This window comes from Scardinius erythrophthalmus (genome assembly GCF_964197995.2).
Source record: "Scardinius erythrophthalmus genome assembly, chromosome: 3".
Taxonomy (NCBI): domain Eukaryota; kingdom Metazoa; phylum Chordata; class Actinopteri; order Cypriniformes; family Leuciscidae; genus Scardinius; species Scardinius erythrophthalmus.
Genome location: NC_138223.1, coordinates 55,851,644 through 55,985,192, shown reverse-complemented (window position 1 = coordinate 55,985,192; position 133,549 = coordinate 55,851,644). Strand labels below are relative to the sequence as shown.

The 133,549-nt window shown below is 38.8% G+C and overlaps 1 protein-coding gene across 1 annotated transcript; it reads right to left on the bottom strand.

Moving 5' to 3' along the window:
• Positions 1-54,047: 54,047 nt before the first annotated feature.
• LOC308688890 (glutathione hydrolase 1 proenzyme-like) lies at positions 54,048-100,967 on the bottom strand (the record flags this gene model as incomplete). The annotated part of the gene is made up of 13 exons (XM_081362328.1): positions 54,048-54,197; positions 55,680-55,807; positions 55,925-56,040; positions 63,495-63,682; positions 64,322-64,449; positions 75,099-75,122; positions 75,242-75,391; positions 76,352-76,518; positions 76,984-77,173; positions 77,363-77,452; positions 78,899-79,026; positions 79,143-79,328; positions 100,963-100,967. The coding sequence occupies 13 exons, from the start codon at positions 100,965-100,967 to the stop codon at positions 54,054-54,056; spliced, it is 1,644 nt and encodes a 547-aa protein (XP_081218454.1). The 3' UTR covers positions 54,048-54,053.
• Between the last annotated feature and the right edge of the window lie 32,582 nt (positions 100,968-133,549).

Below are 133,549 nucleotides of genomic sequence, written 5' to 3'. Positions count from 1 at the left end.
TCTAGGCCTGGTTTCATAGACAGGGTTTAGATTAGGCCACGATTAGGCCGTGGTTAAATTAGGACATTTAAAGGGATAGTTCACTTTGAAATTAAATTTTGGTATGTTTTAGCTTACCTCAAGGGCATCCAAGATGTAGGTGTCTTTGTTTCCGCAGTAGTTTCAATTTTGATATTTTTAGGTCAAACCGTTCTTGTCTCTCAGTCAGATAATGCAGGTCTATGGTCACTGTCTCAAAGAGCATGCACAGAGTCCAAATTAAAACAATTCCCCATCGTCCAAATTAAACAATTCCCCATCGTAAGTACACATTGATGGCCTAAGACACGAAATGAGCGGTTTGTGTGAGAAAACGAACAGTATTTATATCGTTTATACCTCTTGTAACACAGCCACGTCCAAGTGATCTCAGGGCGCCAGACACAATAGCGTTTATCCACCTCTAAATAGCCAATAGTTCCTAAGCCATTTTAAATTAAGCTTATGTCGTGTTAGTTTTATATTGTTCATTATTAGTTTCATAGGTTGTTAAACCTAAGACGAAGTCTTTCATATTATGCTGCATTACTGCATCAGTGTGATATCATTAGTTTGTAAAGCTGTCAATCAACCACGTGAACCACATGACCATAAGGCTGTCCTTCTGCAATAACGCTGTCTGCGTATACTTCCTCATTCTGAGCTACGAGACAAGCAAAACTAAACACATCTCTTCATCTGATTCAAGAAGCCAATAAATGCAGGATTCAAGTATATCAAGTATATCTGGTTTGTGTGTGTGATTTCTGTTCGATTTTGGTTATTTTATAGGAACAAAGAATGTTTACAGTATGCATGCTAGTAAAGATAGCCCCTAGCTTAAGGATCACTTTAAGCCCCTAGCTTAATCCTCAGACAGTCTTCGTTTCGGAGTCACACCCTGGGCCTTCCCGGTCAGAAGTGACCGGACACCTAAAAATCAAACTTCCTCCATCCCAGTAAAACCAATGCAATTTATTTTTGTTCTATAATATTTTTTCTTTTTTAATTTTGTATTTTATTGAATTTATTATATATATATTATTATATATTATTTATTATAATATTTATGCAATATGTATGGTCTATTTTTGCCATTGAAAATTATAAAAAAAATGATATATATATATATATATATATATATATATATATATATTTTTTTTTTTTTTTTTTTTTTTTAATGCAGTATTTTAGTTTAATATAGAGTCTAGGCCTTCAAAAAAAAATGTTTTAAGCAGATTAGCACCATCTGGCGAGAGTATGGAGAAGCACCTGGCTGCATCCTGCAGATTTGAGCGGGGGTGCACCTGGGGCGGGGCTGCACGTCTCTTCCCGCCAACATCTCTTCTCATTGGATAGTGGCGTGAAGTCATGACGTCGATTCTAGCATGTTTTCATTTCCGATGTTCATCGCTGCATGGTGAGTAATTTTACCAATTTTAATTCTGAAGTGACGTTTAGTGTGATGTTAAAATGAAGTGGTGTAAAAATGAGATTGTGTAACTTTACTCATCATATCACACAAATAACTAGGACAGCGTAGGTCTAAGTGTGTGTGTGTGTGTGTAGTGTGGGTTGGTGTGTGTGGTTTTGGTGGGATTAGGATATAGTGTTAAAACCATAGGTTAAAACAAGGCCCTTAAAAAGAAATACAGTGGCAAAACTGAACCAGGAGAAGAAATATAGGATTTAAGAGTTAATAGTAATATAAAAATACAAAAATGCTGTGCACATCCCAAACACCCAGATTGGGCGCAGGACAACTAAATAATATAGACAATATAAAGAAGTGTGAAGTCCGCACACTGAAAAATACTGCTTCAAAAGAGTTTATTTTATGCCTGGTTCAGATTACACGATTTTTTTGTCTGTTACGATAGTCACTGTGTCAGATTACACGATTTTGACTCCTAAAAATCTTGTTATGTCGTGGACAAGAAACATGTCAGACTACACGTTGTTTTCCGACCAGTCATCGCGAGCCGTCTCACACACTCATTCACTCGCACATACACACGCTCACTCACATAGCCTACACGCAATCACTCTCACACACACACACACACACACGCTCTCTCACTCACACACTCACTCTCGCGCACACACACAGTCACACACACATGCTCTCTCACTCACACACTCACTCTCGCGCACACACAGTCACACACACATGCTCTCTCACTCACACACTCACAGTCACACACTCGCGAACACACACTCTCTCTCTCACTCACTCACTCACTCGCGCACCGTCGTCGTGGAGGACCGTTAAAAAATTAAACATGCTAGTCTTTTTGTCGTGATGTCGTGAAGCATCGCAGACGCGACGTAGGTTGTCGCCCACTATGACACACTATACGAGATGAAACGATCGAATCTTGCGTCCCGACGCCCGTTGTCGTTTGCGAATCCCCACGACACCCTACGTCAAATGGATCGTGCCAAAATCGGGCTAAAATCGTGTAATCTGAACTAGGCATTAGCAACGTTTCGACCCTCAGGTCTTCATCAGGCTCAATGTAAATGTAGTAATGAAGACAACTTTAAATAGACACAGGTGATCACCTTAATCAGGCACACCCAAGAAATCATGTGACAAATACAATTCATGTGACAAATACAAGTCATGTATGTCATGTGACAAATACAGCTCATGTGACAAATCCCAAAAAAAAAAAAAAAATAATAATTAATTAATAATAATAATTAAAAAAAAAATCATGCAGTTACCCTGAGCGATTATCTCCGCCAGAAAATTATACCAAGAGGTCTACGTCTGCAAAAAAGCCCCTGCTTTTGGTCTGCAAAATCCGGACTTCTGTACCCGGTGGTGTGAGATATTGAATAATTGCTCATTTGACTTGATGGCACTGGTGATCAAAGAGACTACCAAACAACTTGAGTCAACGAAAGTGGATTTTAAGAAAATGAAGGTTCAACTAGGTGAAATGGTGACAAAAAGCAAGCTCACAGAATTCAAAAAAGATCTTGAACGTCAACGTGCTGAGTTGTCTAAAGAGATCAGAGCGATTAAACGTACTAAGTTTGCAAGAGACAATGCTGACTATCAACATGGAAAGATCTACTTTTGGAAGGACGGAAAGCCAGAGTCTAATACGTCCCATTGGAATCGGGCTGCTACTGCGGGATCTCGTAGGCGCCAACAACTAGGTGATAATAGAACCTGGGCCTCTTCAACCTCATGTGATTCTGACTCTGATCCTGTTGGACGACGGCAAAATCGTTCTACTTTTTTAGGCCGTACCCAGCCCGACAGTCAGCGAATGGATCGAAGGATAAATCGATCAAGAAGAGGTGCAGAAGGGGTAAGCGAAAAAGGCTTTTCCCTATCTCCACGGATGACAAGGAGCAACCAGGGGAAACGTTAATGAACTTCTCAGATAAGTCACTTTCAAGTTCTTGTATGACTGCTCTGAGCAAGGGACTTTCCTTTATTCCTACCACTGAAGCTAATGATTTTGACACTATGATTGACTTTCAAAAAATTTTCCGAACCCTGAGACTTCGGGAGTTCTTCGGCACAAATGAACAGTCGTTTCCATCTAATGATGTTTCGCCCGCTACCACACAGCGCAGTGTTACTCTTGAACAGTCTATTACTTGTCTCCCTTTCAAAAGAAAATCTACCTTTATTCCATCTAAGAACAGAAATTCATCTTTAGATACTTACTGTAGACTTGTGGAATATGATGTAAGAAATGTACTTAAGAATAAAAGGCAATATAAAGTCTAGGCAAGGCAAGGCAAGGCAAGGCAAGTTTATTTATATAGCACATTTCATACACAATGGTAATTCAAAGTGCTTTACATACTATTAAAAATAATCAGAAGAAATAAGAATATACAAAACAGTTTAAAATAAAGAAACGAGAAAGAACTAAAAATAATTAAAACAGTTTAGAATAAAGAACAGTTTAAAATAAAGAAACAAGAAAGAACTAAAAATAATTAAAACAGTTTAGAATAAAGAATAAAATAAGACACAGGATAAACAGTCGGACAAACAGTGACACAGTGCTCATTCATTAAATGCAAAGTTAAACAGATGTGTTTTGAGTCTGGATTTGAATGTGACTAATGTAGGAGCACATCTGATCTCCTCTGGAAGCTGGTTCCAGCTGCGGCTGGCATAATAGCTAAAAGCAGACTCTCCTTGCTTAGAGTGAACTCTTGGTACTTCTAGCTGATGTGATCCTAATGATCTGAGTAATCTGTTGGGTTTGTATTCCGTGAGCATATCTGCAATGTATTGAGGTCCTAGGCCATTAAATGATTTATATACTAGTAATAATACTTTAAAATCAATCCTATAAGTAACTGGCAGCCAGTGTAATGACCTGAGTACTGGTGTGATATGATCATATTTTCTGGTTCTGCTCAGAATCCTGGCAGCAGCGTTCTGTATGAGCTGACACTGTCTTATGGTCTTTTTGGGAAGGCCAGTGAGGAGTCCATTACAATAATCCACCCTGCTGGTGATGAAAGCATGCACTAGTTTTTCTAAGTCTTGACTGGAAACAAAGCATCTAATTCTTGCAATACTTTTCAGATGATAGTATGCTGATTTAGTTATTGCTTTGACATGACTATTGAAACTAAGGTCTGACTCTAAAGACACACCAAGATTCTTGACCTGATTTTTAGTTGTTTGACCTTTAGAGTGAAGGTATGTGTTCACCTTGAGAACTTCATCTTTGTTTCCAAACACAATGATTTCAGTTTTGTCTTTGTTTAACTGTAGAAAGTTTTGACACATCCAGCTGTTGACTTCATCGATGCATTGGCACAGGGAGTCAATGGGGCTGTAATCATTAGGCGATAGGGCTAAGTAGATCTGTGTGTCGTCTGCATAGCTGTGGTAAGAGATTTGGTTCTTTCTCATTATTTGGCTCATTGGAAGCATGTACAGGTTGAACAGGAGTGGCGCAAGAATTGAGCCTTGAGGGACTCCGCATGTCATGGGCGTCCACTTAGACTTATAATCTCCTATACTCACATAATAACCTCTCCCATCTAAGTATGACCTGAACCATTTTAGAACTGTCCCAGAAAACCCCACCCAGTTTTCCAGCCTGTCTAGAAGTATTTTGTGATCGACAGTGTCAAATGCAGCACTGAGGTCGAGTAGAACCAGCATTGATAATTTGCCTGAATCCGTACTTAAGCGAATATCGTTTATTATCTTAATGAGCGCCGTCTCTGTGCTGTGATGCGATCGGAAGCCAGATTGAAAATTATCAAAGTATCCATTTGAGTTTAAGAATTTGTTCAGCTGGTTGAAGACAACTTTTTCAATGATTTTGCCTGTGAAAGGAAGATTTGAGATCGGTCTATAGTTGCTTAATATAGTCTTATCCAGATTGCTCTTTTTCAGGAGGGGTTTGACAACAGCAGTTTTAAGGGAGTTTGGAAAACTTCCATAGAAAAGTGAGGCATTTACCACTTCTAGGAGATCTGCTTCTAAACAGTCTAACACACTTTTAAAAAAAGATGTGGGAAGTGTGTCAAGGGCGCAGGTTGATGTTTTAAGGTGCTGAACGGTTTCTTTCAGAATTTTGCCATCAATTTCTTCAAAATCAGACATAGTAACTACTTTCTCAGGTTGTAGTCTGATCTGACTGACCCCAGCGCAACTCAAGGATGTGCTGATCACCTTTCTAATATTATTGATTTTCTCAGAGAAAAAGGTAGCAAACTCACTACACTTGCTGTCGGAGAGCATTTCACTGGGAATCTGGCTTGGGGGATTTGTTAGTCTGTCGACAGTAGCGAAGAGATTTCGAGTATTATTTAGGTTTCTGTTTATGATATTGGAGAAGAAAGTCTGTCTAGCTTTGCCTAGTTCCATATTGAAAGCACGAATGGTGTCTCTATAGATTGTAAAAACAATGTGTTGTACATTAATATTAATATTAGCTCAAATGATCTATAGGGAATTTTAATAATTAATCATGAATATGATTAATATGTTGTATGTTACAGTTACATTAATTTATCGCAGCTGAACTAGATTGATATATGAACGATTACCATAATGGGTTATGGTTCGTCATTAATACATCAATTGTTCTTATTTCAGCTCGAAGTTATGGGATAACTTTAATGGAATTAATTTAGTTATCAAACAATCAGTTTGTCCAGCAAACATACGTAAGATTAACTTAACTCTCAAGGAAAATTATCCTTCTTACAAACACGAGAAAGAGTATCTTTTCCAGGCCTTGAAAAGACACTCTCGGTGTTTGTAGACTAAAATTAGGTTACTTAAATCGTAGCCTACCAAGATAAAGCATATAGCTAAGATCGAACATTTCAGGGACTAAGTAACATGGGCAATTAAATCAGAGTCAGTCAAGGGCATATGGAATTTAATAATTGGACCAATACATCGAACTAAGGAATATATCAAACTACACAATACACACGGATTATATGTCTATGTACATAAAATACAGTTAAACAATACAAGATAACGAATAACAGTGAGAGAGAATAAAATGATCAGAGTTAGAAAAAGATAGAATGCCAGAAAAGGATTAAGAGAGAGTGGATGAGAGAGAGAGAAGGATGGGGGACGAGATCGGAAGTGAAAGCAAAAATCTGCGATCAGAGATCGCAGTTGGCTATGGCAAAATCACAGACAGTAACCCTTAAGACACAACAAAGAAATCACATCATAAGTTCAATTCAATAATCGATACTTGCATGGCATATGGTTCTCTTTGTATGAGGTGTGTAGGACCGCAGGGTTCTGCGTGTCTTTAAAAGCAGCGCGAGTCGTCTGAGGGGAGGCGTGCGCGTGCTGTCTTCCGGCGCGCGTGCGAGCGCGGGAGCTTCAAAGAGTCTCTTTCTTTGTGGTGAAGTTGCCGGGAATGATTCAGGCTAAGTTCATTCAGCTCGTGAATGAACAGAGGCGAAGAGGAAAACGAAACTAGACTATAGAAAAACATAAAATAAATAAATAAAAAGAAAAGAGAAGCAGGCCGAAGCCGGTCCGGACTTGGGTTTTTGAGGAGGAAGGAGAGAGCAGGAATGAGAGAGAGAGAAGGATTTTCTGAGTCGGTCTTTTATGGACAATATGGGTTGACGCCTCTGTTCGCGCGAACAACCAATGAACGTCCAAAGGTCTGAAGCGGGAAAAATGTCTTTGTCTCTGGGGCCACGCCCACTCGGATGAGTCATGAGGAGATGAGCTTTGAGCTGTTCGGCTCCCGAAATATGAAAAAGTGTAAAATAATGCATATTACTTCATTCTGCTATCGAAATTCGACTCTGTTAGATTGAGAGAATTTCAACGATATCACACACGTCATATGAAGATTAAGAAAATCAAGTTACATAAGATATGCATATTTACAAGCATTTTAAAGTTCGTTACATGTCTAGAAATAAGATTTACCCAAAATGTGTTGTGCCCTATAGGGTACAAATGGATATGAAGCTTGAGGAACTAAACACGGTACACACCTGATTTGTCTAACCTTATTACCAAAGTTTACCAGAATACACAAACTACACCACGTAAAAGAAAAATTATGAGATGGGAAATTACATCCATGTTTACATTTCTTCGGTGGTTATGCATATAGAAAATTTAGGATTTAAGTAGAAAATGTAGGATTTAAGTAGGAGTAAAGATCACCATGTTAATTCTGCTCCACTCCTAAAATGTCTGTTTCTGGACATTCCGTTAGGCAATAAAACACAGTTCAACACATGGGGGAAGGGATTGCCAGAGAATGTTAGTGAACCTTCTCTAACTAAAACACTATTGATTAAAGAATACATTTCAAAACCACACCTCTAGAAAATCATAATTATATGATCAAACAAATTACTAAAACATGCATACAGGAAGGTCAAACCCAAATCTGAGTTACATACATTAAAACTATATTTCTATAGGAGGATGTTTGTGTGTGTGTGTGTGTCTGTGTGTAGAAAGTTTCAAGTTTCGTTATCTCTCTGTGGTCCAGAGAGGGGAAAGGGGGGGTTCGGAATGTCTCTGAGGTGAAATTAGTGTCGTAAAAGTCAATTGGCCGACTAGCTGGAGCCAAAGCCTGATTTGCACTCACGAGTTCAAAGTGCACCAGCTTTTGTATTCAGGAAGAAATGTTTTTAGCAACACAGAGTATTTGAATTTGTTAATTCAAACCAACGACGAATGATTCGATAGCCAATGTTGTTACAAGATGTTATAGTGGATTACAAGTTTTGTCTTTCGCCACATGCGCTCTGATTTTCTGCATTGTCTTTTCATAATTTGCACTGCTGTTGAGTTTCTCCAAGGTGCTTTTTGTTTACCATTCTTCCTGACTTTCACAGGAGCAATATCATCAATTACATTTTTAACCTTCGAGTTAAAAGAATCAAGGAGAGAATCAACCGAGTCAGCAGATATGCTCGGTCTTAGGGATATGGCCTTCATAAATAGTACACTAGTGTTCTCATTTAGGCATCTCTTCTTGACATACACAGATCTAACTTCGATGGCAGGAGAGATCAATAAATCAAAGAAAATACAGTAATGATCAGAGAGTGCGACATCCTTAATATCATTCAATGAAATGTTTAGACCCTTACTGATAAGTAAATCTAGAGTGTGTCCACGATTGTGTGTGGGCCCATGTACATGTTGAATCAGATCAAAAGTTTTTAAAACAGTAATGATTTCTTTTGCCATATTATTTTCTGCATTATCTATGTGAATGTTAAAATCTCCAGCAATAGTGAAACTGTCAAACTCTGAGGAAATTATTGATAACAGTTCTGTAAAGTCTTCAGCAAAGGCTGAAGAGTATTTTGGAGGCCTATAAATAGTGATAAGTAAAATGCGTGGAGCACCTTTTAACACAATACCCAGATATTCGAAAGACGGGTAATTACCAAATGATATTTGCTTACATTGATAGACATCTTTAAAAAAGAGCAGCTACACCCCCACCTCTCCTTCCAGCTCTGGAGACACTCATAAAGGTAAAGTTCGGAGGAGATGTTTCATTGAGGATTGTTGCACTGCAGCTGTCTTCTAGCCAAGTTTCATTTAGAAATATAAAGTCCAGGTTGTATGTGCTTATAAAGTCATTGACTAGAAGTGATTTATTTTTAAGTGAGCGGATGTTTAAAAGTGCTAACTTAACAGTCTTGCTTTTTGTGTCCACAATCTTAGTTTGTCGTGTGATAGGCACCAGATTAGATGGGTTTGCTGTACGGCTTTTAAAGGCCTTAGACTTTCTAACATGTGAATGAACAGATGATACAGGAACACTGGGTTCCCGCTTGTTCTGTAAACATTTGAGAAAGTTACTGTTATCACAGCGGGGACCCGGCACAAATCACTTGGAGCTGGTATCGGTTGATTTTGTAACACCTCGAGCTGACGGTGGAAGTTGTGGGCCCTGGCGTTGTGGAAGGGGCCTTAATGCTCGAGGAGGAGGAAGAGGGGGAGGGGGGAGAGGGCGAGCTGCGCTCATAGACTTTGGTGGTAGTGATGTTTTTCTGGTTGATATCTGGGGGCTTCCAGCGAATTGGGTTCCAGCATACACTAGTTTTTCCATTTTCTCTGAGAAACACATCAAAGGGGATGTAGGAGATAGTGATAGCGGTGAGAGTGGCTGTGGTGTTAATGGAGGCTGTAATATGCTGTCTTGGCTTTCCTGGTCGTGTTTGGGTGCTGAATCTGTTGTTACTGGTGGCTGTGATGTACTGTCCTGGCTTCCCTGGTCATTCTTGGGTGCTGAATCTGTTGTTATTGGAGGCTGTAATATGCTGTCCTGGCTTCCCTGGTCATTCTTGGGTGCTGAATCTGTTGTTATTGGAGGCTGTAATATGCTGTCCTGGCTTCCCTGGTCATTCTTGGGTGCTGAATCTGTTGTTATTCGAGGCTGTAATATGCTGTCCTTGGGAGCTGAATCTTGTGACATTTCTAATATGTCACAGTCTGACTCTGGTGAGCTCTGTAGGCAGGGCTCAGCTGAAGTTGTGTCCGTGAGCAGAAGTTGTTTTGGCTGCATGGTGTTATCATTGTCTTTGTGAGATGTGTCAGCCGCATGTCCATTCAAGTCCTGAAGTGAAGTCCTGTGGTCATTCAAACTGTGTCCAGGTGAGTGTGTGCCATTCTGGTTGATTGGATTGGCAGAAGGATGATGAAGGGAGAAAAGGATATTGTCCTTTAGCACTCTTGAACCCAGTTTGTTTGGAAGATGGCCATTTTGTTGAAACAGTGGCCTCTGATTCCAGAAAAGATTAAAGTTGTCTATGAAGTTCACTCCTTTTATATTACAGGTTTTTTGCAGCCATGAATTAAGCCCAAGCAACCGTGAGAACCTGTTACTTCCTCTTGCTGGGAGTGGTCCACTGATGAATGTTTGTACTTTCAGTCTTTTGAGTGTTTCAAAAAGTTCATTGAAATCCTTCTTAAGCTGTTCTGACTGCTCTTTATGGATATCATTCTTCCCCACATGAATGATGAGTCGATTTGCAGTCTTATGTTTCATCAAAATGTTTTGAATTTCTCTGTTTACGTCAGAGGTTGTTGCTTGTGGAAGGCAGCATGTAGTTGTATCTTTCGAGCCAACCTGGTCTCACAGGATTCCGTGAAATGTCCACGGGCCCTTAACTCAAAATCCGTGGAGCTATCACGGAATCGCCCCAAATTCCGTGATGCGGCCACGGATATTACCCCAACGCAAGTCAATGACACTGACCTTCCGTGGTCCACACACGGATACCCGTTTCAATGACGGAATACAGAACTCACTCAACGGACGTGCTTTCTCATTTGGAAACGCCACATTTGAAGTATTTGTTTCTTTTCCGACATCAAATGCCATAATGACGTTAACCTGTCTGTTATTGTAGCTATTGCATTGTCCTGTCATCATAAAATTTCAGTTTAGCCTAACCAAAGTCCCGTGATGGCACCACGGACCGCAACAACCGGACCTCACTAATGGACGATGTAATGTTTCTGGCTTGTTTAGGAACTTATAAGCTTTAGGTCAACTGTGTTGCAATGGCATGTAATTAACTTGACATTTTGTCTCGTCCTGTCATCATAAAATCCAGCTTGATGGCGTTTTACACCTTGCTCGCTTGGCTAGTCAGAACTAAAATCTGTGATAGGAGCACGGAGTGAGTCTGTGGTGAGACCACGGATAACTCCAACGCAAGTCAATGACACTCATCTTCCGTGGTCCACACACGGATATTTGTTTCAATGACAAAGAACAGATCTCACTCAATGGACGTGCTTTCTCATTTGAAAACACAACATTTTAAGTAGGCTATTTATTTTCCAACACCAAATTGTCCTGCCATCATAAAAATTCAGTTTGATTCTGTTAGCCAAACTCAAGTCCCGTGATGGCACCACGGACCTCAACAACCTGACCTGATCACTGGATGTTGTAATGTTGCTCACTTGTTTAAACACTTAAAAGCTTTATGTCGACTGTGTTGCAATGGCATGTCATTTAGTTGACATTTTGTCTTGTCTTGTCATCATAAAATCCAGTTTGATGGCGTTTTACACCTATTGCTTGCTTGGCTATAGTCAGATCTAAAATCTGTGATTGGAGCACGGAGTGAGTCTGTGGTGAGACCACGGATAACTCCAAGGCAAGTCGTCTCACGTCAGTTCGTGATATGGTCACGTAATTTAATCTATTGATTTGTGCCACGTTTATTTATTCGTTTTATTTATTTACATTTATATTTTCGTACAATACCAGCACGTTTTTTAAACTAATGTATTGTCAATGGGAAGCGTCTTTCGTGATCACAGCACTTTCTGCCTGTCGGCTGCAGCAGAGAAGCTGTTTAATCATTTACGAGATCTTATCTTATCATGCTTTATGTATTTTTTAATGTTATTATTTCGGTCTTATTGCCAGGGAAGCTGGATTGCTTTGCTGTTTATTGATATTTTTTAAATTATATTTTATCAGTAGGAAATCGCGCTGAAGAAGTCTCGTTCCGAATACATCGCGATATTTGGCATTAGGTCACGTGTGTCAGATGTTGGTAAGTAGTAAATACCTAAATACGTTGTCTTAATAATGTGTATATTCTGTCTTTCCTGTTTGTCGATATTAATCTGCCATTATATCTGCCATCTCCACGGAGACTTTGCCTTTCATTGCTTTCTAATTCAAAATAGGGTGATTAAACACTGCCTGTCACGTGACGTGCTATAGGCCTAGATATTCATATCAGATTAAAAATAGTACAATTAGTTCCAAAGCTGTTTTTGTAGTAGAAGCACAGTAAAAACAACACTTACCATGCTTTTACCACAGTAACATTAGTTTTACTGTGATAAGTGTAGTAAAAAGACAGTAATCACAAAACTTACCATGCTTTTACCACACTATTGGTAGATTTAATGTGATACTTATTGTAAATGCACAGCAATCACAACACTTACCATGCTTTACCACAGTAACCCTAGTTTTACTGTCATAGGTGTGGTAAAAGGACAGTAAACACAAAACTTACCACGCTTTAAACCTCAGCAACCTTAGTTTTACTGTGATTGGTGTAGCAAAGGACAGTAATCACAAAACTGACCATGCTTTTACCTCAGTATTGATAGTTTTAAAGTGATATTTGTTGTAAATGCATATTAACCACAACACTTGCCATGCTTTTAATGCTTTACAATGTAACATCCAACATTTGTAAGGTAAATCAGTACTTTTTCCTTTAAATAATCCTATATATTATACATAATGATATTTTCTTTTCTCTTTTTTCAGCTGAAAAGACCAAAAGGGCCTTTCGGACTCAGTCAGCCCATTATTGTTTGAGGAGAAGTAAACGGAGGAGACGGAAAGCTGCAAAGGCAAATATTCACAATGATATGTATGTGTTGGTTTTAACCCTAAATCAAACATTTTATCAAGCATTTGTTGTTTCTTAACTTTTCTCACAAAACCCATAGCCCAATCAGTACGAACATAGTCTGAAAGTCTTAATAATTCACAAGATTTAACAAGTTGTCAAATTCGTATGATACTCGTACATATTTGTATACTCGTACACAATCCTGCAGCTTTTACTCCTAGTGCTGTCATTGGCTACTGCCTCAATTCCTGTACATATTTATCACGATATTTCAGTTGCGCCACTTCTTGGAAAGTTGTCGGATGTCACACACACTGTCAGAAAGTTTATATTAATTGCAAATTGGTCCCCGTCTGTTAATGTTCCAGTGATACATGATGTCTCTCCACACCTCATAACCTACCTCTGTTTGCAAGAGTGTAAAAGCTTATCTGACTTGTCACATGACATCAGATACTCGATTATTTTGTCATAATCAGATCAGTTACACTGCTGATAACTGTCCCGTTTGCATGTAAATCATTTTCATATGATTATTGCTTGCTATTAAAGACATACTTTTATTCATAGAAATGCCCACATATCAGTGAACTTATAACATAAAAACGCTTTTAACATTTAATTATGCAACACTCTTTACAGAAAACATATCACACAGTTATGGATAAACTCACAATGTCATCAAGTGCTGTGCTGGGCACACTGGTCAACAAGTGTCCTCCAACGTATTCGATCTGTGGTCAAGTTCTCCACATCTTCCCATGGGACACGGACATTCTTCAGGTCTTCGTGAAACATCTGTCTCCGTGTCTTCCTTGGTCTTCCCTGTCTCCTGCATCCTCCTGGTGGTGTCCACTTCATCACTGTGTTTGGGTGGTGTTGTTTGGGAATGTGTAGGATGTGTCCAGCGAGGTGCACCCTTTGCTCTGTCTCAGTTTCTGAAAGTCTTCATGTGAAGTCCCACTTCTCCTCGTGATCTCTTTGATTATGCTGAACCAATATTGAAAATAGTGATTTATCTTTTTCCATATTGTTAAAGCATTTTGTTTTCTCTTTCAGCTTCATAAACTGTACTTGATTTCTGCCTAATGCCTTTATAAAAAAGGGTCAGTGCTCATCAGGTGTTTTGCTAAAGGACATAATCATTGCATAGTTACAATAAAAGTGACCAATAATCACAAGGATATAGAATAAAAGTTGAGAATGTAAAATGTTGTGCTTATGTTTTTGCCTATTTGTTCTTTAAAGTGAAGAAACAAATGTATTTTCACATAACAAAGTTGAATCTCATCTCTTGGTTTGCAAATATATAACTTCAGCATAGCAATTTTTTAATGTTAATGTATGTGTCACTATAATAGATAGCCCCTGTATCTGGATATTTTTAATTAACTGATTTTTATACTGTTGCGCAGTAGTTTTGGCGCTACATTTGTCTTTAAACAGTTTGACATTAAATATTGGAATAAGCTTTCAAAATTGTGTCCATTCATTGTGCTTTTGTTACATTTATATGAATATAATTGATATACCTTTAATATACTATACATACACTGTAAATGTTAGAAGCACTTTAGTACATGTGTAACCGGTGGCTCGCGACACCAGTTATAAAATCACTTTTCTCTGCGTTGTGAAGACAGACACGGGACAACAGGCGGCGGTTTCACTGGGTTTTACTCCGAGATCTGATGTAAAACAAATAAAAGCAGCCTCTGAGTACAATCACCCTTATTTTGCTCTCTTCCATACAATTACAATGCCAAGAGGAAAATACAGAGAAAACATACCTGATGTAAAACAAATAAAAGCAGCCTCTGAGTACAATCACCCTTATTTTGCTCTATAAAACAAATGTGACGCAGATTTAATTACCATGTGCTTTTCATCTCCACATATAGGCCAAAGACACAGATATAACTTAAATTGGGCAAAATGACAAAAATAACCACACAGGTAAGTAAAATAACATAATACACATAATTTGCAATAAAGATATAGACATAAAAGCAACAATTAAAATAAAGATTAATGAGGATTAGCAGGAGCCAAAAATAACCCACCTCTTCCATACAATTACAATGCCAAGAGGAAGAGGAGGGGACAAAACAGGAAATTATGTAGGTTCATGGTGACATCACAGCAATTAAAGGGGAAACGTACTCAACTCACTTAGGCAATCATATCAGGTGCATGTGAAAAACAATTTTGTGAGAATTATAACAATCAATACATACGTTTTAACAAAACACTTTCTGTACCTGTTACACTCACCCCCCAGAATTCACACAAAATTCTTAGAGTATAACAAATAAAACACTGGTCACTTGAATTACATGGTCTACACTTTAAAAACAGTGAAGACTCCACCTAGAAAGTTACCCAAACAAGGGATACAAATATGGAGAAAGTTGGCCAAACTTCTACACATTTTGCAGGCATACACAAAGTGCCCATTACACTTTGAAAAACTCATACCAAGTACATAAACAGGATTAATATACACAATAAAATACAGAAGATTACACTTTGGTTGTGATGTATTACCAGAGATCGTGCAATACTATACACAAACCTATACATGAATAACAGGAGATACAGACTCCACACCAAGAAAGGTTTCGAGTTGAACCATTGACTCAATCAGCCTACGAACAGGTCTAAGTACTCTACCAAACCTGGTAGTGTAACGATCGTCAGAGTTATGGTCAACCAAAGGATCACGTGAACTGTCAGGAACAGGAACAGTAGAAAAGGCACTAGCTACAGTGTCAAGGTCAACAGAAAACTCATTTTGTGCTTCAGAAACAGTTTGAGAAGAATGGGATGAGACCCAAGAAGCAGTACGATCATCATCACAAACAGCAATGTGAGAAATGACAGACATGGACTCAGCATGTGACAAATCATCAGTGACAGGTAAGGTTGACTCAACCACATCACATACAGATTGAGAAGGTGTGGAACAAGGACCACCACTAGCACTTTCACCAACAGAAAACTCAGTTGAAGGCAAAGGAAGAAAGTTAACTGGCAACAATAGATTCCGATGTACCACTTTCTCATGACCAGATTTGTCACGGATCTTGTAAATGTGCAGTGAAGGTTTGGAGGCAACAACAGAATACATGGTGGGTTCCCATTTATCGGCAAGCTTCCGTTTACCTCTACAGCCTCTGTTGGCAATGAGAACATGATCACCAACTGACAGGGGCAATCCTTTGACTCTCTTATTGTACTGATTAGACTGATGTTTTTGTTCGGCAGTAGAGTTCTTTTGAGCCAGCGCCATAGCAGACTGTAGATCACTGACAAGAGATTGGACATAGTCATTGTAATCACAGATTGACTCATCACGAAGCACGCTTTGAAACATAAGGTCAACAGGTAATCTCGCCACCCTCCCGAACATCAGGTAAAAAGGGGCAAACCCAGTTGTTTCATGGGCAGTGCAGTTATACATGAATGTCATTGTCTGTACCAACTGTGGCCACTTTTGCTTGGATCTGGGTGGAAGCGATCTCAGCATGTTACCTAACGTTCTGTTGAACCTTTCAGTCCCACCATTCCCCATTGGGTGGTACGGTGAAGTCCGTGACTTGTCAACGCCGGCAATATCAAGAAGCTCTGCTATCAGCTCACTCTCAAAATTTGCTCCCTGGTCCGAATGGATACGCTGGGGAAATCCATAGATACAAAAGAAGCCATCCCAGAGTTTCTTAGCAACACTTTTAGCACATTGGTTTCGGCAAGGAAAAGCGTGAGCTAACTTGGTGAAATGATCCGTAATTACCAAGACATCCACAGATTTATTGTGCCTATCTTCAGCAGACCAGAAATCAATACAGACAAGCTCCAATGGGGCAGTGGTCTTGATGCTCTCCAAGGGCGCTCTTGCTGCTGGCTCCGGAGTTTTACTCAGGACACAACGTGTACAAGTCTTAACGTAATCACTCACATCACGTTCCATCCCAGGCCAATAGAACCTCTGGCGGGCTAAAGACAGAGTACGTGGCTGACCTTGGTGACCGGCCAGATCATGAACACCAGAGAGTGCTTGCTGTTTCATAGAGGCAGGCAGGACAAATTGAAACTTTTTATGCTTAGAGAGTGGATCTTTGACAGCTCTATACAGGATGCCATGAAGCAAACAGAGTTTTTCCCACTGCCTCAAAATCCTCAAAACTAGCAAATCCTCATTCGCACGCTCACGCCTGGTAGGTCTGCGCTTCCTGCTGACATAGAAAGCCACCCTCGAAATAACTGCGTCTTTGTGCTGCTGACACTGCAGTTCAGACAATGGAAAGGCATGGATTACGTCTTGACAGTCGGGAATCAAAGAAGTCAAATGATCACCCACGGATGTTGCTCTGGATGCAGCTCCTGAATCCCAATCATCACAGACAGACAAGATAGACGAGACATCCTCAGAAGTCATGGAAGAGTTTATCTCAGAGCTTAGATTGAGGTCAGTTTCAAGTGTCTGCGGCTGGCACGTGAGATGGAATGTTTTCTGTACAGAATCATCCTCCACACTGTGAACATACTTCAACAGTTCAGAGTAAGGCTCGGACAGAAGTCGCTGACTCACTGGATAGACGAACGGGTCACGACTGAGTGCATCCGCCACGACATTCAACCTTCCAGGAACGTACTTGATCTTAAAGTTGTACGGGGCAAGTTTTGAAACCCAGCGCTGCTCACATGCATCCAGTTTAGGTTTTGTCAAGATGTAGGTAAGGGGATTGTTATCCGTCCACACGGTAAACTCATGACCTTTAAGCCAGTGACTGAACTTGTCGCACACTGCCCACTTGAGGGCCAAGAATTCTAGTCTGTGTGCAGGGTAATTGGCTTGGCTGCGGCTCAAAGACTTGCTGGCGAAGGCTATGGGACGTGCTTTGTCCTCACCACTGGGAACTTGAGAAAGTACTGCACCTAGGCCGTCCAGCGACGCATCAGTGCAGAGAACAAAGGGGCGCTCAAAGTCAGGATGTGCCAGGACCACGCTCTCGACAAGGGCTCTCTTTAACTCCTCGAAGGCGACATCACAATCAGGAGTCCAGTCCTGGGGAGACAACTCCCGATAAGTGCCAGATCGATTACGGCCACTTGTGCCTTTCGCCAAACGTTTTTGACCGGCCGTCAAATTGAACAATGGCTTTGCGACACGTGTACAGCCAGGGATGAAGCTCTGGTAGTATAGAACCATGCCCAGAAATGATCTTAGTTTCTTTGGCGAAGGTGTGACATTATCTTCCTTCATCAGGTCATTCTTTTGAAAGGCTGAAATGGCTGCTACCTTGTCTTCATCCACGGAAACTCCAGATCCGCTGATCACATGGCCCAGAAATTTGATGGAGCGCCTGAGAAAGTGACACTTTTTCGGAGCCAACTTCAAATTACTAGCTCTCAACCGTGAAAACACTACTTCCAAGCGTTTCAAAGCCTCCTCTTCAGAGCGGGCGAAAACCAGCAAATCATCTAGATAGCAAAGGAGGCTGGAAAAATTTAGATCTCCAAACACACTGAGCATCATGCGCATAAAGGATGCTGGGCTGTTACATAGGCCTTGGGGAAGACGGTTGTATTCGTACAAGCCCATTGGTGTTGTAAATGCTGTGTAATGACGATCGGAAACATGGAGCGGGACGTTGTAAAATCCTGACGTCAAATCAACAGAGCTGAAGAGAAGATTGCCTCCTAGAGCAGCCAGGCAGTCTGCCTGATGAGGCAAAGGATGAGCATCCTTAATGGTCTTTGCATTAAGCCAGCGAAAGTCCGTACAGACTCTGAGAGATCCATCCTTCTTCCATACCATTACCAAGGGAGATGCATACTCGCTGACGGATTTGCTAATGATGCCTTTCTCTTCCATTTCAGAAAGTACCTCTCTTAATTTCTGGTAGTGGGCAGGAGGGGTTCGGCGATATGGCAGACGAAACGGACGCTCATCGCTCAGATGAATTCGGTGGACAAAGTCTTTCACCTCTCCACAATCGAGTCTGTCTCTGGAGAAAACATCTTGATAGGACACGATAAGACTCGTCAACTGCTCCTTCCATGACTTTGAGACCTCACACTTTTCGATATCAATGTCCCCCAAACCATACTCGTGCAGTGACCGCACAGGGTCAACAGGTGGAATAGACTTGGAGAAAGCTGCACCAGAAACTTGAGGTTTGCACACATCTTGTGAGACTGTAACATCCTCCACTGCTAAACAAGGAGACACATCAGCCAGCTTAGCGTTACGTCGAAGAGTGATTGGAGACTGGGTGGGATTTAAGATCTTCATCGGCACCCATCGATCACCCCACATAGGAGTCACCACACGTCCAACAAGAACATGACGTGGCGCTGAACGTGACGTAGTGGGCTCGACGATGACGGAGCTTCCTGGGGAGACATTAGTGTTAGCTGGTAGTTTTCCCCAGACAAGGTGCTCACACCTGGGAAGCAAGGTGACGGCCTGACAAAGCCTAACTGTGCCGAGCTTAGCGGGCTGTTGGGGACCAGACCAACGAGAAACACCGCTCAAGAGCTCAAGAAATTCTTCACATTCAGGGTTGCTGTTTTGACAGGAAATTAGTTCCCAGTATCTCTTTTCGGCTTTCATCTTCTGAAGCACACTTTTGATTACATTACTGCCGATAATGAACTCATCCTTCTGTCCAGGCACTACTAAGGTTGGCACGACAAACTTGAACCCGTAGACTTCGATTTCCAGGTCATACGTGCACTTAGGCTGAGTAGTCAGACCACCGCAGCCCACCAGGACCACATTACCAGGAATCACTGAGGGTTGAGGGAGAACTCCATCGGCACGCAACTTGGATTCACTTTCCGTACTCAGTGTGCAAGCCATACTGCCAGAATCTAGCATACCGTTCAGCACGGACTGGCCACCGACAGTCACAGGAGCATAAAAGAGTTCACTAGCTCCATCAATTTTCTGAGATCCCACATACAGCACTGTTTTGTCGGGTGGCAACAATTTGCAACTATTTACAAAAATCTCATGTGGGTCTGACTCATCTTTTAGGGGAAATACGCCACTGCCCATGTTATCCCCCACTGCACATGGGCTATTTAGTTTAACTGAATGGCTGAAGGCGGCAGCTCAAGGCCTGTCGTTCTAGGACAATTGCTCTTAAAGTGTCCAGGTTTGAAGCAGATACGACAAAGCCTCTGGCGCATACAATGAGTATGTGTATTGTGCTCTTTAGATTGACATACTCTACATGCTGAGCTCAGACTGGGCTTGGGGTCTGAAGTTCTGACAGGACAGTTTGGGGTGGACGAGGACAATGAAGCAGTGCAGAGGGATAAAACTTTGTCCATCATGCCAACCAACTGCTGCATACTAGCATCAGGAGTAAAAGGAGCAGCATTGGGGTTCAACTGACCAGTTAAACTTGGTATCTGACTTGAGAGTTCAGGCTGTTTGGGAGAACTTGACACAGAATCGTCACAGACAGTTACAGTGTTCTGATGGCAAGCAGACATAGGCAATGAGCGTGAAGTTCTAGCAAAAGCTCTCTTCAGAGTCCTGCGATGACTATCCAGTCGCTCTTGAACTTCAGCAGCACTCCACTGTTCAGCAGGCTTGAACTGAAAAGACAAAGCAAGGCCAGGATCTGGACAGTGTGAGATAAACATCATAACAGCTTCAGTAGCAGGGTCCTCAACACACTTGTTCCGTCTACGCAAACACTCATCAGCCACATCAATCGCCTTATTGAGCCGTATCCAGTAGTCCATTGGGCTCTCGTCCGCCCTAGGCAGGGTGTTATAAAAGTCAGACATAGGCATATTTGAATACATCAACTCACTGAAATTGCGCTTCAGTATATCGAACACGGTGGTGGGGAGCACTGCAGCAGTCGGCCCAGGGAAGCTGCGCAAGGACACTTTGACTACATCTCTCGCTTTCCCAGCTAACCTGCTCAAAATGAGATCAGAGGCAGTTTCATCAGTGCATTTCTTTCTGTTCAAATAACTGTACATCAAATCTTCCCATTCATGTACAGTAAATGAATCACTTTGATCACCTCTAAAGAACGGTGGAGGCGCAACATCATGTTGGACAATGACTTTCAAATTAGAAGCATCAAAACATTCGCCTGAATGCTGTACATTTGACTTAGATTGCACTGGACTGGGCTGTTGCGTTAAGTTGAGACTGGCTGAAATGCTTTCACCAATTTTCTGTGCCAAATCAGAAATAATACTCCCCAAAGATTCAGTGGTAACTGCACGATCAGTGTTAGGGCGTGCAAAAGGGGTAGAACAAGCAGCGGGACTCACAGAGGTACCAATTGCTGAATCAGATGCAAGTACATGGTCAATTTCTGCATTAAAGAATGTCCTCCCTCTCCCAAAACATCGAGGTGAAACTCCAGACATATTGTCAGGACGATTAAGAACAGCCCCACTACCCCTGCCTACTGGAAACATGGCACTAGGCCGTTGCACAGGGCTATAATTATCCTGACTAACAGTGTCCTCAAACATGACTCAGTTTGAATAGAGAAAACTTAAAGAGAATTGAGAATTGTAAAATAAAAATAAAAAGTTTCAGAAAATGGAAATAAAAACACTGAAATCACTTAATATGCAGATAAGTGTAGTTTGCAGAAATACTCATTTAGACTCAAAACAGTTCAGTGTGACGTTTCACGGAGGAAAACAAAGTATGATCACGATCACAAAAACTTAGTCATCGAGTGTGCAGCTGCGCAAAAAAAGTTCAATACAGCGTTGCACGGAGAAGAGAGAAAAAAAAAAAGAGAAAAAAATAAAAATCCAGTTGATCACAAAAACACTATCATAGAGGAGCGTGCAGCAGCAAAAAAAAAAAGTTTTTTTTTTCTAACACAAAGCCCATACGGCGATCGTCATTAATAAAAATCAAAACAGTTTTTCATCATACCTCGTAAAAGGCAACCGTTCAACCTTTACCGTCTGTGATATGAGCAACAGAAGATAGAACACTAATGAAGAGATCGGACGAGATGAAACGAGCTACGGCCTCCGCGATCAGCGAAACACTCTCACATCCAGCGATCTTTCACGGCACACCGTCGTCTGTTGAAGCAGCAGCTCCGGCGATCGGTAACCAGCCGATCATGCGAAATCCGAAGGGTTATGGCACCACGTGTAACCGGTGGCTCGCGACACCAGTTATAAAATCACTTTTCTCTGCGTTGTGAAGACAGACACGGGACAACAGGCGGCGGTTTCACTGGGTTTTACTCCGAGATCTGATGTAAAACAAATAAAAGCAGCCTCTGAGTACAATCACCCTTATTTTGCTCTCTTCCATACAATTACAATGCCAAGAGGAAAATACAGAGAAAACATACCTGATGTAAAACAAATAAAAGCAGCCTCTGAGTACAATCACCCTTATTTTGCTCTATAAAACAAATGTGACGCAGATTTAATTACCATGTGCTTTTCATCTCCACATATAGGCCAAAGACACAGATATAACTTAAATTGGGCAAAATGACAAAAATAACCACACAGGTAAGTAAAATAACATAATACACATAATTTGCAATAAAGATATAGACATAAAAGCAACAATTAAAATAAAGATTAATGAGGATTAGCAGGAGCCAAAAATAACCCACCTCTTCCATACAATTACAATGCCAAGAGGAAGAGGAGGGGACAAAACAGGAAATTATGTAGGTTCATGGTGACATCACAGCAATTAAAGGGGAAACGTACTCAACTCACTTAGGCAATCATATCAGGTGCATGTGAAAAACAATTTTGTGAGAATTATAACAATCAATACATACGTTTTAACAAAACACTTTCTGTACCTGTTACACATGTAATTATCTTTAATTAAAGTACTGCAAAACTACCCTGCTGTAGGACATTGCTTAGAAAAAAGTTTCTCTTTCAAATCTATTTATGCATCAGTCTAATCAAATGAGCAAATTTGTGTCATTGATCATGTGACCTCGTTTTTGGATGGTAACCACACAGTCTTTTGTTTTTAAATACAAGTTTTATAATTTAATTAGAAGGAATACATGTTTAACAGCGTAAATATATAATATTTAAGGTATCTATCCCTGCAGCCGGAACCAGAAGAGATCTGTCATCATTTACCATAAATGGGCATGTAAGTGTGACGCATCTGTTCAGCTGGGTTGTTATTGGCTGTGACTTTATCGCAGAGCTCGCTGTGATTGGGCTATCGTTTAACCCATATAAAACGGCGCTTCATGTTACAAAGTATGGTTTGGTGTTATTATTACGTTAGTTATACATTAAGCTAACTATAAAGTGTCTCTATGTTGTGAGAAATCACTCCTTTACCGAGATCCTAACCCTAACCCTAAGCATGTCTGCACATTTCAATGAACTACAGCTCCATGCTTCCTGTTTCATTGATAGAATGACAGAGATATCTGGGTAATGTAGTTTAAAACGTTTAGTAATAAAACAATAAATGTTAAATAAATAATATATTTAATGGACAACTGGATATCTAAATTTGTTCATTGTGCAAACCTTTATGACATATATGAGGGACAGGCTGAAATTTTATATTTTACTGTGAGCACTTTAAAAATAACCTTTATGCCAGCTTTCCATATATGTCTGAAAACTGTGGTCAACATTATTTATTAAACATAGCATAAGTAGTTGTCCAGCTGATTTTCTCTTTGATACATTAACCGAACTTTGAGTTACAGTCATTTGAAATGTGCATTTGTTTGCTCTTCTGGGGGCCGTTGCTTGGCCCCTGGGGGTGGAAGGGCAATATAATCTACACAGATCTACACACACTATTACTATTACACAAGGGTAATGCACCATTCAGTAAAACAACAAAAAAACAGTGCCAACATTTCCTTTTCACCCCCTCTGATTGCTCCTTATATGCCTGACATCAGTGATATATGCTTTCATTCGAAAAGCAGTAGTAGATGTACTAGAATGATCAACATGGATCATCTTCAATTAAGTGTTAAGTATTTATAGCAAGATAGCCCACTGCAGCCTCTTCATGCAGGTGCATTCACTTCATTCACATAGCTTCCTTTTATTTCACTGCTAACTGGCATACATGCAAGTACAGTATGTGCAACATTTGTTGCATTGTTGTCCCAAATATCATTAACCAGATCTACATTTTTTATGTCCCAAGTAAAAGAATCATGGTCATTAATTATATGTAGTTATTTATAAGTTATTAATTATATGTAGTTATTTTTAAATGAACCCTTGTATGGTGTTCGGGTCTGTTGAACCCGTTTTTATTTTTTATCAAAAGAAAAATTATACGATTAATTATTTTTTCAACCTCAGACTCATTGGCCTTGGCTCATTTTCTGTGAAGAACATATATCAGAACACATTTTCAATGACCACACACTGTACACCCCCCATACACATTTATATTACACACAGGATGTTCGGGTCCACTGGACCCGGGACTAATAAAAGTGTGGAAATTTTTAGGTCCGGTTTACCTATACTCTGTCCTCCTCCTGTCAGGGCTTGCTGTTATTGTGTGTGTGTGAGTTTGTGTGTGTTGCGTGTGTATGTGTGAGAGAGATTGTAAGTGTGAGAGAGTGTGAGTGCAAAAGTGAGTTTTGTTTCTACCCCTGCCGTTCCCGCACAAGGCTGCAATTATTAAATGTTATCTCACAAAGCTAAAGAGGAAATATTAACCATAAAGGCTGTTTATATTGCTTGTAATTGGGATGAAGTAAACATCTGTTGAGTATTTTAACATAAATTGTTTGATTATGTTGAATTAAAAACAAAAAATGCAGCGGGTCCACCAGACCCACGAACACTGGCTGAATAACAAAAATATGAACACCACACAAGGGTTAATTAAACTAAAGAAATAAGAAATTAAAATTTCTCAAATAAAAATGTATATTTACTGTACCAAACACCACTTTCAATACACAATAGTCACCATACTTTATTAAACACTTTATTGGAGGACAAAGCATAGTTGATAAAGTAGCATAAAGAAAAATGAGATTCAAGATAAATAAAAATGTGTCTTCAAAAATACGTTAACATCATATGAATCCATTCACAGCTGCTGAAGCCACAAAACGAGTGCCAGATAATCATATTCAGTCACCTATGATACAGAAAACAGATTTGATATTGTGTTGGAAAATAATGATTCATTATCACAGCTAAACTGGTTTCTTGCTCTTCCCTGTACGTCTCTATCGTGTTCTTCTTCCTCGTCTAAACAGTTTGTTCAGTTGAAGAACAGAAGATGCGATCACTGATGTGGTGTAGCTTTTTCTCAACCAGAGGAAGAAGTCTCAACATCCCACTGTCAGGCGTTCTCCAGTCCTGGTCTGAAAGTAAAACAAAAAACAGAAACCATTCAAATAAAGTTGTTTAATAGACAGTCGGGTCAGCATATGTTCTGCGTTATTTAAAGCTTTTTTAATATATACATATATATATATATATATATATATATATATATATATATATATATATATATATATATATATATATATATATATATATATAATATTGCAGCACATAATATAAGCTAAGTACTGAACAAAAACAGTTTTACCCATATCAACAGCAACCTATTTTAAAAGATCTTTTAGAAAGGCATTGCCTCTTTTGAGCCTTTGCCAGTGATACTTTATTTCTTTCCAGACAACATACTCTTCTGTCACTTGTTTCAAGAGCTTCACTTGGTCAAAAACCAAGTGATAACCTGTACAATGTAAAATTGTCAACATCAAATTATGTACTACATATTACAGCATGGTTTCAATACAAGACATACCAATGGACCTTCCACACTTTTCTGTCTCCTTTGGGCACCAGATGTTCCTTCCTCACCCGAAACAAAGGACTTATTCGATTAGCTTGCGTTGATATAAGGACTGGTCTTCCTTCTCTGCTGTAAAACAAGAAAGTTTCGACTTACTCTATGTGCAATTACTATTGTTCTTGAAATATAAATTAAGACAGTTATAAATAAGTAATTTACCATATGATTCAGGAGAGAACATTTGATGAGTAAATACTGATTGCAATATTCTAGAAACTTCACCTGGGAAGGGCTGATCACGGCAAGATTCGCTGCGACTCACTAGTAGCTCTTGTGAGGGTTGGCTCCTAAAAGAGCTGTTGAGTTTGATATTGGTAGAGCTTTAAAAAAAAGGACTAGTAATCCTGCAAAACAGAAAGGAAGGTAATTTTAATACATTACTTGCAAATAGTCAGTTTATAACTGTAGGATATGTTTTCTGTAAAGAGTGTTGCATAATTAAATGTTAAAAGCGTTTTTATGTTATAAGTTCACTGATATGTGGGCATTTCTATGAATAAAAGTATGTCTTTAATAGCAAGCAATAATCATATGAAAATGATTTACATGCAAACGGGACAGTTATCAGCAGTGTAACTGATCTGATTATGACAAAATAATCGAGTATCTGATGTCATGTGACAAGCCAGATAAGCTTTTACACTCTTGCAAACAGAGGTAGGTTATGAGGTGTGGAGAGACATCATGTATCACTGGAACATTAACAGACGGGGACCAATTTGCAATTAATATAAACTTTCTGACAGTGTGTGTGACATCCGACAACTTTCCAAGAAGTGGCGCAACTGAAATATCGTGATAAATATGTACAGGAATTGAGGCAGTAGCCAATGACAGCACTAGGAGTAAAAGCTGCAGGATTGTGTACGAGTATACAAATATGTACGAGTATCATACGAATTTGACAACTTGTTAAATCTTGTGAATTATTAAGACTTTCAGACTATGTTCGTACTGATTGGGCTATGGGTTTTGTGAGAAAAGTTAAGAAACAACAAATGCTTGATAAAATGTTTGATTTAGGGTTAAAACCAACACATACATACCATTGTGAATATTTGCCTTTGCAGCTTTCCGTCTCCTCCGTTTACTTCTCCTCAAACAATAATGGGCTGACTGAGTCCGAAAGGCCCTTTTGGTCTTTTCAGCTGAAAAAAGAGAAAAGAAAATATCATTATGTATAATATATAGGATTATTTAAAGGAAAAAGTACTGATTTACCTTACAAATGTTGGATGTTACATTGTAAAGCATTAAAAGCATGGCAAGTGTTGTGGTTAATATGCATTTACAACAAATATCACTTTAAAACTATCAATACTGAGGTAAAAGCATGGTCAGTTTTGTGATTACTGTCCTTTTACCACACTGATGACAGTAAAACTAGGGTTACTGTGGTAAAGCATGGTAAGTGTTGTGATTGCTGTGCATTTACAATAAGTATCACATTAAATCTACCAATAGTGTGGTAAAAGCATGGTAAGTTTTGTGATTACTGTCTTTTTACTACACTTATCACAGTAAAACTAATGTTACTGTGGTAAAAGCATGGTAAGTGTTGTTTTTGCTGTGCTTCTACTACAAAAACAGCTTTGGAACTAATTGTACTATTTTTAATCTGATATGAATATCTAGGCCTATAGCACGTCACGTGACAGGCAGTGTTTAATCACCCTATTTTGAATTAGAAAGCAATGAAAGGCAAAGTCTCCGTGGAGATGGCAGATATAATGGCAGATTAATATCGACAAACAGGAAAGACAGAATATACACATTATTAAGACAACGTATTTAGGTATTTACTACTTACCAACATCTGACACACGTGACCTAATGCCAAATATCGCGATGTATTCGGAACGAGACTTCTTCAGCGCGATTTCCTACTGATAAAATATAATTTAAAAAATATCAATAAACAGCAAAGCAATCCAGCTTCCCTGGCAATAAGACCGAAATAATAACATTAAAAAATACATAAAGCATGATAAGATAAGATCTCGTAAATGATTAAACAGCTTCTCTGCTGCAGCCGACAGGCAGAAAGTGCTGTGATCACGAAAGACGCTTCCCATTGACAATACATTAGTTTAAAAAACGTGCTGGTATTGTACGAAAATATAAATGTAAATAAATAAAACGAATAAATAAACGTGGCACGAATCAATAGATTAAATTACGTGACCATATCACGAACTGACGTGAGACGACTTGCCTTGGAGTTATCCGTGGTCTCACCACAGACTCACTCCGTGCTCCAATCACAGATTTTAGATCTGACTATAGCCAAGCAAGCAATAGGTGTAAAACGCCATCAAACTGGATTTTATGATGACAAGACAAGACAAAATGTCAACTAAATGACATGCCATTGCAACACAGTCGACATAAAGCTTTTAAGTGTTTAAACAAGTGAGCAACATTACAACATCCAGTGATCAGGTCAGGTTGTTGAGGTCCGTGGTGCCATCACGGGACTTGAGTTTGGCTAACAGAATCAAACTGAATTTTTATGATGGCAGGACAATTTGGTGTTGGAAAATAAATAGCCTACTTAAAATGTTGTGTTTTCAAATGAGAAAGCACGTCCATTGAGTGAGATCTGTTCTTTGTCATTGAAACAAATATCCGTGTGTGGACCACGGAAGATGAGTGTCATTGACTTGCGTTGGAGTTATCCGTGGTCTCACCACAGACTCACTCCGTGCTCCTATCACAGATTTTAGTTCTGACTAGCCAAGCGAGCAAGGTGTAAAACGCCATCAAGCTGGATTTTATGATGACAGGACGAGACAAAATGTCAAGTTAATTACATGCCATTGCAACACAGTTGACCTAAAGCTTATAAGTTCCTAAACAAGCCAGAAACATTACATCGTCCATTAGTGAGGTCCGGTTGTTGCGGTCCGTGGTGCCATCACGGTACTTTGGTTAGGCTAAACTGAAATTTTATGATGACAGGACAATGCAATAGCTACAATAACAGACAGGTTAACGTCATTATGGCATTTGATGTCGGAAAAGAAACAAATACTTCAAATGTGGCGTTTCCAAATGAGAAAGCACGTCCGTTGAGTGAGTTCTGTATTCCGTCATTGAAACGGGTATCCGTGTGTGGACCACGGAAGGTCAGTGTCATTGACTTGCGTTGGAGTTATATCCGTGGCCGCATCACGGAATTTGGGGCGATTCCGTGATAGCTCCACGGATTTTGAGTTAAGGGCCCGTGGACATTTCACGGAATCCTGTGAGACCAGGTTGTTCGAGCTGATATCTCTGATCGTAGAGTCCCCAACTATCAATGTTTTGACCTCGGCTGCGCTCTGAACTGAGTGCCGCTGTCTGCTTGACCTTGAGCGCCTGTTAGTATCAGAGTGAGCTCCTGGCTGTCTGTGTTCATCCACATTTAACAAATTTGAGCATTCCTCATTCAATAATACTTCAAATCTGTTCTTAAGATGAATAGGTTGTGGAAGACGACCAGTGTTTGTAATCCTTGTAGCTGTGTATGGTGTAGATGAAACTATTTTTGCCTGAGAGAGTCTAATGTCTCTATTTTTGGGTTTTGCCCCCTCTTTGTACCAACGGTTTGTAGGTCGATCTGCACTAGGTATGTTCTGTTGAGGAGCATTAAATTCATGACACTCACCGGCTGTGCGCTGTATTTGTCCATGATGAAACTCTGTTGTGGGTTCCGTCTGGTTTGATCCTACCATTAGCTTTGTTTCAAGAACTGTAATCCTTTGTAAAAGTTTTTGGCAGTTAGTACAGCAAGTAGAATCAAAAGGACGCATTTTCTCTTATCCTTGTGAATGTTTTCTCTTCCGCCGGAATGTAAGCAGTTCAGTTTTCTCTTCCTCGGAATGTAAGCTTCAGTGAATTCTGAAGGAATGAAACTAATTCTGCTTTTTTATAGTAATCCAAGCGTTCTGAGCACTGTGCTGATTCACTGAAGTTAAAATTAGGAGATAAAATGTAATAATAACGAAAGCGATAGAGCAAAGTGCGGAGCAGTAGGCAAAAGCGTCCGAACAGTAGCAAAGCAGGAAGCAGAAAATTAGTCTACAATAACATGTCAAAAATGGAGAGGGATGCTTTACTTGATCTTAGCAAAGACAATACGGTGATAGTGCGTCCTGCAGATAAGGGTGGAGCGATTGTACTTCAACGAGCTTCAGATTATGAAAAAGAAATTCGCAGACAGTTGAATGATCATGCTTTTTATAAATCCTTACCTGCTGATCCTACTAACAAATTAAAAGCATGCATTGATTCTAAGTTACTGTCACACTTTGAAAAAGGTGAGTTTAGTAAAAATGAATATGAATTTCTGAAAGTAGATTTTCCAATTACACCTATTATATACACTTTGCCTAAGGTTCACAAAGGACTAGACACCCCTTTGAAAGGCCGTCCTATTGTGAGCGGTATTGGTAGTCTTACTGAGAACATTTCTTCTTATGTGGATTTTTATATCAAACCATTTGTACCCAGGTTGTCATCTTATGTAAGAGATTCTATGGATTTTATTGAATCATTATATGGTGTTGACTTTGCTGTTGATGATGTGCTTCTTGCTACTTTTGATGTTCAGAGTTTATATACCAATATCCCTCATACTGAAGGTTTACTTGCTTTAGAACAATTTTTAACACAAAGATCTGTGGATGTAAAACCTAGTACAGCATGCTTATTGGATTTAGCAAGTACTGTCTTAACTAACAACTTTTTTCGCTTTCAGGACGATTTTTATTTACAAGTTAAAGGTACTGCAATGGGTAGTAAAATGGCCCCTAACTATGCTTGCTTGTACATGGGAGTTTTTGAAAATGACTTTATTTTAAATGAGTCAAATTCTTTTTTCCCTGAGATCTTGCTTTACAAACGGTATATTGATGATATTTTTATGATTACTAAGGCCACACCTGCAGAGATGTTGACGTTTTTTAATTATCTTAACCCATTCAGACCCTGCGTCCATTACAATGGACATCACATGTCAACCCCCCTTTTTTTTACTTCTGGAGCATTTCACCTAGTTTAAAGCCTGCAGTTCATTAGATTGGACGCTTGTCATCCAATCAAATGGTAGTAAAGCTTTGCATGTAGTAATTATAGAAAAAAACACTACTTTGAAGAGAAGCATGTCAGCACTTCACTCCAAACACAGAAGCAAGCAACATTTTCTGTGGTTTTATTTACTTTTTTTGATATGTTTGCCAGTATTTCATAGTTTGTATGTAAAATAGAAAGATTGAACTTATTAATTAAAGTTAAAAATCGATTGTAGAATTTCACATTTTAAATCAGGATTTTTTCAAATGTGTCTGTCCATTAGAATGGACAGTGGGTTCAAAAGCCTGTTACTGAAATCACATTCCAGTAATTGAAGTCCAGTAATGCTGATTGAAATTTCTTATATAAAAATCTATATCACAGTACCGATACATTTTTTTTTTACTTTTTCATATGCAGAATATATAGTTCTTGAAGTGCTTGAACATATAGCTGATGGAAGTATCTCAGATGTTGACTTTATGTGGAGTGATGATGAGGAAGATGGAGATGTAAGAAAAATATCCGTATTTAAAACTTTATAAAGTAAAATGACTAGCTTCCGGCCAAACGAAACATAGGATTTGACATAAATCGAAAGCGTAACTTAAAAATGAATTATTTTTTCTTACACGAACGCATCGCTTCGCTTCAATAGGCCTTTATTAACCCCCAAGAGCCATGGAGCACTTTTATCATGGATGGATGCACTTTTATGGACTTTCAAAACAGAAACAACCATTCACTGCCATTATAAAGCTTGGAAGCCAGGACATTTTTTAATATAACTACAATTGTATTCGTCTGAAAGAAGAACGATGTCATATACACCTAGGATGGATTGAGGGTGAGAAAATCATGGGCCAATTTAAATTTTTGGGTGAACTATCCCTTTATGGGGATAGTACACCCAAAAATGATATTTGTCATCACCTACTCATCCTCATGTTGTTCCAAATCTGTATGAGTTTCTTTATTTTGCTGAACACAAAAGAAGATATTTTGAAGAATGTCGGTAACTAGACAGTTGACAGTATAGCCATTGATTTCCATATTTTTTCCTACTATAGCCTATATTTCCTAATAACTACATATTATATTATTGTGATATAATATTATCATTATTAGTAATTATTTTGAAAATTATAATAACATTTATCAGTAATTTCTCAATATAGATATTACAACACCGTATAATTAATTACAGCAAAAGCAGATCAAATTACAAAATACAGTACAAATACAGTAAAGTACTATTTGGTAGTTTACAGTACTGATCTTGTGTACTGTAAAGTGAATTACAGTACATTTACTGGAAATCAAAATACATGCATCATGCATGGCAACCGTGCTGCCAGTAATGTACTGTAGAAATACAAGAAAATCGCTAACAGAGAAATTGTTTCAAGGATGCACACAGTAAATTACTCTAACGTGAATTCGTTGATTGATTCCTAGGTTTATTTTGTTATGAATAAACAAATGTGCGATCTATAAAGCAAAAACCTTACAAATAAAGTTGAAATGTTGTAATGTTCAAGTTTTTGATCTAAAAAAGAAAGATTCGCAAAGAAAATGACTCTAACATGACCATATTGATTGATTCTAAGATATTTAGTTTATTACAAACAATGTGCAATCTGTAAAACAAAAACCTCAAAATTAAAGTTGAAATGGTATACTGTTGAAAGGTTTTTGACCTTGAGAAAAAGCTTTAAGTATATACTAACAATTTTTATGTTTATTATTTAATTTTATGTTGGTACATTTTTGTGAAGTACACCTGTTTTGACGTGACGTCCATTGAAATGGACAAAAAAAATTACAATTAAAGCAAAACATTTTTTTTAATTTTTTTATTTGGTCTCATTTATAGAAGCCTCATGAGCTGGGAAAATGTACTTTTAATATTTTTCAGAAACCTAAAACATAATTCAGGTCTGAACGGGTTAACTCAAGGACTGAGCATGTGAATTTCACTATGGAATGTGATCCAGTAAGCATTAGTTTTCTTGATTGTTCGAGTATATATAGGGCGGCAGTGGCTCAGTGGTTCATGTAGGTTGTCTACAAACCGAAAGGTTGGTGGTTCAATCCCCGGTTCCACCTGACCAAGTGTCGAGGTGTCCATGAGCAAGACACCTAACCCCAGCTGCTCCCGACGAGCTGGATGGCGCCTTGCATGGCTGACACCGCCGTCGGTGTGTGAATGAGTGAGTGAATGGGTGAATGTGAGGCTAATGTAAAGCGCTTTGGTGGCCATAGGTCTGTGAAAGCGCTATATAAATGCAGTCCATTTACCATTTACCATTTACCATATATGTGACGGGAAACTCCATACCGATCTGTACCGAAAATCAACGGATCGCAATACCATTTTAAGAGGCGATAGTTTTCCATCCTAGACCTCTAGTTAAGAGTCTACCTATCAGTCAATTTAAGCGTGTGCGTAGAGTTTGTAGCACGGATGAATCTTACACTCATCAATCTAATGATTTAACTAAAAGATTCTTGAATCGTGGTTACCGTATTGAATGGATCGAAAATGCCAAAAAGAAATTCAACGAGACATCCTAAATGCAGTGTTTGCGAACAAAACATTTGCACGACGAAGTACTCCGCATTGGATTGTGCGGATTTTCGAAGAATCCTAAATAAACATTGGCATATGATTTCAAGTGATCCTAAATTATCAGGTGTCTTTAAAAATGGTCCGAAATTAGTCTTTAAACGTCAAAACAATCTTCGTGACTTGCTTGTAAAATCTGAATATCCGTCAAGTAAAAAACAAGGTATTCCAACTCTTTCTCCAGGTAATTATCGGTGTGGTAAGTGTGCTCAGTGTGCTTTTACACACAAATGCAAATCGTTTAGTCATCCACGGACTGGTCGTGATATTCCGATACATGGTACCATTACCTGTGCTTCTACTCATGTTATTTATCTAATTCGTTGTCCTTGTGGTCTTGCATACGTGGGTAAAACATTCAGACAATTACGCACGCGTATTAGTGAGCATCGCAGTAACATTCGAACTGGAGATATGCGCAGTCCTATAGCGTCTCATTTTAGACAAGTAAGCCATAATGTCAGCGTTTTGCAGTACATTGGTATAGAAAAGGTAACAAAACCCTCAAGAGGAGGAGACTATGAGAAGAAATTATTACAGAGGGAGTGTTTTTGGATTTATACCTTAAATACTTTGTCACCTTTAGGGTTGAATGAGGATTTTGATATTAAGCCATTTTTATAGTTTTTTTTTTTTTTTAGTTTTTTTTTTATTATTATTATTAATTAATTAATTTATTTTTTATTTTTTATTTTTTTTGGATTTGTCACATGAGCTGTATTTGTCACATGACATACATGACTTGTATTTGTCACATGAATTGTATTTGTCACATGATTTCTTGGGTGTGCCTGATTAAGGTGATCACCTGTGTCTATTTAAAGTTGTCTTCATTACTACATTTACGTTAAGCCTGATGAAGACTTGAGGGTCGAAACGTTGCTAAAATAAACTCTTTTGGAGCAGTATTTTTCAGTGTGCGGACTTCACACTTCTTTATTTTGTTAATAGTAATATACTAATATATATTGTAGGATTTTTTTTTTCCTATGAATAAATTGATTAAATGTATTTTGATATTATTGTTATTAATATATATATATATATATATATATATATATATATATATATATTAGGGCTGGGCGATTTAAATCGCGATATTGTTATGCGCATCTCATCAGTAAAGCCGGTTCCTTGATTAGTAGTAAATCACCATCACCTGCTTTCAGATGAAGCGGCATTTACTACAAAGAGCCGTAATTAACTGACAAGCTGAGCCAAATCACATCAATATCGCGGACGTATCGCCAGCGATATTTAATGCGATATGGCTCAGCTTGTCAGTTAACTACGGCTCTTTGTACACAGCGAAACATCCAGTGTTAAATTAACACTCCTGGGAGTGTATGAGTCCACACTCAAGAGTGTTTAAGTTAATGAGATAATTAAGTGATTAATTTAGTCATGATTGAGCATTATTGAAGACACCTGATGTTAACAAGTAGAATCGCTGAAGGAGAAAATCGCAAATTGTAAGTTACCATTATTGTGATGGGTAGTTGCTTTAGTTGGGCTCTGACCCTTTTATGAATACTTTAGATTTTGTTTGGCTGTTGTATCTGAGTTATAACTGCCAGTTGAACAAAGAATAAAAAGTGATCTGATGGTGTTGGTTATATTATGATAATCATCATTTGAACTTGATCACTGAACTCATTAAAATCCTTCTTTCTGACTTCGATTTATGTTGTTGGTTACAGCATAACTGTGAATCTAAATAAATGGCCAGAATTTTTGATGTAATTTAAAGGATTTCTTAAAAGATGTTTAAAAAAAATCATTCTTTTAGGCACACACAGATGTCAAGATTCAGTCTATGCATCTCAACAATGGTGAGGAGCAGAATATTCAATTAGGAAAAGTAAATTACATAGACAATTCAGATCATAATTTATTCATACCGCAATGCATGATGGGAGCCATTAATGAGTTGTGATTGGTGGCAGCCACTGCAACATGCTTTATTATTGTCACCATTGTTGAGATTCACAGGCTGATTATTGATGTCTGTGTTTTAAATGAATATGTCTGAATGTCTTTTTGATCAGAACAATGGTTATTAAATTTGAATTATAAGTAAAGTACTGATAATCATAGGCTGAAGAATCACTAAACTGCTGCTAACAAATTAAGCCAAACTATCTCAATATGTTTCCTTTTTCAGATCACAGCATGATTATGTCAAAACATAACCAACCCTATAAGATAACATTTTACTTTGTTCAGTTAACTGTTATAAAGCAATAACAGCAGACGAACAACAGTAAATATTAAAGTAAACATATAATGGTCTAGAGCCCAACTAAAGCAAACACCCATCACCTTAATGGTAACTTACAATTTGTGATTTTCTTCTTCAGTGATTCTGCTTGATATCATCAGGTGTCTTCAATAATGCTCAATCATCACTAAATTAATCACTTAATTATCTCCTCAGCCCTAAATGCCGCTTCATCTGAAAGCAGGTGATGGCGATTTACTACTAATCAAGGAACCGGCTTTACTGACGAGATGCGCATAACAATATCGCGATTTAAATCGCCCAGCCCTAATATATATATATATATATATATATATAAGGTTATGAAAACCTTCAAGCTTTTAAAACTATTTCAAACTTTTAGGATAGGCTTTCTCAAGCCAAATTAAAGTTAGTTAAAACTTTTTAAACTAGTTTGTTGTTCATAAACAAAGTCTCTAAGGTACTTTACAGACAAAGCCAATAACACTCAAGCATATCTTGTCTAACGTTTTCCTATAATATGTTTAAAATTTATTAACAAGAAATTCCTTGTATGACTCTGTACTATGTTAATGCCTCTCTTCAAAATTATTCAATATTGTTTGTTCTGTATTTTATCTAAATCAGGTGTTGTGAACTGGAGTGCATTTTCCAGACAATATAGGCAAGAGTTCCGGGTGCCCTACTCGCTGACTCTGTGCTTGCACTGCACTGAAGTACACAAGCACTGCCCACCTGTGTCTGTGGGTGATGGCCGAAGGGGAGTCCTGCGGGGACTTTATTCTGAGAAGGAGGTTGAGGGCTATTGCTCGGTTGACTGTTTTTTTTCTTTCAGGCGGAGTAGATTGTGTGTGAATGTACGTACGTGTGTGTCAGTGAGTGTGAGTGTTTGTACGTGTGTGAGTGTACGTACGTGTGTGTGAGTGTACGTACGTGTTTGTTTGTGTACGTACGTGTGTGTGAGTGTACGTACGTGTGTGTGAGTGTACGTACGTGTGTGTAAGTGTACGTACGTGTTTGTGAGTGTACGTACATGTGTGTGAGTGTACGTACGTGTGTGAGTGTACGTACGTGTGTGTGAGTGTACGTACGTGTGTGTGAGTGTACGTACGTGTTTGTTTGTGTACGTACGTGTGAGTGTACGTACGTGTTTGTGAGTGTACGTACATGTGTGTGAGTGTACGTACGTGTAAGTGTACGTACGTGTTTGTGAGTGTACGTACATGTGTGTGAGTGTACGTACGTGTAAGTGTACGTACGTGTGAGTCTACGTGAGTGTGTGTGTGAGTGTGATTGTACGTATGTGTGTGTGTGTGAGTACGTGAGTGTGTGTGTGTGTGAGTGTATGTACGTGTGTGAGTGTACGTATGTGTGTGAGTGTACGTACGTGTGTGTGTGTGTGTGAGTGTACGTACGTGTGCGTGTACGTACGTACGTGTTTGTGAGTGTGTGTGTGTGTGTGTGTGTGAGTGTATGTGAGTGTACACGTGTGTGAGTGTACGTGTGTGTGAGTGTACACGTGTGTGAGTGTATGTGTGTGTGTGTGTGTGTGTACGTACGTACATGCGTGTGTGTACGCACGTGTGTGTGTGTGTACATACGCGTCTGTGTGTGTGTGTACGTACTTGTCTGTGTGTGTGTGTATGTGCACGAGTGTGTGTGTGTGCGCGCGTGTGTACGGTTGATGTACGTGATTATCTGTATGTGTGCATATCTCTTTTTACACAATTATTTTTGTTTTGAAATAAAAGTTATCACTGGTTTGAGTTTGTTTTTTTGAGTTGGCATGCATAATATGGGATACAGAGATTGACAATGTACTGTATGTAGTTAGTTTAACTTAAAACTACTTTATTGGCATAAATTAGGTTTTCTAATAACCTAATGCACAAAAATAAACAAGAACTATTACAGAGGAATGATTAAAATAAGAAATATATAAAGTCCCATTAATGTTTACAGTAATTTTGTAATTTACACAGTGAAGTGCAACAGAATGTGAAAAACCTTTAAAATACTACACAGATATTTCACAATATATAGCCTACTCTGTAATTCCTTATGTTTACCTTAGATCAGGCATAGTTAAAACCATGGATATGCGCTCTACCACTTTTTGCTGCTTTCATTATTACTTTAGAGTTGTTTTAATACTTTATCATTTTATTAAAGTATTATTTAAAATTTGCGCATGCGTTTTCAAGACGCGTGACGTCACCACTTAACGCAAATACGGCGCATGCGCTGTCAGTGAGATATGGCAAATGCGTTTTCAACCGCATTTCCTTTTTACCGTGGCGTCGACGTCATTACTGTGCCACTAACCAATGAGAAGCCCCAGGTGCGGCCCCGCCTCGATCGACGTCATCACTTTGCCCCTAACCAATGAGAAGCGTTATGGGTGGGGCTGCACGTGCAGCCCCGCCCCAGGTGCAGCCCCGCCCCGATCTGCAGGCTGCAGCCAGGTGTACTTGAGAGTATGGAGAGAAAGCGTAGAACCATGGTGTAACCACTAGATGGCATCTACAGTTCTCTGTGGAGAGGCATGTGAATTCCCCAGCTGTTTATGGACACATTTACTTTTTTTTTTTTTACAGAATTTGTAACAAAAAATGTAATTCATTCAATTATAACACTTTATGTAAAATAATATTTAAACAATTTTTTTGTCAATTTCCCATTAATTTCCTATGGGGGTCATTTTTGACCGAAGACCACAAGTGTGACTATTTTTTTTACGACGACTTAACATGCTCGGATCATGACCTAATTTTTTGTGTGTGTGTTCACATACCTAATGCCATAAAAGTCACCAAATTTTTTAACATTCCAATGAAGCTGTGATTTTAAAAAATTCAAAACAGATTTTTTGTAATCAAAATTTATTGGTGTGTATGTGTATAAAAGTGTGTTTGTATGTGTGTGTCTTTTTTGCACTCTTGATGTTGTAGAGTGTCACCCCTTTACAGCTGTATACTTTTTTTTTTAGGATTGTGGCCGATTTGTAGATTGTACACACAAAAATTCAGAGAATTTTTTTTTTTTTTTGTCAATTTCCCATTCATTTCCTATGGGTCGGTCATTTTTGACCGAAATACCAAAATCGTTACTATTTTTTTACGACCACTTAGAATGCTCGGATCATGACCTCAATTTTTTTTTTGTACACTCTAAAAAGAGATGTGTTAATAAACAACACACATCATGTGTTGATGGTATTTTGACACATGTTGTGTATATTTTAACACACAATGTGTGTTAAAATGTAACTCTAGAATAGCACTGGGTGGAGTGTTTGTGTTTATGAAAAAAATTATAGGTATATTTTATATGGTATCCCATAAAATACTCTAAAATAAATAAAGCAATACATTCAAATACATTAATTAAATCTTAATTCATGAAAACTTAAAGATTAACGGGTGTTTTTTGGCAGCCAATCACATCATGCCTCTTTTTCAATGTCTTTTTCAAATGCTGCTTTCGCTTGTTATTAATAACCAGATTAACTTTATTTCTGTCAGACTCTACAGAAGCTCTTATTGAGAATTAACAGGTTTTGGTGTTGATGATTCATTGAATGTTTCATTTAAAGTCACCATAATTGTGATTAGTGTCAGCTTTATTTGGGCTCTTGACCCTTGACTCTTCAACATTAGTTTTCTCTGATTGCTGTAAATGTGTATTTATTTTAACACATTTGAAACAGCAGAAATAATCATGAGAAAAACATGCTCAGATGATAATATTATCATCATGGACATGTAAGATTGATAAGTTCAACAAGAGTTCATTATTTGAAAGATGAGTATTATAAATTAAAGATAATTTTTAAAAAGATTAACATATTGCAATTAAAGGGTTAGTTCACCCAAAAATGAAAACTCATGTCGTTCCAAGCCCGTAAGACCTCCGTTCATCTTCGGAACACAGTTAAAGATATTTTAGATTTTGTTCGAGAGCTTTCTGTTCCTCCATTGAAAGTCAATGGACGGCATACTGTTCACGTCCAGAAAGGCAATACAGACATCATCAAAGTAGTCCATGTGACATCAGTGGCTCAATCTTAAGTTTATCAAGCGACGAGAATACTTTTTGTGCGCAAAAAGTAAACAAAAATAACGACTTTATTCCACTATTCATTTCCTTCTCTCTGGTCTCGAGCTATTTCACGTAGTGTAACTGCGTAGCGCATCTGTGTTGTACGTCACACGCATCACACATGACCAGCGTCGGCCAATAGTGAGCCTCAAAAATGACCGACCCATAGGAAACGAATGGGAAATTGACAAAAAAAAAAAAAAAAATTCTCTGAATTTTTGTGTGTACAATCTACAAATCGGCCACAATCCTAAAAAAAAAAGTATACAGCTGTAAAGGGGTGACACTCTACAACATCAAGAGTAGGGCTGTGCGATATATATCGTGAGATTGTTATGCGCATCTCGTCAGTAAAGCCGGTTCCTTGATTAGTAGTAAATCACCATCACCTGCTTTCAGATGAAGCGGCATTTACTACAAAGAGCCGTAATTAACTGACAAGCTGAGCCATATCGCATTAATATCGCGGACGTATCGCCAGCGATAATTAATGCGATATGGCTCAGCTTGTCAGTTAACTACGGCTCTTTCACAGCAAAAACTCCAGTGTTAAATTAACACTCCTGGGAGTGTATGAGTCCACACTCAAGAGTGTTTAAGTTAATGAGATAATTAAGTGATTAATTTAGTGATGATTGAACATTATTGAAGACACCTGATGTTAACAAGCAGAATCACTGAAGGAGAAAATCACAAATTGTAAGTTACCATTAAGGTGATGGGTGTTTGCTTTAGTTGGGCTCTAGACCATTATATGTGTACTTTAGATTTTATTTGGCTGCTGTATCTGAGTTATAACTGACAGATAAACAAAGAAAAAAAAAGTGATCTGATGGTGTAGGTTATATTATGACAATCATCATTTGAACTTGATCACTGAACTCATTAAAATCCTTCTTTCTGACTTCGATTTATGTTGTTGGTTAGTGAATCTGCATAAATGCCCAGCATTTTTGATATAATATAAAGGATTTCTTAAAAGTTGCTTAAAAAAAATCATTCTTTTAGGCACACACAGATGTCAAGATTCAGTCTATGCATCTCAACAATGGTGAGGAGCAGAATATTCATTTAGGAAAAGTAAATTACATAGACAATTCAGATCATAATTTATTCATACCGCAATGCATGATGGGAGCCATTAATGAGTTGTGATTGGTGGCAGCCACTGCAACATGCTTTATTATTGTCACCATTGTTGAGATTCACAGGCTGATTATTGATGTCTGTGTTTTAAATGAATTTATCTGAATGTCTTTTGATCAGAACAATGTTTATTAAATATTTTGAATTATAAGTAAAGTACTGATAATCATAGGCTGAAGAATCACTAAACTGCAGCTAACAAGTTAAACCAATCTACCTCAATAAGTTTCCTTTTTCAGATCACAGCATGATTATGTCAAAACATAACCAACACTATAAGATAGATAACATTTTACTTTGTTCATTTAACTGTTATAAATCAATAACAGCAGACAAACAACAGTAAATATTGAAGTACACATATAATGGTCTAGAGCCCAACTAAAGCAAACACCCATCACCTTAATGGTAACTTACAATTTGTGATTTTCTTCTTCAGTGATTCTGCTTGTTATCATCAGGTGTATTCAATAATGCTCAATCATCACTAAATTAATCACTTAATTATCTCCTCAGCCCTAAATGCCGCTCCATCTGAAAGCAGGTGATGGTGATTTACTACTAATCAAGGAACCGGCTTTACTGACAAGATGTGCATAACAATCTCACGATATATATCGCACAGCCCTAATCAAGAGTGCAAAAAAGACACACACACACACATACAAACACACTTTTATACACATACACACCAATAAATTTTGATTACAAAAAATCTGTTTTGAATTTTTTTAAATCACAGCTTCATTGGAATGTTAAAAAATTTGGTGACTTTTATGGCATTAGGTATGTGAACACACAAAAAAAAAATAGGTCATGATCCGAGCATGTTAAGTCGTCGTAAAAAAAATAGTCACACTTGTGGTCTTCGGTCAAAAATGACCCCCATAGGAAATTAATGGGAAATTGACAAAAAATCCCCCCCCCCCCCACCATAATGTTTTAAATATTATTTTACATAAAGTGTTATAATTGAATGAATTGCATTTTTAGTTACAAATTCTGTAAAAAAAAAAAAGTAAATGTGTCCATAAACAGCTGGGGAATTCACATGCCTCTCCACAGAGAACTGTAGATGCCATCTAGTGGTTACACCATGGTTCTACGCTTTCTCTCCATACTCTCGCCAGATGGTGCTAATCTGCTTAAAACATTTTTTTTTGAAGGCCTAGACTCTATATTAAACTAAAATACTGCATTAAAAAAAAAAAAAATACATATATATATATATATATATATCTTTTTTTTATTATTTTCAATGGCAAAAATAGACCATACATATTGCATAAATATTATAATAAATAATATATAATAATATATATATAATAAATTCAATAAAATTCTCTCAAAATACAAAATTAAAAAAGAAAAAAAATTATAGAACAAAAATAAATTGCATTGGTTTTACTGGGATGGAGGAAGTTTGATTTTTAGGTGTCCGGTCACTTCTGACCGGGAAGGCCCAGGGTGTGACTCCGAAACGAAGACTGTCTGAGGATTAAGCTAGGGGCTTAAAGTGATCCTTAAGCTAGGGGCTATCTTTACTAGCATGCATACTGTAAACATTCTTTGTTCCTATAAAATAACCAAAATCGAACAGAAATCACACACACAAACCAGATATACTTGATATACTTGAATCCTGCATTTATTGGCTTCTTGAATCAGATGAAGAGATGTGTTTAGTTTTGTTTGTCTCGTAGCTCAGAATGAGGAAGTATACGCAGACAGCGTTATTGCAGAAGGACAGCCTTATGGTCATGTGGTTCATGTGAGATGATTGACAGCTTTACAAACTAATGATATCGCACTGATGCAGTAATGCAGCATAATATGAAAGACTTCGTCTTAGGTTTAACAACCTATGAAACTAATAATGAACAATATAAAACTAACACGACATAAGCTTAATTTAAAATGGCTTAGGAACTATTGGCTATTTAGAGGTGGATAAACACTATTTCCGAATTTTGGGAGGTGCGCAAACAGCGTTTACGAGCGTTTAGCCTCCACTACATCCCTGGTAACAACGTCCACCGGTGATCTCAGTCATGTTGTCTGGCCTTGAATGTGAGGTCGTAACACTCAGATGATACAGAGAATCCCTAGACATCCTAAAGTTCTCACGCCTCTCCTTAAGTTATCCCAAAATCTCCGCTTGAGTTTCGCCGCTGAACAACAACTGCGAGTAAACCTCCGTCTCCTTTGAAGAAAAGCTATATCTGCAGAATGTACAAACTGACATCACTCTTTAACAAGGCTGTCAAAGCGGAGAGCAGCAAAAAACAACTCCTGTACGATGTCGTCCACCATCCTGGCTGAATTGGTCACATGACTGCATCACATGACTAGAAATGCGTCATTGTCTTCAAAAAGCCTGTGTTTTCACAGTCATCATGTGATGGAAAAACTGTGTTTTCAAATTCATCAAATTTGGAGAGTGTTTTCAAAACACTACGTTTTCGTTGACTCAAAACACCGACTCAGTGTTTCGACGTGACTCCTTTTTTTTTTTAACAATTGTTTGCAAAATGATAGTCAGCGATTCAAATTTCGAGCATTTCCTGTAAATTAACAAGTACATTATTAAATAAATGAGTAAATAAACAAGTATTCACATATTTGGATGTGTCATCTGCCTTAACATCTGTTTTTAAATGAAACTTGCGCTGGTTTCTCTGCTTATCTTTCACACATATACATTTCACACATATCTCAACACTCTCCGCCCTGTTAGCAGTGCAGATCTGGGTGGAACCGTTAGAGAATAAGGAAGAAGAAACGTGAGAAAGACTGACGGAGGATCTGTGCACTTCTAATGATAGTGACTTACATCACATTCAAGAAACACATTTGATCAGTTCTTGCTTTCACTGGATTGGGATCGGATCTGTTTTTTCTCTGGATATCTGAGACTGAAGTCAATCTGGAATGAAGGCTGCCATCATCCTCTTCATCTTCATCACCCTCTGCCTGATCTCAGGTCAGTTCTTCACTGCTCAGTCTGGGTCAAATAATATACTATATTACCCAGATTGATGATATATAATAACCCAGAGCAAATGAACTTGTGTTTGGCAGGTCAAGTACTTTGTGTCAGTGTGTTTGGATGCACTGGAGGGAGTTTAATGTTCAAGTGCATGATGTCAAACCAGAGAGAGACTAATGATCAACATAAAGTGAAGTATTTCTGCAGATACAGGAGCTGTAAGATGGGCATCAGTACTGATGTTCAGAGGCGATGGGTTTATAACGGGAGATTCGCTCTGTATGATGATGAAAACAGCAGATTCTTCACAGTGTTCATCAGGAACCTCAGCAGAGAGGATGATGGGGAATATACATGTGGAAACAATCAGACATGGTGTCGTAAAGTTAAGTTAGTGGTGAGTGAAGGTACGTGTGACACTTTATAACTTCCTACAGCAATTATTTATTATAGTATTAAAGGTGCAGTACGGAAGATTTTGAGTAAAAATTAACAAAAATTAATTACTGAAAAAAAAAATCAAAACAGTTTCCATGCCTTACAAAACGGTCAGATTATAATAATAATCCATAGTTTGAACTGTCAGGTTTGATTATGCAGGGAAAATGTCAGTTTTAGGTTTTATGTCTTTGCATGTTCATGTTTCCTCTGTAAAAAGAAAAAAATATATGTAACTTATTAATTCAATTACATTAATTAATAACTAATTAATTCTTATTAATTTATCTGTTCAGACATTTTCAGATGTGTGTTTTTCTGTCAGTATGTCTTGGCGTAGGATGTCACTGCTCTGATCTCAGGCAACTATAAATATACCTAAAAACAACCACAATACACATTAAAAGGAAAACACTGCAAGGATCATGACGTTGTATGTTTCACACAGAGATGGCGATAGAGAGGACAAAGTTCCCTAGTGCACCTTTAATAACATAAAATGATTAATGATTTCTGAAGGATCATAAGACACCAAAGACTGGAGTACTTGCTGATGAAAATTCAGCTTTGCATCACAAAAATAAATTACATTTTAAAATATATTAAAAAAGAGAACCATTATTTTAAATTGTAATAATATTTCATAATATTACTGTTTTTTTTGTTGTTGTTTTTTTTTAACTGCAGGCTTGATGAGCATAAGAGACTTCTTTCAAAAACATTAAAAATGTACAGGGGTGCACATAACATTTTTGGTCTTGTTCTCAGGGGAGAACCTGGGGTTGTTGCTTGGTCCTCACATTTTCAAATAGGGCTGTGCGATATATATCGTGAGATTGTTATGCGCATCTCGTCAGTAAAGCCGGTTCCTTGATTAGTAGTAAATCACCATCACCTGCTTTCAGATGGAGCGGCATTTACTACAAAGAGCCGTAATTAACTGACAAGCTGAGCCATATCGCATTAATATCGCGGACGTATCGCCAGCGATAATTAATGCGATATGGCTCAGCTTGTCAGTTAACTACGGCTCTTTCACAGCAAAAACTCCTGTGTTAAATTAACACTCCTGGGAGTGTATGAGTCCACACTCAAGAGTGTTTAAGTTAATGAGATAATTAAGTGATTAATTTAGTGATGATTGAACATTATTGAAGACTCCTGATGTTAACAAGCAGAATCACTGAAGGAGAAAATCACAAATTGTAAGTTACCATTAAGGTGATGGGTGTTTGCTTTAGTTGGGCTCTAGACCATTATATGTGTACTTTAGATTGTATTTGGCTGCTGTATCTGAGTTATAACTGACAGATAAACAAAGAAAAAAAAAGTGATCTGATGGTGTAGGTTATATTATGACAATCATCATTTGAACTTGATCACTGAACTCATTAAAATCCTTCTTTCTGACTTCGATTTATGTTGTTGGTTAGTGAATCTGCATAAATGCCCGGCATTTTTGATATAATATAAAGGATTTCTTAAAAGTTGCTTAAAAAAAAAATCATTCTTTTAGGCACACACAGATGTCAAGATTCAGTCTATGCATCTCAACAATGGTGAGGAGCAGAATATTCAATTAGGAAAAGTAAATTACATAGACAATTCAGATCATAATTTATTCATACCGCAATGCATGATGGGAGCCATTAATGAGTTGTGATTGGTGGCAGCCACTGCAACATGCTTTATTATTGTCACCATTGTTGAGATTCACAGGCTGATTATTGATGTCTGTGTTTTAAATGAATTTATCTGAATGTCTTTTGATCAGAACAATGTTTATTAAATATTTAGAATTATAAGTAAAATACTGATAATCATAGGCTGAAGAATCATTAAACTGCAGTTAACAAGTTAAACCAAACTATCTCAATAAGTTTCCTTTTTCAGATCACAGCATGATTATGTCAAAACATAACCAACACTATAAGATAGATAACATTTTACTTTGTTCATGTAACTGTTATAAATCAATAACAGCAGACAAACAACAGTAAATATTAAAGTAAACATATAATGGTCTAGAGCCCAACTAAAGCAAACACCCATCACCTTAATGGTAACTTACAATTTGTGATTTTCTTCTTCAGTGAGTCTGCTTGTTAACATCAGGTGTCTTCAATAATGCTCAATCATCACTAAATTAATCACTTAATTATTTCCTCAGCCCTAAATGCCGCTTCATCTGAAAGCAGGTGATGGCGATTTACTACTAATCAAGGAACCGGCTTTACTGACGAGATGCGCATAACAATCTCACGATATATATCGCACAGCCCTATTTTCAAATGCATTTTTTCCTTAACCCACCTCACGGGAGGAACAAATTAGAGGGATGCATAATATATTGTTAAATATTGTTATCTGACTATACCTACATCAAAAAAAAAAAAAAAAAAAAAAAAATCGAGCACACTTTAAAATAGTCAAATTTTTATCAGGCAGTAGGCTAATATGGCCTAGTCGAGTCTATGCAGACTTGTTATTATCAGAGATGGCAACGCTGGCGAAGGAGGTAACTTTACGTGACAAACTCAAAAAAGGAGAATTAAAAACAAAGGCAATAGAAGGTCATCCATCCATTTCCCCCCAAAACGCTATAAATCCATCCTTTTTTTATATATATATATTTTTTTAAATTGATGGTTTGTCTTTTTTTTTAAAGTATTTTGTCATTTATGAGGAAAAAACAATCTTACATGAGTGACAGTTCTCCATTACGGACGCGACCACTCTGAAAGCGCCGCGGCACTAAAAGAATTTCAAACTTTCACAGAGACCTCAAACAGAAAGCACAAAGGCTTTCTTTAAAGCGAATTTCGTTTTGTATTAATTGTATCTTAATTTTAATCCATGTTTCATTAACCAAATTCCTGGTTTTAATAAATAAAAAAAGTAAATAGGCTATCTTGATTGTTTAGGCTATTTTTTAATTATAGCCTAAGTGTAAAATATTAGGCTGTGTATACCGACATGGATCAATTATTAATATTAAATTTCATCTGTCTTTTGTAGGCATAGGCTACACTGTTAGCCCTTGCTGTAAAAAAAGGCGTAATTCAGACAGTATCATACCATTTTCCATTAAAACATAATATACCGTAGAAAACAAAACTAGCCTACAGGAATATACTGTGAATTAACAGTGCTCAAAATCGACACTCAGAGGCTGTTTTCCCAATCACACCCTATACCCTCATTCACTATTCCCTACATTAGTTCACTAATAAAGTCCACTTGACAGAGTGAATGAAAAGAAGTGAGTGAATTGAGACACTGATGAACACCTGATAAGCAGAATCACTGAAGGACAGAGAATCAAGAACAGAAAAAAGAGAAACACAAAAACTACAACTGACTTCCAGCAACACTGAGTGTGAAACCAGTTTACAAACCAGTTTACGATTATTTCTTTCATACATGTACAAAAGTTCTTGTTGAGAATTAACAGAGATTTAGTTAATAATAAAGTTTGTTGTCACCATGATGGAGATCAGTATTTGCTTTAGTTGGTCTTGTCTCTTGACTTCTTACCATTCATCTCTCTCTGGCTGCTGTAACAGTGAGTTTATAAAACACATTTGTTATGGCAAGAAAAAGTCAAGAGGAAGATGATCAGGTGTTTTTATTCTTTTGTGATGATGTCACAGTCATCTTGAATTATCTGATTTGTCCTGTATTTATTCATTGAAATTATGGGTATGTCATATTTAGCATAAATCTGTGTATCTACAAAATTAAATCAAAATTTCTGTAATCACGTCTTCTGAAAAATAACAATCATATAGTGCATTCAATTTTATTTTACTCCTGCTTGACTCAGACACACACAGATATCAACAATCAGCACATGAATCTCAACAATGGTGAAAAGTTTCATGTCGCAATGCATGCTGGGTTCCAGGATAATATAAAACTCCCAGCATGCACTGCTGCATGAATAAAAGAAAAAAGAAAAAATATTGCCACCATTGTTGAGATTAATGTGCTAAATTGTGATATCGCTGTGTTTCTAAAATATATTGTAGCTTTTTTTTTTGGTTTATGCATGATGTGTTAAAAAAAATTAGTCATAGCAATTTATTGCTGTAGTTTCACAGTAGTGCTAATGTAACACTTTTGATCGAGGATAAAACTATGAATGAATAAGAATTAATTCCTTAGTGAATGAACAGGCAATATGATGAATTTGTCACCATAAGCATTACAACCGCAATCATTCATAAACTGTGTGTGTGCACAAGTGTGACTTGCAAAAACACAGTAGCAAAAGAAAAACTAATGTTTTAGCATCAGCATCCCAACTAAAGCAAGCACTGATCTCTATAATGGTAACTTCAAACAAACATTTTCAATTAAACATCTCAATAACAACTTCTGTAGATGTATGACAGAAATAAAGTCATACAGGTTAATAATAAGTGTAATAATGTGTAATGGCTGGAAGTCAGTCGTAGTTATTGTGTTTCTCTATTTTCTGTTCTTGTGTTTCTCTTTTCTTCAGTGATTCTGCTTGTTAACAGCAGGTGTTCATCACTAATGCTCAACAATCACTTACATATTCCCTTAATTATCTCACTGCAACACTGTCGCAATGTTACTTTTTACTCTTTGTAGTGTGGATTTTCCTGTGGGGTTGAAAGGGTTAACAGTGTAAGATAAAAAGTCACACCCACAAAATGTATTTTAACAGTAATAAACTGTAAGTTTTAAAACTGTTTTATACTGGCAACACTGTTGCCAGTAGTTTACTGTAAAAATAATTTTTTTGGGTCACCATTGTGCAGAAGAGTAGAGCCTGTGCTTCAGTCCAGGAGAAGATCTACAAACATTGATGATTTGCTGCGTGTTGCTTTATTTAACAGGCGGTGACTGTGTAGTTGCTGGTCCAGTGGAAATATCTTTATGTTCAAAAGTTTTTTAGTGGTCTCAAATGAAAGAAGTTCACAGTTATACTTTGCTCACATTATTAATGCATTATACATTTTAGTTAATACATTTAAATGACAGTTGGTCAATTTAAGGCAGTCGGTTTCTGCAAGTGTAATTAGTTAACTTGAATTAGAATTTAGTGCATTTTTACAGAAACAAACTAGATTACAGTAAAGAACTGTACAATTAACAGTATTTTGCTGGCAACAGTGTTGCCAGTATTTTACTGTAAAAAAACCTGGTAAGGTCTAACAGTGTAGCTGATGGCGCACCAACGAAAAATCCTATATGATGTGCCAAAATGCGTTTTCTATTAGGCTACAATGAAAATATTGTACGGTCAGGTTTGCCGAAGTTCGTTTAATTTAGGCTATTTATTTATTTAAATAATTTATTTATTTTTGTCCATGTGCGCCGATCGGAGACGGAGTTCACTGCTGATATTCTGAGGTAAGAGAGTTTTCTAGTCTCACGGCTGTCATCAGCAGTGCCTTGCATTGCCCAATCAGCGGATGGCGGGCGGGTGCGGTTTTGAAAATTGGTCAAAAAACGTTGGTGCGGATGGATGGCGGACGGATGATGAGTTTTGCGATGCGTTTGCGGATGAAATAGCCCATCCGCGCATCTCTAGTTCTGAGGCCTATCCAACACCACAGATTGCGCACCTATCTATCCCCAAATCTTAGGTATGCAAATGAGCACAGCAAAATCCCCCAGTGTTAAATTAACACTGAGAGTGTGAATTATATAAACTCTGAGCAGAGTGTTAAATGAACACTGAAGCAGTGTTAAAGTTATAATGAGATAATTAAGTGAATAATTGAGTGATGATTGACCATTATTGAAGACACCTGATGTTAACAAGCAGAATCACTGAAGGAGAAAATCACAAATTGTACGTTACCATTATGGTGATCAGTGTTTGCTTTAGTTGGGCTCTTGGCCATTATATGTTTACTTTAGATTTTGTTTGTCTGCTGTTATTGATTTATAACAGTCAGATGAACAAAGAACTAATGTGATCTGATGGTTTTGGTTATGTTTAGACATAATCATGTTATGATCTGAAAAATGAAAATTATTGAGATAGTTTGGTTTAACTTGATAATTACAGCAGCTCTGTGATTCTACAGCATATGATTTTCAGTATTTTTAATATAATCCAAAATAATTAATAAACATTGGTCTGATCAAAAGACTTTTAAATAAATTTATTTAGAAACACAGACATCAATAATCAGCCTGTGAATCTCAACAATGGTAACAATAACTTTTCCTCTGGCTGCCACCAATCACAACTCATTAATGGCTCCCATCATGCATTGCGGTATGAATAAATTATGAACTGAATTGTCTTAGTAATTTCCTTTTCCTAATTGTATATTCTGCTCGTCACCATTGTTAAGATGCATAGACTGAATCTTTATGTCTGTGCGTGCCTAAAATAATTTTTTTTTTTTTTTCAAAATAGAAATCCTTTGTTCTATATCTAAAATTCTAGATATGCAGAATCACAGTTATGCTGTAATCAACAATATAAATCTAAGTCAGAAATAAGGGTCTCATTGAGTTCAGTGAAGCTAATCAAGCAGACAAACAAAATCTAAAGTAAACATATAATGGTCAAGACCCCAACTAAAGCAAACACTGATCACCATAATGGTAACTTACAATGTGTGATTTTCTCCTTCAGTGAGTCTGCTTGTTAACATCAGGTGTCTTCAATAATGGTCAATCATCACACAATTAATCACTTAATTAGCTCATTAACTTTAACACTGCTTCAGTGTTCATTTAACACTCTGCTCAGAGTTTATATAATTCACACTTTTCAGTGTTAATTTAACACTGGGGATTTTGCTGTGAGGGTTGCGGCAATTCATCTGGTACGCATTGTTTAATTGGGTTGCGCATGCGCACCTGCACACCACTTATGTGCATCCCTGTATATGTATGTATATATATACACACACGCACACACACACACACACACACACATACACACACACTCATATAAATACACAAACATTTTACATTTTCATAATGGCTACACAGAAATAGTACAGAAATTTAAATATTTCTCTTGAAATTTGTTTTAGATTTAGATTTACAATTTAATAGTATTTATAACTCCTAGATGCACCGATTACAATTTTCTAGGCCGATTCCGATTTCCGATTTTTCATTGAGTTTGACCTGCCGATTCCGATTTTAGTTGATTCCGATTTCATTTTTTCTAACCACTTTACAGCACACACAAATATATATATTTTTTATATATATATATATATATATTTTTTTTTTTTTATAAAATACCATATCCTTTTACCCAAACTGAATAATAAAAACAAGTTTAAATGGGTACATTTTATATAAATGTTTTTGAGTCTTCATTTTCTTTTATTTCTGACATAACCTAATCCAGTTCTTGTTAAAACACACTAGACATCCACATTCTGTGCATTTTGGGCACTTTTGTTTGAAATCATATTTATTTTGTCCATCAAATGTGTGCTTTCACTTTAATTGAGCGTGAGCAGCGCAGACAAAATAGACTCGGCAGCGAAACCCTCGCTTCACTGCTGCTCACGCGACGCTCCTGTTGGGCGCACACGCGCTGCTCCTGCTCCCGGTGTGAATGCACGCATTGATTAACATGCACGCCGAAAAAAATATGCGTGAAACGGCCGTAATTCACGAGGTTTCCTACATGTGCGTTCCGTGTTTTTTTACTATGAGGAATTATTACATCAAAATGTAGATCTGTGTGCAGGTAGACTACTTTATCTGAATGAAATACATACACTTCTCTCGCATTTGCTTGTGTGCCAGCGATTAACCCTCCGCGTGCCTTAGGTTGCCGACCCCTGATGTAGAGCGAGGCGGTTGTTATAGCGAATACAACCCCGACAGGCTGATCAGGACCCTGATGCGAAGCGGAGCTTGAATCAGCCTGAAGGGGTCGTGTTCGCTATAACAACCGCCTCGCTCTACATTATCCCGCTTATTACATGGCTACCTACCAAATAAATCAATCATTTGAGACAAAATATTGTTTTAAAAAGGAGTTTATTGATTTAGAAACATTGTACAAAATTTTTTATTGGAAAAATTACATTAGAATTCAACCAAGCCATGTAGTAAGCAACGGTAAATGTGTGTTTACAACTACAATTATACTATTAATTATTATTACAAATACTCAAGCTAAACTATGGTTACTTTTATAAAATCATGGCTAATTCGATTTTTTTAAATGATAAATGTGAATAAGTAGTTAATTTAAAGCTCATTAAAACACTGCAGACCAAAAATTAACAATCACACAAACAGTTAAAAACAACACACCTCAGTCTCAGCCATAGACAGTAAAAGAAATGGACACAGCGGCCCCATAGACTTCAGTGGAGAAAAGATGGTTCCTGATGGTCGAGCGTACTGCGCAGACTCAAACTGAGCTTGATGACGTAGATGTGACAAATTGCAAATCAACACACAGACAGTTTGTGTTTGTCCAAAAATCATGAACATAAAAGACACATCTGTAAATCACACATCAGACACTTGTGCTGAACTTATTCACAGACATAAAATACAGATACTTTGATTATTTCTGTCAGACATCTCCAGAATATCTTAGTGAGAATTAACAGAGGTTTAGATGTTGACATTTGTTTCATTTGATGTGTCACCATTGTGGTGATCAGTGTTTTATTTAGTTGGGCTCTTGGTCCCCGTTCATTTTGCGTTAGTTTTTCTGAGGCTTCTGTAACTGTGTTTGTAAAACACATTTGTTGTGGCAGATAAAGCCAATATAAAGCTAGATCAGCTGTCATCAGCAAAATCTTTTCAAAGCAAGCATCTAATGTTGTCAGATGTTTTGGCATTTATTGCTACCTATCTTGTGGAACTGCAATATTGGCACCAATAGAATATAAATGCTCACACACCACAATGGTGACACTTCAAATGAAACAAATATCAACATCTAAACCTCTGTTAATTCTCACTCAGATCTTCTGTAGATTTCTGACAGAAATGGTCTGTGATTAAGGGCATCACAAGTGTCTGAGCTATAAAGTCTTTCCTCCAGATCTGGTTTCGCCCATGATCCAACAATGTGTGATTTACAGATGTTTCCTTTATGTTCATGATTTTTGGACAAACACAAACTGTCTGTGAGTTGCTTGCAATTACAAAAAGAAATTACATTGAAATAAACATGAGTTTTAATTTAATGCATCCTGAGAGTTTTTATTTGGTCCAGAAACAGTATAAAATTATATATAAATGAGACCATAAATGATGTTGAAAATATGTCCACAATGACCACATTTGAACGAGTTTTTAACCTTGTACGAAGGTTCGATGAACGTCTATATCGGACGTGCAGAACACGCCAAAAAAAGACGTCATAAAAACTTTCATTCTGGCTCCTCAGTGGACGTCTTTTCAACATCCGACTTTTGTGACAAAGACGTTGAAAAGACGTCTTTTGGACAATTTTGATTAGTGGGATATATTGAGTATATAGCAGATATCAAAATAGTAAGAATATTTGCATTATTTATATGAGCTGTGTGATATCATAATGCAGGATGGCTGAAACAATGTTATGAATAGCTTTTTGCACATTCCCTGCTCAAGATTTATTGGCACCCATTAAACACCCCAACAAACAAGTCTGAATCTGTCACTAGAACACGGTTTTACTTTTTCTGGGTCAAACACACATTTGACAACATCAGCGTGAGCGCAGGAGCAGTTCTCAGTATCCAGCAGGACGACCGCCTTTCCTCTTGTCAGATTCAGCACAGAGTTTGTTCCCCTCTCGCACAACCGCCTGGACCGCTGTTAATTCAGTATTTACACAGATTTCATGATTCTTCTCCTTCAAGCCTTTAATTACATCCTGAATTCATAAACACAGAGAGAACATTTTAATATTTCTCACTTTGTGAATCTATTTTAGATGTAGGCATTTAACAGATGTGTTTACCCAAAGACTTCCATTACATTTCAAGTTACACATTTACATTCTTATATTTCTTATATTTCTTATTAGTTCTTGCTTTCCCTGGGAATCAAACCCATGACCTTGGCATTGCAGGCGCCAACGCTCTACTGTTTGAGCTACAGGAAAGCTGTATTTAGATGACAAACGTTTGTTGTGTAAGAATCCTACCATATCAAAATAATCGTCTACATTTGTCTCGTTCATCTGGGTCTGAACTCTGGGGTCTTTAACAGCTTTCTTCAGGTCATAATCAAAGAATAGATAGTTTAGGATCACCTGAGATGAGAGAGACAGAACAGAGGGAAAAGTGTTTTTAGATAAAAGAAAAATACATTTAAAAATCACACAAACTATTAGTGGCAAGGTAATGCAAAGTCTGCAGCGGGAGAACGAGTGCGGAGATGAACGGTGCATGTGGACATGTGTCTCTAATGCCTGGCTCACACTACAGGAGTTTTAGGCCGATTTATCCCAGATTTTCCAATCCCGAGAATCTGAGAAAAAATCTTGTTGATGACCTCGATCAGTTCCGATGTTCGGCACAGATTATCTGGTAATGTGAGGCGTTCACGGATCGAATCTTGCAGCTCCCAATCTGCTCTCACACAAAACAGGCTCGCCCCGATCATATCAAACATGTTTGATATTTAGGATTTTAAATTGAGCAAGACTGAGATTACGTCAGTGCTGTAAAAATAGCCAAGAAACAAATAGAGCTATCGTAGTGAAGGAATTTCCCTTGAGGTAATTTTGAGTGACTCAACAGTGCGATGGGCGTTTTTATCTCCATTTATTTGATGCAAACTCCCCAGTGTTAAATTAACACTCCTCAGTGTACATATAGGGTTCAAATAAATAAGTGTTATGCTGAAATGAGAGAAATTTTTATATTAAAGAGTAAAGGGTCAAGAGCACAACTAAAGCAAACGCTAACCACCATCATGGTGACATTAAAATACAAAATATGATTTCATTAAACTGGAAATTAAAGAAAGTAAATCTGGTTAGTTTTAAGTGAAGCTGGTAATAAGTGTACGGTCATGCATTTCACCTTTTTGTTTAGCAAAATGACATCAGCAGAGGTCAAATCTTGACATCAAATTGACATTCACTTTCATGTCAATTTGACTTTCATTTTTGACCTATTTCTTGATGTAATTTTGACATCAATTTGATGTCATATTCATGTTAAATTGACATCAAATGCCCACTGGGTAGCCATTGGCCAATTCAGAATAAACAAATGTTTTTCAAGATCAGAATAGTAATCCAGAATAACCAAAGGTAAATATAGTACTGTTGCTTTCTGTAGTGTGATGTTATGTAAAGTTGAGCAAAGCTTTAATTGTTCAGCGCTCGTCAGTGTGTCTTTGTTACCTGAGCAGTTGCAGTGGTGATATTTGTCCCGCCTGAACCTCCAACCACCATTATGACTTTTTTCTCGTTTTGACTTCTGTTTTTGTCTAATATTATTGTGGGACACATTGATGAAGGTGGCCATTTACCTTGTCAAAACAAATAGTTATTTATCTTACATTTTTAGATTTTTATATTTATATTGGTGGTTTACTTGTTCTTAACATTGCAACTCATTTAAACTCAAGGCTTGCCATTTTCTTTACCTGGTTTAATTAGGTAGTTTTTGTTAACTCCATTGTTGCCCTTAGGATCGATGAAATCCCTCATTTGGTCATTAAATATAATGCCTGTTGAGGGTGACATCACTCCAGAGCCAAACCTGTGAAGACATAAAACAAGATCCAGATAACAAGATTGAAAAGAACAGCAAAGCAACAGAGCTTAATAAACTACACTGTTAGACCTTACCAGGCTGATGTGTTGCCAGTAATTTACTGTTGACTGTACAGTTCTTTACTATAATCTAATCTACAGTATGTTACTGTATGCACTAAATTGAAACTCGAGTTAACTAATTTCACTTGCAGAAACCGACTGCCTTAAATTGACCAACTGTCATTTAAATGGATTAACTAATATTTATAATGCAGCAACTACGTGAGCAAAGTATGACTGTGAATTTATTTAATTTGAGACCACTAAAAATATATTAAATAAAGAGATTTCTGATTCAGAGTTTAATCCAGCATCAAAAGTGTTACTTTACCATCACTGTGAAACTACAGCATAACAATGTACTCCAATAACAATGATCAATTGTACACACGCGCGCGCACACACTCACACACTCTCACAAACTGAGCTACACTGCTTTATAGAAACACACAGATATATGCACATGAATCTCAACAATGGTGGCAAAAAAAAAAAAAATTGTTCAAAATGTTTTAATGCACTTCATGATAACTGATTATAGAAACATTACTGGATCTCATGCTGTATTCTCAGATATAGGATTACTAAATATTAAATAACTATAAATTCAAAGCTTAGACACAAGATGAGATCAGAAAATCAGACATGTCCAGAATGATTATGGCATCATCTCAACAGCCACAAACATCTGATTAATTAAAATTGGCTTTTTCTTGCCATAACAAATGTGTTTTATAAACTCACAGTTACAGCAGCATAAACTGCATACAATATAAACAATAATGGTGACTACAAACTTTATTATTTTCAATAAAACAGCAACAACTAAATATCTGTTAATTCTCAACAAGAACTTTTGTACATGTGTAACCCCCAGGGGGCGCTCACACCGAAATTTGTGTAAATAAACTAGAAACGCCAAAAACCCACGCTCCCTTCTTAGATATTGAGGCAGGTGGTATCCATTGAAGGAAAGGACATGGGACTGATGTACTCAATTATAAATTTATTAAACAATCAATATGATAATTGGCAGTAAAAATGGACAAATATTCCCTCTAGGTAGCAGTAAGCAATTTTACAATAAATAGATCACAGTGAGTTAAAGCATCATAGTGCATGCATACAAGGTATAAAGTCTAACAATATCAAATCTACAGTGCATAAAGTCTAATAAATAAGTACTGCTCACAAAACACTCAAGCACTGCAAGAAACACTCCAAACCAATACTACCATACAGACATACACAACACAGCATTTCACACTTCACTAGTGAACATTACATTACAAAATGGATACTGTTTACAAGTGAAATATTGCACAATGCCCATAGGCCGAATGTTAGAATGACTTAAGCCCAACTAAATCCAGGTCATCACTGGTGGTAGCCGCTCCTCAGGATGCACACATGCACACAAAAATAAAAAAAATAAAACAATGATTAAGCTCAGGAAAAACAGTGGCTAGTGACCGACGTAGGCAATCCTCGTTTTTCTTTAAATCAACGCCGCATGCCCCGTAGCAATACGATTAAGTGGTGTGGATGACTAATAACTGTGCACACTCACATCAGTGTTGTTTATTACTGCAACTCTTATAGGATCACCACTCGCTATATGAAAGCAAGTTTCTGTAAGCTCATCACTGCTGGTACCATTTACTGGACACCATTAACCGCAGACGCCAGACCGAGGTTACTGCAAGACCTATGTAGGATTACTACTCGCTATATGAAAGCAAGTTTCTGTAAGCTCGTGACCGCTGGTACCATTTACTGGACACCATAACCGCAGACGCCCAACCGAGGTTCTCCCCGTCGCACAACCGATACACCAAGAGACTCACTCTTCACTTCCACCGCACCATTTTTCTGTTCATATCTCCCCACATTTAAAGGGACACGTCACTTACGCCACCTGATCCCAATAATCAGCAAACCTTAAAGGTACTCTTCCCAAACTCACCACCTGACCCGCTACACATGTATGAAAGAAATAATGTTAAACTGGTTTGTAAACTGTTTTCACACTCAGTGTTGCTGGAAGTCAGTTGTAGTTCTTGTGTTTCTCTTTTTTCTGTTCTTGTGTCTCTGTCCTTCAGTGATTCTGCTTATCAGGTGTTCATCAGTGTCTCAATTCACTCACTTCTTTTCATTCACTCTGTCAAGGGGACTATATTAGTGAACTAATGTAGGGAATAGTGAATGAGGGTATAGGGTGTGATTGGGAAAACAGCCTCTGAGTGTCGATTTTGAGCGCTGTTAATTCACAGTACATTCCTGTAGGCTATTTCTGTTTTCTACGGTATATTACTGTTTTAATGGAAAATGGTATGATATTGTCAGAATTTGGCCTTTTTTACAGCAAGGGTTAACAATGTATGTTTACACGTGGATGGATATTTTCATAAACGGACATTTCACCCCTGTCCATTTTCAAAAATAACATCATGCACACCTGTCAGTTTTCAGAAAAGTGTTAGTTTACACAAACCTGTGTATATGCCGTCAAGAGCATGCCAGACCTGTAGGTGGCAGTGTAACAAGAAGCCCAAGCTTACGTTAGCCAATCAGAATCCCGAAAATAGTCACATACTGTGACGCCGGCTCCCTAAAACTCAGTTTTTCTCAGTTTACATGCAAACGTGCAAACAAAGTTTTCTCCACTCTGGCCGTAGTTTTCCGTTTGCGTGTAAATGAAGGGCACAAACGAAGGGAAATGTCTCTGTTTTTCAAAATAACCATGTACGTGTAAATGGGGCCCTGGTCTAGTGGGAAGTCTGCATAAAGCACTAGTGTTATGGATGTAATTATCGTTAGAGATGTAATGTTGTCAATGTAGTGAAGGAGTGCTCAACAGAGGTGGAGAATCCAGGGGTCAGAAAGTAAAAGTCCTGCCATATATTTATTCCACCAATGAACTCACACAGCAAAAACTCCAGTGTTAAATGAACTCTCCTGGGAGTTTATTTGGCTCCAGACTCAAGAGTGTTAAAGTTAATGAGATAAATTAGTGATTGTTTGAGTGATGACTGACCATTATTGAAAACACCTGATGTTAACAAGCAGAATTACTGAAGGATAAAAATCTCTTTTTTAAGTTGCCATTATGGTGATCAGTGTTGGCTTTAGTTGGGCTCTTGACCCTTAAACTAATAACTTTAGATTTTGCTTGACTGTTGTATCTGAGTTACAACTCTCAGATGAACAAAGAGAAAAGTTGATTGGGTGGTGTTGGTTATGTTTTGGCATAATCATAATTTGACCTGAATCACAAAACTCATTTAGAGAGTTAAGTTTACCTTGTTGATTACAACAGCCTGTGATTCTAATATTATGCCATGTTAATCATTTTAATGTAATCAGAAAAATTTCTTGAAAGTTGTTCTGATCAAAAGACTTTGAAAAAATATATTATTTGAACACACTGGCCCTCATTTATCAAAAGTGCGTACACCAAATTTCCAGCGTACACCTGGCGTACACCCAAAACCACGTTGACTTTGAGATTTATCAATATGGACGTTGGCGTATGGCACGCTCAAATCCTACGCCAGCTCAGGAGGTGGTGTACATGTACGCACGTTTTGAGTGCGGGAATGCGCAAAAAAAAAACAATTCCTAACACCACAAAACGCACTGACAAACTAAAAGATATAATATAATATGACCCACTGTAAAAAAACAACAACATAGTAATTAAACTTCAGTGTTTATTTTTGTGCAACATGGACTTAAATGTTTAATTTGTGTGACTTTACCAAAGCATTTGATTTGTAGGCATATGTATTCCTTAAGTTGCGAGCCTGTGCGCTTTACCTGACGTTTCAAGCCTTGTTTATACTTTCGCCTGGCTCCGCAGCGCGAGTCTCCGCAGACTGCGCGCGCACCTCCCCAAACGGACGAGGCGTTTATACTCGACGCGCTCGCCATTGTACTATTCTTTGAAACGATGGTTAGGCCAGGGTTAGGCCCGGCAGGTGTGCACGGATTGGGTTTAGTAATGAAAAGCTTTCAATTACCAAAAAAATAATTCAGACTGACAAAATAATAAAAATGCCATTCTTCTTCTTTTAAATAATAATAATACAAATAATAATAACGACATTCTTCTTCTAAATAACAATAAGCGTCATTAATAATAAAAATCTAGAAATCAATTAAGTTTCTTTCCACTAAGTTCCCAGGTTTCGCTTTCTCTTTCTCAAAGAAGTTTCTCTTCTTTGCCGTCTTCCGTGTGTCCATGGCGTAAAATGAGGGCGTGGGGGGAGCAGAGACTTGAATATATAGGGGCGTGTTATTCTAATGACGATCGTTTTCAGCCGCGGCATTTATCAAGGGCAGGTATTGCGTACACCAGAATTTCAAAGGTACGCACAGCTTCATAAATCAGGCGATGAGAGGAGTGTAAGCATGATTCTTACGCCAGTATATACGCCCATTTCTACGCAAGATTGATAAATGAGGGCCACTGACACCAAGAATCAGCCTGTGATTCTCAACAATGGTGACAATAATAAAGCATGTTGCAGTGCATTCTGGGTGCCACCAATCAAAACTCATCCATGGCTCCCATCATGCATTGCTGCATGAATAAATTATGATCTGGATTGTCTTGTTTTCCTAATTGAATATTCTTTTTGTCACCATTGTTGAGATTCATACACTGAATCTTCATGTCTGTGTGTGCCTTAAAGAAAGATTTTCCTTTTCTTTATCAGAACAACTTTTAAGAAATAATTTAATTATATTGAAAAATCTGGATCTTAATCTGTAGAATTACTGTGATGTTGTAATGACCAATATACATTTAAGTCAGAGATTAGGCTCTACATGAGTTCAGTGATTCAGATCAAATTATGATTATGTTAAAATATAACCAACACCACCTGATCAACTTTTTTTTTGCTCATCTGGCTGTAATAACTCAGATCAACAGCCAAACAAAATCTAAAGATAATCATTTGAAGGTCAACTGACCAACTAAATCGAACACGGATCTCCATAATGGTGACTAAAATTGTGATTTTTCTCCTTCAGTAATTCTGCTTGTTATCATCAGGTGTCTTCAATAATGCTCAATCATCACTCAATCAATCACTTAATTAGCTCATTAACTTTAACACTGCTTGAGTCTGGAGCCAAATAAACTCCCAGGAGAGTTCATTTAACACGAGTTTTTGCTGTGTGAGTTCATGGGTGGAATAAAAATATGGCAGGACTTTTACTTTCTGACCCCTTGACTCTCCACCTCTGGTGCTCAATAACTGAATCTGCACAGCAAAAACTCCAGTGTTAAACTCTTTATGTGACACCACACCCAATAGTGTTTAAGTGTTAAAATATGAGTGTTGAATGAACACTGAAGCAGTGTTAACGTTAATGAGATAATTAAGTGATTAATTGAGGGATGACTGAGCATTATTGAAGACACCTGATGTTAACAAGCAGAATCACTATTTTTTGGTGTCACTATTGACCATTATGGTGATCAGTGTTTTCTTTAGTTGGCTAATTACCCTTAAATTATTAGATGTTGTTTGGCTGCTGTAACTTAGATACAACTGCCAGATGAAGGAGGCAAAAAAGGAGATCTAATGGTGTTGGTTGTGTTTTGATATAATCATCATTTGACCTGAATCATCGAGCACACATTGGCCCTTTATCATCCTTGCGTAGAAACGGGCGTATATACTGGCGTAAGATTATGCTTACACTCCTCTCACCGCCTGATTTATGAAGCTGTGCGTACCTTTGAAATTCTGGTGTACGCAATACCTGCCCTTGATAAATGCCGCGGCTGAAAACGATCGTCATTAGAATAACACGCCCCTATATATTCAAGTCTCCGCTCCCCCCACGCCCTCATTTTACGCCATGGACACACGGAAGACGGCAAAGAAGAGAAAATTCTTTGAGAAAGAGAAACCAGGGAAGTGGAAAGAAACTTAATTGATTTCTAGATTTTTATTATTAATGACACTTATTGTTATTTAGAAGAAGAATGTCGTTATTATTATTATTTGTATTATTATTTGTATTATTATTATTTAAAATAAGAAGAATGTCATTTTTATTATTTTGTCAGTCTGAATTATTTTTTTGGTCATTGAAAGCCTTTCATTACTTAACCCAGTCCGTGCACACCTGCCGGGCCTAACCCTGGCCTAACCATCGTTTCAAAGAATAGTACAATGGCGAGCGCGTCGAGTATAAACGCCTCGTCCGTTTGGGGAGGTGCGCGCGCAGTCTGCGGAGACTCGCGCTGCGGAGCCAGGCGAAAGTATAAACAAGGCTTGAAACGTCAGGTAAAGCGCACAGGCTCGCAACTTAAGGAATACATATGCCTACAAATCAAATGCTTTGGTAAAGTCACACAAATTAAACATTTAAGTCCATGTTGCACAAAAATAAACACTGAAGTTTATAATTACTATGCTGTTGTTTTTTACAGTGGGTCATAATATATCATATCTTTTAGTTTGTCAGTGCGTTTTGTGGTGTTAGAAATTGTTTTTCTGTGCATTTCCACACTAACTCAAAACGTGCGTACACCACCTCCTGAGCTGGCGTAGGATTTGAGCGTGCCGTACGTCAACGCCCATATTGATAAATCTCAAAGTCACCGTGGTTTTGGGTGTACGCTGCAAATTTGGTGTATGCACTTTTGATAAATGAGGGCCATAGAGCCTAATTTCTGCGTGAGAATTATATTGTTGGTTACAGCGTTGATTGCTGCGATTCTACAGCATAAGATTCAGCTTTTGCTAAATAATGCAAAGGATTTATTAAAAGCTGTTCTAAAAAAAAAAAAAGTATTCTAAAAAATGTATGTAAAATGTAATATATATTTATGTCTTTATATATATTTTATATCCTTATATATATGTCTTTATGTCTTTATATATTTATATATATTATTTTTTTTTTCTAAGTTTTTGTATCTGAACATCTTTTAAGAAATCCTCTGGATTACATTAAAAATGCTAAAAAAATATATTATGCTGTACAAGGACAGTGCTGCTATTATCAATAAAATATACCTAACTTTAGATCTATAGGATTAGACTCTAAATGAGTTCAGTGACCAACAAAAACACAATCAACCTTCAGATCAGATCACCTTTTCTCTTTGTTCATGAGCGTACTATATAAACACCATTGACCAATTCTTCTGGTTTGAGCCTCCTCCAGGGACAGCAAGCTAAGTTAGTTTACTATTAACCTTTTACGGTTGAATGGGCAGGTGAACTGGTGAAACACTCTTGTGTTGATTGAGGAGCCAAATAAAATCCAAGGAGAGTTAATTTAACACGGGAGTTTTTTCTGTGTGTGTGTGTTAGTTCAAGACAAAGATTAAGAAACCTTCATCTCTTAGTCTCTTTATATTTCTCTTACTCGTTATTGATACTGCTGGTCACTGCCACTGCACTCCCATCTTCTGCGATAATAGACAGGTGAGATGTGCCATGGTCATCAGACACTGTATCAATGTCCTCATCACCATAGCTGGTTTGTTTGATGTCATCTTTAATCTTACTCCTGATGCGGTCCGCAAAGCTTTCTGAGGTCATATTTTTGACCAACTGTGAAACAAAATTGACAAAACACATAAATATAGAAACAGGCAAAAGCTTTGATAAAATGACGTCTGCTATAATCACAACATGATTGATCACGATGAATCAATCGCATCAGTTTGATGTCACTAACTGCAGGTGTTTTCAGATCTTGTGTGTGTCAGATCTTACATCACATGTGAATCACATATGAACATTATCAGTGAATAAACATGTGATTTTCAATCTGCTTCTCACACAAAGCTATTGTATGGATTCAACATTTGGAAAAAAAAGTGGACAAGTCATATGGAGCATTTAAATGGTACATTTTTCAAGTGAATTTTTGGTCTTTTATTCCTTTATTAAACAGGACAGTGGAGATGAGACAGGAAACAATTGGCTAGAATGAGTGGAACAGGATCGACCTTGAGTCTGGATTCGAGCTGCGGTCGTGCTATATATCAGAATGCTATTACGTCACAAGGCTTCTCATCCAACATCTGTGGAACGTATTTGATGTGTTTGGAGCTTGAAAGGGTCACACTGAACTGCTATAGTATGGAGGGAAAAGTTTTCCCATCTTGTCTCTTTGGGGTCCCAGAATTGATATCCTTTGTTGAATTATCTCTTTAAAACCATAAGAATCCATAAAGTTTAACTCACCTCAGTGATGTTTTCAGAATGTCCCATTTTTCTCTTTTGGACATCAGCGAAGCGGAAGGCCTCTATCATACGATGATACATCAAAGTCTTTTTCTCAGGGGACACACTGCTGCTTGAGATGTTGTAACCTGCAATTACAGGGGTTTCTTTCAACTGCTTACAATCAAAATCCTTATTTGTCACACAATTTCTGAAACCTGACACTCAAACACCAGAACCACACACCAAATCTGCAAAATCACACTAATACTCGGCCTTCGACTCAGTTTTCAATTTCATAAAACACTTTTTGCAAACCAAAACACACAATTCTCTATATGTAACACAAAAATCTAACAAGAAGTCTCTTGATTTCATTTTTAAACACAACCTATCATAATGCCACAGTAATTCATCAGAGCCACACACACACACACACACACACACACACACACACACACACACACACACACACACACACACACACACACACACACTCCTCACACGTGCAAACACTCATCGCTTTACTGAACACCAACCAATCATGGCTTTAGAATAGGCCTATTAAAAGGTCAAAGGTCGAGTTATTGGTCTTTTGGACTGTGTAATACTGTATTCACAACCACAAATGCTTACAGTAAAAAAGAAAATATTGTTTGGTTTCAATCTTGCTTTCGTGTTAACCGTGAATTTTTCAACATCTCTCTGCCGATTACTTTCAGTCTTGTACAGAAATGTTCATAGGAGTTCATGAAAGAAGAACTTTAGGTTTTGAATAACTGAATATGATATATCCAAATATGTAATATTATGGCAGAGGTGTTTGCAACGTAAGACAAATGTTTGCTTTTGAGATGTTTGTGATATTTTGAATGCAGTGCATCATTTAGCAATCTTGGATTTGTGTGTAAAGGTTTGCAAAGAGGCAAAGTTTTGAAAATGTGTGAAAGCAGTTGAAAAAACTCACAGTCAACACGTTGATCTCACAGTGATCTCTCCATATGATCACAATGTGAGTTCACAGTGATTTAAAAGTGTAACCTCACAGTGCTCTCACTGTGTGCTCATATTATGGCCACAATGTTACTCACCCCAGCTAGAAATGTTATTAGACATGGACTCCAACATCACTCAGACGTCACATTTTGGTTCTCTTACGAGAGATTCTCTCGTTTTGCGTAAGCTAGCTTACGCTACAGGTAAAGTCTCTTTACTTGAGGTATTGAAGCCAAAAAAATGTCTCAATTTGTATTTATTGTCAACGCAGTGCAGCAGCCAGTAGACCTAGAGCAGGCTATCTAGCGTGCTCATTGGCTGCCCTGCGGCAACTGCAGCAGCCTACCACCTACGGCACTGCAGCGCCCGCACCCTCACGCGTCACAGCCCGACAGAAGGGGTGTGGTTTAGCGTATAGAAGGACAGGCTCAGAGGCTGCTTCCCTATGTTTTCATCTCTTCAGCGAAGCTCTCCGCATCGCTGGACTCAGAGTGAAGCCGCCGCCATCGAATCCTGTGACAGCACGCTTAGGACAGCGCTTCAGCCATCCGTGCCTGCCTCGCTATCCGGCGACCATATCCTTTGTCTCACTCTCTTGTCTTTCTTCTCTCTTTCTCTCTGTGTGTGTTCGGCGCTGCAACACACACTGCCTAAAAGAGCGCGAGCGTTTTTATAAAATTCCTCGCAATTCCTGTGGCTCGTGCCGAGCCCCGCTCAGCAACGGAGACTGCTACCTCATCTGCGCTCTCTGCCTGGGCCAGGACCACGCAGCCCTCGCCCTCTCTTTGGGCGGGTGCTCACTGTGCGAAGAGATGCCGATGTCGACCCTGTGGGCTCGACTCGCCATCTTCTACGCCGAACCTGTCACTCCACTCGCCTCTGCGGACGGAGACATCAGTGACAGCTGTTTCCTTCTCGCCTCATGGACCGCTCCGTTCTCAGCGAGAGTTTCCGCTCACGTCTCCTTGACGCTATCCCAAGTGGACGGCGCCGTCGAGAGGGGATACACAGCGATCCCACCAGTGGAAGAGGCGGTTGCAGCGCACCTTTGTCCGCCCTCTGCGGGATGGCGTGCATAGGCTGTCCTCCTATCAAAAGCCTGCAGGACCACTTCAGCTCTCATCGGCCGCGCTTTCGCCACCGCTGGACAGGCTGCTTCGGCCCTTCATTCAATGGCTGTCCTGCAGATCCTCCAGGCCGATCTCCTCTGCCAGATGGACGAGAGAGGCCCGGACCGCTAGAGTTCCTCTGCAGGCCGCTCTAGAGCCCAGCCTCCTGCACGAAGCTCGACACAGCTCCAAGCTCAGCCTTCCTTTTCTCAGCGCCGTCAGAGCGGCCCCCAGCGATCGCGCTCTTCTAGCCGCCACAGACTGCCTCCCCCCCTGAAGATCACACTGAAGCCTGAGTGCACAAAGCCCTCCTAGCAGATGCACGGAGGAAAAGACGGTGCGGTCCCGCCGCGGCCGGACTACCGCTGAAGCTTCTCGCTCTGTCAGTCCCCTTAGTACAGGCTACTGCAGATGTGTATTTCATATGGTAAATGGTAAATGGACTGCATTTATATAGCGCTTTCACAGACCTATGGCCACCAAAGCGCTTTACATTCCTCTAGATGAACTAGAGGAATAAACTAGCATTATGAGCACCATTCTCTCTGGAAAATTGGATATTGTTGTACCCATTAGATTAAAAAAGGTCAGAGAGAAAAGTAAAGCACCATGGTACAACAATACTACGCGTGTTTTAAAGAGAGAAACCCGTAATTTAGAGCATAAATGGAAACAAACTAATTTAGAGGTCTTTAGAATTGCGTGCAAGTCAAGTCATCTTCATTTATATAGCGCTTTTAACAATGTAGATTGTCTCAAAGCAGCTTTACAGAGATAAAGTATTAATTTAAGGTAAGATTGTTTTGGCTTTATAGCGGTTCTGTAATAAAGTTATTTTCCAGCTAAAGTTAGTTTTGATTGATTCGCTTCCGTCGCAACGATCATTTGTTATTAAATTAGGGGCCGCGATCCTGTGAGAAACGCTGATGGCGTTCACATGCGCATTAAAATTGGTTCTATAGTTATGTGCGTTTGAATATATGTGCGCAGGTTTGTAAATCCCTACAAGCCAAGCATAAACAAAGTACTGGTGTTTCCTTATAGTTTTGATTCAGAATTTTATTTTATTTTATTTTATTTTATTTTATTTTATCAATTCGGGGTAGATACGCAAATTGAGTTTTCCCGACGACGCTTTATCTGTAGAGTGGTAAAGGGATCCTCCATAGGGAGAGACTAGTTGGCACTTCAGCACTGCGTTGTCATCGGGTCCAGGCACAGGTCCTTCGTCAGATCTGGATACGGCCTGGATCCGGCAGGCTGCGGGAAAACCTCGGGATATACAAAGACACTAAAATTAGCGTAGATGCCATTCTTCTCATGATGTAATGAGTACATCAGGATTTATGGGAAGTGTTCCCGGTTACAGCTGACTTAATCTATGCAGCCTAACATTGAATCATAGAAGTCTATAATGTATTATGTGAATGCTATGTCAAAGAGATGTGTCTTTAATCTGGCTTTGAACTGACAGAGTGTGTCTGCTTCCCGGACAATGGTAGGAAGATTGTTCCAAAGTTTTGGTGCTAAATAGGAAAAGGATCTACCGCCAGCAGTCGATTTTGATATTCTTGGTGTTATCAACTGGCCGGAGTTTTGAGATCGCAATAGACGTTAAGGACTATAATGCGCTAAGAGCTCGCTCAAGCACTGCGGAGCTAAACCATTTAGTGCTTTGTAAGTAATCAGCAATATTTTAAAATTGATGCGATGTTTAATAGGGAGCCAGTGCAGTTTTGACAGAACCGGGCTAATATGGTCATACTTCCTGGTTCTGGTAAGAACTCGAGCTGCTGCGTTTTGAACCAGCTGTAGTTTATTTATTAAGCGTGCAGGGCAACCACCCAGTAGAGCATTACAATAATCTAGCCTTGAGCTCATGAGCGCATGAACTAATTGTTCCGCATTTGTCAATGAGAGCATATAGCGTAATTTAGATATATTTTTAAGATGGAAAAATGCAGTTTTACAGATACTAGACATGTGACTTTCAAATTAAAGATTGGTATCAAAGAGCACACCCAGGTTCCTAACTGACGACGAAGACTTGACAGAGCAGCCATCGAGTGTTAGACAGTATTCTAGGTTATTACGTGAGGAAGTTTTTTGTCCAATAATTAGAATCTCTGTTTTTTCAGAATTTAGAAGTAGGAAATTACGAGTCATCCAATTTTTTATATCAGCTATGCATTCTGTTAATTTAGTGAATTGGTAAGTTTCATTAGGTTTTGAAGAAATAAAGAGCTGAGTATCGTCGGCATAACAGTGAAAGCTAATTCCACGTTTCCTAATGATATCTCCTAAGGGTAGCATGTACAGAGTGAACAGCAGCGGTCCTAGTACTGAGCCTTGTGGTACGCCATACTGAACTTGTATTCGATGAGACATCTCTTCATTTACTGCTACAAATTGATAACGGTCAGATAAGTATGATTTAAACCATGCTAGTGCAATTCCACTAATGCCAACATAGTTTTCGAGTCTATTTAAAAGAATGTTGTGGTCAATGGTGTCAAACGCAGCACTAAGATCGAGTAATACTAATAGAGAGATACAACCACAATCGGATGATAAGAGCAAATCATTTGTGACTAATGAGAGCAGTCTCAGTACTATGGTACGGTCTAAATCCTGAATGGAAATCCTCACAGATATCATTTCTTTATAAAAAGGAACACAGTTGTGAAGACACTGCTTTTTCTAATATCTTTGACAGAAAAGGTAGATTCGAGATCGGCCTGTAATTGACTAATTCTGAAGGATCAAGTTTCGTTTTTTTAACAAGCAGTTTAATCATAGCCAGCTTAAAGTTTTTTGGTATGTATCCTAGAGACAAAGACGAATTAATGATATTAAGAAGAGGTATAGGGTCTAACATACATGTTGTAGATTTAGATGATTTAACGAATTTAGTAAATTCTTCCTCTCCTATAGCAACGAATGAATCAAATTTTTCCTCAGGGAGACTACAAGCACTGTCTGATGCGATACTGTAGTAGACGGTTGCATAGTTACAGTATAATTTTGTCCCTGATATTATCAATCTTATAAGTAAAGAAGTTCATAAAGTCATTCCTGCCGTGCTGCTTGGAAACTTCTGTGTTTGAAGCTTTCTTTTTCATTAGTTTAGCCACTGTTTAAAATAAATACCTAGGATTATGTTTATTTTCTTCTAATAGGGTTGAAAAATAAGCAGATCTAGCAGCTTTTAAAGCCTCTCTGTATGCAATCGAGCTCTCTTTCCATGAAATGCGAAATACCTCTAGTTTTGTTTTCTTCCAGTTGCGCTCCATTTTTCTGGCTGCTCTCTCAAGGGCACGAGTGTGCTCGTTGTACCACGGCGTTGGATTATTTACTTTAATCTTCTTTAAGCGCAAAGGAGCAACTGTGTCTAAAGTGCTGGAAAAGAGAGAGTTAAAAGTTTCTGTTGCAATATCAAGTTCTTCTAAGCTATCCGGGATGCTAAGATGATGAAACTGATCAGGAAGATTATTAATAAAGCAATCTTTAGTGGCAGAAGTGGAAAGTGGAAAGACAGTATGTCACGTTATAAAAAGGCCCTAAAAGCGGCCAGGGCTGAGCACCTCCGCAAACTAATAGAAAACAACCAAAACAATCCTAGGTTTTTATTTAACACCGTGGCTAGACTAACAAATAAACAGATGTCACCTGAACAAAATATTCCGTTACAGTTTAGTAGTAATGATTTCATGAAGTTTTTCATTGAGAATATAGAAAACATCAGAACCACAATTGTAAACGTTCAATCTTCGATCGCGCCTTATAATTCAGCCTCAATTATCACCCCGCAAGAACAATTACAATGCTTTACAACTATAGAACAAATAGAGTTAAATAAACTTATCACTTCATCTAAAACAACAACATGTTCATTAGATCCTTTACCTACTAAACTACTGAAAGAAGTGCTACCGATAGTGGAAGAGCCTCTTCTCAATATTATTAACTCATCTTTATCTTTAGGTCATGTTCCAAGAACATTTAAACTGGCAGTTATAAAACCTCTCATTAAAGGGATACTTCAGGATTTAGCATTAAGCTTTGTATTAGTAGAAAACCTGTAGTATTTTCGAATTACCATGCTTTCCACCCTCATATCCCCCTGAGACAAGAGATTTATGTATTTTTTGTCTGGAAAAATCGTCATTTTGCGTCATCGGAGGATTTTCTGGCCAGAGGCTAAAGACTACAGGCAGTAGATGGCGTTGTTCCGCATGTTTTCAGCCCGCCCATAGGAGGTGGGATCTCACTCACAGAATGTACACAGTGTCAGCTGTCTTTCTTTGGAAGCTAAGCTAGCAGGCTCTTGTTCTGTGGAGAAAGCTGAATAGTAGGAGAAAGCTGAGTAAGTTACCATCCTCCTTTTCCCGGACTTGTCCGGCGGGCGAGATCGTTCAAAATATACCGGATTCAGCTTTTGCTTTCTGTGGTCGCCATTCATTGTTTACATGCACACCTTTTGTTTCAATCTAACTGAATTCATTCTGATTGGTGAATTTGAATGTAGTGTTTACACGAACGCTCAAATGATCGGTTGATGTGCGTTTTACCATTGCTAAGAAAAATTCCCACTCCTCCGTAAGAGATGCGAGACCCGGCGCGTCTCAGTAATGATGCCACCGGCGGCCTCGCGCTGTTCTCCCGCGGCTGTCAGCCTCGTCCTGCTCGCCACAGTAAACATGATGAATGGCGACTGTAGAGCGCAAAAGCCGAATCACGGACATTTTGGACGATCTCTAAATCCCTCGCAAACTCATCACGCAGGCTAGCTTTGTTGTTTTCAACTGCGCACTCTAACCGGTAGGCGACTAGGCGTGGCCTCCTAAGGCAGCGAAGCAAGTGCATTCTGGGAGTTGTTGTCTTTTTTCATCCACATAAGCCAAAAATACATTTTCTGGCTTTTCTCAGTCGAGAAAGCTCCAAATTCAAAAATTTCTTCACATTTCTTCTACTTAAATGACCTATTTTAAATACACATTCATCTTCCCAGAGGTGAAGTATCCCTTTAAGAAACCACAATTAGACCCACATATTCTAGCAAATTATAGACCCATTTCAAATCTTCCTTTTATGTCTAAAATACTAGAATAAGTTGTGTCCGCTCAACTAGGCTCTTTCCTGCAAGAAAATGACATCTATGAAAAGTTTTAGTCTGGATTCAGGCTGCACCATAGCACTGAAACTGTGCTTGTTAAAATCACAAATGATTTACTTTTAGCTTCTGACCAAGGCTGTATCTCAATACTAGTTTTACTTGATCTTAGTGCTGCGTTCGATACTATAGATCACACAATACTCTTAGATCGACTACAAAATTATACTGGTGTTCAATGACAAGCATTAAGCTGGTTCAGATCCTACCTTTCTGACCGCTACCATTTTGTCTATTTAAATGGAGAAAAATCGATCATAACTCCAGTAAACTATGGAGTGCCGCAGGGATCTGTGTTGGGCCCTCTGTTACTCTCAATATATATGCTGCCACTTGGAAATATTATAAGGAAACATGGAATTAGTTTCCATTGTTATGCTGATGATACTCAAATCTATATTTCATCACGGCCGGATGAAAACACTAAATTATCAAAATTGACAGAGTGCGTTAAAGATATAAAAGACTGGATGACGCAATTTTCTTTTATTAAATCCAGACAAGACAGTGGTACTAATCATCGGTTCCAAAAACCTTCTACAAAACCTCGCACACTACAACTTTAATATAGTAGGATGTCCTGTTACTTTATCCTCTACAGTAAAAGACCTGGGTGTTATACTAGACTGCAACCTGTCTTTTGAAAATCATATTTCATATGTTACAAGAACAGCCTTTTTCCACCTTAGAAACATTGCTAAGCTACGTAATATGCTATCAGTTTCTGATGCAGAAAAGTTAGTTCATGCATTCATGACCTCGAGACTAGATTACTGTAATGCTTTATTAGCTGGTTGTCCTGCGTCCTCTATAAACAAGCTACAGTTAGTCCGCCGCTAGAGTTCTTACTAGATCAAGAAAATTTGACCATATAACACCAATTTTATCATCACTGCATTGGTTACCTATAATGTCCCGCATTAATTACAAGGTATTGCTACTGACTTATAAAGCCCTAAACGGCTTAGCTCCAGTCTATTTAACGGATCTTCTATCGCCCTACAATCCATCGCGCTCTTTAAGGTCACTAAATTCAAGGCTTTTGGTCATACCTAGGATATCCAGATCATCCAAAGGAGGGAGAGCATTTTCACATTTAGCACCAAAACTCTGGAATAGTCTTCCGGATACTGTTCGTTGCTCAGACTCGCTCTCCCAGTTTAAAACTAGATTAAAGACGCATCTCTTCAGTCAGGCATTCATATAATATTTTTAATCTTACAGTTAAATCCGGTCTCTAGTTCATAAACGCCAGAGGAGAACTGGCCCCCGACTGAGCCTGGTTTCTCCCAAGGTTTTTTTTCTCCATTAGGTCACCTGATGGAGTTTTAGGTCACCGTCAGGTCACTTGATGGAGTTTTTCGGTTCCTTGCCACTGTTGCCTTTGGCTTGCTCAGTTGGGGATATTTTGGGAATATTAATTTATTTTTATCAATCAATAAATTCCACTAGAAACAAACCTTGTTGTATTATTTTTATTTAATACTGTGAAGCTGCTTTGATACAATTTGTATTGTGAAAAGCGCTATACAAATATACTTGACTTGACTTGACATGTGACACTGAAGACTGGAGTAATGATGCTGAAAATTCAGCTTTGCATCACAGAAATAAATGATAATTTAAAGTATAATAAATTGAAAACCAATTATTTTAAATTGTAATAATATATCACAATATCAATTTTTTTTCTGTATTTTTGATCAAATAAATGCAGGCTTGATGAGCAGAAGAAACTTTATTCAAAAACATTAAAAATAGTAATGTTTCCAAACTTTTGGCCTGTAGTGTATAACATCGACTATGCAATACACTTTCATTTATTTAGTGCTAATAAAATTATTAAGCCTATTTGGAGAGAGAGATGTTTATAATGTGACAATATGTCAGTCATCGTGTGATAACGAAATATGACTAGGCCTAGACTACTTGTTCTGAGCAGGTGTTGTCAGTGAACAGGCTGTAAAACTGTTGGCTAACTAAGTTACAGACACTCATGAAAAACTGATGCTAATTATCTGGGAAACATTCTCTAACAGCAGTCAAGTTGTCACTGTTTGTGTCAAACGAGGTGTGAATTTGTTGTAACATTAAAACAGGAGATCATGAATTACTCTGTGCTCAAAGTGATGCTCGGAGCTCGGAGTGGTTTCCTCTGTGAACGAAACTTCAGAAGACGACACTGTAGCAGAATCAAGTGAACAATTCCACGATATGCTTTTTTTTTTCATTGGTTGTTTGCGTTAAATCTTACCCAGATACAATAGTGCTATTTTCTGATTGGCTATTGTGTAGCCCCTTTCTTTTTTTGATTGGCTGATAAGTTGCAGGCTCGACTAAGAATTTCAGGGGAGACGCACTTGAATCCTGCCGGTTCCATAGCGAGAGCGGCGCGGCCAGAGAAATGTTGGGCGTTACGGCATATTAAATATATTATAAATATTTTTTTTTCTGCGTGAGAAATACAATGTGTGGCGGGAGTGCGTGACAAAAGACCGAAATGAATGACTGTCACACTCAATGCGTGACACTTGAGAGCCCTGGAGTTATAACTCTCTCAGATGAACTCATTTAGAGAGTTAGGCTTACCTTGTTTATTACAGAAGCCTGTGATTCTACTGTATACTATTGTCAGCATTTTCAATATAATCAAAAAGATTTCTTAAAAGTTGTTCTGATCAAAAGACTTTGAAAAAGTATTTTATTTGGACACACAGACATAAAAAAATCAGCCTGTGAATCTCAACAATAATAAAACATGTTGCAGTCCATTCTGGATGCCACCAATCAAAACTCATTCATGGCTCCCACCATGCATTGCGGTATGAATAAATTATGATCTGAATTGTCTTAGGAATTTCCTTTTCCTAATTGAATATTTTTTTGTCACCCTGTTTTTGAGATTCATACACTGATTCTTGATGTCTGTGTGTGCCTTAAAGTTTTTTTTTTTATATATATACCAGAACAAATTTTAAGAAATAATTTGGATTATACTGAAATATCTGGATCTTATTCTGTAGAATCACTGTGATGCTGTAATGACCAATATACATTTAAGTCAGAGATTAGGCTCTAAATGAGTTCAGTGATTCAGATCAAATTATGATTATGTTAAAATGTAACCAACACCATCAGATCACCTTTTCTCTTTGTTCTTCTGGCTGTAATAACTCAAATACAGCAGCCAAACTAAATCCAAAGTTAAATATTTAAAGGTGAACTGCCCAACTAAATCAAACACTGATCTCCATAATGGTGACTAAAATTGTGATTTTTCTTCTTCAGTGATTCTGCTAGTTAACATCAGGTGTCTTCAATAATGGTCAATCGTCACTCAATCAATCACTTAATTATCTCATTAACTTTAACACTCTTGAGTCTGGAGCCAAATAAACTCCCAGGAGAGTTCATTTAACACTGGAGTTTTTGCTGTGAGCTGATTTCACTAATTAGTTCTCTCTCCTGCTGAATTCGCAAATCCAGGTGATTGGAACAAAATACTGAGGAGGAATTTTACTTTCTGAACCTGGACTTTCCACCTCTGCACGCACAGAACACAAAACTGAATTATGTGTGACTAACCTTATTAAGGACTGAAATATAGGACTGACAACCTTATTGGTGCTATGTGAACGCTGTCATAGACACACACACACTGACCTTTGAGAATGTTGAGTATCAGGGCGAGCACAGGTCCACCGAATGGAGCATCAGGAGCATGAAATATGTAATTCCCCACAGTAAAGTTTAATGCATACTCAGTCAGATTTGCCTTATAATCCAGTAGGTCCTCACGTGTTATAATGCCTCCTGTGTAATGAAAGATCACAGATCTTTTCACACTGCAGGATTATCTGGGGTAACATTCAGTCACTGCTGTGTTCACACTGCACGATGGATCGGCAACAGGAGGTTTCACACTGCATGACTTTACATAAGAAAGAATCGCAGACAACTTCTGATCCGCAAACTACGTTTCACAACCAAACACACGCGAGAAGTGATCAGGAAATAACGCAAGATCACAGGTGAGACAGGAGTTCTCGCGCGACACTGAAATTGTTATTAAAAATGATAGCCTGAAAGAAGTTTGCGATCCAAATTGTCTGTGTGCCGATTTGCAGCGAAAAAGAGGAAGAAGAAAAAAAAGAGGAGGGAATGGTTGGGGAGACGAGGGGAGCAAGGATTGTGTTTCTGCAAAGAGAGTTGGGGTAAATAATTAATTTTGCAATGTGCTGATGTTCATGCAAATGGTTCTGCTTCGTTTCTCTTTAATATAATTGTAAATATATCTATTAAAATACTAATATTCTGGTCTATAACTCCTCCCCGAACTCCCCACTGTCCTGTATCTTGCTCTCATTGACTGCAGGTCATCGCCGACGTAGTTTTCAGTCAGAACACATTTACACAACAGGATTTTGAACACATTTACACAACAGGATTTTGAACACATTTACACAACAGGATTTTGAACACATTTACACAACAGGATTTTGAATCGCCGACAAGTCCAGATATTTAGCATGTCAAATATCTAACGGGCGTCTGCGACTCGTCAGCTATTCTCTCAGATCGTGTTTTTGATAATTCACACTGCGTGAAATTTTTTAGTGATTGTCACTCCGTGAACGAGCACTGATTTTCCTATGATTTCGGGCATTTGTCAAGGATCTCGCAAAACCGGTTGGCGAGTGAAAATCGTGCCTAAAATCGTGTAGTGTGAACTCGACATTAGATGAATAAAGTCAAATTTAAGCATGAAATAACCTGCAGCCTTGATATCATCCACTATAGTCTGAGTTAATGCCCCATTATAAAAGACATCTGGTCCTTCGTCTGCAATCTTCTGATAGGTGAGAGCTAGTTCAGGAAAACTTAGGGTGTCATTTTCCTTCAAGAGTGTTTTATTATCTGATTTATTGCAAAACACTTCACTGGAAAGAAGAAAAAGAAGATCATTTCATAAATTAAAAGGCTAATGCTCTAGGGAACATGCTGCAAGTAGAGATATATAACATTATAATAGTGTCAGATCTATCTTGTAGTGTCACTGGTGGCTGTTGCAAGGAAGCGCACAACGAATGAGAATACATAGTCTTAAATCCAACAATGAAAGCAAAAACACAGAAAAACAACCACTCAATACTGATGAGAAAGAGCAAAGAAATAAAAAAAACGGAGTATTGATATCAGAACTAAACGAGGGAACTGAGTTAATTAACGAACAACAGGTGAACTGAATGAAACTGACACAGACTAGAAACTATGTCAAGTGAAGAACAAACACAATGAAACAGAGCATTCTCCTGACAGTAGGATATTTGCCATTGAGAAAGGTTTTTTTTTTTTTTTTTTTTGAAAATTAGTTTTACGGTTGTTCAAAGTTGACTTATTCTTACCACAATGTTCTATCATTCAGAATTGTGTCACTAGTCTCCTTGATGGCATCAGCCAAGGCCTTGCCAATCCGAAAACTCTCATTTGCCAGCTTTATACTGGGCTGAAACAGCTCCTTCCATGGCAGTCTCCCGTGATTCCTGTGTGCCTCCCAATAACCACGCAGTTCTCCTGGCACAGCGATATACAACCCTGGCATGAGATTCATATAAAACAGACAAGTCAAGTCATTCAATGGCCAAACAGAAAAAAATAAAAAATAAATAAATCAGAGACATCACTTAGCTGTTTTAATGTGTGGACGAATGTGCTTATTCTGAATCTGCTTTAAAACCATAATGGAGGCTGGATTTGGAGATATGTAGATTTATGGTGGTTTACCTGGTTTTTCTTTCCCAGTGTCATTGTCAAACATGTTCTGTGAAGCCTTCATTGGAGCGATTTCTTTAGCATTAATTGTCTCCACCTTTCCTGAAGGTAAAAGCATGAAACTTTGAATTTAACACAAAGATGTGGCCCAGTGGTCAGAGGTTGCAGTGATTCGGCCAGATAGGACACTGAAGAATTTAAAGGGGACATATGCTAAATCCAATTTTTTAGCCCTTAAATGCATTTTTTTTGTATATTTGGAGTGTTTAGAAGTACAGAAAAGTTGAAATTATTCTCTTCAGGTGCTTCATTGATATCTTTATATTCTGTTTTGGCCTTATTTTTCAACCTGTTCCGATTTTTCTGTTATCTATGACGTTTTGTGAACTATAACGTCACAGTATTTGCAGAGGAACTGCCAAATAAGGACATTGACCTCCAGCCCAACACTTCGAGCAATCCGCCATTTTTATTTCTCGCTGCAATTTTGTAGTCCAAGCTAAAGGATGCAGAAGTTACGAGACGGTAAGTCAAAATGTTCGGTTGTTGGATGTAGTAACCCACATGCTTCATTACACCGTCTAATGTAGATGAACTGCCGCGCTTGTGACAGGGCGCATGTTTAACTGAAAGAACGAGCAGAGAGAGAGAGAGACCCGGTCGTGTGCACGCTCACTCTCTCTCTTCAGAGCCAGGCGAAAGTGTAAACAAGACTTCACCGTCTCCAAACTAGACGCTGTCTTGCTCTCTCTCCCTCGCACATATTAATCAAAATAAATCAACACGGTGGTAAAAGGTCGGAAGACCAAAGTTTCATATGTAAATACAGTACACACCATTGCGATACATCCATATGAAGACGTTGTTCTGCAGGTTCGTCGTCTTCATTTTCATCTCGCTCCGGCTCCGACTCTGGCTCGAACATGTAAGGCTGGATGGACAAGTCTTCCGTTGTTGACATTTTGTTAATAACGTGTGAATAAAAAGTTTATGTGCCACTAGATAATCCTATCTCTGCTATCAAATTACAAAAATGGCCGAACGGGGTGGAGTTGAAACTCTGCAACCTGGAGAGGGGGCGGGGTATGAAGCGTCTCATTTGCATTTAAAGAGACCGCACCAAAACGAGTTGCTCTCAGACGCACACCAGAAAAGGGGTAGAAAAGGGGCCCGTGGAGCTATAATAATGAGGAATTCAGACCCAAGCATTGCAGTTCCGCTTTATATAGACTACAAATGTATGATTTATATGTAAAAAGGAACGATTTAAAAGCATGATATGTCTCCTTTAAGAATCTAACTTGAGATCTTTAATAGCAAGCTGTGGTTCAGCTTAAAAAGGGCAGTCATATTCAGTATGTTGCAGGAAGCCACTTCTTTAATGATTCATTGTATTTGCTTGAATTGTATCTGCTGAATGGCAAATAACATCTGCATCACCTTAAGTTAGTTTTTCAGCTCAGCCCCAGACTCTCTTCAGATAGTGGACATTAGAAAACATTTAGTAGCCTGAGTCTGATTTAAGTCTCTCAAAGCCTATATCTGTACCTGTTGATGCATTGTATATGGTGAAAACCACTCCTCCTCCGATGCCCATGCTGTGGGGATTAACCACACTCAGACACAGCAGAGCAGCAATAGCAGCATCAACTACTGAACCTTTTGTCAAGATGTCCCTGCAAACACAAAGAGCTCTGTGTAAAGTCAAGTGAACTTCATATTATTAATGCAGTCTAGGGTTGTAAAATTTCTCCCAGAAACATAAATGTGTCTCTTTGTAATCGTTCTGTACCTCCCGATCTCAGAGCAAACCTCAGCATCCGTTGCCACTGCTGCTTTATCATAGCAATTACCAGAGCAATTCCCAGTGGATGTCGCATTAACAGTGGATGTCGGTGTGGGTCTCTTAGTGAGTGTCAGAGAGAGTGTCAGAATGAGCACCAGTAAAACCACTGCAATCACGATGGCAAACCAATATCTGAAAGTAAATCACCAGAGTACAGTTTGAGAAGTTTCATATTTATTCATTACACACACACACACACACACACACACACACACACACACACACACACACACACACACACACACACACACACACACACACACACACACACACACACACACACACACACACACACAAACAAACAAACAAACAAATAAATAAATAAATAAATAAAATGTTTTGTGGTATCATTTCATATATTTTGTAGGCTGAGATTGGCTTTTCTCTTACTTACATTATCAACTGGCATACCTGATCAAATCATGTCATGCAAATCATTCAATGACAATAGATCCTGTTATCTTGGAATACACTACATCCTGAACCTCTACAACTCTGAGAACTGCTAGATTATCTTTTACACTTTACTATATTACAAATCTGAACCTCTGCCACTGTACGATAATCAAAACCATTGCAATAACAAATGCGATTTGATATTTATCATCTATTAATAATGAATTACCTTTTTATGGTCAGAAATGAGTTTAGTGAATCATTCTACCATGATGATAAAAAATAAAAAAAATAAAAAAACATCACCTGATCATATTTGGTTCTGGCTTCCTTTGTTTCAAATAATGTGTTTCGGTAAACACTGTTACAAAAATCACCAACTCACGTAAAAAACCAAGAGTCAAACTAACCACCTAAAATAAAAACTGATCACCATAATGGTAACCAAACATTTTCAATAAAACATCAACATCTAAACCTCTGTTAATTCTCAAAAAGAGGTTATGTTGATGTCTGACAGAAATAAAGTCAATCTGGTTAGTAATAAGTAGGGGTGGAACGGATTGCAGTTGATCCGTGATCCGTATGGATGAGACCTCATGGTTCTGCACGCATGTGATTCGCGGATTAACTGCTAAATTTAACCATCATAGAATGAAAGTTTATAATTTCGACGTGTTATGTCTAGGCAATTTACAAATTCAAACAATTTTAAACGTAGAAGAACACAGTAAAATCCCTGGTGTTAATTTAACACTCTGTGTTTATAAGGGAACCACCAGCAGGGTGTTAAAAGTAACAGTGAAGCAGTGTTAGAGTTAATGAGATAATTAAGTGATTAATTGAAGACAATGATAACAAGCAGAATAACTGAAGAAAATATAAACACAAGAACTACAACTGACTTCCAGAGATGAAATCAACTGAAGATAAAAGACGACATTAAGGGTCCCATTTAACAATCTGAAACGCAAGTATCAAACGCAAGTAACTTTGTGGGCGGATCTCGGGCGCTGTTGCTATTATAGCTTGCGCCCGACGCAAATGTAAAATCTTGTCAGGGCTGTAAAACACAGAGAAGTGACAGTGTATGGAGATGGGAGAAACCCACCCAAATTAGCTTTGGTTAAACAGGCGTATAATAATTTGGGTAAATGTGTAAGTTAGATTTATGCCTATTTTTTCACATCTTCATGGACACCACAATGATTTCCCTCGTGTGGTAATATTTTTCTTTGTAATTATGTATGGTTTGCAAAAAGTGCAACTGCTGTGTCTGTGTGTAAATGAGAGAAGCAAAGTGTATGCGCCTTGTGCACACGCTACATTATGGCCAAGCATGTGTGACACCCTGCATGTATAGTCACAGGAATAATTATTTTCTTTTGATGTGTTTGATTTATTTTATTATTTTGATGATATTGTTTCAACTACTGTGAGTATGCTCAGAGACAATTTGGTATGCTGTACTGTTGGTGCGTAATACCCTCAGCGGACATTAGGGGGAGACCATGTGCTGAGCGGAGAGTTTGAGGGTAACTTTGAGTCGCGTAAAAGAAGACTCCATTACAAGAGCGACTCGTGGCTAACAACAGCACAACTGTCTGTGTCTCTTATATAATTCCTCTATAATAACCTATATATAATAATATAATATAATAATATATAATAACCTCTATAATCAAACAGGTGGGTGAAGTCAATCACCATGGACAATATAACATGAAACAATGTGTTAATTACGTGTGTACTCTGTTTTAAGAGGGTTATACACATTTCCTGAGTAGTTAAAGGGTTACTTCACCTCTGGGAAGATGAATGTGTATTTAAAATAGGTAATTTAAGTAGAAGAAATGTGAAGAAATTTTTTAATTTGGAGCTTTCTAGACTGAGAAAAGCCAGAAAATGTATTTTTGGCTTATGTGGATAAAAGACAACAACTCCCAGAATGCACTTGCTTCACTGCCTTAGGAGGCCACGCCTACCGGTAAGGGAGCGCAGTTGAAAACAAACAACAAGGCTAACTTTACGTGATGAGTTTGCCAGGGATCGCCCAAAATGTCCGGGATTCGGCTTTTGCGTTCTACAGTCGCCATTCATTCATCATGTTTACTGTGGCGAGCAGGACGAGGTTGACGGTCGCGGGAGAACGGCGCGAGGCCGGTGGCGTCATTACTGAGACGCGCTGCGCATCTCTCATGGAGGAGCGGGAATTTTCTTAGCAATGGTAAAACGCACATCAAGCAATATTGTTTAGCGTAAACACTACATTCAGATTCACCGATCGGAATGAATACAGTTAGATTGAAACAAAAGCGGTGCATATAAACAATGAATGGCAACCGCAGAAAGCAAAAGCTGAATCCCGTACATTTTGAACGATCTCGATGGCCGGACAAGTCCGGGAAAAGTTGGATAGGTAACCCCTACTTACTTAGCTTTCTCACTATTCAGCTTTCTTCACAGAACAAAAGCCTGCTAGCTTAGCTTCCAAAGAAAGACGGCTGAGCTGACACTGTGTACATTCTGTGAGTGAGATCCCTCTATGGGCGGGCTGAAAACATGCGGAACAACGCCATCTACTGGCTGTAGTCTTTAGCCTCTGGCCAGAAAATCCTCCGATGACGCAAAATGACGATTTTTGCGTCATCAGAGGATTTTTTCCAGACAAAAAATACATAAATCTCTTGTCTCAGGGGGATATGAGGGTGGAAAGCATGGTAATTCGACAATACTACAGGTTTTCTACTAATTCAAAGCTTAATGCTAAATCCTGAAGTATCCCTTTAAGATGTCGAATAGAGATGGTGATATGTTTATGAAAATGACGGTGCATTCGCGGTTGTGCCGCGGCCGGCCTTGTATTAATATAATTTAGTCTGAATGGTTTAAGGCTCCAACACACTGAATCCCTAAGCTAACGTAATGTTTATAATGTTAATAGTGTTATAATTGTGTTTATAGTAGAAAGAGCGATGTTTTGAGCAATCGCCTGGGTTTAAAGACTGAAGTATATGTAATTGTTTAATATTATACTTATATAATATTGGCATACAAGATTGGTTATTGTTGATATTTGTATTTTATAATATGTTTTATTGATCTTTTGATAAAGTATAGCCTGAGTACTGGAATTAAGTTTAAATGGTTATAGGATCTAACCTATGGTTCGCTCTACTATTTAGTTACACAGTATGTACTATGACACTTTTGCTCAGACTATAGAGACGGTAATACATTGAGATGTATGGGTTACAGAGAAAGTATTAAGTTAATTGAGGAAAATACTAATTGAATATAAGAAGAAAGACTCAAGACACAAGAGTGATGTGACACATGTTTATTGGTGTTTTGTTTGAGTGAGTCACATGTATGGTGACAAGATATTGTGATTTGATTATACAATACATACACAGCAAAATCCTCAGTGTTAAATTAACACTCCTCAGTGTTTATATGTGTCCACACTACAGGGTGTTAAAAATTAACACTGAAGCAGTGTTGAAGTTAATGAGATAATTAAGTGATTAATTAAGTGATGATTGGCCATTAGTGGTGACACCTGATGGTAACAAGCAGACTCACTGAAGGAAAGAGAAACAAGAACAGAAAAAAGAGAAACACAAGAACTACTGACTTCGAGCCATTATTGCACTTATTATTTTACCAGTTTGACTTTATTTCTGTCATACATCTACACGGTCTTATTTAGATTTAACAGAAGTTTAGATGGTAATGTTTTATGGAATGTTTCGTTTCATGTCACCATTATGGTGGTCAGTGGTTGCTTTAGTTGGGCTCTTGACCCTTTACTTTTTAACATTAGTATTTCTCTGGTTGCTCCAACTCTGTGTTTATAAAGCATATGTGTTGTGGCAAGAGAAACTATGATTTGGGCTGTGTTTCCTGAAAACATCGCAAGCCTAATTTGATCGTATAGACCATATGTTGCAGTTGATCTGCAATCAAGTTAAGTTTAAGATGCTTTTGTAAATTCATCCCTGATTATGTGTCAATGATTATTAGTGACCTGATTCAATGTTGTCACCCAGCATTATACTCTGAATATCTCATTGATTTATTAATTTTTCACCACAGTAGTTACTTCCAGCAATGTTTATAGATCTGAAGGATTTAAAATCACACACTGACATCAAGAATCTACATATGAATCTCAACAATGGTGACAATCAAACTAATGCTTAATGTTGCAATGCATGATGGGAGCCACCAATCAGAATGCATCAATGGCTGACATCATGCATTGCAGCATGAATAAATTATGCAGCTGAATTGTCCTGTAATTTTCATTGTTTTTTCTGTTGGCTTTTATTTTGCTATTGTTTTGTTCTGACTTTAGTAGCTTGTTTTGTGATGTTCAGAGTTGATCTGTTTGTCACTAGTTTGTTTATTGTCACCATTGTTGAGACTCATATGCTGATTCTTGATGTCTGTGTGTTTAAACACAATAATTTCTTTGCTCAAAGTATTTTCAAAATGTTTGATATTGCTGTTGGATCTCAAACTGTAGAATCTCAGAGCTACAATCACCAATACTAAAACAAGACATCAAGCATATAGTCAAAGATTTAGATTCTCACATCAGTGATTTAGGACACTACATGATAATGTCATTATCATCAAAACATATTGTGAGCAGGTCATGTTTTCTCTTGCAGTAACAAATGTGCTTTATAAACACAGAGTTGTAGCATCCAGAGAAAAACTAATATTAAAAAATGTAAAGGGTCAAGAGCCCAACTAAAGACAACACTGACCACCATAATGGTAACTTGAAAAGCAAAATTCCATAAAACAATTCCATACCGTCTAAACTTCTGTTGAATCTCAAGAACTTTTGTCGATGTATGACAGAAATAAAGTCAAACTGGTAATAATAAGTGCAACAATGTGTAATGACTTGAAGTCAGTAGTTCTTGTGTTTCTCTTTTTTCTGTTATTGTTTTTTCTCTTTCCGTCAATGATTCTTATTAACATCAGGTGTCACCACTAATAGCCAATCATCACTTAATTAATCACTTAATTATCTCATTAACTTCAACACTGCTTCAGTGTTAACTTAATTATCTCATTAACTTCACCACTGCTTCAGTGTTAATTATCTCATTAACTTCACCACTGCTTCAGTGTTAATTATCTCATTAACTTCAACACTGCTTCAGTGTTAATTTTTAACACCCTGTAGTGTGGACACATATAAACACTGAGGAGTGTTAATTTAACACTGGGGATTTTGCTGTGTATAATATTGAATTATTGTAATAAAGATTACAAGAGCGACTCGTGGCTAACAGCAGCACAACTGTCTGTGTCTCTTTGTTTTAATCAAACAGAACATTTACTGCAGTACCGCCAGCCGGACGGCGGGCGTGCTACACATGCGCCCTTAAAATAGCATCTGAATGCGCCACTGAAAACACGCCACTGTCTTTAGACGAGGTTTTTCCTGGTCTGTTGCGGAATTGTTTTCTGAAACTGCAAAATAGCACCAAGGAACGTTTACGCCGGAACACGCCTCCTCTTTTCGCTGAACCGCCCCGGGAGTTCATTCAGTTCATTCCCTAATTTACCGACGTGCGTCTGTGGAGGGAAAAGTCCGCTGTGCGTCGGGTGCAAAATAGTAATGTTACATGCGTCGGTGTACAAAGTCAATTGCGCTGGGTGCAAGATAGGGCCCTAAATCTCTCAGGATCTCAGCAGAGGAGGATTAAACATCTCCACAAAAAGCATTACCAATTCACGTAATACCAATTTAAAAAAAAAAAAAAAAATATTTACAACCTTATATTTTATTTAGACCTTATATTGTGCACTAATATGTGATAATATGTGATAGCATCCAAACACATTGTGAGCAAAGACATCATTGAAAAGTACAAACTTTCATAAAGGCTTATCTACACCTTCATACATGCACACATATTTGTTTATGTACAGTTCATGTAATTTTAAATAAGATTACTAAAGCAAATAATCTTGGCTTTTTCTCAAACCATGTGCTCCTGTGACCATGTGTCAGAAAAGGAAGTGCTGGGCTGCGTTCAGCCCCGACAAAAAGTTGCAAAACGTTTTTTAAACTGAAACGGTGGTGCGTTGAACACCCTGTTCGGATGACGCAAGAGTTGCAACTATGGCAGCTGAGAAGGACATTCTTTGTGTTCTTTTTGAAGAATTTTCGGAGCCTGTTGAAATCAGTATAAATCCATGTTTAATACTGCAAAATACACTCGATATTACAGTCACTTCCCTTACCGTCCAGAATAAAAGAGAACATCCCAATCGAGCGAAGGGGTTTGTGGAAACTGGTTCCTACATATTGTGATCCAACATTTGCCTCGCATTTCAGGATGAAAAGACAAACATTTCAGGTGAAGGATAATCCACTTCTTACCTCCAAGACTGTTATGATCTTTATGACCTTATTATTTTATTGTGAGTATTAGCCTTATTATTGCTGATCACTGTTGATATGCTATATTTTTACTATAAAACTCTTACGACAAACATGTCTTCTAATATCTTCAATGTAGGCTATATTTAATAGGCTACTCAATCAAAAGATAAAACACAACTACAAGCCAAGTATACTTAGGATATTTAATTATACGATTAAGTATTATCTTGATCAAAAGATTGAGTACAAGTATAGGCCAAATATACTTAGACTTTTCTGTGAGTATAAGTCAAGTTCACTGTAAAACAATGTTGCCAGTAATTTATTTATAATTTAATTACTTATTTAATTATTTTATTTTATTTCTGTCATACATCTACATAAGTTCTTATTCTGAATTAACATAAGTTCAGATGTTGATATTTAACTGAAAATATTTGGTGTGAAGTATGGAGATCAGTGTTTTATTTAGTTGAGCTCTTGACCCTTGACATTTTACCATCGTTTTTTTTTTTCTCTGACTGTTTAACATGCCACATTTGTTTTAGCAAAAACATTATGATAATCATTTGAAATATATTTCTGAGAAGTACATAAAAATGTATTATTACAATTAAATTATTATTATTAGTTTAAAAGAAGTATATTAATGGCACACTTGAATAAACTTCTTTTTCGTAAGCGGAAGCATGTGTTGATTTTCATTTGACTCCTCTATTAAAGCAAACATTAATGCAGGCTTGTTTCAACAGGGTTGGAATTGATCAATATTAATATAAAAATGGAAAGAGATTCACATATTGGTAGGGGTTTCACATGAAAAAAAATCTAGATAAACTAAATCAAATGTAATTTGCAAACAAAATACCTCTTTTTCATGATGTCCTGAAACTGATTTTCTCTTCTTGTATAGATGGATTTATATAGTAGAAAAGTGGACTGGACTGATATATTCTGTATAAAAACAAATATATAATAATAATAAGGGTTTTAAATCAATTTAAACAAGATCGTCCTTCATATTTGTGGAACCTGTAATTAAACCCTGTTTTGAGCTTTTAAAAGTTAAACAAATGTAATCTCACCACATTCTACCTGTTATTCTAGAACAATGCATTTCTAAAATAAAGGTTTGACTAAACAATAGCATGTGTTATAAGAACATATTTGTGTCAGCGGTATCTGTTACATACATTTAGAAAATATTTTAACAATACATCTCAACAAGCTATACAAGAACAAGTGTGTAATTCTAGCAAACAATAATATATGTAGAAGCTGAGATATCTTACTGGTGTCTTTTATACCCCAAGTGATCTTCAAGTCAAAGTGTTGCAATTCATGTAGAGCAGAACTAACAAGAGGACAGGTAGACTTCCTCCCCAGGCTATGTATTTGTATAAATTTGTATAAATTATGACCTATCCGGTTTGTGCAGTCTGATCCAGTTTGAAAAGTAATGTGACGACAGACTTATAAAAAAAGGTTTCACTTACGTTGTCAGTTGTGTTCTAGCAAGCAAAATACATGATTGCACTTCACAACATTGCATTTTGGTTGAATTACATTACAACATTTTTAAATAATTCTTGGCATTACTGCATTATAATTTAAAATGGTGCTAAATTGCTCTAAAAGTGGTTCATTGGCTTGTAATCATAGAGGAAGCACTTCAAGATTCAAGATTCTAAGATTCAAGATTCAAATATCTTTATTAGTCCCCAAGGGGGCAATTCAGTTCTACAGCCAACCCATCCAATAAGGGTTAAATTAAGATTATTAGCACACAATAAATATAAAAAAATGTATACAAAACGATCATACCCTGACACACACACACAGCACAACACACACATTCACCTGCCAGTGACAGAACAGCAGTGTAATACAAGAACCATTTGTGTAGTTATGAGTTATCATTTAAAAATCTTATAGCAGAGGGAATGAATGAGTTTGCATAGCGATTCGTTTTCCGTATTGGCACATAATACCGCCGACCTGACTGCATGAGAACAAATTCATTCCTAAGCACATGGTCTGGTTGGCACAGTATTCTATCTGCTTTTTGGACCACTCTTTTTTTCCAGAGAGAACCAAGATCATTTAATTGGGTACCAGTGATTTTTGAGCATACTTTAACAATGTCGCTCAAACTCTTTTTGTCTTTTACAGCTAAACCATAAAACCAACCCAAGAAAGAAAAAGTTAATAGACTCTCAATGAATGCCTGATAGAATGTACATAAGATTCTTTTACAAACCCCAAAGGAGTTCAACTTCCTCAGTAGATATATAGAAGCTGATATATATACTTCAAGTGCTGTTTAGCACATATCTTTAAAGTGATATGCAGCATCTTTGTCAAATGGTGCTGCGTAGAACCATAAGAGTCTAATGAGTACTGCAATATTTCCTTATGGGGGGCCTTTGGGGTAATAAGGTTGAGAACTGCATTATCTTCAGGAAATACACTGTAAAAAAATTATAATTTTAAGGAAAATAACTGAATTGTTTTCAGGTTGTTTTATTTTATTTTAAATTACAGTCAAAACTATCTCTAAATAACTTGGCTGTTTTAAGTATTATAACATTAAAGGGATAGTTCACTTTGAAATTAAATTTTGGTATGTTTTAGCTTACCTCAAGGACATCCAAGATTTAGGTGTCTTTTTTTCTGCAGTAGTTTCAATTTTGATATTTTTAGGTCAAACCAATCTTGTCTGTCAGTCATATAATGCAGGTCTGTGGTCACTGTCTCAAAGAGCATGCGTACACGTCACACACCAGGATGCGCGAGCGCCCTCAGATCACTTGGACGTGGCTGTGTACAAGAGTTAAAAAACGATATAAAAATACTGTTCGTTTTCTCACACAAACCGCTCGTTTCGTGTCTTAGGCATCAATGTGTACTTACGATGGGGAATTGTTTAATTTGGACGATGGGGAATTGTTTTAATTTGGACTCTGTGCTTGTGTTTTGATACAGTGACCATCGACCTGCATTATATGACTGACAGACAAGAACGGTTTGACCTAAAAATATCAAAATTGAAACTACTGCAGAAAAAAAGACACCTACATCTTGGATGCCCTTGAGGTAAGCTAAAACATACCAAAATTTAATTTAAAAATTTAATATCCCTTTAATAATATATTACGGTTATTCACTTTTTTATACACACTGTTAACCCTTGCTGTAAAAAAGGCCAAATTCTGACAATATCATACCATCTTCCATTAAAACAGTAATATACCGTAGAAAACAAAAATAACCTATAGAAATATACAGTAAATTAACAGCGTTCAAAGTCGACACTCAGAGGCTGTTTTCCCAATCACACCCTATACCCTCATTCACTATTCCCTACATTAGTTCACTAATATAGTCCACTTGACAGAGTGAATGAAAAGAAGTGAGTGAATTGAGACACTGATGAACACCTGATAAGCAGAATCACTGAAGGACAGAGAAACAAGAACAGAAAAAAGAGAAACACAAGAACTACAACTGACTTCCAGCCACCGAGTGTCAAACCAGTTTCTTTCATACATGTACAAAAGTTCTTGTTGAGAATTAAAATATATTTAGTTGTTGATATTTTATTAAAAATATTAAAGTTTGTTGTCACCACAATGGAGATCAGTATTTGTTTTAGTTGGTCGCTTGACCCTTGACTTTAGCTTCTTTCTGGCTGATTTAACTGTGTGTATATGAAACACCAACACCGAAATCAACAATCAGCACATGAATCTCAACTATGGTGAAAATCATAAGTTTCATGTCACAATGCATGCTGGGTTTCAGGATAGTATAAAACTCCTAGAATGCACTGCTGCATGAATATATAAATCAAAAATACTGCCACCATTGTTGAGACATATGCAGATTTTTTTATTTCTCTGTGTTTCTACAAGACATTGTTACTCTGTTTCTTTGGTTGTTCATGGTGTGTTAAAAAAATATATAATTGTAACTCATTACTGTAGTCAACACTGAAGTTGGTTTCTGCAAGTGAAATTAGTTAACTGGAGTGTCAACAAACATGTTGGTTTGTAGCATTGATCAGCGGTTTGCAGAAGCAGCAAAGGCATCAAGCAATTTTTGTTATTTGTGCAAAAAAAAACATTAAAGTGACTGGTATTGACACTCACTCGAGCGATTTGTTTGCTAACTAAAGAAGCCATTGAACATCGTCGAGAGGTTAAAAGGAATTTGACTGGATTAAACCCGCCAATGTGTAACCATGTGGATAAGCCAGTTTGTGACAGAAGCAGCAGAGATAAATGAACAGGTTTCCAGCCTGAGCTGCACAAATCAAATCGCTGGCAGATCGGGCTGGGTTTACCCAGTCTAAGTGATCTCTCCATATGATCCATATCTCCACATAATGTTAAAGAGGTGTGTGAACTCGCAAGTACAATGTCAGGCACTGTAATTTGCTCTGGCCTCCTTCATATTCGCAAAATAATATAGAATTCATAGATAATTGGAAAGGTTTTGGGGCAGACGTGACCTGTTAAAAAGAGATGGTATTCATCCCTCTTGGGATGGTGCTGCTCTTCTCTCTAGTAATGTGGCACATAGTCTTAGAGCTCAAACATGACAATCTGGGGATCAGATCAGGAAGCAGACAGACTGGCTAAACCGACCGTCTGCTAGCGGCCTCACGTCACTGAGGTCAGATAAGGGTTGGAGCTTAACAAAGAGTCCATTGATCAATAACAGTATTTTTTATGTAAACACACAAGAAATGAATAAAATGCAGCTGTATCTCATAAGTGAAGCAAAACTTTCTGAGAAGTGCTTGATAAGAACAAACCGGTTGAAACATGTTAAACGCCTTATCAGCTGTTGTTATGCTCTGATAAGGACATCTTCTAGAACGATTAAAATAGTTTTAAGTCATGATTCTGACACTCTGCCAGAAAACATATTTCGTTAAAAAAAATGTCAAAACAGTCAGCTACAGCTGCCAAATATATATTTTTTTAAAGTAAAATATGCTCATTTAAATATAGTGCACAAAACCTTTTAACAGAATTTTTCATTAAATGTTTAGCAGAAAAACATTCAACAGTCATTTCCTAAATTATTTTTCACATAATTCACTTACACATTCACTGTAAGGAAAATGTCTTGCAGTTCATCAGCAATAGCACACATGCATGAATCAAATTTGTTACACTTTATTTCATAGTCCACTTTAGACATTCTACGAACCAGGCGCGGATTTATGGGTGGACCTGGGTGGGCACGTGCCCACCCAGATTGACCGGTGGCCCACCCAATCATATTAATAAAAACATTTTAAATTTTTAATTTTAATAATAATAATGATGAATTAATAAACAATTTCATTTTAATAGTTTCCTGGGGACATTTATGTACAGTAGCTACGAAAAATATCTACAAAAGAAAAATATCACGTGTCAGTCCATGCTATCACGCAACACCGCTCTCCGTGCCAGACTGACTTAACGTTGTGATAGTCTACATGAGAGTCGCGTGAGTGACAGACAGATTAGTTTAAGGCAAGTTTAAAGCAGCCGGGCCGGGAGGGCTGACTGACATGAGTACAAGGTATAGGCCTAATTAAATTCACTACCGAAGTACCGATCTGCTATAGTTGACATATTTAGCAGGCGTGCATACTGCATAGGCTTTTTGCCAGGGTCGATATTGTCCCCACCACTTTTTAAAACACCTCGCGGCACGAATGTACCAATTCTACAAATAAATAAAACATGGCAGTATAACAATAACTGGCAGAGCATTCATTTCGTTCGTTTTTTTAAATAAGAGGCGATCTAGTGCTGATCAAGTGATCAAAGTGCTCGTTGCCACTGCGATCAGTGGCGCGGATACAGTGTTTTCTCGCAACATATATTCCTTGTTTACTCTGAAAACCCAAGTTAAGATTAATTGATTGGTTTGAGTGCCATTTTGTCAAGAAAAAAAAAAAGAAAAAGATTTTTAATGCGGCGGAATTAGACTTTCCACTAATTTCCTTCACTTCTGCAGTTCTCTTCCTCTAGTTGCATTCACTCGTATCCCGAAGTAATCTTGAATGTTGAATTGTCAATACAATTGAAAAATTTGAGAGAACATCACATAAGCTGACTTCATAAACTGATGTTGATTTTCCTAAAATGTTTTAGTTTGAACTCACCATTATGGTGACCAGTGTTCATGTGGTTTGGCGCTTGGACCTTCATTTATATGATTGTAATTCTCTTCCTGTTGATGCAATGATGCTACAAGAAATCACAGTTATTTGATTTCAAAGGAAGTGCAGTAAGTAGGGGTGTGACGAGACACTAATCTAACGAGACACGAGATTGGGTTCACAAGAACGAGATGAGATTTTTACACAATATTTAATAGAAATCCTCACTGACAAAAGTCATGACTGGAAAAAAAGTCTGCAGGTGCATTTTGAAATGTTTTGAAATGAATGTCATTTCAGTTCTACTTTGAGTATGAATTATCAAATGCATTGAGAGACAACAATATACAAGCACTGTAAAAGATTTTGCCACAAACTCAACTGACTGGCTTTTCTCCTGCACTGTAAAAAATAATTATGTGGCTTAGTAAATATTACAGAAATTTTTAACTTTATTAACTTAATAAAATCTCTGAATATCGTTTACTTGATTGTTTGAGTTAAACATACCAAAATAATTGAGTAAAAATCCAACAGTTAATTTTATCTAAAATTTACAGATATATTTAAGTTTTTTTCAATAAAATTATTTAGTATTTGACTAACCAATTACTTCTTTATAATACACTTAATATATTTGTTTAATTTCTATCAAAATATTTGAGAATGTTTCATTAAACTGATCTGTTTCAAGAATCAAAAATATTACTTAATTCAAATCAATATTATTAATATATTTAACACTCTTAAGAAATTGAGTAAGTTTACTCAATTAAAACAATTCACCCCTCCCCCACCCTCTGACGTGACGACAACTCGACGGTTGCGTGAGCGCGGGCTGTTTGAACTCTCTCCAGTCTCCAGAGCAACAGGCTCTCTTCTCTTCTCAGCGTCGCAGATTTGGTGCATTTCCTCTGTGAAATTCAGGTTTGTGTATATTTTATTTTATCTCTAAAATCATTACTGTGCTTTAAATCATTTTATTTAATGCAAAACAGCGTACAGAGGCGTAATTCGACACCTAACCGAGAGTCGCGCCTGTCTTTTTGGGTGATTGAAACGCTTTGCATAAACACACGACTTTGTTCCTAATGATAATGAATATAATTAATTTGGATGATAAAATGTCCTCAGAATTGTCACTTTTTGTTTATTGGCAGGTTATGTCAGTCGCTCGCAGTATCTTTCGGCTATGAGTGAAATGCAGGACGGCGGTATGGAGTTCAAAGTTCACCCGCGGAGCGCGAGTCCGGCTTCAGCACGAGAACCAGCACCGAGACGGTGGATATTGGATTCAGACTGGTTGATTACACTTGCATTAGACTACCTGAATGTTTAAATATTTCATTTTTACTTAGAACATGTTTGTTAAATGAGTTTAAATGTAGGCAATATTGTATGTTAAAAAGTTTAAAATGTGCTGAATTGCTATACTCAGTGACAATAAAGGCCAATGTCATGTATACTGGTGGTTGTGTGTAGTACTATTTTACAAAGGTTTAGAGAAAATAAAAAAGTTAATATTACTCATTAATAAAAACACTTAATATTACTCATAAATATTGCTTTTTAAATGTTTAAATGTTAAATTATTTCTACTCAATTTTATTTGTTAATGTACCTGATGCAGTTACTCAGATTTACTTAATTTTATTACTTGCATTTACTCAATTCATACAGTATATTTAATTGATTTCACAGCTTTAAAATTTACTCAAATTTACTTTTTTGAGTGTAAAAATGTTTCACCAAAAAAATTGAGTAAATAATAGTTAAACTTTTTACAGTGTGTATGATTTCACATGAGTCTCTTCAGACCTTACTGTACATGAATTATGAGCTTATGATTGAGGCTGTGAACTCCTAATTGAACTTCTTTCCACAAATTGAACATAGAAATAAAAACTCAATAAATAACCAAAATAAAATAAGTTTTTTAAGTGCAAACCACAAGTGCAAGTGCAACCATAATCAAAATACTCTCTCAGTTTTCAAAGTGCAAACAGAGACCAAAAGAGAGATCAGAGCCACAACAACACAGTCCAGAGATAGGTTTGATATTGGGAGACAGGCTATTGTATCAGGGAACTTGTGTTTTACTTTCACTTTCGGATTTGTGATCGCGCATACTCTGTGTAGGCAGTGGCGGTGCTAATCACGCATTATAGATAAGACACTTATCAGACGCTCAGGCTCTGTTGTGCAACGAATCCTCCGCCATCATCACGAGATCAGTGAACTGGGATTCCTGTGAACTCGTGCTGGATGAGCAGAGCAAACGTTTACAATGGGTTTACTTTTTTTTTTCTTGACATGAAACAAGTCACATGGGCACTTTTATTTTATTTATTTTTTGTCCTTTTGGGAGCTTGACTAGTTGCTGTCTGTTTTCAGTGTACAGAAAATATTCTTCAGATAATCACATTTGTGTTCCACAGATGATCTGAGTAAATAACGACTGATTTGTTTCTCTAATAAATTTGACCATCGCCGCTCTATGATTATGTATTTTCAGAAATGACGTCACCCGACCCTGAAAGAGAAACATCCCAGGATGAAGAAAAGTCAGGTAAGATCCAGCAGATTTGTTGCTCAGTTTGAGTTGAAAGTGATCTTATGATATAAAGATGAGTGATGGATGTACAGCATGTGTAAGAATACTCATACAATAGTCTCACCTTGTTTCTCTGTGAAAATCCCTTTTGTGAGATTTTTTAACATAACCCGTTTCTTTATTTGGTTTAACCAATACACTCTATTTGTGATCTTGATGATTATAAAGCCATCAACAGATAACCATCATCACCTGATCTCATTTCACTTTAGATTTCTTTGCTGCTGCAAATGTGTTTGACAACCCAGTCAACACGTTGATCTCACAGTGATCTCTCCATATGACCACAATGTGAGTTCACAGTGAGCTAAAAGTGTAACCGCACAGCGCACTCACTGTGTGCTCATATTATGGACACGATGTGAGTCACCCCAGCTAGAAATGTTATTGGACATGGATGGACACAAATTGTAAGTTACCATTAAGGTGATGGGTGTTTGCTTTAGTTGGGCTCTAGAACATTATATGTTTACTTTAATATTTACTGTTGTTTGTTTGCTGTTATTGATTTATAACAGTTAAATGAACAAAGTAAAATGTTATCGTATAGTGTTGGTTATGTTTTGACATAATCATGCTGTGATCTGAAAAAGGAAACTTATTGAGGTAGTTTGGTTTAACTTGTTAGCAGCAGTTTAGTGATTCTTCAGCCTATGATTATCAGTACTTTACTTATAATTCAAAATATTTAATAAACAAACATTGTTCTGATCAAAAGACATTCAGATAAATTCATTTAAAACACAGACATCAATAATATTCCTGTGAATCTCAACAATGGTGACAATAATAAAGCATGTTGCAGTGGCTGCCACCAATCACAACTCATTAATGGCTCCCATCATGCATTGCGGTATGAATAAATTATGATCTGAATTGTCTATGTAATTTACTTTTCCTAATTGAATATTATGCTCTTCACCATTGTTGAGATGCATAGACTGAATCTTGACATCTGTGTGTGCCTAAAAGAATGATTTTTTTTTTTAACAACTTTTAAGAAATCCTTTATATTATATAAAAAATTCTGGGCATTTATGCAGATTCACTAACCAACAATATAAATCGAAGTCAGAAAGAAGGATTTTAATGAGTTCAGTGATCAAGTTCAAATGATGATTGTCATAACATAACCAACACCATCAGATCACTTTATTATTTGTTCAACTGGTGATTATAATTCAGAAACAACAGACAAACAAAATTTAAAGTTAATAATAAATGGGTCAAGAGTCCAACTAAAGCAACCATTGATCGTCATAACGGTAACTTACAATTTGTGATTTTCATAATTTCTAAACATCGAAACTTCCCGCTATAACTGTCTAAGAATGTTAGGGGGGATAATGTTCTATCAATGTCATCACTAAACATGTTTGAAATGTTTATAGAGAGTGTTATCCTACCTTTTAGGAGAACATTCTGGTTACAAAAATAAAATTAGCTACAGAAAATATTACAAGAACATAACATAATGCTCTCAAAACATTCATAGAACAATAACATTTCTAGCTGGGATGAGCTCATATTGTGGTCATAGTTTGAGCACACAGTGAGAGCGCTGTGCGGTTACACTTTTAGATCACTGTGAACTCAGATTGCAGACGTTGTGACCACATGGTGACATCACTGTGAGATCATAGTGTTGACTGGGAAACATACTGTCACAACAGCCAATTAAAAACAAAAGGTATAATACGAGTTAAGACCCCAACTAATGTAAACACTCATCACTATTATAGTGACTTCAAATTAAACACATTAGAGTTAAACCTCTGTTAATTCTCAATAAAAACTTGTGTAGACGTCTGACAGAAATAAAGTCAGTCTGGTTAGTAATAAGTGAAGCTGGTAATGCTGTTTGTGGAGTTGTTTAATCCTCCTCTGCTGAGATCTTCACAGATTTAATGTCTTCTTTTCTCTTCAGTTGATTTCATCTGAGACTGTGTCTGAAGTCAGTTGTAGTTCTCGTGTTTCTGCTCGTCTCTTTTTCTGTTCTCTTCTTTTCTTCAGTGATTCTGCTTGTTAACAGGCTTATTAAGGCTGAGATGACTCCATATTTAATATACACAGATTCTGTGGCTCAGATAAGGTCCAGTTCTGGTTTATTCCTTTGCTCTTGGCTGACATGTGGCATTGCTATGTAGAGGAGTAAAGTCCAGGTTCAGAAAGTAAAAGTCCTCCTCAGTATTTTGTTCCAATCACCTGGATTTGCTAATTCAGACAGGAGAGAGAACTAATTAGTGAAATCAGCTGACTGAGGAATAAACATATGGCAGGACTTCTACTTTCTGACCCCTGGACTATACAACTCTGCCTATAATACACATGGTGCAATGCAGCGCCAGGCGCAACGCGAGTGTTTTTTGCTAGTTTCAGCCCGACCCAGTTTTCCTTTTCACATTCTGAGCACATCTACATGTGATCGGAGGTAAAAGATTGATTAAACTGATAATCACAATTATTTTGCTTAAAATATATATATATATATATATATATATATATATATATATATATATATATAACTGCGATCATTTGTCACGGTTATTCTAATTTCAGAAATCTATTTTTTACATTTAATCACATTTATTCAGAGGTGGGTAATCCAGGGGCCAAAGAGTAAAAGTCCTGCCATATGTTTATTCCACCCATAAACTCAGTCATCTGATTTCACTAATTAGTTCTCTCTCCTGCTGAATTAGCAAATCCAGGTGATTGGAACAAAATACTGAGGAGGACTTTTACTTTCTGAACCTGGACTTTACACCTCAGCATAGCAATGGCACATGTCAGCCAAGAGCAAAAAAATAAACCAGAACTGGACCTTATCGTAGCCAAAACATCTGTGTATATTAAATATGGAGTAATTTCAGCCACAGCCTCAGATGAAATCAACTGAAGAGAAAAGAAGACATTAAATCTGTGAAGATCTCAGCAGAGGAGGATTAACCCTCTGAGGTCTGAGCTGTTTTCTGGGCCCTGGAGGTGTTCTGACATGCTCTGACATTTGTGGTTATTTCTGTTACTTGTGACATTTTCATGGCTAAAGTCTAATTACACTGTATTCAGCATAAACTCTGCTACAATAATATATCAGCAGCATGTATGTAAAAGTTTGTAGTTTTGAGATAATGACATTTATGCGTGGTTTGTGAAAATACAAAAATAAATTCTCACTGAAATAAGGTCATGAAACCCATACTGATTATTTCTTCACAAGACTTTTGAAAATTGTATCACGTAGCCTAGAATATTTGCTCTAAAACTATGTGAGAATCACCCTGACTGCTCATTCAGAGAAGACAATATATTGATTTAAAAATTTTACGACGTGTTTTGTGTTAGAAAGCAATATGCGAAGGGGCGGATCACCTCATTAATATGAAAGCTTTCCACACCTGAGAAAGACAAAGAACCTCCCTAATGGCCCTATTAGGAGCTTATCAGGGCCCATCATTCTGACCAACCTTGCACAAAGAATGAGGAGATTTAAAAAAGAATGGCTTTTAAAATTGTTTGGATTTATTTACAACACAACATAATCCAAAGATACACAACAAAAAAGCACTTATTGAAGAAAGAGACCTTTGTGCCATTCCTAAAAACATTGTACATACCTTTCATTTTCTAAGGTGTTTGATTTTCACTTTTTCACAGAGACATGTACTGTGAATGTTGAAGTCAGCAGGACTCAGTGGCATCTGGGCCCTGAAAAAAAAAAAGTGAACATACTGATATCAAGAGAAAGGCCTGCACGATTTTGGGAATACATTTTAGATTTTTCTTGTTAAAATTGCTTTTTAAAATTCACAGAATACACACACACACGACATGATATGAAATGAGATAATAGTAAAAACATGAAGCCGTTTGGAGCGTTTTGCTTTTCCAAAATATGATACATTCAAACGCGATCGCGATCAAAAATATGATACATTAAAACGCGATTGCGATCAAATATAAAACATTATGGTTAGGCCTACCATATACATAGCCTATCTACGTTTGAGCAGATATCCACAAACACAGTAACAGTAAACACGGGTCTAAATATTATAATATTCACCATATATCTAGCAACAGTTCAACTGCAATGTGAAATTTATGCAACAATAGCAAACTAATATGTAAGAATTACTTACCTTATCTTTCTTGTCTTCAAATATCGTTCTTCTTCTTCTGATGTAAATCCAATGTAAGCTCAGGCACGTCTTTCAAACTCGACGAAAAGTGAAGTGAAGTGTTTTGTTGTTGAGGTAATGAGGGCGATCGCGTTCCATGTGGAGATTTGCATGTGAATATCTTTTGCGCGAGTGGGCGTGGCCGAATTAAAAATAATTCGGAAGCGTTTGAGAAGCTGGAAATCTTGTTGGTTTTATACAAATTACTTAAACAGAGAATATTTGTTTTCGTTTTGAATCCGATCATTTAAAAGTACACACTTAAATGTTTATAAAGGTGTATGGCTCATAAATGTGTGACAAGTATTCGCTGAGTTTTGTTTCAGTTTATAGACGTGCTCAAGAAAAAAAAGTTCACCGCGACGGAGAGGCAGAACGCACACACTGTTTATTTTCTTTATTTTACAAAAGCACAATGTTTTGATTTGATTGGAAGTGGACACATACAAAAGTAGAAATACCACAGATTCTTTTTTTATATTTCTTTTTTCTGTATGACCATAAATGACGGAGAAATTTAAGTTTATAGTGCTACAATGTGGAGAAAATCCAGCAAAACGCGCCGGCGCGTTTGTCGACCTCAGAGGGTTAAACAACTCCACAAACAGCATTACCAGCTTCACTTATTACTAACCAGACTGACTTTATTTCTGTCAGACGTCTACAGAAGTTTTTATTGTGAATTAACAGAGGTTTAACTCTAATGTGTTTCATTTGAAGTCACCATAAGAGTGATTAGAGTTTCCATTAGTTGGGCTCTTAACTCTTATTATATATTATGTCTTTTTTTGGCTGCTGTGACAGTGTGTGTGTCAAACACATTTACAGCAGCAAAGAAAGCTAAAGTGAAATGAGATCAGGTGATGATGGTTACCTGTTGATGGTTTTATAATCATCATGAAATAGCCTGATTCACTGAGGTTTTTATAATCTTAATTAATGATTAATGAATTAATGAAAGCATGAAGGCTGTCTTTGTAGATGTTATAATGGACTACAAGTTTTGTCTTCCGCCATATGCACTCTGCTTTTCTGCATTGTCTTTTCATATTTTGCACAGCTGTTGAGTTTCTCCAAGGTGCTTTTTGTCTGCCACTCTTCTTCCTGACTTTAACAGGAGCAATATCATCAATTACACTTTTAACTTTTGAGTTAAAATAATCAAGGAGAAAATCAACAGAGTCTGCACATATGCTTGGTGTTAAGGATATAGCCTTCATAAATAGTACACTAGTGTTCTCATTTAAGCATCTCTTTTTGACAGACACAGATCTAGCTTCAGTGGCAGGAGAGATCAATATATCACAGAAAATACAGAAATGATCAGACAGTGCTACATCCTTAATAACAATCGATGAAATGTTTAGACCCTTACTGATGAGTAAATCTAGAGTGTGTCCACGATTGTGTGTGGGTCCATGTACACGCTGAGTCAGATCAAAAGTTTTTAAAACAGTTTTGATTTCTTTTGCCATATTGTTTTCTGCACTATCTATGTGGATGTTAACCCTCTGGAGTCTGAGCTGTTTTCTGGGCCCTGGAGGTGTTCTGACATGCTCTGACATTTGTGCTTTTTTCAGTTATTTATAAACATGTTAATGGCAAAGGTGTAAATTCACTCTATATAGCACAAACAGGGCTACCAAAATATCTGATCAACATGCATGTATATGTTTGAATTTTTAAGAGAAAAATGTTTATGCGTGCTTATTGGAAAAAAATTAAATGAAAGTTGCAGAAATAAGGCCATAAAACACATACACAGCAAAAACTCCAGTGTTAAATTAACACTCCTCGGAGTGTATATGAGTCCACTCTCAAGAGTGTAAAGTGTTAAAATATGAGTGTTAAATTAACACTCAAGAGTGTTAAAGTTAATGAGACAATTAAGTGATTCATTGAGTGATGATTGAGCATTATTGAAGACACCTGATGTTAACAAGCAGAATCACTGAAGGAGAAAACCGCAAATTGTAAGTTACCATTATGGTTACTCCATCGTGAAGTGCTTCGAGCAGTTAATCAAAGCTTACATTATTGACTCTATGCCTGCGACTCTGGACCCGTACCAGTTTGCTTATAGACCTAATAGATCTACAGAGGATGCCATCTCTCTGTCACTTCACTCTGCTCTCTCTCATCTAGATAAAAAGAACACGTATGTGAGAATGCTGTTTATTGATTACAGTGCAGCATTTAATACCATTGTGCCTCTTAAGCTTGCGGTGAAGCTCCGGGAACTGGGTCTTGACACCGCCCTGTGTGGATGGATCTTAGACTTTCTGACGGGCAGACCTCAGGTGGTACGGATGGGCAACATAACCTCTACCTCACTTACCCTCAGCACTGGCTCCCCCCAGGGCTGCGTGCTGAGTCCCCTCCTGTACTCTCTTTTTACCCATGACTGTGTAGCTACACACTCCTCCAACACCATCGTTAAGTATGCAGATGACACCACTGTGATAGGCCTGATCTCTGATGACGACGAGTCGGCCTACAGAGATGAGATACATTCACTGTCTCTTTGGTGTCAGGAGAATAATCTACAACTCAACGTCAGTAAGACAAAGGAGATAATTGTGGACTTCAGGAGGAAGCGGCGAGGAGAACATGCTCCCATTTTCATCAATGAGTCTGTAGTGGAGAGAGTCAACAACATAAAGTTCCTTGGGGTTAACATTAGCGATGACCTGACCTGGTCCATCCACTCTAATAAGGTGGTTAAGGAGGCCAGGAAACGGCTCTTTTTCCTCCGACGGTTGAGGAGATTCGGCATGGATGCAAGAATACTGACCAATTTTTACAGATGTACTATTGAGAGTATCCTCACCGGATGTGTCACAGCATGGCACGGCAGCTGTACCTCTCATGACCGTAAGGCACTACAGAGGGTTATTAAAACAGCAGAGCGCATAACAGGGACTGACCTGCCATCCATGCAGGATCTTCATAACGATAGGTGCAGGAGGAGAACAAAAAGGATAATTTCTGATCCTAGTCACCCGGGCCATCGATTGTTCAGCAAGCTGCCATCGGGCAGGAGGCTCAGAAGCATCCAGACCAAGACCAACAGGTTCAGGGATAGCTTCTTCCCCCTGGCCGATAGGCTATATAAGTCGTAATACACTGCAACTGATATAGACTGTCTTTTATATAATTTATTATTATTGTATTTACTGTTAGTATATTTATTTATTTATTCATGTGGATGTGATAGGATGTTTTTATTCCAGATAGGTTTTTCAAATTTTATTATTGTATGACAATGTTGGGTGGGGGTGGGATCTAAGCATTTCGTTACATAACTTGTTATTGTAATGACAAATAAACTACCTTGAACCTTGAACCTTGAACCTTGGTGATCAGTGTTCGCTTTAGTTGGGCTTTGAACCTTATACATTTACTTTAAATTTTGCTTGTCTGCTGTTATTGATTTATAACAGGCAGATGAACAAAGAGACAATGTGATCTGATGGTGTTGGTTATGTTATGACATAATCATGTTGTGATCTGAAAAATGAAATTTATTGAGATAGTTTAACTTGTTAATTACAACAGCTCTGTGATTCTACAGCATATGATTTTTAGTATTTTTCATATAGTCCAAAAATATTTCATAAACATTGTTCTGACCAAAAGACTTTCAAATGGATTTATTTGGAAACACAGACATCAATAATCAGCCTGTGAATCTCAACAATGGTGACAATAATAAAGCATGTTGCAGTGGCTGCCACCAATCACAACTCATTAATGGCTCCCATCATGCATTGCGGTATGTATAAATTATGATCTGAATTGTCTATGTAATTTACTTTTCCTAATTGAATATCCTGCTCGTCACCATTGTTGAGATGCATAGACTGAATCTTGATGTCTGTGTGTGCCTAAAAAAAGATTTTTTCTTTCAAAACAACTGTTAAGAAATCCTTTGTATTTGATCTAAAATTCTGGATATTTATGCAGAATCACAGTTATGCTGTAATCAAAAACATGAATCTACGTCAGAAATAAGGGTCTTAATGAGTTCAGTGATCAAGTTCAAATGCTGATTGTCATAATACAACCAACACCATCAGATCACTTTTTTTCTTTGTTCATCTGGCAATTATAACTCAGATACCTCAGACAAACAAAATCTAAAGTAAACATATAAGGGTCAAGAGCCCAACTAAAGCAAACACTATTCTCCATAACGGTGGCTTACAATATGAGATTTTCTCCTTCAGTGATTCTGCTTGTTAACATCAGGTGTCTTCAATAATGATCAATCATCACTCAATTAATCACTTAATTATCTCATTAACTTTAACACTCTTGAGTGTTAATTTAACACTCATATTTTAACACTTTACACTAGGGATGTCCCGATCCGATCCACGGCATCGGTATCGTGCCGATACTGGCCCAAAACGCTAGATCGGATATCGGAGGGGAGAAAAAAAATTATCCGATACCTATGATCCGATACCCATTAGCAGCTAGGGGTGGAACGGTATGTATTCGTACTGAACGTACGTTCGGTGCATGGATTTACACAGAGAATACACGGTATAAAAATAAATAAATCTCGCGTGCACATTAATTAATGTAATACGGAACTAACGTTACTGTTAGATACGCGCATATGCGGGTTCTTTAGTGACACCTAATCTGTAGCCCGCCTTAGCTCTGAACGCGCGTCTATATCGCTTCAAACGCTCACTTTATCATTATACGCGCGCGGCGCGTCCTATTCGCTTTGGACGCGCGAATGGATTCAAACCGTTCAAGCATCGAACTAGACGCTAAAGACGCAAATTTGACGCTCTATTCGCGTTTGGACGCAGCAAAATTAACAGGCTGCGATGTCAAGATTGCAATGCTGGAGTGTGTGTGTGTGTGTCAGAGAGAGAGAGAGGCACGGGCGCGATCGAACAGTGGAAACATAAAAACATACTCCGTCATTTTCATACAGGACATCATTAAAACTGCAAAAAGTGTTTAGCCTACTTATATTTGTGTAAAACACAACATTGTGCTTTTGTCAAACTGTCAACTCTTGTCAAACTGTAACTGTCACCCAACCAAAATCATACACACACACACACACACACACACACACACACACACACACACACGCTGTTTAAAAGCAAAAATTATCTCATCTTTTGGACATTCATCATTGCATTGGTTTTCATTTCTTGTCCTAAAACAGAGCACTAATCTGTTTATTTTTAAGTTACATGTCTACATTGAATAAAAAATAAAATCAAATGTGTTTTTAAAAGTAGTATTATTTTATACAGAAATAAATTATTTATAATTCAGATGAGAATAAAGTTAAGGTTAATTAAAATTTTAAGGAAACAAATATATTGATCTGAAATATAGCAAATTAAGCAAATTAAATTCATTCAGGTTATACATATCTCAAGGTCTTTTGAATAAAGGCTGGCAGTCTTTCATTATCAACTGTTGTTGTGGACTATATACTGGAGAAGTATTTGTTCTCCATTTGAGTGAGATGTTTTTATGTGGCTAATTGAGCAAACTGCTTCCATTATATTTTATTATTATTAGTATTAGTTCAAGAATAAAATAAAAATATCGGATTGATATCGGTATCGGCAAATAGCCAAAGCTGCGGCATCGGTATCGGTATCGGAAGTGAAAAAGTGGTATCGGGACATCCCTACTTTACACTCTTGAGTGTGGACTCATATACACTCCCAGGAGTGTTAATTTAACACTGGAGTTTTTGCTGTGCAGGAGAGTTCATTTAACACTGGAGTTTTTGCTGTGTGAGTTCATGGGTGGAATAAAAATATGGCAGGACTTTTACTTTCTGACCCCTGGACTCTCCACCTCTGCTGTCATCTGATTGTGTAATTAATCAATCTAGCAGTCATCCTATATCTGTCATTTATCATGTTCATAACATATAGTCATTTGCCAATAATCATTGCTGAAAAATAATGTTTCTTCTATTTCTCTCTTTTCCCTGTGTCAACAGGAGCTAACTACAGCCCAAATGCTCTTTTAAGAGCCTCAGCACTGAGCATCTTTGGCTTTGCAAGTATGTTTTGACTATCAGATGCATTATGTGATTAACATATTGTAATGCATAACTTGCAGCATAACTTTTTTTAGGAGCACTTGTGTGAATCAAGAAACATTTCTGATTATTTTCAGTTGTACACTTTTTTTTCAGGATTCTTTGAATAGAAAGTTCAAAAGAACAGCATTTATCTGAAATAGAAAGAACTACTGTTCAGTCAGTATTTTATTTATTTTTATTTTTATTTTTTTTTTGGTTGTTGAATGAAATTAATACTTTAATTCGGCAAGGATGCATTAAATTGACCTAAAGTGACAGTAAAATCATTTGTAATGTTACAAAAGCTTTCTATTTCAGATTTAAGTTTGAAGGGCCATAAAGTTACTCAGTGTACCTTTAACGTAATTGTACATTCAGGCAACTAATAGAGTTCCCTAACAAGTGATGTGCAATAAAGCTATACTATTTAAACTAACTCGACTGGTAATAACTGCTGTTGCACAAGTTGATTCCTCGTCTGTCCATGAACAAATTTCGATTAAATAAACTCATGACCATTTCTCACACATTTTCTCTGTTTTTTTATTTATTTATTTATTTATTTTTTTCAGATCAGCCATCAGTGGTTTACCGGTATGGAGGCCAGTCAAGACCAACTGGGATGCTTTTTTTGCGTATTGTCATGATCCCTGTTTTGATTTGTTATGAATTCAGTTCTCTTTTTGCATCCTCCTTTTGATTCTAAACTGAACTCAAATGGCACTGCGAATCGGGTAAGAGACAAACATAAATTACTTAATTGGGGAAATTGAGAGATGAAACCATGCTAATGACCTCTGTCTGTGGTGAAGTAGTGAGTTTGACCTGTAATTAAACTCGAGGTACTGTGGGGTGCGGACTGGATCGATTCCATTCCTAGAGCTTCCGGACAAATCTTTGGGGTGCGGACTGATGGGGCAGTGAACCCGAGGTTACCCCGTGAGTCAGTCCTAGAGCTTCTCATGTACGATTTTAGGGAAAATCAGGATTTTTGGATACGTTGATTTCTTAGGCGTGCCGCAAGAACACCACAGACAGTGTAATCACCATGGGAAAATCTCAGCGTAAAACTGGGAGTTGTGAAAAATATGATACACTGGTGTATTGCCAGATGAGAAGTTTATCTATGTATTATCTTTTTACTCTTTTAATTCATTTTATAACTGTACTGTACACTTTTTAATTGTTTTTATAACTGTTTTAAAGTGCCCCAATTACGCTATTTACTACAACAGGTTTACGTGCATCAAAGGTAAAAGAAACAATTTTCTCATAATATACATTTGCACATCACCACGTTTTTCAAAGATTCTTAAACGGCTCGTCAGATGAATCAATCTCTCTAAATCCCTCCTATCCACATGCTACTGGCCAGACAGCTCAGTCTGTTGTGATTGGTTTACTGCGTACAGCGCGTGTGTCTTAAACAGAGGTGGAAAGTCCAGGGGTCAGAAAGTAAAAGTCCTGCCATATATTTACTCCACCATGAACTCACACAGCAAAAACTCCAGTGTTAAATGAACTCTCCGGGGAGTTTATTTGGCTCCAGACTCAAGAGTGTTAAAGTTAATGAGTTAACCAACACCACCTGATCAGCTTTTCTCTTTGTTCATCTGAGAGTTATAACTCAGATACAACGGCCAAACAACTAAAGCAAACACTAATCACCATAATGGCAACTTGAAAAAAGAGATTTTCTCCTTTGGTGATTCTGCTTGTTAACATCAGGTGTCTTCAATAATGCTCACACAGCAAAATCCCCAGTGTTAAATTAACACTCCTCAGTGTTTATATGTGTCCACACTACAGGGTGTTAAAAATTAACACTGAAGCAGTGTTGAAGTTAATGAGATAATTAAGTTAACACTGAAGCAGTGTTGAAGTTAATGAGTTAATTAAGTTAACACTGAAGCAGTGTTGAAGTTAATGCGATAATTAAGTGATTAATTAAGTGATGATTGGCCATTAGTGGTGACACCTGATGTTAATAAGCAGAATCATTGACGGAAAGAGAAAAAAGAGAAACACAAGAACTACAACTGACTTCGAGTCATTACACATTGTTGCACTTATTATTACCAGTTTGACTTTATTTCTGTCATACATCGACAAAAGTTCTTGAGATTCAACAGAAGTTTAGACGGTAATATTTTATGGAATTTTTCTTTTCAAGGTACCATTTTGGTGGTCAGTGTTTGCTTTAGTTGGGCTCTTGACTCTTTTCATTTTTTAATATGTTTTTCTCTGGTTGCTACAACTCTGTGTTTATAAAGCACATTTGTTACTGCAAGAGAAAACATGACCTGCTCACAATATGTTTTGATGATAAAAACATTATCATTTAGTGTCCTGATTCACTGATGTCATTAAGAGTCAAAATTTTTGACTATATGCTTGATGTCTTGTTTTAGTATTGGTGATTGTAGCTCTGAGATTCTACAGTTTGAGATCCAACAGCAATATCAAAAATTTTGAAAATACTTTGTGCAAAGAAGTTATTATGTTTAAACACACAGACATCAAGAATCAGCATATGAATCTCAACAATGGTGACAATAAACAAACTAGTGGCAAACAGATCAACTCTGAACATCACAAAACAAGCTACTAAAGTCAGAACAAAACAATAGCAAAATAAAAGCCAACAGAAAAAACAATGAAAATTACAGGACAATTCAGCTGCATAATTTATTCATGCTGCAATGCATGATGTCAGCCATTGATGCGTTCTGATTGGTGGCTCCCATCATGCACTGCAACACTAAGCATTTGTTTAATTGTCACCATTGTTGAGATTCATATGTAGATTCTTGATGTCAGTGTGTGATTTTAAATCCTTCAGATCTTTAAAACATTGCTGGAAGTAACTACTTAGTGAAAAATTAATAAAACAATTAGATAATCAGTGTATAATCCTGGGTGACATCATTGAATCAGGTCACTAGTTATTTCATCATTGAAACATAACCAGGGCTGCATTTCCAAAAGCATCTTAAACTTAACTTGATTGCAGACCAACTGCAACAAATGGTCTGTACGATCAAATTAGGCTTGCGATGTTTTCAGGAAACACAGCCCAAATCATAGTTTCTCTTGCTAAAACACATATGCTTTATAAACACAGAGTTAGAGCAACCAGAGAAATACTGATGTTTAAAAGTAAAGGGTCAAGAGCCCAACTAAAGCAAACACTGGTCACCATAATGGTGACATGAAACGAAACATTCCATAAAACATTACCATCTAAACTTCTGTTAAATCTAAATAAGAACATGTGTAGATGTATGACAGAAATAAAGTCAAACTGGTAAAATAATAAGTGCAATAATGGCTCGAAGTCAGTAGTTCTTGTGTTTCTCTTTTTTCTGTTCTTGTTTCTCTTTCCTTCAGTGATTCTGCTTGTTATCATCAGGTGTCACCACTAATGGCCAATCATCACTTAATTAATCACTTAATTATCGCATTAACTTCAACACTGCTTCAGTGTTAACTTAATTATCTCATTAACTTCACCACTGCTTCAGTGTTAACTTAATTAACTCATTCACTTCAACACTGCTTCAGTGTTAATTTTTAACACCCTGTAGTGTGGACATATATAAACACTGAGGAGTGTTAATTTAACACTGGGGATTTTGCTGTGCAGTCATCACTCAATCAATCACTAATTTATCTCATTAACTTTAACACTCTTGAGTCTGGAGCCAAATAAACTCCCAGAAGTAGGGCTGGGCGATATATATCGTGATATTGTTATGCGCATCTCGTCAGTAAAGCCGGTTCCTTGATTAGTAGTAAATCGCCATCACCTGCTTTCAGACGGAGCGGCATTTACTACAAAGAACCGTAGTTAACTGACAAGCTGAGCCATATCGCATTAATATCGCGGACGTATCGCCAGCCATAATTAATGCGATATGGCTCAGCTTGTCAGTTAACTACGGCTCTTTGTACACAGCAAAAACTCCAGTGTTAAATGAACACTCCTGGGAGTGTATATGAGTCCACACTCAAGAGTGTTGAAGTTAATGAGATAATTAAGTGATTAATTGAGTGATGATTGAACATTATTGAAGACACCTGATGTTAACAAGCAGAATCACTGAAGGAGAAAATCACAAATTGTAAGTTACCATTATTGTGATGGGTATTTGCTTTAGTTGGTCTCTTGACCCATATATTATTAACTTTAGATTTTGTTTGTCTGCTGTATCTGAGTTATAACTGCCAGATGAACAAAGAATAAAGTGATCTGATGGTGTTGGTTATATTATGACAATCATCATTTGAGCTTGATCACTGAACTTCTTATTCCTTATTTCTGACTCAAATTTATGTTGTTGACCACAGAATAACTGTGATTCTGCATAAATATCCAGAATTTTAGATGTAATATAAAGGTTCTCTTACGAGAGGTCTCTTGTACTGCGTAAGTATCTTACGCTAGGGGAAAATCCTTTTTCCGCGAGATATTGAAGCCAAAAATTATCCTTAATTTTGTAATAATGCAAAACGCGTTGCAGCAGCATACAGACATAGGCGAGGCAGCTCGCGCGCCTATTGGCTGTTCAGCGGCAACTGCAGCAGCCTATCGAGCGAGGCCTGGCGTGACGCCAGACCCAATGAGGGTGCTTCGCGCCCACTGCGTCACGTCCTGCCGAAACGGGCGTGGTCTAGGCCTATAAATACCGCTCGCAGGCAGCTATTATCTGATTTTTCATCCTTCAAGCGAAGCACACGCATCGCTGGAGCTGGAGAGAAGCCGCGCCGTTGAACAGAGAGCACCTTCAGCGGGACGAGTCAATTGAAGTCGCTGGCCGCGCCGCCTTCCTTGCCTTCCTGCTGCGCTTTCCGGCGCTTATATCCTTTTCGCTCTTACCACTGTATTTTGTGTGTGTGTGTGTTGCCACCGCAACACACATCCTAAAAGAGCTAGCGTCTTTTTAAAGATGCCTTCCTGCGGCTCGTGCAGAGCCACACTCAGCGACGGGGACCGTCATGTTATTTGCGTTTCCTGCCTGGGTGAGGAACTTGCAGCTCTCACGCTCGCCGACGGCGGCTGCCCTCACTGCGAGCAACTCTCCATGGCGACTCTGAGGACGTGCCTGGCCTTCTTTGCTGAGACTGCTTCACCGCCTGCGGCGGCCTCGCGCCGTAAAAAGCGCCGTGTCCAGCGGGTACCGGAACCTTCCCCCAGCCGCCAAAGCTCGCCGGTTCGCCCGCCTGCTTCACCGGCTTCGTCAGCTTCTCTTCCGGACGGACAGCGGCCGCGGTCCGCCGCCGCGTCCGTCGACTTCGCTGACGAAGAAGCCCCGCTGAGAGAGGGATTCCTGCTCTATCCTGGCGTCAGGCAGTGAGGATTGGGCGAGCTCTGAAGACCTCGCGCCCGCTGCCCGCACTTCGTCGGGCAAGAGAGCATCCATTGAGGCGGAGCTCATGCGGATACTAGCGCAGGCCGCGGAGAACCTCGGCCTCGAGTGGTCCTCGCCCGAGCAACCCGCTCACAACCGGCTGGATGGTTTTTACCTGCCTGAGGAGCGTGTTTCATCCCAGTCTAGACCGGCGCCCTTCCTGCCTGAGCTTCACGAGGAAGTCGCTAAGTCCTGGAACGCCCCCTATTCAGCTAGAGTGCGTTCTTCTGTTTCCCCGGCATTCTCCGTCCTCGATGATGCCAAAAACAGAGGATACCACTCGCTGCCGCCGGTCGAGGAGGCGATTGCGGCCCACTTATGCCCGCCCTCCGCTGGACGGTGCGCTAAGCCAGCCCTACCCTCCAAAGCCTGCCGCGCCACATCAAGCCTGCTCTGTCGCTCGTTCTCCGCCGCCGGGCAAGCCGCGTCGGCGCTGCACACCATGGCCACACTGCAGATTTTTCAGGCGGATCTCCTCCGAAAGCTGGATGAGAAAGGGCCTGAAGCTATCTGTGTGCCGGACCTCAGGAGTGCCACGGACCTCGCTCTCCGTGCTACAAAGTCCGCGGCACAGGCCATTTGGCGGACAATGGCCTCTCTCACTGTGGCAGAGAGGCACCTGTGGCTGACGCTGTCCGAAATGGCCGACTCTGAGCGCGCCGCGTTTCTCGACGCCCCGCTCTCCCCCTCCGGCCTCTTCGGGTTCTCCGTGAAGGATTTTACGGAGAGATTTGCTGAAATTCAGAAGGCGTCTCAGGCGATGAAGCACTTCCTCCTGAATCGCTCCAGTTCTGCAGCAGGCCGTGCGAAATCGTCTGCGCAGAGCTCAAGAACCCAGCCTCCGCCCACCGCCGCCACTTCACAGCGCCACCAGGCCCGAAGCGCGAGACCGCGCTCCCGCTCATCCAGCCGCCGCCCCACCAATGCCCGGCCCGCGGCCAAAGGTAGCGGTCAAGCCCGAGGCCCCGAAGTCATCCTAGCACAGCTAGGAAAACGACGGAGTTCCACCAAAGTTAATCGCTCGTCCAGTTCCAGAAAATGCGACTGGTCCAGTGTTTTCTGCAGTCAACAAGCCGGTCTCACTGCCCGCTTGCCTGCACACAAAAGCCGTTTTTACGGCTACCCAGAGAAATCTCCAAGAGAGCGTATTTTCTGGTGTCCCGGCCACGGCCGATGGTGTTTTATGTGTAGAAAGATTGCCCACTGCCCAGTGCCCATCACTACACACAAGCACAGCCCGTCACACAGGGCTCGCGCACATAAAATCGACTCAGTTCGATTGCGCATCAAACGTGGTACACACACCACGTCATATACGCCTCACGGTTTCTGTAAAAACGAAACCAGCAGGCATTCGCTTCACTCATGCGAAAAATTTTCTCAGTGTTATGAATGTGCCCGCTACCACGTGCCCACATCCACTCACAGAACTAAAAGTTCCTACGGGACTCGCCAGTGCAGAGAGCTTGAGCGCGGTCATTCTGCCCGCTGTTATCAGCGCGCCCCCCGCCTCGAGCGCCGCGAGCGCTACACCTGTGATACAGCACAGCGAAGCCCCTCCATTGCTGAGCGATCGGAGCGTGCTTCGCCTTCAACCCCTAGATTTCCGTGCGGACGCATGGGCAGAGCTTCCGGGGGTTTCGAAATGGGTGCTGAATATCATAGAAAGAGGCTATTCGCTGCAGTTTCGCCGACGCCCTCGCCGCTATACAGCGCGCGTCGAGACCACGGTAAAAGCAGAAGTAGCACACTTACTTCGAGCCGAAATAGCGAAACTATTGAGCAAAGGGGCCATAGAGCCTCTCTCTCAAGTGCAGAGCGAAGGGGGGCTATACAGCAGATACTTCCTGGTACCCAAAAAAGACGGGGGTCTCAGACCCATACTAGATCTAAGACATCTGAACAAAGTGCTTGTGAAGCGACGGTTCAGGATGCTCACGACCAGGCAAATCCTTGCGCAGGTTCGCCAGGGAGACTGGTCCGTGTCAATAGATCTGAAGGACGCGTATTTTCAAATACAAATAGCGTCACGTCACAGGCGATATTTGAGGTTCGCCTTCGAGGGCCAGGCTTATCAGTACACAGTCCTACCGTTCGGCTTATCCCTGGCACCCCGTACATTTACGAAGTGCATGGATGCGGCGCTCGCACCCCTCAGAATGAGGGGCGTGCGAGTACTGAACTATCTGGACGATTGGCTGATTCTAGCGCAATCCCGCTCAGAGCTCGTGGAGCATTCGACCATTTTACTCGTTTATCTCGAGAAATTGGGTCTCAGTATCAACTGGGCGAAGAGCTCTCTGTCCCCCAGCCAGACGATATCGTTCCTGGGCACAGAGCTGAACTCGCTGTCTATGATAGCACGACTATCACCACAGCGCGCGGTAGACATTCAGCGAGCAGCGAACTCTTTCCGCTGCGGCGCTACTGTCCCGCTCAAAAAGTTCCAAAGGATGTTGGGTCTCATGGCCTCAGCATCTTCAGTGCTACAGCTGGGCATGCTCCGCATGCGTCCACTGCAGTTTTGGCTGAAAGCGCGAGTCCCACGCCGAGCGTGGGCGTCCGGTTTGTTCCGTTTCAAGGTCACTCACAAGTGCATCGCAGCTTTGAAACCTTGGAAAGCGGACGACTGGTACCAGTCAGGTGTAAGCCTGGGGACTTCCTCGAGAGTGAAAGTGGTGTCCACGGACGCATCCACCTCGGGATGGGGAGCGCTGCTCGAGGGCAGACCGCTCTTTGGCCAGTGGTCAGAACGGGAAAAGCTTCTGCACATAAACTGCCTCGAAATGTTGGCAGTGAACAACGCGTTGACGCGTTTTTGTCCCCAAATAAGAGGACACCACGTCCTGGTCCGCTCGGACAACATGTCTGTGGTGTCCTACATAAATCACCAGGGCGGCCTCAGGTCCAGGAACATGTACAGGCTAGCAGAACGCCTCCTGGTTTGGGCTCAGCACAATTTGCGTTCGCTGAAAGCGGCGCATGTGCCGGGGACCCTAAACGAGGGACCGGACAGGCTGTCCAGGAACAATGTTCCGGCAGGCGAGTGGTCTCTACACCCACAGACAGTTCAACTGTTGTGGAAGAAATTCGGCAGAGCGGAAATAGACCTGTTCGCGTCTCGAGAAAACGCTCAGTGTCCGGAATTTTTCTCCAAGAGCAGGGACGCGCTGGCTCATGTGTGGTCGCGCCGCCCGCTTTATGCTTTTCCCCCCGTCTCTCTCCTGCCTCAGGTGTTAGAGCGGATCAGGGAAAAGGGCTGTGCGGTGCTGCTCGTAGCTCCGTTCTGGAAAAACCAGCCTTGGTTCCCAGTTCTGATTCAGCTAACGAGCACCGCACCATGGCCGGTGCCAGTGAGGAGGGATCTCCTCTCTCAAGCACACGGCTCAATCTGGCATCCTCACCCGGAACGGTGGTCCCTTCATGTCTGGGCCATCAACGGGTACATGTCGGACTCCCTAAGGGAGTATTAAACACGATCGCACAGGCTAGAGCTCCGTCTACGAGACGGCTCTACTCCTCGAAATGGTCAGTGTTTGTGGGCTGGTGCACAGCCCTTGGCGAGTCCCCCACTGCCTGTGGGGTGACGGAGGTGCTTTCCTTCCTGCAAGAGCTGCTGGATAAGGGCAGGTCCCAATCCACGCTCAAAGTTTATGTGGCGGCTATAGCAGCGTTCTCAAGGACAACGCTTGGCCAGTCGTTAGGAAGGAACGATTTAGTCATCCGCTTCCTTAGGGGAGCCAGGAGACTGAATCCTCCCAGACCGCCCTAAGTCCCCGTTTGGGACCTTTCTACGGTGCTGGAAGCCATGAAAGGTGGACCATTCGAGCCTCTAGAGTCGATTGATCTGAAACATCTGTCTTTCAAGACTGTGTTTTTGCTGGCTCTCGCTTCGGTGAAGCGCATAGGGGACTTACACGCGCTCTCGGTGGGCGCGACGTGCATGGAGTTTGGGCCAAATGACTCTAAGGTCATACTCAAGCCTAAGCACGGTTATGTTCCAAAATCCCTCAACACACCGTTCAGGGCGCAGGTTATTTCCCTGTCAGCCCTGCCGGTCTCTGACGAGGAAGGAGACGCGGGCCTTCTTTGCCCAGTCAGGGCACTACTGGCTTACGTGTCTCGCTCGTCTGTTTTCAGACAGACAGAGCCGCTATTTGTTTCGTTTAGTGGACGGTCTAAGGGACTAGCCGCATCGAAACAGAGCCTATCCAGGTGGATAGTTGACGCTATAGCGCTGGCATACGCCTCAAAGGGCATTCAGTGCCCGTTGGGTGTCAGAGCGCACTCCACAAGGAGCATGGCCTCTTCGTGAGCCTGGTCAAGTGGGATTGCCTTGCAAGATATTTGTACGGCGGCGGGCTGGGCCTCCCCGTCTATATTTATAAGGTTTTATAACCTAGAGCAGGGCTATTCAATTGGCGGCCCGCGGGCCAAATGCGGCCCGCCAATCATCTCCATGCGGCCCGACGGCACCAACCTCCCTCCTCCTCTTTTCCTGGCGGTGCGGCTAATTCAGTTTGATACTCGCTCCGATTGACCTGAGAAACGTTTTATGTGCGAATATTTCAGCAGTTATTATATGTGTCCCGAATTTATGTCGACTGAACCAGCGATAGGCTACCAATCATTCGTGAATGAAACATTCTTTTGGTTCGATTCTAAACGCGCTTCATGCATAACGGTCTAAAACTATTCGGATTCATTCGGACCGCTCCGTCACTGAATTATCTGAAGCGGTTTCTCGTCCAGTACAGTATAACAACAAATAGCGATGTTTTCAGTTGTTTCACTAATTGTTTCAACACGGCCCAGCACGGAGTTGCGTTTACTCCCGGTCCCGGACACTATATTAAACAGCGTTGCGACAACCAGTAGGAAGCGTTTCAGTTCGACAGAAACCTCTCTGTTACAAACCACAAATCACTCGATGATTTAATTAGTATTAAATCGGATGAAACAGCCTCAACATTCCCAAGACTGATGAGGAAAGCAGGAGAAAAATTGTGGTATGAACGAAATTAAAAGACTTTAAATCCCCTAATCACCCTTACAAACATTTACCATGAATGTACTGTAGTAATTTACCATGGTTGGGCAGAAATGTGCAATATTTATTTTGAATACTATGCAGTAATAAATAAATATAGTAAATAAATATACTCAAATATTATATAGTATAATAGTAAATATAGTAATTTATATTGCATTAGTTATAATCGGTGGGTAGAGGAATATATAATTAATGTTTGTTATGAAATTATGTCAGTTTCTTTGTAAAGGTGCATATAGTTTTTAACTTGTGTTTAGGCATTTTTTATACAGTGGGAGTGAGTAGCCTGTGGTTAACAAGTCTCACTGTCAGAATATTTTCATTTAAGCATAACAATTATAAATAAAATAATTATTATTTCTCACCAACAGCTATACGTTTGTATAAATAATTAATTTGTTCCAAGGAAAATAGCTGTAAATTATCAAGTTTTTTTTATTTATTATGGTTTTATATATTTGCATACTGTTGGGTACCACATTTCCAAGTAAATACCACATTTTTTTAGGGTTACTTATTTACTGTTATGTTTCAATAAATAAGCTAAACCCCCAAACCAACCCACCGGCCCACCTCAACTTTTCGATTTGATAATGCGGCCCGCGAATGAAACTAATTGAATAGCCCTGACCTAGAGGTTCCCGCCCTGCAGGCCAGGCTGCTGTCGGTCTAAGTAACAGTATTATCTGAACTGATGCTATCAGATCAGAGTGCTGTGGTTGTTGAGCACAGCTCCATGTTCAACAGTATACTCATATAGCACGAGATGTGCTTGGGCAAACTGTGTAAGACCCACATTTTTCCATCAGTTCAGGCCGTACTCCGCCCTGTCTGTATGATGATATTTGCGTCTAAGAGCAACGCTGCTACAGGTGGAAGTGTGTGGCTTTGCCCCTCCCTCTTCCTGGACTCCCTGTGAGTTCCCTGAGTGATTGTGCACTACATGAACCCCGGGCTGTCGCCTTTGGGTCTTTGGTGTCAGATCTCAGCATGCACGGCGTTTTGCATGGGGTCCCCTAGCATAAGATACTTACGCAGTACGAGAGACCTCTCGTAAGAGAATGTACTCGGTTACTGACGTAACCTCGGTTCTCTCTAGAAGAGGGAACGAGTACTGCGTATCTTGCCGTGCATGCGCACGCTCTGGTTGCTTCGATGATGAAAAACCAGATATTAGCTGCCTGCGAGCGGTATTTATAGGCCTAGACCACGCCCGTTTCGTCGGGACGTGACGCAGTGGGTGCGAAGCACCCTCATTGGGTCTGGCGTCACGCCAGGCCTCGCTCGATAGGCTGCTGCAGTTGCCGCTGAACAGCCAATAGGCGCGCGAGCTACCTCGCCTATGTCTGTATGCTGCTGCAACACGTTTTGCATTATTACAAAATTAAGGATAATTTTTGGCTTCAATATCTCGCGGAAAAAGGATTTTCCCCTAGCGTAAGATACTTACGCAGTACTCGTTCCCTCTTCTAGAGAGAACCGAGGTTACGTTAGTAACCGAGTACGATTTCTTAAAAGTTGTTTAAAAAAAAAAAAGAAAAGTCTCTCTTTTAGGCACACACAGACATCAAGATTCAGTCTATGCATCTCGACAATGGTGACGAGCAGAATATTCAGTTAGGAAAAGTAAATTACATAGACAATTCAGATCATAATTTATTCATACCGCAATGCATGATGGGAGCCATTAATGAGTTGTGATTGGTGACAGCCACTGCAACATGCTTTATTATTGTCACCATTGTTGAGATTCACAGGCTGATTATTGATGTCTGTGTTTCTAAAAAAAATTATTTGAAAGTATTTTGATCAGAACAATGTTTATTAAATATTTTGAATTATAAGTAAAGCACTGATAATCATATGCTATTGAATCACAAAGCTGCTGCTAACAAGTTAAACCAAACTATCTCAATAAGTTTCATTTTTCAGATCACAGCATGATTATGTCAAAACATAACCAACACTATCAGATCACACTTTATTTTGTTTATTTGACTGTTATAAATCAATAACAGCAGAAAAATAAAATTTAAAGTGAATGTAGAAGGATCAAGAGCCCAACTAAAGCAAACACTGATCTCCATAACGGTGGCTTACAATTTGTGATTTTCTCCTTCAGTGATTCTGCTTGTTAACATCAGGGGCCCTATTTTAACGATCTGAAACGCAAGTGTCAAAGCGCAAAGCGCAAGTAACTTTGTGGGCGGGTCTTGGCGCTGTTGCTATTTTCCAGGCGGGATTTATGACTCTTGCGCCAGGCGCAAATCTAAAATGGGTTGGTCTGAAGTAGCTTCATTATTCATAGGTGTGGTTTGGGCGTAACGTGAAATAAACCAATCAGAGCGTCATCTCACATTCCCTTTAAGAGCAGGCGCGCTTGTTCTAAAGCGGATTCCTATTATAACGGCGGATTTGCCAGGCGCGCGCGAGGAGCGGTTCACAGCCGAGGAGAGCAACGCTCTCGTCAGGGACGTTGGGGATGGAGAAACCCACCCAAATTAACTTCGGTTAAAAAGGCGTATGATAATTTAGGTAAACGTGTAAGCTAGATGTATGCTTTTATAATAAATTGTCTATCTATCTATCTATCTATCTATCTATCTATCTATCTATCTATCTATCTATCTATCGTAATAATGTATGATTTGCAAAAATGAAAACTGCTGCTTCTGTGTAGATGAGAGAATCAAAGTGTATGCGCGTTGTGCACACGCTGCATTGTTTATGGCCAAGCATGCGCCCTTAAAATAGCATATGAATAACATGCGCAACGCGCCACTGACTTTAAACTATTTTTTCCTGGTTAGTGGCGCAATTGTTTTCTAAACCTGCAAAATAGCATGAAGGAACGTTTGCGCCGGGACACGCCTCCTTTTTTGCGCTGAACCGCCCAGGGAGCGCAAGTTCATTCCCTAGTTTAGCGACGTGCTTCTGTGGAGGGAAAAGCGCGCTTTGCGCGGGTGCAAAATAGGAATGATACATGCGTCGGTGTACAAAGTCAATTGCGCTGGGTGCAAGATAGGGCCCCAGGTGTCTTCAATAATGCTCAAGCATCACTAAATTAATCACTTAATTATCTCATTAACTTTAACACTCTTGAGTGTTAATTTAACACTGGAGTTTTTGCTGTGTAGTAAATGCCGCTCCATCTGAAAGCAGGTGAAGGCGATTTACTACTAATCAAGGAACCGGCTTTACTGACGAGATGCGCATAACAATATCGCGATTTAAATCGCCCAGCCCTACTCCCATCATGCATTGCGGTATGAATAAATTATGATCTGAATTGTTTTACTAATTTCCTTTGCCTAATTGAATATTCTGTTTGTCACCATTGTTGAGATTCATACACTCAATCTTGATGTCTGTGTGTGCCTAGAAGAACGATTTATTATATCAGATCAACTTTTAAGAAATACTTTAGATTATTTTGAATAGTCTGTATCTTATTCTCTAGAATCACTGTGATGCTGTAATGATCAATATACATTTAAGTCAGAGATTAGCCTCTAAATGAGTTCAGTGATTCAGGTCAAACTATGATTATGTCACAACACCACCTGATCAACTTTTCTCTTTGTTCATCTGGCAGTTATAACTCAGATACAGCAGCCAAAGAACATCTAAAGTTAATGAGTTAAGGGTCAAGAGCCCAACGAAAGCAAACACTGATCACCATAACGGTGTCTTAAAAAGATATATTTTCTCCTTCAGTGATTCTGTTTGTTAACATCAGGTGTCTTCAATAATGCTCAATCATCACTCAATCAATCACTTAATTAGCTCATTAACTTTAACAATCTTGATTGAATTTAACATTCATATTTTAACACTTTAACAAGTCTTTAATAAGTCTGGAGCCAAATAAACTCCCAGGAGAGTTCAATTAACACTGGAGTTTTTGCTGTGTTATAATGATTTAATATCAGTAAATTGAATTACAAAACTTTTATTTATTATACTCAAATATAGTGATAAGTTAAAATCTACCTTAAATGATTAGGGTATCATTAAAACCTTAAAAAAAATAAAAAGGCTGTATTTTGATAGTGTATCTTAACTCAAAAAGGTACATATACACTGCAAAAAAGAGATGTGTCAAAAAACAACACATGTGACTGTGTAGATAGTATTTTGACACATGTTGTGTAGATTTTAGCACACAATGTGTGTTAAAATGTAACTCTGGATAGAATAGCACTGGGTGGAGGGCAGTTTGTGTTTATGAAAAAAATTATAGGTATATTTTATATAATATCCCATAAAATGCTCTAAAATAAATAAAGCAATACATTCAAATAAATAAATTAAATCTTAATTCATGAAAACTAAAGAAAATAAAGATTAACGGGTGTTTTTTGGCAGCCAATCACATCATGCCTCTTTTTCAATGTCTTTTTCAAATGCTGCTTTCACTTGTTATTAATAACCAGATTAACTTTTTTTCTGTCAGACTCTACAGAAGCTCTTATTGAGAATGAACAGGTTTTGGTGTTGAATGTTTCATTTAAAGTCACCAGAATCGTGATTGGTGTCAGCTTTATTTGGGCTCTTGACCCTTGACTCATTAACATTAGTTTCCTCTGATTGCTGTAAATGTGTGTTTATTTTAACACAATTGAAAAAACAAAAATAATCATGAGAAATACATGCTCAGCTAATAATATTATCGTCATGCACATGTAAGTTTGTTAGGCTCAGCAAGAGATTCATATTTTAAAGATGAGTGTAATATATAAAAGATCATATTTAAACAGAATATTATATTGCAATTAACTTAAAATTTCATTTTAATTACACAGTACATACAGTCCTTACAGTCTATGGTTTCAAACAGACCTCAGGAATCAGCATTCATTGCGGCATGAAGCTTTTCGTTTGTCACCATTGTTGAGATTCATACGCTGATTCTTGAGTTCTGTGTTTGACTAGTTTCTGCCGCAGATTAAAATTTTCAGAAAACATTTTTTTTTTTTATTCTGCACTGCTGGACAGCATGATGTAGTGTCACAAGATCGTTATACCTAACAGCACATAAATAAATTAAATGCACACCATACATATACTCATAAACTTGATCAGATCAGCACTTGTGGATAATGACATCATCAAGAAACATCTGATCATATTTTCTCTCACCTTAACAAATGTATTTTATTAAAATACAGTTAAAGCAGCCAGAGAAACACTATAAGAAGAGTAAAGGGTCAAGAGCTCAAATAAAGGAGCCATTAATCACGATTCTGGTGACTTCAATAAAACATTCAATGAAACATCAACATCTAAACCTCAGTTAATTCTCAATAAGAGCTTGTCTATGTAGATTCATGATGTCTAAACCATCCAAATGTTCAAACAAACTCTTTATTAAACGTCACTGGATTCCATAAACACAAGTTAACAATACGTTTCAGTGTTCATCCAAACACTCAGTTGTAAAAACACAGGAAGTAACTCTAGCAAATACACACCGACTACAGTCACATGTGACACACATCTGACACAAGTTGTGTAACTACTATTCTTTTATTTCAGACTCAAAAAGGTCCATAAAAAACATGTAAAAGAGACAGACAAACAAATAAAAACAAAGGATTACTATAATCCATATAAACAATTTCTCCAGTGCCTCCAAAGCAGCGAACTGTACCTAGTACTGCTCTGGTCAGGCCATATCAAAACAATAATAATTTCATTTTGCGAGTCCATAAGTCTCATCATAAATTTATACACAACATTTCTTAATATAGCATTTAGTGTGGCCACATCATTCTGCACAAACAACTGGCTGGCACTGGTCCAGCGAGGGACTTTCAAAAGAATCCTAAGAGCATCATTGTATGCTACTTGTAACTTGTGAAATACAGCTTTTGTATAGCAACACCACAGGTGAGCAGTGTAGAGTGGTGTGCAGTAGGCTTTAAACAAGACTATTTTTACATTTTCTGTACACATTCCAAATTTCCGTGCCAGCATATTAGCTTGTGCATACAATTTACAGTACTGCCTCTGGATGTCATCATTATCAGAGAGGTCACTCCTTATAATGTGACCGAGGTACTTCACTTTTTCCACAACTGCCAAATCCCCTCCCGACAAATGAAACATGGGAAATACAGACTTATGCTGCTCTCTAGTCCTCACAATCATCACAACAGTCTTTTTTGGGTTAAATTTGATGTCATATCGTTCACCATATTCAGTACACACATCAAGCAATTGCTGGAGGCCTGCAGAGCAGGGTGACATAATGACCAGGTCATCAGCATAAAGTAGATGATTTAATAATCTTTCCCCTATCATGCAGCCGGTCTTACAGTTTTTCAATGTTCGGGAGAGATCATCCATATAAAGGTTAAAAAGCATGGGTGACAGGATCCCACCCTGCCTCACCCCATTAGTCACAGAAAAAGGTCTTGATATCACACTACCCCATCTAACCTGCATTGTTTGATGCGTGTATCAAAAACCTAGGATCCGGATTAGGTAGGGAGGAACCCCTCGCTGTTGCAGTTTTTCAAACAGTTTGCCATGGTTAATGCGATCAAACGCTTTGGAGGCATCCAAGAAACTATAGAAACATGTAACTATAACACATTAGTGTGTAAAGGTTTCAACACACTTCTGTGTAAGAGGAATAACACATTAGTTGTGTTAAAGGTAATACAAAATGTGTAGTCCTTATAAACACAGAGATGTGTTAAGAATCGACACAGGTTGTGTGTTAAATTTGACACAACATGTGTTGTCCCTGAGCACACACACTACATGTGTTAAAATCTACACAACATGTGTTAAAATCTACACGACACGTGTTGTCCCTTAGCACACACACTACATGTGTTAAAATCTACACAACATGTGTTGTCCCTGAGCACACACACTACATGTGTTAAAATCTACACAACATGTGTTGTCCCTGAGCACACTCACTACATGTGTTAAAATCTACACAACATGTGTCATTTTTAACACATCTCTTTTTACAGGTTGTGTTGTTTTCAACTCATCATTTTATAAGAGCGTGTGACACTCACCATCACTGTGAATGGTGTGCTGTATAATTTTACAGTATAATTGTAGTTGATGTTTTACAGTACTCTTGTAAAATTTACAGGCTTACTGGCAACCAAAATTGCCAGTAAGTTGCTGTAAATTCTACAGTAAATTTTTTACAGTGAAAACAAAATCTAATATGGTTTTCTCCAATATTAGAAAAAAACAACTTTTATGCTTTTGCAAAAAAAAATATACATATATTAATAATAATAATAATTGTGCTAAACAGAGTGACCCGAGATTATTTTACAACAAAACACAGAATACATATTTTTCCTGTGGCAGAAGATGATCTTATTTAAGTTATGCTAATAGTGATAATTCTAGCCATAGCAATAAGTGGTGATTTTTTTATTTATTTTTATTTTTTTTAAAGGAAGATGGCACACATTTGTTTTTTATTTGTTAGCACCATCTTGTGGCAGTTTGGTGTTATAACTAAGAAATTGATTATTGTAAACGCTCCGGTTACGACTGTAACCTCGGTTCCCTGAAGAGGGAACTAGCGTTGCGTCGAAATGACGCTATGGGGAACGCTTTGCGTGATGACGTCTTGAAGCACATGTAAAATCAGTCCAATGGTGTGGCGGAATGTCAGAGGCGGGTGACGTCACGTACCAGGAAACTATAAAGCCGGCCCGAAAACAGAAAGTGAAAGCTTCGTAAGGTCTGAAGTAGTCGCTGGCAGGCATGAAGGAGATATGGCAAGGTGACGCAACGCTCATTCCCTCTTCAGGGAACCGAGGTTACAGTCGTAACCGGAGGTTTCCCTTTCAAGGGAACTCGCGTTGCGTCGAAATGACGCAATGGGGAACGTCTATACCAACGCCACCATAGCTACAAATGTCTGTCCTGTGTGAAATCATAAAAGAGCAGCACTAGGAAGACAGGACCTGCGACCCTGGAGTAGAGTCCAGGTCCAAGGAGTAAAACCTGACAAAGGTGTGCGGTGAGGACCAGCCTGCCGCATCACACACGTCCTGGAGAGAAACTCCTGAAATAAGGGCCTTGGAGGCCGCCATACTCCTTGTAGAGTGCGACCGGACAGCCACAGGAGAAGGCTGCCCGGCCGCTTCATAAGCAAGTGAAATAGCCTCAACTACCCACTTGCTCATTCTTTGCTTAGACACTGGAGATCCCTTGTTAGGGGACCCAAAGCATACAAACAGCTGATCACTTTTACGCCACAGGGCAGCTCTGTGGACATAAGCGTCTAACGCCCGAACTGGGCAAAGCAAATTATTAGTCTCCTGGTCCGCATTTTGAAAGGGAGGAGGACAGAAGGCCTGCAGTACAATAGGTCTGGCCACATTAGTGGGGACCTTGGGCATATAACCCGGTCTTGGATGCAGAAATGCCTTGACCATACCGGATGCAAACTCTAAACACGAAAGCACGAAAGTGCTTGAAGATCCCCTATTCTCTTGAGAGAAGAAATGGCAAGAAGAAAGAGAGCTTTCAGAGTCAGGAACTTAGTCGGAACCTCCTCAATAGGCTCAAAAGGGGCCAGGGAAAGGCCTTGCAGAGCAATGGACAAATCCCAAGGAGGCACCCTAGAGCGAACTGCAGACCTCAGCCTCAAAGTGCCACAAAGGAAACGAGATACCAAAGGGTCTTTCCCCACAGACATTCCACCCAAAGGAATGTGGTAAGCACCTATGGCCGCCACATAGACCTTTAAAGGGGTCATATAATGGTACATGCACTTTTACAAGTTGATTGCACTGAAATGTGTGTTGGCAGTGCCTGTACACAAGCATCCTATCATGATAAAAATCCATCCAGTGGTTTTGTTTTAATCTCCTTATATGTTTGACCCTCTCTGAAATCAAGCCGTTCGATATTATGACGTCATAATATCCAACGCCCCTCCCGAGATTGTGATTGACAGCAGTGTTTCAAACACAGACCCGCCCTCGTGAGCGAGCTGTCAATCATAGCACGCGCCGACGCGCGTACATTGTTGATAGCTGGAGTGCTGAGTAGAATGGCGTCTAACGATTGTGGTGTTCTGTTTTTGGGTGTAATAAGGAACACAGCAGTCATGTTGATGTTCCTAAATCCGTACAGCTGAAGACGCAGTGGCTGAGTTTGTTTTCGAAGGGAAAATTCCCCACGATCAACGTCAGTGCTGTCATGTTTGCGCGAATCATTTCACCAGACTGCTTTACAAACGAGGATCAGTAAACAGCTGTTTTTGCTAAGAAGCTGCTCCTGAAAAAGGATCAGTATCAACTATTTGTGTTCCTGCTGCACCTCCAGAAGAACTGAAGTGAGTGTAACGTTTTATTGACCTTTATATTAATCTTTATTAATATAATCTTAATGCACTTAAATTAATCTTTATGCACTGAAACGGCTTGCTGAAAACTGAGCTGTTTTTGACCAGGTAAAATGAGTGTTTTCTTACAATACTAATGAGAATTTTTAATTAAAGTATATTACAAACTTTTAATTTATACCCTAAAAAATCATATTAGCTTGTACAAAAATGACATTATATGACCCCTTTAAAGTGGACGGGGTCAGACCTGCAGTGAACCGGTCCTGCAGGAACTCTAGCACTGTACCAACTGGGCAGTTAACTGGGTCTAACCGACGGTCACTACACCAAGAAGTGAAAACTCTCCACTTCAGGGCATAAAGTTTCCTCGTAGAGGGAGCTCTGGACTGTAGAATGGTCTCAACAACCTCAGTTGAGAGACCTGACTCTATGAGCTGGGCCCCCTCAGAGGCCAAGCCCACAGGTTCCACAGTTCTGGTCGGGGGTGAAATAACGAGCCCTCCGCTTGGGACAGAAGGTCCCTCCTGACGGGTAACTCCAGAGGATGCCCGTCGAGGAGAGATACGAGATCGGGAAACCAAACTCTGCCGGCCAGCCCGGGGCTACAAGAGTAAGGTGAACCGGGTCCCTGCGAACTCTTTCCAGAACTCCCGGGAGCAGAGCAACTGGGGGAAAAACGTACAGACGTAGCCTCGGCCACGTCTGAACCATAGCATCCAGTCCCAGAGGAGCTGGGTGCGTGAGGGAGAACCAAAGTGGACAGTGAGACGTCTCTTGAGACGCAAACAGATCCACTTGTGCTTGGCCAAACTTCCTCCATATCAGCTCCACCACCTCGGGGTGGAGCCTCCATTCCCCGGGCCTCAGCCCCTGTCTCGACAGAGTGTCTGCTCCTATATTTTGAACCCCAGGAATGTAAGCTGCCCTGAGTGACAACAGCTTCCCCTGGGACCACAAGAGGATGTGGCGCGCCAGACTGCATAATGGGCGCGAGCGCAAACCCCCTTGGTGGTTTAAATAGGCGACTACCGACGTGCTGTCCGTATGTACTAGCACAGCCATTCCCAAACTGTGGTCCGCGGACCACTAGTGGTCCGTGAGGGTACTGCAGGTGGTCCGTGGAAAGGCAAAATAAAATATAAAGTAATATTTTTTTTACCTTAATTTTACCAGGAAATTCCCATAAAAAAAAAAAAAGTAAAAAGAAAATGTAGGCCTATATTGATATAACATTTTAATTAAATTGTCAAGTTATTGTGTGATTACTAAAATAGCCTAGTGGTGTTCGGCCGTGACATTCAAGTTCGTGCCGTTAGAACCACAACATTGGGTCGGTGGATAGCAACAGGTTCTTTGAAGAGAAAAGAGCAGAGGCAAATATTATCTCATTATCACATCACACGCATAGCCTTTAATGGTGCGTTCACACCGGACGAAATTTCGCTTCAAACTTTTGTTTTGACGCGGGAATTGATACAAAGTGGTCAAGCGGATCACTAGACGCGGCAGGCGCGAATTTGACATATGATCCCTTTTTGAATTTGACGCGCTCGCGTCCGGTGTGAACGCACAGTCAGGCATAGGCAGTTTATATGAAACGAAATATTTATAAATGGAATGAATAAAGCCTGTTATTATTTTAATTTCCAGTTAGTTTCTTGATCTCGCGTTTCTGAAATGTTTTGCGGATGTGCTGTTAAGTGGACAAACTCACTTTTTGAGGACTTGTAAAACTGAAGATTAATAATCCCCTAAAATGGCCAAAGGTTTTGAAATGTTGACTATATTCCAGTGTTCTTATTACTGTATAGATTTCATACGCCATTGCTATGGAAATAAGCCTGTTGTTCAAATGAACCTGATTATGCCCTTGGGCACTTGAGTAAATAAATAAATTAAAATGTGGCAGCCGTTGTGTGCAGTAAACTTTCTTTTAACAAGCCTGTTGTACTGATGTGATGACCAATGATAGTTTTAGAGCTAGTAAGCCTATTTAGAGGTGCAGATTAATTCAGGTAGGACTCTGTGTAGACATATTTTATTATGTGTATTATGAGGTGGTCCGTGAAAATTCTTGATTACAAATAGTGGTCCACACACACAAAAAGTTTGAAAACCCCTGTACTAGCACATGGTGTCCCCTGAGATCTGTGATAAAGCTCCTCAGAGCCCGGAAGACAGCTAACATCTCTAGGCGATTGAAATGCCATGAGCGATGATGGTCTTCCCACAGACCTTGAGATCAGCGACCCTCTAGAATCGCTCCCCAACCCGTGAGGGAAGCATCCGTCGTTAGCAGTTTGCGATGACAACCAAAAGGTATCACGTTGGAAGCTGCTGCCATGAGACCCAACAGTCTCTGGAACTGTTTGACAGTGAGTATCTGGCCTAGCTTTACACTATTCACAGCTGAAAGGATGTATTCTATACGTGGCGGTGACAGGCGCGCCTGCATCAACACTGAATCCCAAAACCACGCCTAAAAAAGTGGTCCTCTGAAGTGGAGAAAGCACACTCTTCTTGGCGTTCAGCCGTAGCCCCAGCTCTTTCATATGGGCGAGAACGACATCTCGATGCCGAATCGCCAACTGCTGTGACTGAGCTAAAATCAACCAATCGTCGATGTAGTTCATGATGCGAATACCCTGAAGGCGCAGGGGCGCCAGAGCTGCATCCACGTATTTGGTGAAAGTGCGGGGTGATAAAGCTAGACCGAATGGAAGAACTCAATATTGGTATGCTTTGCCACTGAAAGCAAACCTCAGGAACTTCCAGTGACACGGACGGATGGAAATAGAAATATGCGTCCTTGAGATCTATTTGTCTCAAAGTCAACATTTTGAACTTGAGCTGCATGACTGAATCGTTAGAACTCAAAGATCTAAAATGGGACGCAATCCCCCGTCCTTCTTTGGAACTATGAAATACCGGCTGTAAAACCCGGTTTCCCTGTTGGAGGGAGGTACATATTCTATGGCCCCTTTCTCTAACAGAGTGTTCACTTCTAGTTCCATGACCAGAACCTGCTCGGGGTCCACCACTGTGGGAAGGACCCCCATAAACCGAGGTGGGCGTTTCTTGAATTGTATTAGATACCCTTTTTCTACGGTCTGCAGTACCCAATCGAGAAACATTTGGCAGTAGCTTCCACGCTGCCAAATATTCTACTAGAGGTACCAGTCTCTCGAGACTGACTTCTGGATTTTGTTGTTGTTGAGTAATCTGTCCGTCGCCCTGTAACGGCGCAACGGCAGGGAACGACTGAACGGACTGCTCTAACACCTTCCTCAGAGGGGGCGGGCATCCTGAGGCCACTACATTTCCGGGTGGTCCTTGAGATATGTGCTCGCCAGAGACCGCTGCGCCCTGAAGCACCGGAGGTGGCAGGGTTGGCAGAACGGTCCCCTGAGGGTACCGAAGGGAGACGGGCACCGTAAAAAGAGGTGTTAACCGCTCTGCTTCGGGGGGGGGACTACCCTCATTTGTCTTGAGCCCTCGGACGTCAGGACTTCTTCCCAGCAGCCTTCTTGGCGGTAATAACGGTCCGCAGATCCGTTTTACCCCTCGAAGGCTGCTGGGTTTGAGAGCGCCCTCCGTGTCCCCGAGATTTTTGTTGGGGAGCACGGGAGGAAACGCTCTGTTTTTGAGTGGCACGGTGTAAAGCTCTTTGATGTGTCAGGCTGCTCCCGCTCAGCAGCCCCTTGATAAGAGCGGTGAGGAAGGAGTTTTTTGGAGGGCATCTGCCTGCTTAGAAGCTTCTTGAAACTTTTCTACAGCAACATTGACAGCATTTCCAAAGAGGCCTGAAGTGGAAACAGGCGAATCTAAAAGAATATTCTTTTCTTTCTGATTAATATTGCTAAGGTTGACAACCTCATGCTTTTCAATACCCCTGCCCGCATCAAGTTCACACAATAATTCTGCTTGGTAAGCTTGCAAAAGTGACATGGTATGTAAACACGCTGCAGCTTGGCCAGCAGCAGAATAACATTTGCCCACCAAAGCGGATGTTAATCTAACGGGCTTTGTGGGCAGCGTGGGAGCCTTTAATGAGGATGCCGTTCCTGGAAAGAGATAGCTCGCAAGCGTCTCTTCTACCTTCGGCATTCCCCCATAACCACACTCTTTATAATTACATATAGAAGAGTAATTTGATGTTTGTGAATTGAAAACTCTATATGAAGCCGTTTTTTTTTTTTTCACAATCTCGACACCTCAGTGAGGAGATCAGGGAAAAACGGCAGGCTCCTACGCTGAGGCTGTGATCTAGTGGGCAGGAAACGTTCGTCGAGTTTGCTTTTTGAACGAACATCCTGTTTATGAGCTGGCCACTTAAAAGATATAATTTATTTTTATTTTTTTTAACAGCTCTAGTCACAACCTCTAAGAGCTCAATAATCCATGAGACTGAGGTGGCGAATCCTCAGACTCATTATCAACACTGACAACATCCAGCTCCTCAGAACTGGACAGTTGCAGTATTGGTGCCTCAATCGGGGGGGAAGGAACCGCAATGCGTGCTTCTGCACCCCAGAAAAGAGGCACTAGATCTATCAGGTGAGGGTTGAGATAGGGCAGAGCCCGTCTCAAACCCCTCTGAAAAATCCATCTGCGAACCCCAAGACTGTAATCAGCGCCTTGCCTCGGCAGCGGCGGGACCAGAGCCCTGGGGAACGCGAGCCTGAGCGTCCTAGAAGGCGGGATCGGAGCGTGCGCAACGGCAACGCATACAATGCTCACAGCCAGCACCCTCGAGTGCTGACCGGGCATGCTCCTCTCCCAAACAAGCAACACACAAAACGTGAGTATCACCTCCCGTTAAATAAAGCGGGCAGGGATGGACACACTGTTTAAAATGCTGCTTGCTCGCCATAGTGCTTATATATTGGACAGACAAACAATAAATAAGACTCACAATTCACACAGAGCGCTACCGAAGAAACAGAAGCTTTCGCTTTCTGTTTTCAGGCCGCCTTTATAGTTTCCTGGTACGTGACGTCACCCGCCTCTGACGTTCCGCCACACCATTGGACTGATTTTACATGTGCTTCAAGACGTCATCACGCAAAGCGTTCCCCGTAGCGTCATTTCGACGCAACGCGAGTTCCCTTGAAAGGGAACCATTTTCTTAGTGGTTGGTTTAGGTCATGTGACTCTTGGGTTAGAGGTTAACCAGGATATAGCCGCTGTGTTCCAGTTTCTTTCCATGTGGTGGGCCAACAAGTCATCTCTCTGTTTTCTTTACGTTTTTGTGCCTCGGAAAGGCTTTGCCTTTTTACAAAAAAGAGAAAGAAGAGGAAAGAACAAAACAGTAAAACTTTCAACTTTACTACTGCGTCTGCCCTTTTCTGACTCCTGTTAGCTATCTGTCAATGTTGCGTAGATGGAACACGCATCTAGGACAGAATAGTAAAAAGGCAACCGCTCAGTAGGCACTGAAGTTCAAGGAAAGCAAGCTTTAACCCTCTGGGGTCTGAGGTGTTTTTGGGGTCCTTGAGATGTTCTGACATGCGCTGACATTTTTGCTTTTTTTAGTTGCTTATAAACATATTAATGACAAAGGTGTAAATTCACTCTATTTAGCACAAACAGGGCTACCATAATATGGGAGCACCATGCATGTATGTATTTTTGAGAGAATAATGTTTATGCATGGTTATTGGAAAAACTAAAAACTAAAGTTTCTGAAATAAGGCCACAAAACACATAGTAAATATGTGTCAATAAGACTTTTGACTAATGGATGTTGTTGCCATGTGTTTTTTCTTCAAAAGTATGTGAAAATTATCCTGCCTAATCATTCACATAACACAATACATTGATTTAAATTTTACAAAACACTTTCTGTCTGGGAAGTCAATATGCGGAGTGGGCGTCAATATGCGGAGTGGGCATGCATATTTAGTGGTTCGCACCTGGAGACAATGGGGCCGCATACTTAATGATGCATTCATTCAGGTGTGTCACAAGAAAGAATGCAAAAGCAACAGTTGGAAGCATCTAGTATTGGCCTATAATATGAAAAGGAAAACATGTCTAGTAATTGTGCAGTTAATTCTCATACTGTATTTTCAGTTTTGGAATATTTATCCTCTCCCCAAATTTGTCACTAATAAAACACAATAAAATATTATTTTAAAGAAAAGGCTTATATTTACCTTTTATTAGTTTGTTTACATCTACCTTGTATTTTTTTTTATTAAAAAGGTTACAATTACAACAACAATTCAAGTGTAATATTTATTTGTAAAAACTAAAGTATACATTTATCATACATATTTCAAAGTTAAGGATTCATTACTTGAATATAGCCTAGGCTACATTGGAATAAACACTATAACATATTATTTGATTACTTTATTTTTGACAAAACATACTATATTTAACATATGAGCAAAAATTGTCAAACAAAAGCTTATTTGAGGTGGCAGATATTTTACAGTGAATATGTATAATCTATTCAAAACTACTCAATGAAATGTTGTCTTTCATATGTCTGTAACATAGTAACTTTCGTTTTTATAATAAGAAATATAAATGTTAATTTGCAATTTAATACGTTGCTTATACAAATGCATTTTATTGCAACATATTTCACTCGATTTTTACTCAGTAGCCTATAGCAATACAGTTTGCTAAAAGCGAAACATTCACAGACAGAAATGATTCAAATTTAAACAGTCTTTTGCCAGTTGTGGTAAACAGCGGAGAACATGCACAGTAACGCGAGGCACTTGAGAATGAAAAAAAAACAAACTTACTACATTATTCCATAGCCTCGGATCTGTTGCTCCTCGTACTTCTGAGGAGAAATATTTTATTTGGACACACAGACATCAATAATCAGCCTGTGATTCTCAACAATGGTGACAATAATAAAGCATGTTGCAGTGCATTCTGGGTGTCACCAATCAAAACTCATTCATGGCTCCCATCATGCATTGCGGTATGAATAAATTATGATCTGAATTGTTGTAGTAATTTCCTTTTCCTAATTGAATATTCTTTTTGTCACCATTGTTGAGATTCATACACTGATTCTTGATGTCTGTGTGTGCCTTAAAGATTATAATTTTTTTTTTATTTATATCAGAACAACTTTTAAGAAATCATTTGGATTAAATTGAAAAACCTGGAGCTTATTCCGTTAAATCACTGTGATGCTGTAATGACCAATATACATTTAAGTCAGAGATTAGACTCTAAATGAGTTCAGTGATTCAGGTCAAATAATGATTATGTCAAATCCTAACCAACACCACCTGATCAGCTTTTCTCTTTGTTCATCTGAGAGTTATAACTCAGATACAACAGCCAAACAACATCTAATGTTAACAGTTTAAGTGTCAAGAGCCCAACTAAAGCAAACACTGATCACCATAATGGCAACTTGAAAAAAGAGATTTTCTCCTTTAGTGATTCTGCTTGTTAACATCAGGTGTCTTCAATAATGCTCAATCATCACTCAATCACTAATTTATCTCATTAACTTTAACACTTTTGAGTCTGGAGCCAAATAAACTCCCAGAAGAGTTCATTTAACACTGGAGTTTTTGCTGTGTGAGTTCATGGGTGGAATAAACATATGGCAGGACTTTTACTTTCTGACCCCTGGACTTTCCACCTCTGCAAGCTGAGAATATTAGTTTTTTATATATATTACTTCATTTAAAAGAAGAGAATTGAAGCTTCATGCCTGTGTGTCTGTATGCCTGTTTGACTGAGTATTCACTGAGTTATGGTTCATTTTCGGATGCGTTTCAGAATGGACTACACTGAAAGAGAGGAGGCAGAACTCGCTTCGTGTTTATTTTTCTTTATTTGGCGAAAAGCACAACACTTTGTTTTTATTGTGAGTGTACACAAAAATAATACACACTTAACAGGATAGATTGATGTATAACACAAGCATATAAGATAAAAATTATTATTATTATATATTTTTTTTTTGCACTCATACGGAAAAAAACGAGCCTATCGCGCCGGCGCGATAGCCGGCCTCAGGGGGTTAACTCCATCATTCCTCGTTCATCATCACGCCCTGTACTCCTAGACAGTATTAGCAATTCATGATGGCGGAGAAAGCTACGGAGGCTGAGAAAGTTATGGAGGCTGGGGAAGCTACAGAGCGAAGTCAAGCATTTGAAACAAGATCTATAGCTTCTGCTTCGACTAATAGATCTAGAAGCTCATCGGCTAGCGCAGCTGCTGCTAAGGCTCGCGCTAAACTGGAAGCTGCACGGGCCAGGACTGAATTCCTTAAAAAAGAATCAGAAATCTTGATTGAGAAAGCTCAACTGGAAGTTACAGAGGCATGCATGGAAGCGTCTCTGGCAGCTATAAAGCATGAAAGTGAGGTGGCAGCAGCCATGAATCAGTCTCAACTGAGGTTATTGTCTCCAGCTGGAGATGAGCCATGTCAACTACCTCTAAAGCCCATTGTCCATGTGTTGAGGCCTAAGACACCTCCGAGGCATCATCGCTTAGCATCTTGGGATGTCAGAGATTCCAACAATAAACCTGATACTGAGAGTATAATGCAGCATCCTCAGAAGTCAATGCAAACAACTATTCAAAAATACCAAATTCCACCGTTCACTTCTTCTCCATATAAGACAACACCACAACCATCGTTCAACAACGACACAAATGTGAGTGAGTTCGCCAGGTACTTAGCACGCCGAGAGCTTGT